General features: G+C 40.5%; 2 protein-coding genes across 2 annotated transcripts in view; both read right to left on the bottom strand.

Annotated features, from left to right (window-relative positions):
- Positions 1–31945: 31945 nt before the first annotated feature.
- Positions 31946–117768, bottom strand: hdac9b (histone deacetylase 9b). The gene is given in 13 exon segments (XM_036596245.1): positions 31946–33614; positions 36445–36567; positions 36569–36660; positions 37797–37980; positions 41044–41166; positions 46793–46908; positions 48517–48648; positions 58808–58929; positions 59830–59953; positions 60948–61098; positions 62151–62380; positions 115922–116017; positions 117221–117768. Coding segments are annotated over 13 exon segments (1785 nt in total). The 5' UTR covers positions 117237–117768; the 3' UTR covers positions 31946–33338.
- An 18537-nt stretch (positions 117769–136305) lies between these two features.
- ahr1a (aryl hydrocarbon receptor 1a) overlaps positions 136306–144179 on the bottom strand; it is a 32637-nt gene continuing 24763 nt past the window's right edge. Inside the window, exons 7-11 of the mRNA XM_036596234.1 lie at positions 144152–144179; positions 143908–144017; positions 141298–141439; positions 138976–140210; positions 136306–136846 (exon numbers count right to left, since the gene is read on the bottom strand). The exon at positions 144152–144179 is cut by the window's right edge and continues 175 nt beyond it. Coding sequence (XP_036452127.1) covers positions 136812–136846; positions 138976–140210; positions 141298–141439; positions 143908–144017; positions 144152–144179 — 1550 coding nt within the window. The 3' untranslated portion in view covers positions 136306–136811. The remainder of the gene's footprint in view (positions 136847–138975; positions 140211–141297; positions 141440–143907; positions 144018–144151) is intronic.

Raw genomic sequence — 144179 nt, 5'->3', positions numbered from 1 at the left:
CTCCCTCTCTCTCTCTCTTCCTTCTCTCTCTCTCTCTCTCTTCCCTCTCTCCCTCTCTCTCTCTCTCTCCCTCTCTCTCTCTCTCTCTTCCTTCTCTCTCTCTCTCTTTCTTCTCTCCCTCCCTCTCCCTCTCCCTCTCTCTCTCTCTCTCTCTCTTTCTTCTCTCCCTCCCTCTCCCTCTCCCTCTCTCTCTCTCTCTCTCTCTCTCTCTCTCTCTCTCTATCTCACTGCTTGGCCTCTCTGCTGCAGTTTTCTGCTCCTTTGTGTGGAGGAGCTGAGGAGCGGAGGAGGACGAGCTCTCACCATCATCCACCTGAGCAAACACAGCATGAGTAATGAGAGAGAGAGAGAAAGAAAGAAAGAAAGAAAGAAAGAAAGAAAGAAAGAAAGAAAGAAAGAAAGAGATAGAATAGAAAGAGAGAAGAAGAAAAAATGAGAGAAACAAGAAAAGAGACAAAGTACAAGACAGATAAACAAAAATAGAGAGTCTGAGAAAAAAGAAAGATAGAGAAAGAATAAAGAAAGAAAGAAAGAGAAAAACAGTGAGAGAGAGAAAAGGGAGAAGGTGTGAGAGAAGGAGTAAGTGGGAGAAAAAAGTCAGAATGAGCAGAGAAGGTGTGAGAGAGAGAGAGAAAAACACAAGAGAGAGAGAATTAGGAGACAAAGTGTGAGAGAAAGTGAGAGAAAATGGAAAGAAAGAATGAGAGAGAAGGAACAGAAAAAGACAAGAGCGAGCGAGAGAGAGAGAGAGTGAGAGAGAGTTGGTGGTAAAGTCAGTGTATAATAACATTAGTCTTCCGCTCGGCTCCAGCTGAGCTCTGCCCCGGCTTCTCCTCTCTTGTTATTATTATTTTTTCCTCTTTTGTATTTTCTCGCCCGGAGCTCCTCCAATAGAAACACATGCCTGCGATGCCTCAGTGCTGTCGCCTGTTTACATTCCCCTCACAAACAGCGTTACAGGCACAGCTCGGACTGTCCGGCACGCACTCCAGCCGGACGGGCAGATTCTGAGGTGTCCAGAGAAGCATGGCTTCCATTTGGCTTCAGAGCTGAAAGAGAAGAAATACAGATCATTATTATTCAGAACATGAAAGAAAAGAGTTTCTGCTGAAATCTGAGTTTGGGTGATCTGTCGAAAGTCTGTAGACTCCAGAGTTTCTCCTGAAATTGAGGTATTAATAGAGTTTGTGCTGCAGTAACAGCCTCGACTCTTCTGGGAAGGCTTTACACTAGATGTTGAACATTGCTGTGAGGATTTGATTGAGCATCAGTGAGGTCAGGTACTGATGTTGGATGGTCAGTTCTGGATCTCCAACTCATCCCAAAGGTATTGGATGGAGCTCCATCACTCCAGAGAACACAGTTCCACTGCTCCACAACCAATGCTGGGGGGCTTTACACCCCTCTAGCCCACGCTTGGAATTGGACATGGTGACCTTAGGCTCATGAGCTGCTGCTCCAAAGTGTCCCATTCTTTCTTTGCATAATGAAAGGGTTCTTCATTGTTGGAGAATGTGTTGTATATGGTTCTATGTAGCACCCAAAAGGGTTCTGCTATTGTTACAAGCTTGGTAACAATAGACAAACCCTTTTTGGTGTTATTTAGAACCCTTTTCAAAAAGGTGCTATATAGAACCATCTCCATCAATGTGAAGAACCCCTTCATTATGCAAAGGGTTCTTTGAGTTTTCTTGGCTCTATATAGAGTCATTCTATATAGAACCCTTGAAGAATCATCTTATTTCTTTTTTTCACTTGTAACCAAGTGCGCTATTCTTATATAGGGCCTAAGTTTTGTGGTTCTAGCTATAGAATATGGTCCTAAAAAATCTTAGAGTAATAATAATATGAACATAACAAAAGAACAGTATCTTTTCAAGCCAAGTTTAAACAATAAAATTCATGAATTCATAAAAGTGGTAATACATTAACATTGGGTTATTGTATTATATTGTGTTTTGTGGCCATTTATATTGTGGCCAGTTATTTAACTGAACAAAACATGTCAAGACAATGTATGACATCTGCCGTGATGTGTTTATAGCATTGTTATGTCAATGTGATGTAGCAGAGTTCAAGTAATATGAGTTATAGTGTTTTTTTCTCCACTTCGCATCGTGCCTAACACCCCTTAACTGTGGGAAAATCAGCCTACAGTGTATTACAGCCTTATTTGTCAATACTGTGAGACACTTTCTGGTGAACTTTAACCACAAAAGTCTTTAAAGTTCTGTAAAAGCCAGCATTTTAGTTGACATGTCTTTGGAAACAAAGCCATTTTGGGAAATTACGGCTGTAGAGTGCATCTATTACAAAGCTCATGCAGTCGGATTACGTTAGCTGCTCCTCCGACATGCCAGTGGGAGTCGACTATCTTCTCCACTGTTCCTGTTTCAACTTCTTCCAAAGGACCTATTTGAAGATGGAAGGGCTTGAGCAACATGCAGTTAGACTCTCAAAGCCAAAAGGCCGGCCTGTTTCAGGGCTGGTGGATATTTCCCTCCAAATTCCACATATTCAAAAGCATTTCAGTCAAGAACGCTATAAAAAGGCTCTTCTGATGACACCCATCAAACAGGATATATGCTCGCATGCTCAGCCTGTCTTAGAGGACGCCAGGGTTTTATTAAGAACAGCCCCTCGTTCCTTCACTTCGTTCTCTGGATTCCTCTTCATCTCGTGCCAGATCTTGCAATGGAGGCTGTCACTTCCATCAAAAGCTCAGAAGGGAAGAACCAGAGCGTCTGTCAAATTGTGACTGACCAGCCGGCATCACGCCATACATGGGGAAATGATGGATGACGTGATGGAAATGATCAAGGACGACATGAAGAGATCCTTTGTTTTTTTATCCTGACCCTCTTTAGATCTTGATAGCCTTAGATTTCCACCCCCATCAGGCAGTTCATTCCACATTCAAATAAAAGTCCATCATGCGGGGCTGAGGACATTTGATTTGACCCATCAGGAACCCAATGGGAAAACTTATTTTTCATTATTTTTAAGATCTCACTGCTTTTTAAGAGTCATTCAGGGTGTTTTGGTGTGAAATGGTTCAGATGTCTTTACAGTGGTGGTGATAGGAACCAGGGGTCGCCATGACTACAACACAGATATAGACATTTTATTTACTATCCAGAACCACCAGTGAACCTACACGAGTCTTCTGAGTTTATATGGAGTGTTGATGATGGGAAAATAAAAATTGACAGTCACAAAAGTTTATAAATCTAGTGGACGCAGGAGAGGGTAGGCTGGGGAGAATGACAACACACAGACGGTGAAGAGACACGCCCAATATGTAAATATATGGTACTAAGAGCCAATAGGAATGATGTGAGTTTTACTCAAGAAGGTGGGATTGACCAAACATTTATCAAGTAAAGCTGAGAGTCTAAACTACATTGCAATAAGTTTATTCAACTCAAAGATCCTGTTTGAGGGGAACTTTGAGTCTGAAATCATCAAAATAAAACTATGAAAAAAGCATGAAAGCCCAAATCATTTAAATGAAAACATTTATGCCGTTTATCACATTAAGCCACACTAAATTTTCAACAGCCAACAACCCATTATTGGCCAGTTTGTATTTGCATGTAAAGTCAAGTTAAATAAAAATAGTGAATATAATACATTTAAAAAAAGTTACCCTAACCCAAAATATGCTGTCTTACAATCTTACTCAGAATGACTGAGTTACTATCTCAACAATTCATTTTTGAGTTAATTAGATTTTTTCTGATTAAACTACTCCAAATTTCTGTAGCATTTAAGTTATATTAACTTAATTCTTTCATTAATATGTGCAGCGAGTTTTACAGTGCAGTACCGCTGGTCACCAGCAAAACCAGTATATGTTGTGTTTTGGATGCTGGTATGCTGGTTAACCAGTTAAACCAGCACCAGAGCAATGTAAACCAGCATTAAATGCATGCTGGTCTTTGCTGTTCTTTCAGCAGAGAAAGCTAAGCTATATATTGTGCTATGAAGCCTGAGTTCTATTAAGTTCTATTATTATGAAGGCTAATGAGGCTGGCTAGCTTTAAATATGAAGGCTAACTAGTTCATAATAACTAAAAGAAGATTTTATGAAGATATTGTGAGTTGCTAGCCTTCATAATCAAGTCTAAGACGTTCTACTTTTATGAAGGCTAATCAGCTGCTAGTCAGCTTTCATTATGAAGTCTGACTAGTTCTGTTATCATCAAGGCTAATAACTTGCTAACTAATAAGTTCTAGCTGCCAACTTGTTACCCTTTTAAGGCTAATACGTTGCTAGCCAGCCCTCCAGAACTCCATCCCGTAACTATTTTATTTAATAGCTTGTTGCACCTCACCGTTTCTTTATTTGTGCACTGTTTGTCCTCCCGCCTAAGACAAAAAAGTTTTGGCACCCCTGCACGAGAACCTTTCAAATATTTACTGCTGCCCCCCTAAAAAAGAATCCCACCCCCCCTCCCTCTGCTGAGTGCAGAGAGGAGCCCAGACAATCTGTTATCAATTTGAGGCCACAGATCCAGGGGAACGCTCGGCTCCTTCCAAGATATAAACGATAACAAACTCGCCTGGAGCCGTTTGAAGATGATGACAGCGTTCTCCGAAACACAAGCCACGCTTCCTTCCAGGTTTCGAGCACTTTCAACAGACACGGCTGGAAAATGATTTCAACGTTTTCGGCCTGTCTTCGGTTCTTCAGGTGAGAGGTGAGACGCGGATGAAAGGCGTCTATTTTTAGCCCCCGTTTCAGTGTATTAGTTCCAGGGCTAAAATAAGAGGGAAAAACCAGGTAGTCTGTAAGTTTGAGACGTCAGTAGATTTGACGGTGTTGAGTGGGTTAGACGTTATAAAAGTCTTAAAGGGGAATTCTGGCCTAAAAACGGGATTTAGTTTGTAGTTTGTTGTGTTAGCCTATTCTGTAGCGTAGCATTGCAGCTCCTCAGCCTTAGTGGTTTGTCGAAATTCAAATTTTTTTATGTTTTCTTCCATTAATGTTTCTGATACCCAGAATATATATTATGCAAAAATACATCCCACAGTCATGAGGAATTTCTACAAAATGCCGCAAATCCTGACTGCTAGCCACTAATCTAGAGGCTAATAAACACATCTGAGGTGTTAGCTAGCACTAGTGAAATAGCACTAATCTTACTTCATCACTAACCTTTTTCTTTTTTAAAGGATTAATTCAGCCAACTGGGAAAAACAAATCGAATAAAATCTAATACTTCAGTCCAAATATCCACCATAAAGCTAAATTTACTTCAACCCTCGAGACACATCATCAGAAGGGGGTTTTGCTAATCTTTAAACCAGGAAGTCCCACTTTAGAGGCTCCTGCAGCAGCACTGTAAACGGTTAGTAGGCATCTTTACAACAGACGTAGAAATAATATAATTTTTCATTTTGGACAGAGAGTCTCTTTAAAGAACCTCCGTGATGGGAATTTTTTCAATTTGTCAAGCCAACTTACTGTTCTTCGTTTTATTGTTCAATCTTTTTTTTTTTTTAGTTTTTACGGGTCAGAGTTTTCTAGTTAGAACCACAAAACTAAAGCTTACATGGGAATGATGTGCTTGTGCTTTTAGGACAGTGCATACAGTTTTCATACATCATTATTTCGAACACGATTATTTCCCCCGGAGGAAACGAAAGGCAGAATGTTGAGAAAATTCAACTCTAACAGCCACAAATGCTTTCACAAAGTATGTACAGACTCACCCATACTAGCACATACACACAAGTATTAACAACCACCTGGGATTCCACAGCAACAGCTTAGCAACCGCCTGCGATTCCTTGGACGAGCATCATTTACAGTATTTGGCAGATGCTATTATCCAAAGCCACTTACAGTTTGGTCATTTTACACAGGTATGCAAAGGTAGTGTCTGGAGTCTAGTATAGTTTAGGGTTCTTACTCAGGAACTGAACCCCAGTCTACAGCTTGGAGGAGTCACTACATGGTATACAGCCACCAAATCTTAGCAACAACTTAGCAACCACCTGGAATAACATAGCAGCATTGTTCTAATACCTTGTTTTGATTTTGTTGAAGCTGGGATACCATAGCAATGGCCTAGGATAGCAACACCTTAGCGACCATCTGGGATTCCACAGCAATGTCCTAGCAACAACTTAGCAACCACCTGCAATTCCACAGCAATGTCTTAGAAACACCTAAGCATCCACTTGAGGTTCCACAGCAATGTCCTAGCAACACCATAGCAATCGCCTGAGATTCCACAGCAATGTTCTAGCAACACCTTAGCAACCACCTGCGATTCCTCAGCAATGTCCTAGCAAAACCTTAGCAACCACCTGGGATTCCACAGCAATGTCCTAGCAACACCTTAGCAACCACCTGGGATTCCACAGCCATGTCCTAGCAACACCTTAGCAACCACCTGGGATGACACAGCCATGTCCTAGCCACAACTTAGCAACCATCTGGGATTCCACAGCAATGTCCTAGGAACAACTTAGCAACCACCTGGGTTACCACAGCATGGCCTAGCAACACCTTAGCAACCACCTGGGATAAGGGAAACCCTTATAGTTCTTTTTGTTTTATTTTCTTAGTTGTGATATCGCTTGTATTGTTCCAAGTGATACAGTCACAAAACTGTATCAAAGCAAACTTTTCCAGCAAATTTTAGTGCACAATTTCTATTTATGTGCATTATTTGTTTGAGTTTTCCATATTGTAAAAACAAAAATTTAGTACAAAAAACTTCTGCACGGGCCACATTTTATGTTTTATTTTCCCCCAACATGTTACATTTCATAAATAAACAGTAATTGTGCATTAAAATATGAAAATTGTGCATTAAAATGTGAAAATTGTGTATTAAAATAAGCAGAAGCGTTTTCTCTGTAGAGGAACTTATTTTCTCATATCAAGAACTCAGAACATGGAACAAAACATGGAATTTGATCACATGCGTCCAACCTCTTCTTTGCAAACGTTCTGTTTTGTGTCGTTTTTTTATCACAGGACTTTTGGTGTTTTCACACTGCAGGAGTGAAAGATGGCAATGAATGAAAAATGTGTGAAATCGGTGAGTATTTGAATGACGTGCCTTCACTGACTAAGTGGCAGAAAGAGGAATTCCAGTGGGAAGAATGTGAGAAGCTCCAGTTCTTGAGCTCCTTGACCAGCACACAGCGGGCAACTGCGTACAGAACCACCTGTCATCTGGCCGCGTCCACAAGCCCCTGGCATTATGTAGAATTATTCACGGCGGATTAGCCGCAGGCCATATGAGGTGGCAGTGCCAGCTGAGATTCAGAACGTTAATAAAGCTAGTGTTAACTGTGGCACATTACTAGCTGTGGCATCCTGTGCAGTCAAATCAGTTGATCCCTGGGAATGGGCAGCGGGGGGATTTCCCTCAGTCCCTCTCATAAGTCAGGACACTCTTAAACTTCAGTTAGACTGTTCAGATCAGCGGTGGGTACCAACCGCAACCTCGTTCTCGAGACTTTTATTATGAATTGAACAGCCTCAAATGGATTTATCTAATGTTGGATTTCGAAGTTTGTGGTGGTGCCACGAGTATCATTGTTGAGCTTACTGCATTTCTGAGCCTGCAGTCCCTACATATTAGCCACCAAATCTTTGCAACAACTTAGCAACCACCCGGAATAACACAGCAACACCTTACCAAATAGATGGGATGCCATAGCAATGGCCTAGCATAGCAACACCTTAGCAACCACCTGAAGTTCCACAGCAATGTCCTAGCCATATCTTAGCAGCCACCTGGAATAACATTGCAACACCTTACCAATTAGCTGGGATGCCACAGCAATGGCCTAGCATAGCAACACCTTAGCATCCACCTGAAGTTCCACAGCAATGTCCTAGCCACATCTTAGCAACCACCTGGAATAACATAGCAACACCTTACCAATTAGCTGGGATGCCATAGCAATGGCCTAGCATAGCAGCACCTTAGCGACCACCTGAGATTCCACAGCAATGTCCTAGCCACATCTTAGCAACCACCTGGAATAACATAGCAACACCCTACCAATTAGCTGGGATGCCATAGCAATGGCCTAGCATAGCAACACCTTAGCAATCACCTGAGATTCCACAGCAATGTCCTAGCCACATCTTAGCAACCACCTGGAATAACATAGCAACACCTTACCAATTAGCTGGGATGCCATAGCAATGGCCTAGCATAGCAACACCTTAGCAATCACCTGGGTTACCACAGCATAGCTATTTCAGATATCATTGTTGAGCTTACTGGGTTTGTGAGCCTACATTGCTAATGTTAGCGCTTAGCACTAACAGATAGCCCGTGGTTCAAGCTATTAAACTTTGGCTAACTTAGCAGCTGTGTTCATGCTAATGCTAAAGCATCAGCCTTGAGGCTCTGAAGGACACATGGCGGTGGTAGTATGAGGGAAGACTGACTGAGGGAGGGGGGAGAACTCCAGACCCCCTCATAGCTGTAGTAGGACTGATTGCGAACACTTCGTCATGGAAACGGAAGGTGAGGATGTAAATTTATAGAGCGTTAGATTGGAAGAAGGCGGAGTTTCAGCCATGCTCCTCCCCCAAAACGTCAGTTATAACTACATTTAGAGTCAAATGCTACGAACTGTTTATGCTGTTTTTATCAGATTTCATCAGTGATTTTGTGAAACAATAATGTGGCTTTTAGTTTCGGGTTTACAGTCTCTCCCCATTCAAACAGAGAGGAGTCTGGTCTCGTATGAGTAGGAATAACTGCCCGGCGGCGTTGCCTAGATGGCTGTCGAGGAGACAGACTTTGCTTTGAGCACCTTGACTGGACTAAAAGCGGCGTCTTACCTCGTCATAGCAAAGCTGATTTTCAGTTGCAAACAGGGCTATAAGAGGTTAAAGCAGTCGCTATGAGCTGTAAGCCAGACTGTGCAACAGTTCTTTCCACAAGCCATCAGATTCCTCAACTCCCACGGACTGAACTGAGGGACATAACATTCTGACCACCTCCTTGTTTCTACGCTCATTGTCCATTTTATCAGCTCCACTTACTATATAGGTGCACTTTGTAGTTCTACAGTTACAGACTGTAGTCCATCTGTTTCTCTGATACTTTGTTAGACGTGGTGGTGGTGTGTTAGTGTGTGTTGCGCTGGTCTGAGTGGATCAGACACAGCAGTGCTGCTGGAGTTTTTAAACACCTCAGTGTCACTGCTGGACTGAGAATAGTCCACCAACCAAAAATATCCAGCCAACAGCGTCCTATGGGCAGTGACCACTGATGAAGGACTAGAGAATGATTGAGCAGCAGATGAGCTATCGTCTCTGTCTTTACATCTACAAGGTGGACTGACAAGGTAGGAGTGTCTAATAGAGTGGACAGTGAGTGGACACAGTGTTTAAAAACTCCAGCAGCACTGCTGTGTCTGATCCACTCAGACCAGCACAACACACACTAACACACCACCAGCACATCAGTGTTACTGCAGTGCTGAGAATGATCCACCACCCAAATAGTACCTGCTCTGTGAGGGTCCATGGGGGTCCTGACCACTGAAGAACAGGGTAAAAGGGGGCTAACAAAGTATCAGAGAAACAGATGAACTACAGTCTGTAACTGTAGAACTACAAAGTGCACCTATATAGTAAGTGGAGCTGATAAAATGGACAATGAGTGTAGAAACAAGGAGGTGGTCAGAATGTTATGGCTGATCGGTGTGTGTTGGTGACGCTGTATTTAAATATAATTATTGTATTTCACACTGAAATACTTCACGTAATATAATTCATATCTCACTACTTGTGTTTTTGTGCATTTTATTTCCTTAACAATATCTTCTGCCAGAATTACTGTATCAACTAAATACTGTATTCAGGTCATTCCACAGAAACGTCCACTTTTCTGTCTCTCCATAGGAGTCACTGGAGTTACTGATCCTCACTGGTGTTACACATAATAAAGGAAACACCAGAGACATTTTTAATGAAATATGCATTTTATAAAACGGCTGCTACAGAGTATCAAACCACATGTTGTCAATCATGGAATCTCCACTAAAATATGAAATTTAATCCATTTGTGTTCTATTTTTTCACAGTTACCTCAGAATAAAGTCGGTCACACCAGTGACGTCAGCTAAAAGCTTCATATGAAATCATGAGCTAAATGAGAAAATCTCTGATAACTGAAAGACACAGTGGACTCACCATGAGCTTTTCTTCATAGATCCTCAGAAAACAGGTAAAAGGAAGTCCAGTGATGTCATCAGTGTGACTTTTATTTCAAAATAAGAGATTTTTTGTTAGACTGTAACACCAGTGACACGACTCCTGGGGACAACAACTTTCATTATATATTTTATAATATTTATTTGGCATTTGTTTTCTTTATGTCATTTAATTTATATATTCCATAGTTCCATAGATTATTGTAGTTAAAATTGCAGAAAAACATGTTTTTTACTTCAAAATATGGCCTCAGCTTTTACACATGACTGTGAGGACGAGCTCTTCTGTGGTGTCTGGAATTCTATATGATTGATTTAGAAACCAATATTGCTAAATTGAGGCTCAAGAAGGTGTAACTGTTAAAATAACTTATTGCTTTATTTTAAAATGTATATAAATTGTAACCCTTAAGTGTAATATATCTCTAAACACTAGGGACGCAAAAATGGACGTTTCTGTAGAATGACCTGTTCCTTTGCTGCTCTGGTTGCTACCTCAGTGACTGCTATGCTCATATATGCTAGGCTATCTGATAAGCTGCTAATATGTCACAGTATGTTCCATCCTCCTTCACACAGCTCCTCATACTCTCAGTACTGTGCTGCCTGTGTCCTGCTTTGTATTTATTGTAAGTCTTTCATGTGTATTTACTGTACTGTATTGTCTGCACTGTGTTTATTGTATTGTTTTGCTCCTGTGTTCCTGTGTTGGTCCTGGAGGAACGTTGTTTTGTTTCACTGTGTACTCATATGGAGCTGAAATGACAATAAAGCCTCTTGAACTTTAACTTGAACTTGAATATTGGTGGAAAGTCTCACTCATGATTTTCCAAAACAATACGAAAATAGAAACGATGCGCTCATCAACACATTTTGTCATTTTTCATTGTTTATTGTTCATTTCTAGAGAAACCTTGTTGTTTAAAGACTGAAAAGCTGTTTTATTATAATTCTGTTCATGTTTTTAAACTTATTACATTTATTTGCATTCTTGCATACAAAATATTTGTGATTTTAAAAAATATTAACTGAATTTCTGTTAATTTGATAAAAAACAAAGAGCCTTCCTCCCAATGACAGCTGGGATAGGCTCCAGCACCCCACCGTGACCCAGAAGGATAAGCGGTTTAGATGATGTATGTATGTATGTATGTAATTTCAAAGAGGATCAATGAATTTGAAGGTCAAACTGGCTGACAGACTCCAATAAAGCATCCAACTGGAGCTAAATAAAGGAACTGCTTGGCTCACCTCTGAAATAATATACTACACTGTTCTAATGACTTGTTTTAGTTTTAATGAAGCGTGTTCCACAAATACGAACTGGAGCAACATTCCTAAATAAGAATAAGCCATGCAGTGAAGCAGTGACGAATACTGTTCATATTTCCTGCAACATTTGGCAGAAGAACTTTCAAAAGGACGTTCAGTGGCCGCTTTAATCTACTTTAAAGCCAAAAAGCTTAGAAACTAAAGTGCCTTCAAGGGGAAACTCCAGTGTGACCACACCATCATTCACTACTGGATTGGTTTGACCTGCAACCCTTTTGACTAGATAGTTTATTGGCCAGGCTTTGGTGTCTGTTTTTCTTGCATTGTCGCTTCAAAGTGAGTGAATAAAAGCTTTATATGGATGATTCTACTGAACTGGTTCAGAGTCAGAGCTGAAACACATTTGGGACTTTTAACTGATTTTGGACTAAAATCCTTTTGCTCTGAGTGACTCTAAACCTTAATTATGTATATTTTAGTAAAACTAATGATTGAACATTCCAAAACAATCATAACTCTACCAAACTTTACCAAATGTTTCAGTACTGACTGTTTCAGTAGTGACTGTTTCAGTACTGACCGTTTCAGTAGTGACTGTTTCAGTAGTGACTGTTTCAGTAGTGTCTGTTTCAGTACTGACCATTTTAGTAGTGACTGTTTCAGTAGTGACTGTTTCAGTGACAATTTTAGCTCATTCTGAGCTCAGAAACTCAGCAGTTCATGACCAGCAAACACAGCTTTGAACAGCTGTTCACACAGAAAATCATCATATTTTACATTAAAACACTAAAAAGTGCTGAACTGCAGAAAATATGACGATTCTTAATGTTCCACACTGATTTTCAGACTTTGGGACTCATGAGGGACAGGGATGCAGCCTCACCTCCTGCTCTAAAATGCAGGGGCGTGGCTAAAATAAGGCTCCACCTACAGATCAAAACTCTGTGTTTTGGTAGTGCTATTAAAAAGTGGGACAGCATTTTTAACAGTTGTTTTATTTAAAAATTGGACTCATTATGAATCTAATTCCTTCAACTTCACTTTAAAAGAAGAGAAAATAAAAAAAACAAACAAATGTAAATATTATTTTCACAAGTGTAAATTTAGGGGTCGGGGAAGAAACGAGGTTTTCTTCTGACAACAGCGATATATATATATATATATATTGTCGCTGTCTAATGAAAAACAAGTATCTCCAAAATAGTCACTTTACAGGAGAGGGCAAAAACTTTTTTTACTTTCAATGTAAGTTAATAGAAAAAGTTTTTATTGTAAGCAATTTTGGAGCATTTCTATTGGTCCAATCATCATGAAATTTTTTTCAAATGTTAATTTGATAAAAAACAAACATTAATTTCAAAGAGGATCAATGAATTTGAAGGTCAAACTGGCTGACAGACTCCAATAAAGCGTCCAACTGGAGCTAAATAAAGGAACTGCTTGGCTCACCTCTGAAATAATATACTACACTGTTCTAATGACTTGTTTTAGTTCTAATGAAGCGTGTTCCACAAATACGAACTGGAGCAACATTCCTAAATAAGAATAAGCCATGCAGTGAAGCAGTGACGAATACTGTTCATATTTCCTGCAACATTTGGCAGAAGAACTTTCAAAAGGACGTTCAGTGGCCGCTTTAATCTACTTTAAAGCCATAAATCTTATTACTTTCTCTATTAATGGGCGTAAAAAGATCAGAATAACACAGTTTAAAGTAAAAACTTTCCAACACAGTTTAAAGTAATTCAGTAAAATGATCTATATAATGTAGAAAAAAGAAAAACAGTTGTGATTGTTCACCACAGAGGTTCGAATAAGACAGAATTTACATTTTTTACTTTTCTTCAGTTATGATTCAGGATACTTTGTCCTCTTCAGTCATCGAGATTACCAATTACGAAAGAACGTGAGCTCCTGAGTGTTTCTTGTCCCTCACAGTGAGAGAGATGAGCAGCGTTTCTCTGCTTGTTCAGCTGAAAAAGCCCTGGCTGCCTGTTTGTCTGTGATATTTGGTTAAGTCCGGCCCTCGTGGGCTTCTACATTCCTGAGGTCATCTTATAAAACAGACCTTTTTCTCTTACAAAAACAAACGGTTGAGATGGATTTCAAAAGACATCCAGCTAATTAGATTTCCTTAATGGAGGTTTGATCTTTAAGATTTCATTAACATTATGGCCAGGACTATAAATTTGCAATGAGCTCTTGCAAAGAAAAATACATTTGCAAAGACAGGCATAGTTACAATGACTTAAGTGTCTCTTCAGCGTATGTTTTAACTTGGTAACAATATTTTTACCATTGCTAAAATCAAGCACACAGCCATGCAGTCTCCATAGACAAGCACTGGCAGTAGAGGGTCATACTGAAGAGCTCAGTGACTTTAAATGTGGCACTGTCATAGGATGCCACCTCTGCCACAAGTCAGTTCATTAAATTTCTGCCCTGCTAGATCTGCCCCTGTCAACTGTAAGTGCTATTATTGTGAAACGGAAGCATCTAGGAGCAACAACAGCTCAGCTACGAAGCAGCAGACCACGCAAATACTCTGCATTACTCACTAAAGAGCTCCAAACTGCCTCTGGAAGCAACATCAGCAGAAGAACTGAGCATCAGAAGCTTCATGAAATGGGTTTCATGGCTGAGCAGCTGCACACAAGCCTAAGATCACTATGCGCAATGCCAAGTGTCGGCTGGAGGGGTGTAAAGCGCCACCACTGGACTCTGGAGCAGTGGAAACGTGTTCTCTGGAGTGATGAATCAGCTTCACTATCTGTCAGTTTGATGATGAATCTGGGTTTGGTGGAGGTCAGGAGAACGTTACCTACCGGAATGCAGAGCCAACAGTACAGTTTGGTGGAGGAGTGATGATGGGCTGGGCTGATTTTCAGGGTTTGGGCTCCTCAGTTCCAGTGAAGGGTGACGTTGATGCTGCAGCACAAAGACATTTTACACAGTTATCTGATTCCAGCTTTGTGCCAGCAGTTTGGGGAAGACCATAGATATACATACCTACATACCTTGTGTTCTCTATCTGAGGTGATACATCTGTGTGTCCGCCATGTTGGAGAGGTCAAGATCTGCTTGTGAACAAATTCACTTGTATTGAGAGACGATGAGTCTCAGGATTAAATTGGCCACAACCTCTTTAATACTCAACCGATTTTCACCTAATCTGTTTTGTTGTAATCCTCAGACACAGATTAATCCAGGCTGCTCGGATCTGCTCTCGGTAGCTTTTATTACTTTAATAACTGATCGTGATAATTAGCCGTCTGGACCAGCAGGATAGTATTCAGTCTGCACCTGACAGTAAAACCGAGTTTAGCACGAAACACAATCAGACACATCAGCAAATCCATCAATGTGTGAATCACTTCTAATCTTAATACACATAAAAATAAAATAAACCCCCAAAACACAGTAAGAAGGACGGAGCTGAAGTTGGCTTCCTATTTGCCAGCTTCTTGTTTGAGTTTTCCTGTTCCACCTTAAATGGTGCAGCTGTCTTTCTTGTGCCTGAAGCTGCACCATTTAAGGTGGAACGGGAAAATCTGAATAAGAAGCTGGCAAATAAGAGGCTAACTTCTCAAGGACTGCTATAACTTACCTAGCTGCAAAGCATTAACCATCATTGTAAATAAATATACATACATAAATACATAAAATAAGATTCCCTGAATAGACTTTTAAATAAAGACCCTTTCCTGTTCCAGCATGACTGAGCCCCTGTGCACAAAGCAGCTCCATAAAGACATGGAGTGACCAGTTTGGTGTGGAGGAACTCCAGTGGCCTGCACAGAGCCCTGAGCTCAACCCCACTGAACACCTTTGGGATGAACTGGAACATCAATCGTGAGGTAGACCTTCTCAACCAATCAGTGTCTGACCTCACTAATGCTCTTTTGACTGAATGGACACAAATTCCCACAGACTCTCCAACATCTTGTGGAAAGCTTCCCAGAAGAGTGGAGGCTGTTATAGCCACAAAGGGGGGCAACTCAGTATTAATGCCCACGGTTTTGAAACGGTTTTTGTGCTTTAGTCCTTTAAGTGAAGGGTCCCATTGCCCCAAAGTCCGAGCATGGCAAATCTGCTACATTTAGTATAAGTTTCAGGTTAGGTTTAAAGGCTGTTTTTACTGTTCCTCTGCTCCACACAGTGACATGAACTTGCAAAAGCAGCTTAATATCCAGCGGCCCAGCTAGTTATCCCCAGCGCCTGTGAGTGACGTTATTTTAGCGGTGCACAGATGCGTGGCAAGCAGTGACAGTAATGGAGTTCTGGAGTTCTTGTGTTTCCCACTAGTATCAGGACTGCTGTGCACGGCTCCACCACCACGTGCCTTTCTCATGATTGCCCAGATGTTCTCTTCAGAGGCTGCACAAAAGACTAGCATGAAGGCTAGGGTAAAAGATGCAAAAGCGCTGAGGAAACCCCTTAGGATCGTTCACTCTGTTCTCACCATGCACCATTATGGTGGAAAGCCAGATACTGCAGCCCAAGCGCAGCAAAAGTGCACTGTTAGCTCATTCATCACCATCCAAGCAAAGGCTTTACTTTGTGCCTTGATTTGATTCTGTCGTACTGATGCACTTTGAAGTTTGTCCTCCTTGTCTGGTTTGTGCTTTTCCATAGTTTATCGAATTCTTTAGGAGAAATGGCGATGACATCACCCCCACTGTTCTGCTTTTAAGAATCAAGAACGCCAACGTGGACATACAACATAAAGTCGCTAGTAGGAGTATAATTCTATCATTACATAATGATAAAGCTGCACTATGTAAGATTTCTTTGTTAAAGCAACATTGTGTAAAAAGTTTACCTTAAAATAACAGCTTCAAAATCATTTTGATGGCGCACTGATTCATAAAAGTGAGAATGGTGTCTTTGTTGCCGCTCTGGGCCACAATGCTTGCTATAGCACTATGTAACTTTGGTGGAGCGGCACGAGAACCTCTCGCCTGAACTGCGTAACCACGCCACACCAACAACTCAGCTAGCTATAAGAAGAAGCTCGCTCGGCATTCCCAGCATGGACATCACGGCATGCGAAGAGACTGAAAAAGACAAGGAGAAAGCAAAGAAGAGAAAAACCGAGCGAGAGACGGGACAAAAGTAAATCTCAGACCTGTTTTTACTCGTAGGACAGTCTCACAGCTAACAGGACAACAACGAAAGTCCGTCAGCAGAAGGTTCATCCCTGCCTGTGTTATTTATGAAAGATTGCCAAGTAGGCTGTAACCTTATCTGTGTCGTCATCGTCTCATGGAGTTCAGTTGTTTTTCAGGATGCCAAAAGCCATCTGACCTCAGTCCTGTTTAGACTAGCATGCAAAAAGTAAACTCATCTCTCGCCAAAAAGTTGGTCAGTCTGTCAATCTCACGCCAAATAAGCCTCGAAGGTTTGAACCTCCTGTAATGAAATCCTACATTGTTACTCTACATTGTAGGTCAACATGGTTCTTTCTCTGAAGATTTTATATTTGCCGGTGTTGTTCCGAATTCCGACTCCCCGACAGAATCCAACTCCCCTTCGCATGCACGCACATTGTGCATGCACATGGATGTTACAGATCACACTCAGGATTCTGTATGCTTCAGCTCATCGACAAATTGTTCATGAGGGGGCACTCAAAGCACGATTTGTATTTACAACAATGGTGTAAAAATTCTCGCATGATGTTGCTTTAAAATTGAAAGACAGTTCGGCTCAGTGTCTTGGCCTCAACATTATACTGATGGCAATAGTAGACAATTCACTCCCTTCCTCAAAAGACACGCCTTTCACCCAGTTTTGATGGAGTTCTCTGAAATCTTTTCAAACATCCTTGCAATCATGTGATTAATCTGTTCAGGAAAGCACAACCGACATTACAAAATGTTTCTTCTTGTCTGTTTCCACCAGAGAGGTCCCCATATTGTACAACAAAAAGTTATCTGTTATCTCAAGCACAATCATGGTAGCTTGGGTAGATGGTGAGGTCAGTGTGGACTGATTTTTCCTCCTTCGCCGGTGGTACCATCCATGGCCCTGACATTCCACAATCACATGGGCTGCCTGTGGCCCCAGTGCTGGAGCAGAAATCACAGGCATACGAGTCCTCAGGGTGCTGTTTCAGCCTGGCAGCGCGTTCAGGCAACACTTACAAACACAACATGTCCAGCAGTTCCGAGTTTACGAGCACTGGAGAACACACAGTCAGGCCGAGGCACAGTTAAAAGCGCCTGGCCTCTAAAATCAAAGGCCTGGAATCCCGAGGACGCCTGTTGATGTTGCTTTCTTTTTCAGTTTGCACTCAAATGATTTGTCTCAGGATTTTGTTGCCTCTCCTTACAGCTTGACATATTTGTCTGGACCCAACAGGACTCTGATATTCCTGTAGGGATTCTGAGTTCAGACATAATTTCTCAGACATTTGGCTGGATTCAGATTTACGATTTGGGTGTCTTGCAGCCCATCTGCCACCTCGCTTTGATTTTCTCCTTACTTTTTTCTTCCTGTCTACTTTAACATCTTAAATCTTGTTGGCAATGGTCACTTGTTGTTGGCTTTGGGTTCCAAACAATGCTCAGTCCAGATTAATAACTTTTGGGATGGCGTTTGAGGGCATTACTTAATTAATACATTAGGAGAAGTCAAATTTTATCAAATTTTATTCTCTCTCTGGTTAGTGATAGTCCAGTTGGATGGAATTTTGCCAAGATTCAGACAGGTTCAGACAGAATATTTTTGTAGGGATACAGTCTGATTTAGACAGAATTTTCTGGGGCTGCATTCGCATTCAGACCGAATTTTGTTGGGCTACAGTCGAGTTCAGACAGAATTTTGTGGGCTACAGTTGAGTTCAGACAGAATTTTGTGGGCTACAGTTGAGTTCAGACAGAATTTTGTGGGCTACAGTCGAGTTCAGGCAGAATTTTGTGGGCTACAGTCGGTTCAGACCGAATTTTGTGGGCTACAGTCGGATCAGACACAATTTTGTGGGCTACAGTCGAGTTCAGACACAATTTTGTGGGCTACAGTCGGTTCAGACAGAATTTTGTGGGCTACAGTCAAGTTCAGACAGAATTTTGTGGGTTACAGTCAAGTTCAGACAGAATTTTGTGGGCGACAGTCGGATTCAGACAAAATTTTGTGGGCTACAGTTGAGTTCAGACAGAATTTTGTGGGCTACAGTCGAGTTCAGACAGAATTTTGTGGGCTACAGTCGAGTTCAGACAGAATTTTGTGGGCTACAGTCGAGTTCAGACAGAATTTTGTGGGCTACAGTCGAGTTCAGACAGAATTTTGTGGGGCTACAGTCGAGTTCAGACAAAATTTTGTGGGCTACAGTCGAGTTCAGACAGAATTTTGTGGGGCTACAGTCGAGTTCAGACAAAATTTTGTGGGGCTACAGTCGGTTCAGACAGAATTTTGTGGGCTACAGTCGAGTTCAGACAGAATTTTGTGGGGATACAGTCGAGTTCAGACAAAATTTTGTGGGGCTACAGTCGAGTTCAGACAGAATTTTGTGGGCTACAGTCGAGTTCAGACAGAATTTTGTGGGCTACAGTCGAGTTCAGACAGAATTTTGTGGGCTACAGTCGAGTTCAGACAGAATTTTGTGGGCTACAGTCGAGTTCAGACAGAATTTTGTGGGCTACAGTCGAGTTCAGACAGAATTTTGTGGGGCTACAGTCGAGTTCAGACAGAATTTTGTGGGCTACAGTCGAGTTCAGACAGAATTTTGTGGGGCTACAGTCGAGTTCAGACAGAATTTTGTGGGGCTACAGTCGAGTTCAGGCAGAATTTTGTGGGCTACAGTCGGTTCAGACAGAATTTTGTGGGCTACAGTCGAGTTCAGACACAATTTTGTGGGCTACAGTCGATTCAGACAGAATTTTGTGGGCTACAGTCAAGTTCAGACAGAATTTTGTGGGTTACAGTCAAGTTCAGACAGAATTTTGTGGGCTACAGTCGGATTCAGACAAAATTTTGTGGGGCTACAGTCGAGTTCAGACAGAATTTTGTGGGCTACAGTCGGATTCAGACAGAATTTTGTGGGGATACAGTCGAGTTCAGACAAAATTTTGTGGGGCTACAGTTGAGTTCAGACAGAATTTTGTGGGGATACAGTCGAGTTCAGACAGAATTTTGTGGGCTGCAGTCGAGTTCAGACAGAATTTTGTGGGCTACAGTCGAGTTCAGACAGAATGTTGTGGGGCTACAGTTGGTTCAGACAGAATTTTGTGGGCTACAGTCGAGTTCAGACAGAATTTTGTGGGCTACAGTCGGTTCAGACAGAATTTGTTTGGCTATAGTCAAATTCAGAAGTTTGTGGGGTTACAGTCGGGTTCTGACAGAATTTTGGACAGAAATTTTTCAGACTGCAGTTTGGCTTGGTGACATTTCTTTTGGTCTACAGTCAGCTTTGGACAGAATTTAGTCAGGTTACAGTCGGGTTAGTACAAACTTTTGTCAGGGTAAATGTAACTTAGAATTCTGTGGAGCTACGATTTAGTTTGGGACAGAATTTTGTTAGGATCCAGTCTTCGTTAGACAGAGTTCTTTTGGGCTTGAGTTTGGTTCTGGAAAATATTTTACTGGTATGTTATCAACTTTCGTAAGAATTTTGCCGGGCTGCAGTCGGGTCCGGACAGAATATTTTCAGGTTACATTTGGGTTTGGACAGAATTCTTTCACACTACAGTTTGGTTTGGGACAGAATCTTGTTGGGATGTAGTGGACTTTGGTCTGACAAGAGCTGAGATTAATGGTCTCTCCTGCCTTTCCCCTCTCTCACCACACTCTCACTTTTCTTCTTTCTCTCCCGCTCACTCTGTCACTCTGTCTCTTAAAATTCTTCCTTTCACCCACTCCCTCTTTCCCGGTGTTAGAGGTTAGGTCTTCCCGTGGGAGCCTTCGTCCCCTGGCCGCTGCTCTTCCTCAGTATCACCTCTCAGGCTGAGACGAAGCAGGGCTTCTTCTGGCCTTTGAAAGCAGCGGGGCGGCGCTCCCCCTAACTCGCCTTCCTCATTAAACTTGAAAAGAGAGATCAGTCCCGCTAGGGCCGAGATAACAGGTCGGATGACGCTGGCCAGTGAGACCCATGCGCACACTCACAGCAGGGTCTGCGTGCGACTGGTTTGTTTTTCTCTTCTCTGCTGGTTATGAGGAAACTGGAGTTCCTGGTGTTTCACTGTCCCAGGCTGGTTGCTCATAAGACACTGACGTCTACTGAAAGGGTCTTGACTGCTCTGCACGAAACGTCGCAAAACCACCAAGCAGCCTTACATAATGGCTAATGATAACCCAGTGAAAGCCTACACGTCCCCGTCAAGCAGTTACCACTCTTTCATTCTGCTCCTAAGATATATTATAGCGCTCGTGATAAATCCGATGACAGCGTTTGCTCCATTGATGTAATGCCCATGAGCCGTCAGCTAAGGAAAGCATGGTTTATAGCCAGTCAGTCACCCTCAGCCAGCTTGGAACAGGCTGAACGACTGGACGGCACGGTTTGTACATTTTGGTGTGACGGTGTGCAGAAATAACGGAGCCCACGAGATCCGGGCTGAAGGACGGCTCCAAAGTAAATCAGACCATTCCAGAGAAGCGTTTTCACGGCTCGCCTTTTACTCTGCTTTCTGGGTTTGGGGTGGTCTTTTTTATAACACTTGCAGGACAAAAAAAGCTGCTTTCTTTGCTTGCTGTCTGCAGGATCTGGACAGCCATGTCCCTCACTTTTGGCATAGGCAGAGGAAGTGAAAAGAAAGGAAAAAAAAAACTATAGTTTTTAGTTTTTGAGTTTTTGAGTTTTGTTATACAGTGTTAACTTTAAAGCATTGATTTGGCAAAAAAATGCAATTTTCACAGTTTTCCCATTAAAACATGTTTTATTGCATACAGTATAAAAACAAAACAAAAAGTTCAGCAGCACTGGTGCCAGACAAGACTCGTTAATTAACAGTAAAAGTCCATTTTCTTAATAAAGGTAAAATCTGTAAATTTAAAGTCATCTAATTTCTTAGAAAAGCTGCCTTTTAATGTAATTCAACTAGTTATTCTGACAAACAGTATTTTACCGTAATAATAACAGAAACAACCATTAAAGTAAGTGCAAATGTCTGTGAAATAAAGGTGATCATTTGTTTTTTTTTTGTAAATTAACAACAGCTGTGTTTAAATACAGTATATGTATGATTTATTTATATGCATTTAACATTCTTTTTGAAAACGAGTGTTGACCACTACATTTTACACTACTTTCACAGGGAAAATGTTTTTTTTTTACATGTATGTTAAATTGGAAGATTTGTGTGTCTTTCAGGTTTAGAAAAAAATGTTACATAGTGCTGCTTTAAGTTCCCTGTAGAAGACGTGTCACAAAACATGTCAGACGTATGACTGTATGTAAGTCAGACGTGATGATTGTGCCTGTAAAGCTCTGCTGTGAAGGATTACAGCAGTGTTATAATGTCCTTCAGGCTCTACACCGTCCAGTGAGCTGCTTGAGACGAGTCCAAACACAGGCGTCCCATATCCTGTGTCTTATCCACACTCATTACTCACCCCTGTCCCAGTCTGTAACTCACCAACAGAACCAGAAATTGACTGTTTTCATGGCTGAAGTGAGGTAACGACACGATTGTGTGTGAAATCCTGAAGGAAATGAGAGTGAGTGCTGGAGGAGGGCCTGCATTTGTGTCTGGAAGGAGCACTGACCATTTTCAGACTGGTAGCAGCGCACACCCTCAGGCAGGTCATTTAAAACCTGAGACAAGATGAATGATGGGAGTGACCGAAAAGGGGGCTATTGCAGTTGAATACATCCTGGAAGGCGGTTATGGATTAGCTTTGCTCGCGTTAATGGCTGCTTGTCGGTTTCTGCTCAGGATCTTCACATGTACTTACTTCACTTTATCTGCTTAATAGAAAATGCAAACTGCATTTGAGTTTCGAGCCATCGTTGATATTGGGACAAAATCTTGTGTCTCCATTTTTCATTTTTTAACAGTTTGAAAAGGTCAGTTGCCCTTTATCATGTGTCAAAATTTCTTTGTTTTTCTCACCCTTTAAAGTTACCTTTTTGGAGATAAGAGGTTTTGTTCAAACAGCAGCGATACACGTCTCTTCTACAAAACTGCAAACGTTTTTTTCAAGCTCCCATCGTTTGTGAACACTAATCAGACTAATCAAAGGCTGTGTTCCTGACTTGTCGAGCAATCAGAGGCTGTGTTCCTGACATGTTGACCAATCAGAGGCTGTGTTCCTGACTTGTCGACCAATCAGAGGCTGTGTTCCTGACTTGTCGACCACTTCGAGGCTGTGTTCCTGACTTGTTGACCAATCAGAGGCTGTGTTCCTGACTTGTTGACCAATCAGAGGCTGTGTTTCTGACTTGTCAAGCAATCAGAGGCTGTGTTTCTGACTTGTCAACCAATCAGAGGCTGTGTTCCTGACATGTCGACCAATCAGAGGCTGTGTTCCTGACTTGTCGACCAATCAGAGGCTGTGTTCCTGACATGTCGACCAATCAGAGGCTGTGTTCCTGACTTGTTGACCAATCAGAGGCTGTGTTCCTGACTTGTTGACCAATCAGAGGCTGTGTTTCTGACTTGTCGAGCAATCAGAGGCTGTGTTTCTGACTTGTCAACCAATCAGAGGCTGTGTTCCTGACATGTCGACCAATCAGAGTCTGTGTTTCTGACTTGTCAACCAATCAGAGGCTGTGTTCCTGACTCATCGACCAATCAGAGGCTGTGTTTCTGACATGTCAACCAGTCAGAGGCTGTGTTTCTGACTTGTAGACCGATTAGAGGCTGTGTTCCTGACTCGTTGACCAATCAGAGGCTATTTTCCTGACTGGTCGACCAATCAGAGGCTGTGTTACTGACTCGTTATCCAATCGAACCACATTTGACACATTCTCCACCAATCTGAAGAACCATTTCATAATGCACAGAACCATTTCGGGATGCAAATAGTTCTATATAGAACTAATGGGTCTAAACAGAAACATTCCTTAAAGAACCCTTGAAGAACCATCTTCTTTTTTAGTGTGTAGGAATGAATTCTGTCAACTCACTAATCATAAACACTTATGATAATAAAAGGTTACTTTCAGGGTACAGTTTTCAAAAAGATGGATCTTCAAAGTTTCTTTAATAAACAAAATGGTTCTATATAGAACCATGAACACTCAAAGAACCCTCTGCATGATTAAAGGGTTCTTTGCATCATTAAATGATTCTTCTTGAAACTGCTGGAAATTTTGAAAAAAACTATGAAAAATAATAAACACACTTAAAAAAAGATCATATGTAGAGCTGGGGGGGTGGGTTATAGAAAAACATAGAAAAATGAGGGATATGGGCCCTTTAAAACTATGAAAAATAATATATATACACTTAAAAAAGATCATATGTAGAGCTCAAATCTAAAAAATGAGGGATATGGGCCCTTTAAAACTATAAAAAACAATATATATACACTTAAAAAAGATCATAAGTAGAGCTCGGGGGAAAAATATAGCAAAATTATTGAAATTGGCCCTTTAAAATTATGAAAAATAATATATATACACTTCAAAAAAATCATAAGTAGAGCTCGGGGGTGAAAAAATCTAAAAAACGAGGGATATGGGCCCTTTAAAACTGAAGAATGGTTCCACACAGGCAAAACAAAAGGCCTCAAAGCAGCAATAAAAGGACGTGTTGTGAAAGGTTTGAAATAATAATCACCGATCTAGGTGGACAGACTGTTCAGTGTGCATGCAGGTTCACCCTAAACAGAACCGGTAGGCTGATCTGAACGGGTCAGTGCGTGTCAGTTGGGACTGACCAGGTCCAGTCTAAGCCTACCCTGCATAATTGGTTAAACGTTGCGCGGTCTCTTTAGTCCAGGTTGTATATCACTGCCTTGAAGTCCACTTTATCTTAACTTCTCCTTCAGAGCCTGAGTGCCTCTCAAGTTCACTTCAAAGCGCTGCTCAGAAAGCCTGCAAAGCCCGGCTTTAAAGACTCCGTATCAGCCCTCGGAGCGAGTGTGGGAAACCACGCAGCTCTCAGCTCCTCCGTGAGCCGCCTCGGCGCTCCTCACCTGATCCGGCTCCGCAGAGCTGCAGTGACGTCTCTGTGAAGCTGCTGTCGGACAGTGGAGAGGAAAAACAGCTCACTGGATCAGAACCTACGGCTCACGGAAGTCAGGTTTGAAAACAGGTTGGAACAGAGAAAATCTGCAAAACAGCAGAGCTACATTTTAAAAACTGAGAAAGAAGAGAAAAATAAAAAGTCTTTTTTTATTCTTATGATTGTGTCATTGTCCTGCTTTATAGTCTTATAGGTGATGATGATGATGATGATGACGACGATGATTATTATTATTTTATTAATTTATTTGTTTTTAATTTATTTATGTTATTATATTATAAAGCACGTTGTGACTTTTGGTCTGGAAATGTGCTACATAAATAAATTCATATTTCATAATTAATTTCCCAATCTCTCTTCAGCCCATAGAAGGAATCTGACTGTTTATGTTACTGCACCTTTAAGACTACATGCAAATGACCTCTGTTCTGATTGGCTGCCCTGTTTTATGCCTCTGTCTAGCCTGAAGCACTCCTCATATCTTCAGTGTGAGTGGGCGGGGCTAAACTACACCTCATTCTAATGTGCTGGTTTTCAGTAGACAGTAATGAAGTAAATGTAATTCATTACTGTACTTAAGTAGTTTTTTTGTGTATCTGTACTTTTTTGAAGTGTTTTCCATTTTGAGCAACTTACTTTCACTCCACTACATTTCAGAGTCAGATATCTCACTTTTTACTCCACTACATTCTGAGAAATCTGTCGTTCCTTTTGGTTTATGTATGAATAAAAACGTAACATGTCAAAACGAAAGAAGCGCGAAGCAAAAACACCAATCAGGGCACAGCGGTCACTTAGTTTTGAGCTTGTTTTGACCTGTTGGTCATACCGACCCAGTGCAGCACACGGTTCAACATCAGTGCAGCAGCGTAAAACTTTAGGAGAGTCTATTCAACATAAATGATGAACTAACCTAACTTTGTGTAAACAGACCCCAATATAGAAATATGTACTCATATGCAGTTTTGACTGACGTGTCTTTATTCTGAATTTATACAAACACATTTCATTTTATAGTAAATTAGTTTTGTCTAGTTTATGTTTATGAACAGAGACCTACAGATGAAGTTTAGTAAAGGAAACTCATTTGTGAATCTGAGTTTAAAGTTTTTATTAATCTTAAACTTGTAACTAAGTTCAAATAAATCTTAAACTGAAACTTTGCTTGTTTGTAAAGTGATTTCAGAGCCACTCAGTTCTACCTGATGGAAACTGTTTGCCTTCAGTGTTTTGTGCTTATGATAATTTTAATAGACATCAGCGTCACTAATTAATGACTCTATTAAAAGACTGGTTTACCAAGAGAGACACTGGAGTATTTTCACCTAAAATGAGTTCATATAAGAGTCTTGTTACAAAGATGATAATAGAACATTGAAGTCATAATTAATCTTTTAGTACTTTCACTTTCGATACTTAAGTACATTTGAAGGCAAATCCTTTTGTACTTTTACTCAAGTGGAGGTCTAAAGGGAGGAACTTCTACTTTTACTGCAGTAATATTTTACCTTGGGTATCTCTACTTTAACTCAAGTACATGGTTTGTGTACTTCATCCACCACTGCTGGTTGTATATGGAGTGTTCTACTGAATTCGTTCAAACTGAGCTCTCACAGTATAAACAAAACAAAACAAAAATATCAAATATTCAGACATTAGATATTTACAAGCATTATGCTCTGATCTGTTTAAACCCAAGACATTAATAGAGATAGTAATAAGCTAAATATATACAAAATCATTATTTATTGACTACTTCCTATTGGGAGGAGCCTGTCCTGAACCCTGACCTCTAAATTTACACTTCTAAAAATAATATTAGTTTTTTCTGTTTTTTAAGATCTTTATGATTTCTTTTGAAGTGGTGTTGAACGATTTAGATTTAGCATGAGCTTAATTTTTAAGTTAAAAAAAATAAAAATATGCTACGGAAACACAGTTTAGTCGGTGGGCGGAGCTTTGTTTTAGCCACACCCCTGTATTTTAGAGCAGGAAGTGAGGCTGCATCCCTGTCCCTCATGGCCACATGGTGAGCAGTTAGATCCCATTGTTTTGAAGTAAATGAGTCCCAAAGTCTGAAAATCAGTGAGGAACATTAAGAATCATCATATTTTCTGCAGTTCAGCACTTTTTAGTGTTTTAATGTAAAATATGATGATTTTCTGTGTGAACAGCTGTTCAAAGCTGTGTTTGCTGGTCTGAACTGCTGAGTTTCTGAGCTCAGAATGAGCTGAAACAGTCACTACTGAAACAGTCACTACTGAAACAGACACTACTGAAACAGTCACTACTGAAACAGACACTACTGAGACAGACACTACTGAAACAGTCACTACTGAAACAGACACTACTGAGACAGACACTACTGAAACAGACACTACTGAGACAGACACTACTGAAACAGACACTACTGAAACAATCACTACTGAAACAGACACTACTGAGACAGACACTACTGAAACAGTCACTACTGAAACAGACACTACTGAGACAGTCACTACTGAAACAGACACTACTGAAACAGTCACTACTGAAACAGACACTACTGAGACAGTCACTACTGAAACAGACACTACTGAAACAGACACTACTGAAACAGTCACTACTGAAACAGACACTACTGAAACAGACACTACTGAGACAGACACTACTGAAACAGTCACTACTGAAACAGACACTACTGAAACAGACACTACTGAGACATTTGGTAAAGTTTGAGTAGAGTTATGATTGTTTTGGAACGTTTAGTCATTAGTTTTAATAAAATAAACTGGAATTAAGTTACAGAGTCAAAAGGATTTTAGTCCAAGATCAGTTAAAAGTGCCAAATGTGTTTGAACCAGTTCAGCAGAACGACCCATATAAGACAGCAGTTTTATTTCACAGTAAGATGAAGTTGTAAATATAATCTCCTCTCAGTCACCAGCAAAAGCTGCGCTTCTTATTCTGCAGTCTACAGTCGAACAGTGCGCTTGCTTGATTGAGATGCTGTTATGCAACACATGACATAACAAACGTTTCATCGTTACGAGCGATTCAGCCTCAGCCGTTCCAGTCGTCATGAGCTGGATTCCCTAGTTCCCCCGTGGGCAGTCTGATTGGTCGTGTGTGGCACTCATGAAGGCACAAGGCTGTAAATCCTGTCACGTCACATTTTCTGCGGTGATTTAAATCACTAGAACAAAATGACAGATTCGTATTGGAAATGTGCTCCATGTGCCAGAAGTGTCTGAGAGAGCTGCTCCTCTTGAGCAGGTTTTAAAGATTTATTCACTAAATGGTGACAAAGTGGGAACAGCTCAAGTGTGCGAAGCATTTGGTCCACGCACCTCCTTCCAAAGCGCAAGAACAGAGCCGTAACAATGACTCAGATGAGTTTTCCAGGCCTTTTCAGGCACAGTTGCTGAACGTCACGTCTTTTAGCCTACATTGCTAATGTTTACAGGCCTGCCAGCCTTGTACCTGGCCTAATGGCATGCTGCTAGTATGTAGTGCTCAGTGGTGGACGAAGTACACAAACCATGTACTTGAGTTAAAGTAGAGACACCCAAGGTAAAATATTACTCCAGTAAAAGTAGAAGTTCCTCCCTTTAGACCTCCACTTGAGTAAAAGTACAAAAGTATTTGCCTTCAAATGTACTTAAGTATCTAAAGTGAAAGTACTAAAAGATTAATTATGGCTCTAATGTCCTATTATCATTACTGTAACAAGACTCGCTTCATGAACTCATTTTAGGTGAAAATACTCCAGTGTCTCTCTTGGTAAACCAGTCTTTTAATAGAATGTCATTAATTAGTGACGCTAATGTCTATTAAAATTATCATAAGAACAAAACACTGAAGGCAAACAGTTTCCATCAGGTAGAACTGAGTGGCTCTGAAATCACTTTTTACAAACAAGCAAAGTTTCAGTTTAAGATTTATTTACAAGTTTAAGTTTAATAAAAACTTTAAACTCAGATTCACAAATGAGTTTCCTTTACTAAACTGCATCTGTAGGTCTCTATTCATAAACATAAACTAGCCAAAACTAATTTACTATAAAATGAAATGTGTTTGTATAAATTCAGAAAAAAGACACGTCAGTCACAACTGCATATGTGTGCATATTTCTATATTGTGGTCTGTTTACACAAAGTTAGGTTAGTTCATCATTTATGTTGAATAGACTCTCCCAGAATTTTACGCTGCTGCACTGACATTGAACCGTGAGCTGCACTGGGTCGGTATGACCAACAGGTCAAAACAAGCTCAAAACAAAGTGACCGCTGTGCCCTGATTGGTGTTTCTGCTTTGCGCTTCTTTCGTTTGGACATGTTACGTTTTTACACACACATAAACCAAAAGGAACGACAGATTTCTCATAATGTAGTGGAGTAAAAGTAAGTTGCTCAAAATAGAAATACTTCAGTAAAGTACAGATACACAAAAAACTACTTAAGTACAGTAACGAATTACATTTACTTCATTGCTGTCCACCACTGGAAGCGCTATCAACTACTACAGTGCTAAACACAAGCTAACTACTATAGCTAACTAGTCTAACCTAGCAACTGTTTTCTAGCTCATGCTGAAGCTCAACAGGACACTGTACTGGAAAGCGCATATTAGTTTGTCATGAAAAATCTAATTCACTGTACAAATGTGCTTAACATACTGGAGACAGCTGGCTTTTATTCAGTGCTACCAGCTACCACCAGCTAAAGCTACTGGGCTAATATAGCCACTGTTTTATAGCAAATGCTAAATGCTAAGGCTTTGAAGGATCTCACACAGAGAAGGATGTGTTAGTTTGTCTGATTAAGTTAATAGCTGGTTTTTGTTTAAAATATGAATTAATAAATTAATTTTTAACTTGCAGATTACCGGCCTAAAGAAAAGAAACTGGTGTGTGGGGTTTGGCTAGTCTAAGGCCCAGTCCCATTTCTTCTTTTCACCCTTACCCCTTGTTTTCGAGTGTCACCCTAACCCCTAACTGAGTTACAGGGTAGTGGTTGAAATCTTCCCTCTGAAATGGGACCCTCAAATAAAAAGAGCATCACTTCATTAACAGCTACCAGCTCTGCTCTGTAGGCGACCCTGCCAGTCTGCAGTGACAGCAGAGGAGGGTAAAGTTCAGCTCCTCACTGCTGGGCTTTAGTTACATTTAGGGCATCATATGCCTTCAAAGAGGGGGGCAATTATTTATTATCACCCACCCCTAATTCTTCAGTGATATGAAGCTGAAGTCAGATATTCACCAGATTCTTGTTCAAATTTTCCCGTTCCACCTCAAATGGTGCAGCAGTTACATTCTGGCGCTTCAGGCGTCAGAACTGCTGGACTATTTAAGGTGGAACGGGAAAGTTAGCTAGCTAGCTACCGAGATATTAGCATGGTATTAGCGAATTTTTGTGCTTGTTATGAAGAAAAGGACCATAATACTTTAAAATGACATTAAACTATATACTCATATCTCTCTGTTTGGGGTCTCTGAAAATCCTCTGTTTGGAGGGTCATGTAGCTTGAACGCTTCATGCTACCCGTCTATCTCAACAAGAATCAGGACACCCTACCCCTAGACGAGAACACGCAAAACAGAGGGCTAAGGGCTGAGTGGTAGGGGCGAGGGGGGGAATGGGATTGGGCCTAAGTCTCTAAACAGTGCACTGCAAAAAACTGTATCTTGTCAAGTGAAATGATCTTAAATCTAATCAATATTTCTAATATTTCTCATGGTGAGATGTTGTTACAAGATTATTTTTTACCCTGCAAAAAATGGTATTTTATCAAGTGAAATGATTCAGTTTCTGTTCAGTAATATTAAGTTCAGTTCTATTCAGTTCAGTCCAGTTCTATTCAGTTCAGTTCAGATCAGTTCAGTTTAATTCACTTCAGATCAGATCAGTTCAGCTCAGTTTTACTCAATTCAGATCAGTTCAGTTCCGTTCAGTAATATTAAGTTCAGTTCTATTCAGTTCAGTTCAGATCAGTTAAGTCTAATTCAGTTCCGTTCAGTAATATTTAGTTCAGTTATATTAAGTTCAGTCCAGTTCAATTCAGTTCAGATCAGTTCAGTCCAGTTATATTTAGTTTAGTTTAATTCAGTTCAATTCAGTCCCGTCCAATCTCGTCTGGTTCTGTTCTGTTCTGTGTAAGTCTGTTTAGTTCAGTTCTGTTCAGATCTGTTTGGTTCAGTTTGGTTCAGTCCAGTTTTTGTTGTTTTAATACAATTCAATCCAACTTTATTTCTACAACCACCAGGTTCGTAGAACCTGACTATGAAGTACTTAAATGTTTATATAACGGCATCAGCAGATACGTACATGAAAAATATCGGATATCAGCTCAGTATTCCTGTATCGGTGCATCTCTAATTGAGTTCGCCCACTGTGGACATGAAAAAACACTGCAGAGCTGAGTTCAGTTCATTAAGGAGCGCACATGTAGCTTCCCTAACTCCATTGAGATGAATGACGCTAATGCTAATGCTAACGCTAACGCTAATGGTCAGTTAAAAGAAACAGACAAGAATGGACTTCAAGAAGGAATGAAGTTTATTTTAAAAAGTGACAAGGCAAGAGGGAAACACGTACAAACAGCTACGAAGAGAACGGCCAAAGAGTGAAGAGCGAAGAGGAGTGGACACGCCGGACAGTCCCGTACGGTCACTTTTACAGACGTTACGATGAGTCACACGCCATTATTTCACAGGATCGCACACACATTACGCACACGTAACGCTTTTACACCAGCAGCACAGAAACAGACAAACGATGGAAAGTCGCAGGAGAGATGTTTGCTCGCCGAGAGCCGGGCTGAGGGTAGCCGGCCACTTTCAGGAGGAACAGCCAACGAGGGGCTTCAAAGTAGCTCCGGAGGGGCCGACAGAGGGCGAGGGGAACGGTCACCTTTTTTCTTTTTCTAGCGAACATTAAACCTGCGTGTGGAGGTAAACACGTCACCAGGGAGCAAAGAGGAAATGATCGGTTTTTAAAGGGGGCTCCCTCCGCTGTTTTTCCCCCACTCGCGCTGTAATTTGCCCTGACAGTAAATCAGCTCGTGGCCGGCCTCTCGTCCCCTTGTCCTCTCCCAGCATTCCTCCGCTCATGAATCACCACCATTCCTGGCTTCCACCAGGCATTTCCTGCTCAGCCCTCGCTCCCTGCGTTTGATTTCGGCCCGTGGGAGAGCACAGCAGAGGTTCTAAGGCCGTTCCGTTACCCCTCACCACAGTGACAGTCTGCATTAACCGGGAATTCCAATTATTTTTCAGAATTTCTGCATAATTTCATGGTTAAGATGTAAAAAAAAAGTGCCCCCTTCCAAAAAAAGTGGTGGTGATAGGAACCAGACGTCCACCTCTAAAAGCTCCCTCACAGAAAGTTACTACAGGAAATGGTTATGAATTCACTGCCTGATGTCTGAGACACTGTTTCATTAAGCTGTTCAGATGTTTTTGATGGTGGAGGGGTACATGCAGGCCGTTGTGAGGCAAAATAGTCCCCAAAGGAAAACTTTGTCACCACTAATGTAAACAAATCCCAGGTAAGATTCTACACAGTGAACCATTTTACATTAAACCACTCTGAGTTTGAACTATGTAGCAATTTTGAAATATCGGTGGGGTTCCCCTTTCATGCTTCTGTTTCTGTGCAAACTTAAAGGAGCAGTCCACCCTTTTTCAACCTCATCTCCATCTTTCACGCTTGTCTCGTACAATCAGTTACCACAGAAAATAATTTCAAAACGTTTCCCAGAACTTAGAAAAGAACAAAAAATACTTTGCTCATTATATGTCTATAATAGAAGTCAATGGGCAGGTGCTGAACATATAGATACATGGCTATAGAACGCAAAGGCAAGTCTACAGCTGTATAAGTAGAAGTGAGGATGTGACAGACAAACAGATGTGTTTGTGGAGTTTAATTCAACTTTACATCACTGGAGAAACACAGACGTTTCGGTTACTTTCACTTTATTCTATGGCTTTCCGGTATCCATGGCGATCAGGAGCCTGTAAAGAATTATTGCAGGTTCTTTGATCTGGAGAACTAGCCTAGATTTAACAGCTTAATTGACATCTGTGAAAACTGCATGAAAGTGTTTTGCACAAATTTTTACATATGGAATTCAGCAACTTCCCACTGACTTCCATTATAAGTGAGTTTAGAGTCAACTGGTTTTCTGCGTTCAGGGAAACGTGTTGCAGTTATTATCCGTAATAATCGATCATACGCTGAAGACGCAGCAGATAGAGATCAGGTTGAAGAACGCTGAAGTACTCCTTTAACCCCCCGTCCTTTGAGATGAACATGTAATAAACATTAACAATTCCCTCTGTAGATGAAGAGTAGGCTGCTGCAGTCTAACACTGAAGGAATAATAATAATTCAATAATAATAATAATAATAATAATAATATTAACAACAATCAAAATCATCCAAAATTAAAGCTATGCAAAGTGGCATGAAAAATCAGTGATTATCCTACGTGAGCTCTAGCGTGGCTCGGTTCCAGCGGAAAGTAAAAAGGTCAGTAATTACAATCGAAAAGACAAATAAAGACTTTTACCATTCTGGATTTTCTAGATTCTCTTCCTGAAATTATATACAGAACATTACAACATACAATACAGGAGATCACTGCACAAGTTCACGAATGGAAACAGTCCCGAGGGGCTCGGAGGTGGAGTCTAGGGCACGAGTCGGGGAGCGTGGGCGTGCCTGCGTGCTGTGCCCCTGTCTCGGATCAGATGGTGGCCCGTATTACCAGCCTGCCGTTCACCTGGTGAAGGTAAGAGCTCTCTTTGGCCTGTGTTTCGTCGTCACTGTCGACTGGCTCCTCCTTGATTTTGATAACTTCGCTGCTGCTGCTGCTGCTGCTGCTGCTGTGGCTGGGGCTGCACTTCCGGATGACGCCAGCAGAGGGCGAGCTGTCCTCCTGCTCGTAAGTGTCGTCCTCCTCCTCTGACTCATGCAGGCGGCCGCTGGGCTGCCGCAGCTGTTCGATGGACTTGGAGAGCAGCTGCAGGAGAGAGAAAACAGTTTGATTCAAGTCAAGTTAGTTCAGCTCAGCTCAGTTCAGTTCAGTTCAGTTCAGTTCAGTTTGTTCCAGTTATATTTAGTTTAGTTCGGTTCTATTCAGCTCAGATCAGCTCATTTCAGTTCAGTTCTATTCAGTTCAGTCCAGTTCTGTTCAGTTCAGTACTATTCAGTTCAGATCTATTCAGCTCAGACCAGCTCATTTCAGTTCAGTTCAGATATATTCAGTTCAGTTATATTCAGTTTAGTTCAGTTATATTCAGGTCAGTTCTATTCAATTCAGATCTGCTCAGTTCGGTTTAGTAATATTTAGTTCAGTTCTATTCAGGTCAGGTCAGTTCAGTCCAGTTCTGTTCAGTTCAGTTCTATTAATTTCAGATCTGTTCAGTTCAGTTCCATCTTTAGTTCAGTTCTATTCAGTTCTATTCAGTTCAGTTCTATTTAGTTCAGTACTATTTAATTCAGATCAGTCCAGTTCTATTCCATTCTGATCAGTTCTGTTCAGTAATATTTAGTTCAGTTCTATTCAGTTCAGTCCAGTTCTATTCAGTTCAGTTAAGTTTAGATCAATTCAGTTCATTTCAGTCCGGTCCGATCACATCTGGGTCTGTTCTGCTTTGTCCAAATCAATCTAGTTCAGTTCAGTTCAGTGCTGTTCAGCACAGTTCAGTTTAGTTCAGTTTGGTTCAGTCCAGTTTTTGTTGTTTTAATACAATTCAATCCAACTTTATTTCTGCAACCACCAGGTTAGTAAAACCTGACTATGAAGTACTTAAATGACAACATAAAGCTATTAAAACATTCATCCATGAGACTAAAGAAGGATGAAAAAATGTGCAATAACAGAAATGTGGTCAAAGCAAACAGTCAGACCCTAAATATGATGGCTAGGTGCGTTAAAAACACTGTAACTGAAATGCTCTGAATGCAGACGGCATTTACATGCAAACTGGTTCAAGTCAGCCTGAAAAGATCACAGATTAGCTGATGTTTCCAGATAAGTTTTAAAAGTTCGCAGTGCACTAAATTACGCACCTTCTGCACCTGCACCATTTACCGCAGACTAAGCAGGCCGAAGCACACGGCAGGAAAACAGGCCAATTAGGCTTAGAGAATCTGGGCCTCACACAAATATCCGCTCAGGCAAAAATAGCTCTGGGTTAAGGGAATTAGTAAACCGCTTTTTATACGCACTAAAGCCCATAAGCTCGCATACAATTCCGTCAGCACCTTCTGCAGCACATGTAAACATTTACAAACGCCCTGGTTCTGTCGCGGAGCGTCTTGCCGCTTCAAACGGGGTCATGATCTCGACCGTGAATCAGCAAAGGCTAATCTCTGATTACAGAGCATTTATAACCTCTAACCTCAGTTTATTTACAGCCTGATTCAGAGAAAATCTCCCATGCGTCACACAGACTGTGCATTCTGGAGGAAGCAAAGTACATAAATCTGAATGTACCTTCGATTTGCATTAGATGTGACGTCCTCAGTGCCACGACAATGGACTCACGCGTTAGCACAGGAGCAAAACAGGTTCTCTTTTGATCTCTGTTTCTGAGAACTGCACTCGAAGCCTTGAGCTTCCCACAGCGCTTTCAGCAGTAATACAGCAGATCAATCTACGGGCTCAGACGCACAATGGGGCCTTTCAGTGCGCCAGCCTCCCTCGTCGCTAGCCCCGCACGCTCCGCGGAATAATTACACTCAAACGGATGGCCAGGGTCACCAAAGCCACGGCACAGAAACACAAACATTTCCACACGGGAACAAGAGAACGCATTCTCTTCACCTCTGGGTTCGTTTGAACCAGTGCAGTTCTGGGGAGTCAACACCAGTGACGCGCTTAGCACTGCTAACAACTGATAACCTGGCATTTGAGCTAAGAGAAGCTTAGCTACACACTTAAAAAAGAGGGTTCTCCAAGGGTTCTTTAGTGAAGGCGATGATTCTATTTTATGCTTAGATCTTTAAATGGTGGAACTGTTCCTCGGATTGATGGAGAATGTGTTCTATGTTGTTCTATATAGAACCATTTTGTCAAGCCATTAGGATTTCAGCCATTGTAACAGTAGAAGAACCCCTTTTGGTGCTTTTTGGTATAGTACCTACACTCTTAAAAAAGGGTTCTGTGAGTTCTATTTAGAATAATTTCATGCTTAAATTGTTCTCTGAATGGTGCAACTGTTCGTCAGATTGATGGAGAATGTGTTCTTTATGGTTCTATATAGAACCTTTTTGAAAAGGGTTCTATATAGCACCATATTTTTCAAGTTATTATGATCTCAAACCATTGTAACAGTAGAAGAACCCTTTTTGGTGCATTTTGGTGTAGTCTCTTCTAGGGTGGTTCTTCAAGGGTTCTTTAGAACCATACGTTCTATAACCATTTCATGCTTAAAAAGCTCTTTGCATGGTGGAATGGTGGAGATGGAGAATATGTTCTAGATGGTTCTATATAAGACCTTTCTGAAAAGGGTTCTATAAAGCACCAAAAATGTCAAGCCATTATGTTGCCAAGCCATTGTAACAGTAGAGGAACCTTTTTGGTGCTTTTTGGTGAAGGCTCAACTTACACTCTTAAAAAGGTGGTTCCTTAAGGGTTCTTTAGTAAAGGCAATGGTTCTATTTAGAGCCATGAGTGTTGTATAGAACCATTTAGTGCTTAAATGGTTCTTTCAAGGGTTCTTTAGTAAATGCAATGGTTCTATATAGAACCATGAGTTCCACATAGAACCATGCTTAAATCATGGTAGTGGTGGAACCGTGTTCTGTTATTAAATACGTGCGGGTCGGCTGTGGGAGAGCTGTACCTTGTTAATGTGGACCTGTTGCTGATACTGTTTCTGCTTCTCCAGGAAGTGCTGGTGCTGCTGGATGACGAGTTGGGCCAGCATGCTCTGGGGCAGCGGGGCGGACTGTGTGCGGTTAAGGGGGACGGTGCCGCTGCAGTTTGGGCCGCACGCTGGACGAGCAGCGCTCCTTCATGGCCAGCGGAGACGGAGGGTGCACTGACACCGTGCCGGGACCTGCAGAGAGAAAAACACTATTTTACACATTCGTTCATTCATTTATGGTAACTGCAGATGTTACATAGCCAAAGGAGCGAGTGAACAGTGTGCAGCTAATGTTAGCGTCAATGCCAGCTAACGTTAGCTAACCAAGCGGCTCTGTTTCACTGTTTATCTGACAATGCGTTGCTTGAAAACTGCAACATTATTGAAGTCAGTGCTGACAGAATGGGTCATTAAATTACTCTTCTCTTTCTAACGGTGCGAGCCTTCTCACAACCCGTCACTCCAGTGCAACCATGGATATATGTGCAGCATAACCATGGAAATGGGTGTAGCTTAACAATGGAAATAAGTGTAGTGTTACCGTGGAAATGGGTGTACTGTAACGTTGGACATGGTGCAATGCAACCATGAAAATGAGTGTAGTGTAACCATGGAGGAAATGAGTGTTGTGTAACCATGGAAATAGGTGTAGCGTAACCATGGAAATGTGTGTAGTGTAACCATGGAGGAAATGAGTGTTGTGTAACCATGGAAATAGGTGTAACATAACCATGGAAATGGGTGTAGCATAACCATGGAAATAGGTGTAACATAACCATGGAAATGGGTGTAACATAACCATGGAAATGGGTGTAGCATAACCATGGAAATAGGTGTAACATAACCATGGAAATAGATGTAGCATAACTATGGAAATTGGTGTAGTGTAACCATGGAAATGGGTGTAGCGTAGCCATGGAAATGGGTGTAGCGTATCCATGTAAATAAGTGTAGCGTAACCATGAAAATGGGTGTAGCATAACCATGGAAATGGATGTAGCGTAACCATGGAAATGGATGTAGTGTAAGCATGGAAATGGGTGTAGCGTAACCATGGAAATGGGCGTACTGTAACTATAGAAATGGGTGTAGCGTATCCATGTAAATAAGTGTAGCGTAACCATGAAAATGGGTGTAGCATAACCATGGAAATGGATGTACTGTAACTATAGAAATGGGTGTAGCGTAGCCATGGATGTACGTGTAGTTTAACCATGGAAATTAGTGTAGTGTAAATATGCAAATGAGTGTACCGTAACCATGGAAATAGGTGTAGCGTAACCATGGAAATAGGTGAAGCATGACGTTAGAAATGCTGAGGCTCTCACCGGTGGACAGGATCTTCTGCTGGCGGAGCTGCTCTTTCTGCAGAAGGTGCTGCAGGAGGGCCTGCTGACTGCTGCCCACTTTCGTCTCCATGGTGACGGGAAGGGGCACATGGCCCAGGACGTGAGCGGGCAGACCCAAAACTCCACCGCCCTCAGCGTGCTTCTCCTTCAGCCCCAAACCAGCCTGAGGGAGAAACACATACATTACATTAGATCCCCTGACCTTCTGGGTTCAACCAGGATTAAAGTCTCAACCACAGTAGCACAAAATCCACCCTTTTAAACACTTCAATACACGGATGGGCAGACGGGTCACTTTTTACAGGGAGCAGAAGATGCAACCAGCTTCTAAGACTGAACTTTGGAGGTGTGTCTGCAGATTACGTGTCTGCGTATATTAACCCCTTAGAAACCTTAAATATTGGGGAATGTTTTGGTATTTTTTGGGTCAATTACAATTGCAATTATAAAGTATTTACATGTGACAGTCATACATGCCATATTGTTAATTTCAGTTATTATACTCAGATATGCCATTATTCTACATGTAAATGCTGACAGAAATTTGATATCTTTATGAATTTGGGTCATTTTTGATCAAAAATGTATGTAGCGCCTGCAAAATTTTGCATTTTTTTTATAATAGAGCTCTTGAAAACAAGTTGCACCTCAGATACCTTCTCAGAAATGGTTAGTCTGGAGTGTCTGTGAGCTGAAAGTGTGAGAATTTTGATGGTGATTCCTTCTATTAGTTATTATGAGTAAAAATAAACAATTATCATAAGGTGGACATGTTTTTATCGATTTTCTGTCCTCTTGAATTCAGGCTGAGTGCTAAAACTCTGATACACAGCAAGACAGGCTTTATTTTTAATTACAAATTGAGTTGCATATTTAATATTGGATATTTTTAATACTCAAAATCAACGTAAACCGAAAGCCCTTTGTTTATAATATGAAGGCTAAAAGCAGAGATGTAATATAACAGTAGTGAGTGGGTTTGGGTGATTTTGGAGCTGATCTCTGGCTGATGGACGGTCACAGGTGGATGAAATCACTCTGGATGGTGAGGCAGAGTCTGATGATGATCTGATTGTGAATCATGTCTCTGTTTTAACCCTTTGTTGGAATATGAAGACCAAAAAACAGAGCAATAATATCAGGATTTTGGGTGATTTTCCGAGCCGAATTACTCACTGATGCTGACATCACAGCTCGATGACGTCATGCTTGCTAGTTAGGGGCGGGTCTGTTGAATGTTCTGATATGTGGATCATGTTTGTATCTTAAACCGTTCTGAAACCATGAAGGCTAGAAATGACCTATCGTTTTGCCCGCAAATTGCGGTCTCCTAAATATCAATCTCAGAATGAGAAATATTATCCATATCGACCGGATTTAAGATGATTTCATGTGCCGAGATGATTCTTTTCTGTACGTTACTGAGAACTCCTGCTTTTGATCGACTGTATGGAATCAGTATGACGCGCCTGTGGGTTCCCAGTGATGAAGTGATCAGGCGGTCGTGTAAAGTGAGCTTAAAGCCTGAACACTATGTGGAGCTGCACTTGATTATTCTGGCTTGCTCTCTCTAAACAGCAGTAATGGATGAGGTGACCGGGGAAGACTGGAGCACAACTGACACCAGACACTTAAGAACAATATTTATCTAAGGCCTATAAAATCCCCCAAGGTCAAGGGTCGAAACCCTAAGGCTATACACATCATCCAGACGGTCACTGATGGCTAGTCTTTCAACAGGCACCACAATGCAGTGTTCAGCAGGGGCCCTAAACCACATTTCCTTTCATTTATCAGCCTAAACATTCAAGTACTATTCAGGATCTTCCAAGAGAGACGCGAACAGGCCATCATTTATGAAGAAATGGACTGTTCAGGCTGGGCTCGGGAGGAAAACAGGGGAAAGAAATGTAGTTTCTGAGATACTGATACATAAAAATGACCATTAAAAATAAAAAAAACCTCATATGCAACATAATACAGTAAATAAGAATAAAATTCATAAACCTGCTGAATATTTAGAGCATTTCTGGTTCCATTTGCCAAATATGAAACCAGAGCTGTCACGATAAATCGATTAAACCTGATGACTTTAAATGTGTGTTGATTAGTATGTACCTGCTTGAGGAATCAGCAGTGATTAGTCGTCATTTTGAACGATAATAATCCTTTTTTGATTACTAAACTTATGGTACACTGCAAAAAACAGTATCTTGTCAAGTGAATTTTTTTTTATTCTAGTCGATGTATATAATATTTCTTATTTTTAGATGGTTGTGAATTTATTATAAGATTATTTAGCTTATTTCTAGACTTTTTTTTAAGTAAAATGATCTCACTATACTGGCAAATAGTTTGGCTTGTTTCAAGCACATATCTTAAAACAACATATCTGCCAATATAGTGAGAATTTTCCTTAATAAAACTACTTAAAACAGGTAGAAAATGTTTGGAAATAAGTTAAATAATCTTAAAACAAACTTGCAACAATCTCAACAGGAGAAATATTTGACAACTTTACTTGACAAGATACCATTTTTTGCAGTGTACCACCCATTTATTCACACTGGTTTTTGCCACACAGTGTTGTCTACACGTGTTTCTGCGCAAAAGAGGCCACCCTTCATTTATTTAATTAATTAATTAATTTAATCTGCCACTGAGTTGTTCATTTTTCAGGATACATTTCTGGGGAGATTATATATGATAATCTACTTGCATAACAAAGGAGAACGTCAAAGGAAAATAAGTGAATTTTCAAAACTGGAGTTCAAAAAATGTGCATATCCAGTGAAAATGTGAGCAGAAACTGCTAAACCAGCTTCTGAGACTGAACTTTGGAGGTGTGTCTGCAGATTCTTTGAGAAGCTGAAAGTGAGTCTCCTGAAAAGAACGGAAGCTGGAATAAAGTGAACCCTCACACGGCTGAGATTAGATTCAGCGCTGTGTTTTTTGTGAAATATATGCCAATGGTTTGTTTTGACTGGAAAATGAGGGGTGGTCTCTGACTTTCGCACAGTACTGTATATTTTTAAAAGCTTTTAAAAGGCCATTTTTATCGTTTGGCCCCCTTTCATACTCCAGTTATTTGACTGATAGTCAATATAATCAGTATATTACTCAGTTATTGATATAATCAATAGTGGCAGCCCAACATGAAGAGGAACACAGGAAACACTTGTTGTTTTCTGAGGTAATGGAGCTTCACACAGACGAGGTGACTCACGCTGATTGGAGAAGAAGCAGCAGAGAGGCCGAGGCTGATGTTAGGCAGAGACGGAGACGTGTAAAGGCTCAGCACGGACGCCGGACCTTCAGGGCCAAGCAGCTTGGGCTGTGAAGGCCAGCGCTGACAGAAAGAAAAGGCAGAGATTGAGGGAGCGTGAGTTATTCTGAAACCCCACTATGGACCATTGGAAAGAGCAACAGCAGCAGCACAATAAACTTTAATGTACTAAAACGAATGACAGTTTTGTTCCTGGAGCAGCTCAACTGCAGCGGGAAACTCCTCCTGACTCCCATAAAGCCCAACCCTGAAGACAGCATGATGCATTGATGGCTATAAGGTACAATCTTAAAATAGATGGTTCTTGGCTTGGTTCTTCATCTCGTTTACCAAAAAGAATGATGTTTCGAAGGAATTTTGTCACTGAAAGGTTCTGTAGGGAACCAAAAGTGCTTCTCCTACAGAACTGCTCCACATAAGTTTTTGACATAATCTGAAAACGCCTGTTACCCTTTACATTGTGTGTACATTTCATGATGAATGGACCAACAGAAATGACCCAAAATTACTTGGAAAAATTCTGGTTCCATTAACTTCCATTACAAGTAGAGTAGGTTTTTTCCTTCTGCTGTAAAGTTCTCAATTTGAAGATATGAGGTTTTGTTCTGACAACAGTGATGTGAAGGAACCGAGTCTGATCTTCTAGAAATGTTCCTCACTGGCTGGAGAAGTTCAGCTGCAACAGGAAACGTCGCCCTAAGATGCACTGATAGTTATAAGGTACATTCTTAAAAATAGATGGTTCTTGGCTTGGTTCTTCACGCTCACATCTCGTTTGCCAAAAAGAAATTGTGTCACTGAAATTTTCTGGTAACACTTTACTTGAAGAATGACCTCATAACACCTTACATAAACACTTCATAACATGTCCACGAACACTTAAATCAACATTCATAAAGCATACATGTTTTACACAATGTAATTATGGACTACTATATCATTTTCCCGGGAGATTTTTTTTTTTTTCAAAATAAAAGTCCTCATTTTTTATTTTGAAAACTGTATCATTTTCAGTGAAACGCCTCATTTCTCGTCAGCCAAAATAAAAATGACCTTTTACTTCGTTCGTCATTAAGTGCTTTCACACTGAGGCACATTTTGCTTGCACTTTCAACTTCTTTTCATTTATTTGTTTCTTCTTAAGCATTTGTATTTTGCACTTTATTATCCCTTCCTCTTTTTTCTTTATCAAGTCAAGTCAAGTCAAGTCAAGAGGCTTTTATTGTCATTCCATCTATGTACAAGTACACAGTGGAGCGAAATTACGTTCCCTCAGGAACAACACGGTGCAACAAGGAACAAAAAGTACAAAAGTACAAAAGCACAAAAGTACAAAGTGCGAACGTGCAGACAGTGTGCAAACAAAAATTAAGCTAGAAACAATACAATAAATACGATAAATTAAACAGACATTAGACACAGTAAAGCAGACCGGACAGTGCAGCACCAACACAGCACTTTATGTCTTCTTTGAAAGTGTATTGTGCCGAAGGGTTAGTTCAACAGTCTATACGCTGTTCAGGAAAACGTTATTTGTCCTAAGTGTAACCCTTTGGGATTAAATGCTAGTATTGTTATTGATGTTCTTTCTTGCTTATGGTTTTGGAGAAGACTCAAGCCTAATTGTGCTTTGGTTATCACATTTTATTGACACTCTTTGAGGCTAAATGTTGCACTGTTACCCCAAAGACTGATAAATTCTGTAATGCCTTCACCTTAAAAGTCATGGAAGCTAAAAGAACTGAAATGCATGTTATGTTGCATTGTTTAAATTGCAATACAAGGTGGTCTACTTAAATTCATGTGGCTATCCATCATCTACAGGGAAGGGATAAGTATTATCAGCCTGTAAAGTAAATAAAAATAAATAATAAATAAAAAAATGAGGACTTTCATTTTGAAAAAAAGATGTATCTCAGTAAATAGCAGTTCATAGTAATATCATGTAAAACATGTATACTTTATAAATGTTGAATATATACTTTATAAATGTTGAATATATACTTTATAAATGTTGAATTAAAAATTCATGAGCATGTTATGAAGTGTTTATGTAAGATGTTATAAACGTGTTATGTAGACACCCTTCAAGTAAAGTGTTACGGAACCAAAAGTGTTTCTCCTACGGCACGGAGATGGAGGAACCATGTCTGATCTTCTAAAAATGTTCCTCGTTGGTTGGAGCAGTTCAACTGTAGCAGGAAACTTCATCCAGTTCCTATGAAGCTCTTGGCTTGGTTCTTCATCTCATTTACCAAAAAAAAAAAGAAATTTTGTCACTTTAGGGAACCAAAAGTGGTTCTCCTATGGCATCTCTCCAAACAAGCCATTTTGATTATCTAGACATGTTCTACTTGGCTGGAGCAGTTCAACGGCAGCAGGAAACTTCAACCAATCCCTATGAAGCCCAACCCTGAAGACCACATGATGCACTGAAAGTTCCCTTCTTAAAAATAGAGGGTTCCTCATCTGTCATTTCTCTCCAAGCAACCCATTTTATTTTTAAGAGTAGCTGGAGGAACCAAGTCTGATCTTGTGGTAATGTTCTCCTTTGGCTCTGGATTATACTTCCAGCAAACAGCAGGACGGTCCAGCAGCATGTGGTCATGGAGCAGCCCTGTTTATCCTTCCAGCCCCCCTGCATATTCGCTGACCTGTACGTGGATATCCGGCCCATTATATGACCCAGGGGAGCAGTTCCCTCTGAAAGACGATAGCCAATGTAACGGATCACAAACACGGCTAGCTTTTGCACCTAGCCCGCTAGCTGCAGGTAGTCCCTCTTCCTGCCAGCCCGATACACGAAGCTTTCGCCCTGTGTCAATACGATCGCCGCCTGACGTGTTTGTGTTGTTAGCATGTCGTTGGCTACCAACGGCTGGCGGATCAATTAAGCTCAACCCCGCGCCCCGGATCGCCGTGTAATAGGCATTCCTAGGCGGCCATTGCGCTGGAGGTCCATGGAAGTGTAAACAGTGGTGTTGAAGAATAACACAGCTGCTAAGCTGATGCTGCTCAGAGGCTTGTCGTTTCTGCCACCCGCCCCCAGAATGCACTGCTATGTGAGGGCGGACTGCTGGGAACCTGAAAAGAACCGAACTGGAACCTTCACTCAACAAGCACAACCAACACAAGGTACATTCTTGAAAATAAACTGTTCTTGGCTTGGTTCTTCACACTTACACCTCATGTACTGAAAAAATGATGGTTTGAAGAACCAAAACTGGTTCTCCTGGGGTATGACTCCAAAGAAAGCCCTGTTTGACACCTGTAATTTTAGGAGTATATGGAGGAACCGTGTGTAATCCTCTAGAAATCTTCACCACTTTGTGAGGGCAGTCCGCTGGGAACCCAAAAAGAACCAAGCTGGAACTTCCAGGCCTGATGACCTTCAACAAGCACAACCAACACAAGGTACATTCCTAAAAACAAACTGTTCTTGGCTTGGTTCCTCACACTTACATCTCAAGTACTGAAAAGAATGATCTTTTGAAGACACTTTCACATTGACAGGGTCTTCAAGGAACCAAAACTGATTCTTCTAAGATGTGCCTCCAAAAAAACACTGTTTGCACTGTTATTTTTAAGAGGATATGGAGGAACCATTTCTGATCTTCTAGAAACCTTCATCGCTTTGCGAGGGCAGCCTGCTAGGAACCCAAAAAGAACCAAGCTGGAACTTCCAGCCCTAATGACCTTCAACAAGCACAACCAACACAAAGCACGTTCTTGGTTCTTGGCTTGGTTCTTCACACTTACACCTATTGTACTGAAAAGAATCATGGTTTGAAGAAACTTTCTCACTGACAGGTTCTTCAGGGAACCAAAACTGGTTCTCCTATGGTATGACTCAACAAAAAAACCTGTTTGCCACCTTTATTTTTTAAGAGTATATGGATGAACCACATCTGACCATTTGGAATCCTCATATCTCCAAAGTGAAACTGTACAACTTTTAATGGACGTTAAGGTAAAAGGACTTTATTCCATGTTATTTTGAGTTATTTCTGTTGGTCAGTTCATCAGAACATTTACACACAACATAAAGGGCAGCTGGAATCGTCAAAAAAAGCTATGTTGTTTTGTTCGACATATAAACTGCTTGAAATGTCAGCATCTCCAACTCAAAACACCTCCCAGCGCCCCCACTGGGTGAGCGTACACAACTGCGATGAGGTGATAATGAAATAAAAAGCTTATTCCACACGGTTCAGTGTCCAGTGCAGTGCTGACAGTCCAAAAGCTGATGTAACATCTCTTTCTCCAGGCGCTGAGAGCACAACAGGCTGCAGCAGAGCCAGCGAGGAGGCTCAGTGCTGTAGAGCCGGAGCTCCAGAGGAAGTGAACTGTCTTTATTGTCTGCGTAGGGAGCCATTTTCACTGGACTGTGACCAACAAGCAAGCCAAAGGCTGCAAAGAGCGCTCTCTGTTTTCATAGCTGCACCAGCGCGATATATAACCGAAACGTATACGTGGAGCCTGACGGCCGTCCACATTCCTTCCCCATTACTGCTTTTTATCATGGCTAATGCTAATGTTTTTAAAGCAAAGCAGGTTATTGACTGAAATGCCTTTGTCTTTGGCCAAAAGACAAATTTCTACTGCAGCTACGAGGATAATGTAGCACACAAATGGACAAAATTCAGGCGTCAACATGGCTGCTACTGTACTTTAGCTCATGATTATGGATTAACAGTAGGTGCCAGAAACCACAAAAGCGAGAGATCACTTAATAACTCTATATTTACAATGCTAACTCACATAAATTATATATATGATGTGTACATAAATGTAAATATCAAATAATGGTCCCAGTACAGTTATAACTGTTACTTCACTCTTAAAAAAATGGTTCTTCAAGGGTTTTTAAGCAAAGAAATTGGTTCTATAAAGAACCATGAACACTCAAAGAACCCGAAACGCTCTTCTATTTTTACAATGTCAAGCTTGTAATAATGAAGAACCTTTTTGGGTGCTATATAGAACCCTTTTCAACCATCTACAGCACATTCTACATCTGAAGAACGCTTTCATTATGCAAAGAACCCTTTAATCAAAGAGTTCTTTGAGTGTTCATTGTTCTTCATAGAACCATTTTCTTTACTAAAGAACCCTTAAAGAACCATTTTTTAAGAGTGTAGTTTATGTTGTTTGCTTTTAAATAGAAAAATTTAATTGTGTCAGGAAACATATTTCATATTAATATTATTTCATGTTTTAATGATTTTATTTCATAATTTATAATGTGCATTTATACACACATATATATATATATATATATATATATATATATATATATATATATAAATAATGTATATATATATATATTAATATATATATATATATATTATGATTAATGTTGTCTATCATATATTGTTCAAATATTATTAAATATTATTTTATTATTATGTTACACATATATATTTGTATAGGTTCAAATGGCCAATTTCAAAAAAGCTGGCAAGTATGTCACACATACATCCATTTGAGACAAACATAAGCTGAATATAAGGGAAATTCATATATGCTATATCTGTATACGCCATATATTTGAAATCTATGTATTGTCATATATTGGATTCCCGTATGGGAATTGGTGTACAGAAGCTTCCTTTGCTTAGCTACATTAGCCTCGTAACTCTGCTGCTAAAACTCAAGAAGCAACTACAAGTTCTACAAGTCTTAGTACCTCAGTCCTGGTGGTGGTTGGTAGAGACGATGGTCCGTTTTCAGTCCCCAGGGCACTGGAGGCTCCGTTGGGGGAGCTGGGGCCTGAGCCTGGGGCACTGCTGCTGCTGCTGGACTCTGGACGAAGAAAGTCAGCATTAGAACAATGATAGTAATTATTTCGGTTCTAAAGCTGTTTGTATATTTAAACATTATGGGCTAAACAGGTTAAGTCTACACTCTCAAGAAAGATGGTTCTTCGAGGGTTCTCCAGTAAAGAAAATGGTTCTATATGGACTCATGAACGCTCAAGGAACGCTTTGCATGATTAAAAAGTTTTTTCATCATGAAAGGTTCTTCAGATTGATGGAAAATGTGCATGAATGTGCTATAGATGGTTCTATACAGAACCTTTTTATGAAGGGTTTCATAGAGCACCCAAAGGGTTCTTGTACTGTTACAATCCCAACATTATATCAACAGAAGAACCCTTCTGGATGCTAAATAAAACCACTTTTAAAAAGCTTCTATATAGAACCATCTACAGCACATCCTCCATCAATCTGAAGAACCCTTTCATGATGCAAAGAACCCTTTAATCATGCAAAGGTGTTGCTGTGTTATCCCATGTGGTTGCCAAGGTGTTGCTAGGTTGTTGTGAAGTTTTCCAAGTGGTTGCTAAGGTGTTACTAGGTTGGTGCTGTGTTATCCCAGGTGGTTGCCAAGGTGTTGATCTGTAGTTGTTGTTATCCCATGTGGTTGCTAAGGTGTTAATCTGTGTTATCCCAGGTGGTTGCCAAGGTGTTGCTCTGTACTTGCTGTTATGCCATGTGGTTGCTAAGGTGTTGCTAGGTTGTTTCTGTGTTATCCCATGTTATTGCCAAGGTGTTGCTAGGTTGTTGCTGCTATCCTTGGTGGTTGCGAAAGTGTTGCTAGGTTGTTGCTATGTTATCCTAGGTGGTTGCTAAGGTGTTGCTTTCTTTACTAAAGAACAGTTGAGGTTCTTCAGTAAAGAAAATGGTTCTATATGGATTCATGAATACTCAAGAAACCCTTTTCTAAAGAGTGTAGATTAACAGTGGCTTATTATTCTGGGATGTCCCTTCATTTTTAACCAAAGTAAACTGAAGTAATTGTACAAAATAGTAAAAATAACCAAACGATATGTAGATAAACGTCAACACTGCTTTCTAAAACTAGTCCCGCGGTCGTGGTGCTGAAATTTCTACAAGGTTGAAGTTGGCCTCTTATTTGCCAGATATCTGTTCAAATTTTCCGTTCCACCTTAAATGGAGCAGCAATTCCATTCTGGCAGCTGTACAGGCTGCACTTGCTGCACCGTTTAAGGTGGAACAGGAAATTCGAATGAAAAGCCAACTTTAGTTTTGTTGAATTTCTCAAATCATTTTTATGTGTGTTCCATTTTGTCCTGCGTACATCTTCTCACCATGAATTCTTCCCATAGAAAAAAGGGCTTCCTTATTAATATCAGCACGTTCATTATAAACATACATACATACATCATCTAAACCGCTTATCCTTCTGGGTCGCTGTGGGGTGCTGGAGCCTATCCCAGCTGTCATTGGGCGGAAGGCAGGATACACCCTGGACAGGTCGCCAGTCCATCGCAGCACGTTCATTATATCTAACCTGTATTTCCCATGGCAGCTGCCAACCTTTGCAAAGGCCACCCCTCCTCATGCTGACTGTTAGCTGAACTGCAGGATATGATCATGCATCTCTTACCCAGCAACTCCAGGGCTCTCTTCTTGAAGGGCGTCATGACGCTCCCCTCTTTCCTCCTCAGAAGGGGGCTGCTCCTCCTCTCTGCCACCTTCTGCTTCAACCTGGAGCGCACCTTCAGATTAGGTTCAGAGGCTGTGGAGAACAAACACCAACTTTTAACCTTAGCAGTCGTTTATTATTACCATTGTTATGCTTTACAATTTCATAGTAATTAAATTCAGATTTTATTTGCATTCGATTTATATTCTGACATTCGTTTCATGTCAAAAAATGGGACAGGACGTTTTTTCTTTCTGCAAAACAAGACCAGACAACAGTAACTTTTCTTCCAATTCAATTAAGCAATAGAACGCAAGAGGAGTGTGTTATTGTGAAATATCATCACAGCCGTGATGTTATTGGCGATAACACACTCCTCGAGTGTTCTATTGCTTTAATACAACAGTTAAATAAATAAAGTAATAAATTAATAAACTGGGCCGTGAACGCAGCGTTTAATCTGTTTTAATGTTCGCAGTTCCTTCACCAAATTATAGTTCCTTAACGAGCAGCTTGTTGCTACGTCAGAGTAACGAGCTCCGCCCACTCGCTGCACAGCCGGCAGTTTGTTCTCCAGCTCCTTACACTAAATTCCCAAACTGTCATCATCACTGAGCAGCTTTTCAGTCGACAGCTGAGACAGAAGAACAGCTAAACAACCTGGAATCAGCCAGAAATGAACCCAATACCATTCGCCAAACGTGTAGTCTGATCTTCAGAGTCTGACCAAATCAGACTGAGCCATAAATCTGCCACAATATCAAGTTCAGCTCAGTTTTGTCATTTTTTGCCAGATCAGTATTAATGTTGTTTTGTTCCAGCCAGTCTGTAAAGCATCTTTTCTGGCTGATTCCAGGTTGTTTAGCTGTTCTTCTGTCACAGCTGCCGACTGAAAAGCTGCTCAGTGGTGATGACAGTTTGGGAATTTAGTGTCGTCTCATCTTCAGAGTCTGACCAAATCAGCTGTCAGTCAAGTGTGATCTTAAAAGTGTCCATTTTCTGTTTGTGGCAAAGTAAGAAGTAAAAACATTCAAATGGCTTGAGTGATACAGTGTTTGTGAAAAACCCGTGATGTTATGGTGAAATAACAGCACGGTTAGAACACTTCTCAACCAATCAGCTTGCGTGGCCAAAACTAACTGTTGTATAAATCACAATAAAATATTGACTTACAAACACAAATGTGGTGTGGACTGAAAGTTTACAATCTGCACTTTCCACACATTTCCTCCAATGAGCTACGAGTCAGAAATACTTCATATTTCTCCAACTTCTCTTTTTGCCGGCGACTATAAGGAAATAAAGTTCTGTCCCCTTTGGATTGCAAAACAGCCCGAAACATCCAAATCACGTCATCTAGTCTTAATTTTACACGAAAACACATGACAAAGGTCTGATGCGTCTGTGGCTCTGCTCTGCTGTAATCATGACAAAAGCAAGATCACAGGACACATTTGCTTAATGGAAGCAGAAAAGAATCCGTCAACTTGGAGCACTTTGATGCTAAATACATCACAGCACACCAGCTCCTCCCGGCCTGCTGTGGGAGATTAAATGAGACAGGATTGGAACTGAGCTTCTATCATCTGGAGCAAATTAGATAGAGCAACAAGCAGGGAGAAGGTCCGCTACCTGACCTGACCACAGTCCAGTACAGTAGCAGTTAAACTAATACAAAAACAGGGCTCAAAGTTTGGGTGATATTTTGGTGCTAAACAATCCATAGCTATTATTAAGTTGGCTTGAGAAGCTTTTCTTTTCCTTCTGGTTTTTTAGTCTATGCTTTTTTGTTTGTGCCATTTTCACAGGTCTCAGATTTTGAGACAGAAGTGCAAAACCTTTAATGATTGTAGAGCCTTTATGAGAACGGTGCATTTATGGTTTTGGGGCTGATTTTCGTACAGCGATTTTTCCACCATAGGAAATGAAGGGAAAATGATGACACAAAAGGACATCATCACACTGACCCTCACCTCATACACACATATTAGCACACATACAGACACATATATTAGCAACCACCTGGGATACCAAAGCAACAGCATAGCAACACCTTAGCAACCACCTGGGATCACACAGCAACAACCTAGCAACACTTGGCCAACAACATGGGATAACACAGAAACAACGTAGCAACACCTTGGCAACCATCTAGGATAACTCAACAACAATCTAGCAACACCTTGGCAACCACCTGGGATAACAGCAACCATAGATCAACACCTTGGCAACTACCTGGGATAACACAGCAACAACCTAGCAATACCTTAGCAACCACATGGGATAACAGCAACCATAGATCAACACCTTGGCAACCACCTGGGATAACACAGCAACAAGCTAGCAACACCTTAGCAACCAGTTGGATAACTTAACAATAATCTAGCAAAACCTTATCAACCACATGGAATAACACAGCAACAACCTAGCAACACCTTAGCAACCAGCTGGGATGACACAGCAGTGCTGCTGGAGTTTTTAAACACTGTGTCCACTTACTGTCCACTCTATTAGACACTCCTACCTTGTCAGTCCACCTTGTAGATGTAAAGTCAGAGACGATAGCTCATCTGCTGCTGCACAGTTTGTGTTGGTCATCCTCTAGTCCTTCATCAGTGGTCACAGGACGCTGCCCACAGGACGCTGTTGGCTGGATATTTTTGGTTGGTGGACTATTCTCAGTCCAGCACTGACACTGAGGTGTTTAAACACTCCAGCAACACTGCTGTGTCTGATCCACTCAAACCAGGACAACACACACTAACACACCACCACCACATCAGTGTGCTGAGAATGATCCACCACCCAAATAGTACCTGCTCTGTGAGGGTCCATGGGGGTCCTGACCACTGAAGAACAGGGTAAAAGGGGGCTAACAAAGTATCAGAGAAACAGATGGACTACAGTCTGTAACTGTAGAACTACAAAGTGCACCTATATAGTAAGTGGAGCTGATAAAATGGACAATGAGCGTAGAAACAAGGAGGTGGTCATAATGTTATGCCTGACCGGTGTATATTGTTGAGGCCTTCTGCAAACACAGTTCTAAAACACTGTGTACATACTGAAGGCACTTGATCATCAACAGGAGGTTTACGTAACTTTAAAAACAGCCTGTTTTGAGCGCGTTTCTGTGAGTAATGTGCTGTGAGTAATCTGTTGTTGTGTAGTAAGTAACTGTGTCATAAGGCTGGGGAGCAGTAAGGCTGAGTCAGAGGAGACTCATTCTCACCCACCCACACTGTAGTGCTTCAGAATAGTGAACTCCCACAGTACAGTGAGTGAAAATATACAGCCCCATTATTCACACTGAGGGTGAGTCCTTCTATTTCTTCCCTACACTGAACTACGACAATATACAACGCTAATCCCTAACGTCCTAACGCTGTACGCGTTCACCTGTTGGCGCTCTGATAATGAATACAGTGACACCTGGTCACTTCATGTGTTCAGTATCTGGATTGTAACCTGGTAAGATTTTAGCCACATGCATTTACACTTGGTAGTCAAACGCGTCTCTGCTTAGTCAGACTGAAATCTGATTGCTGTGTGGGATGGAATATGCAAATCAGCTTGTTACACGGCAACTAGTCACCAACTGTTTATCTGTTCAGCCTCTTCATCTGCGGTGGGTTTGGTACAGTCATGTCTGATGTTGATATTAAGCATTTTTTTTCGTCCCCAACCAGGAGAGTCTTTCATGATTATCTTCCTCACAGACACAGGTCACGAGTCCAGTGACGCACAGCATGTGGAGGAGTTTCGGTTGTACTGGGAGAGGTTTTCGTGGAACTGAGAGGAGTTCTGGTTGTGTTGGCTGGGGTTTTGGTTGTATTGGGAGGGGTTTCAGTTGAACTGGGAGGAGTTTTGCTTGTATTTGAAGGAGTTTTGGTTGTATTGGGAGGGGTTTCAGTTGAACTGAGAGGAGTTCTGGTTGTATTGGCTGGGGTTTTGGTTGTATTGGGAGGGGTTTCAGTTGAACTGGCTGGGGTTTTGCTTGTATTTGAAGGAGTTTTGGTTGTATTGGGAGGGGTTTTGGTTGTACTGGGAGGGGTTCTGGTTGCACAGGGAGGAGTTTTGGTAGTATTTGGAGGGGTTTGGGTCGTACTAGCAGGAGTTTTAGTTGTACTAGGAGGGGTTTTGGTTGTACTGGGAGAGCTTTCTGTTGTACTAGGAGGAGTTTTGGTTGTATGGAGAGGGGTTTTGGTTTTACTGGGAGAAGATTTGGTTAAACTGTGAGGAGTTTCAGTTGTACTGGGAGGAGTTTTGGTCATACTGGGAGGGGTTTTGGTTGTACTGGGAGGGGTTTTACTTATAATAGAAGGAGCTCTGGTTGTACTGGTAGGGGTTTTGGTTGTACTGAGAGGGGTTTCTCGTGTTTCAGTTGTGCTGGGAGGGGTTTTGCTTGTACCGGGAGGGGTTTTGGTTGTACTGGAAAGGGTTTTAGTTATACTAGAAGGAGCTCTGGTTGTACTGGTAGGGGTTTTGGTTGTGCTGGGAGGGGTTTTGGTTGTACTAGGAGGGGTTTTGGTTGTACTGGGAGGAGTTTCAGTTGGTCCAAGTAATCCCAAACAAGTTCAGTGATAATAATAATAATTATTATTATCTGGCAACTCGAGTCAACTCTGGCAAAGAGCTGGTTCCAGTAGAACTGGCTGCTAGACAGACATTAGCATTAGCAGCCCTTGCTATACTGCATAATGTAATGTAAATCTTGCTGGAGAAATGGAACGGGTCCAGAGTGCCCCCCCCTCCGCTACCACCACCCCTCTGCTCTTACTGCCTGCTATTTTTACCCCACATCACAAGCCGTCACTGCGGGAACAGCATCCCATCACCGCAGAGATGGAGGCTGGGCTGTCAGGGGTCACAGGAGGGGGCTGGGGGTGGTGATGCAACAGGAAAACACTGCGGTAGGACGGGGGACCGCAACACCTGCCTGACTCTACCCATCGCCTGGAGCCAGCCAAGCCAAACAGGAATATGCATGAGGCCAGAGTTTAATGGGTCATAAATCAATCACGATATTGCAGTTGAAAGCACCGCCTGAGGTTACGCAGCGCTGAGCGCTACATTTATTATGTTATCTCAACTAGACGTCTCGGTTCCTTTCTCAGAGTGCAGTTTGGCAGGTGTGCAGAACGGCTGTGTGATGTGGATGAAACACCAGTATTAAAATCATATTGCTGCATTTCATAATTACAATACTCAAAGAAAATGAATTCCACCAATTTTTCTAAATGTCTGCATGATTCAGTGTGTGAGATGTAAACAGAGAGATTCAGAGTGGTTTGGTGTGAAATGGTTCAGATGTCTTTACAGTGGTGGTGATAGGAACCAGGGGTCGCCATGACTACAACACAGATATAGACATTTTATTTACTATCCAAAACCACCAGTGAACCTACACGAGTCTTCTGAGGTTATATGAATGTTGATGATGTAAATAGTGGAAAATCTGAAATAATAAGTTTTCTTTGGGGACTATTTTGCCTCACTGCGCCCTGCATGTATCCCTCCACCATGAATGGAGTTTAAGGCATCAGGCAGTGAATTCATAACCATTTCATGTAGTAACTTTCTGTGAGGGAGCTTTTAGAGGTGGACGTCTGGTTCCTATCACCACCACTGTGAACAATTCTCCACTGAAGTTTCTCTAGAACGGAGCGTTTCACACCAAACCACTCTGAACGACTCTGTTATGCAGAATTTTTGTGGAGGAATTTCCTTTTACAAACTGACCTGAACCAAAATAATATACATTTCTCTGATTACATGAATAAATTCATCAAAACACACAGAAACTTATTCGGATCTTATAGAACACATTATATGTATTGGACGATATTGCAAAAATGTAACATCACAATATGCATCACAATATTACAACTGTTAGCAAGAGCACAAAAAAATCTGCATAATTAACTGGTTACGATGTAAACAGAGTCATTCAGAGTGGTTTGGTGTGAAACACTCCGTTCTAGAGAAACTTACCGAGTCAGAATTGTCAACAATGGTGGTGATAGGAACCAGACGTCCACCTCTTAAAATCCATTCATGGTGGATACATAATATGCAGGGTGTTGTGAGGCAAAATAGTCCCCAAAGAAAACTGATTATTTCAGATTTTCCACTATTTTCCATCATCAACATTCCATATAAACTCAGAAGACTCGTGTAGGTTCACTGGTGGTTCTGGATAGTAAATAAAATGTCTATATTTGTGTTGTCGTCATGGCGACCCCTGGTTCCTATCACCACCACAGTAACTCTATATGGGTTGTTGCTGCTTACAGGCTGTCTTTAATTGGTCTTTCTTATGATCCATGCAGTTGTTCTGACCGTACCCGCTTCTCGCTCTTCACTCTAAACCCCACCTGCATCATTTTCATCAGGCAAAGTAAACAAAGCCGCGCCTCACCCGAGGGACCCGAACTCTCTGATGCAACAGCTGCACTTTTATGAACCATATTACTCCACCGCTGCTTCACTGTGAGCTTTTCCACTCATTGAAGCACATATTATGTCCTTTTGCATCCACAGAGGAATAACTGTAGCAGCACCGGTGGGAATATTCTTGGCCGGAGGCCTTGAAAATACCCCGCCCCCTCACCGCCGTTTAGGACTCACCGCGTCAATTCCTTCTCATCTCAGACACACCTGCTGCACATGTTTGGTAACTGGGTCAAAACTGCAGAGGCTGTTGCCCCCCATGTTCGTTAACCTGGGCTATTCCTGCCCGCGTAAACATCACATGCCCCCCATCCAGGACTATTCTAGTCCAGGACACGACACAAAGACGATAGGTGACGAGTGCCAGCCATGCTTTTGGGCAGGACGTTTGTTTTCTTGTTTTTCTGCTCTTTCGCTGTGGTTTTTGAGGAAGGTCAACCAAAGTACAGCTCAACATCTCTGTGAAAGGAGACTCCGGACACATATTTGAGTTGGGGGTGCTAAAATAAAGTGATTAGCCTTGTAGCTCCAGTGCTTAAAAATGAAAGAAGCAAACTTCAGATACCATGGTTTTCCAGGATACGGGCCCTTTAAGGAAACAGTGGGCTGTTATAGTTACTGTGCCTTTAAGTCTGATACATGTAAATGAGCTCTGTTCTGATTGGCCATGCCTCATTCCAGTCCAGCCTGAAACACTACCCTATAACTTCAATGTGAATGTGTGGGGTTAAACTGCTGTAACCTGAATATGCAAGTATATCTAGAGGAGTTGTTTTTTGTGACATCACAAAACCAATCAGCTGCTTTAGCAGCTTAGCTTTTATATATGGACTGTATGGACTTTTCAGACTTTAACAGTGTTTACACACTGCATCATTCAAATAAAAACAATGAAGAATTGGTTTTCCAGGATATGGGCCCTTTAAGGAAACAGTGGGCTGTTGTAGTTACTGTGCCTTTAAGACTGATATATGTAAATGGATTCAGTTCTGATTGGCTGATATATGTAAACGAGTTCTGTTCTGATTGGCGGCGCCTCATTTAAAAAGCAGTCAGGGGCTTCAACACTCCTTATAACTTCAGTGTAGGTAAACAGCTGTAGGCTGAATAGTCGGATATGTAAATTAGTTTTTGTGACATCACGAGTTTTTCTGTGATACGGGCCCTTTAAGGAAACAGCGGCCTGTTGCAGTTGCTGTGCCTTTAAGACTGATATATGTAAATGAGCTCTGTTCAGTTTGGCGGTGCCTCATTTATACAGCAGTCCTGTAGGCCGAATAGTCGGATATGTTAATTTATTTTTTGTGACATCACAACAATGGGCTGCTTTAGCAGCTTAGCTTTCTTACTGCTTGGACTGGGTTCATATTGAAACCTTAACAATTTTTACAAACTACTTTGAGTTATTCAGATGAAATGAAAGGAAGATGAGTTTTTCTGTGATACGGGCCCTTTAAAGCAGCCTGTCCGGCGGTATACTGTGGGTTTCAGAGCGAGTCTGGGGGGAAAAAGCTGGCAGTTACTGTTCAAACGCTAAAGCAATAAACACACTTCTTTCATGTGTCTATATACAAGGCTTATTTGAACTGACCGGCCTGCGTAATTATCTCAGATTAGTTTACATTCAGCAGGCGACGTCTGCGCAATTCGGCATTACACCTCCACCGGCTGATCTCTGAAGTGTGTATATATACAACATGCCAGCCCATGTGGTAAAGCAATTTAGCAGGTACGACTGTTTACCATCATAATTCACACAGACACAAAGGGGAAGGAATGCAGTGTCATTTCCGTGACCTCACGGCGCAGCTATGAACCGCTAGCCTCCACCGGCCAAACCGAGCGGGAGCCGTAAGTCCTGCTAGCGCTGACTTCCCACGAGGCTGACGCCAACGCTGCGTCAACAAACCCGAGCTGCGTTCTGTGAAAAAGTCAGGTTCTCAAAATAATTAAAGCCTTTCACAGCTCAGGAGGAACTGTGATGGAGTTACGGCCAGCCTGATGGGCTTTCGGCTGGAAAAAAGTGTGATGCTGTGAACTGAGAGGAATTTAATCACTACAATAATGCAAATTTGTACGTGTCACCCCTCATGAGTCGATTCTGGGAAAAAAGGATCCATCCTGGAGGGCGAGTATTTATACTGTCAGCACAGTTTAAGTGTCAGTTTGTGTTAAAGTTCCATTAAAACACAGAGAACTTCAATTTGGTCGGATTGGAGGTGAAAACCGCAGCCATGTTTTGGTAAAGTACTTAAACAAGGAGGCCCAAGCATCGATGGTTTAACTTCATTAAAGGGCCAATATAAGGTAAAACCAAACTTTTCTTACCTATTTAAACATATATAGTATGTAAACATTGCTAAAGTTGCCCAAAAGTACCATTTGCCCACCAGTCTGTACAGCCCATTTATGGAAAGCTTGTTTTGTACTGATTGTTTTTGTGATGTCACAACTCCTTACCATATGTCAAACTATTCAGCCTACAGCAGTTTAGTCCTGCCCATTCATTCTGAAGTTATACATTTCTAAACTGACCCAGTCCAAACAGTCCATATATGAAAACTAAGCTACAAAAATGGCCCATTTTGAACTTGCAAATGTCACAAAAAATAATATCCATCTATACAGCCTACAGCAGTTTAGCCCCGCCCACTCACGCTGAAACCAAAACAGCCTGTTTTTTTTCTAAGACATAAAGAGAGGCTGGTCATGAAAAATATTTTTGGCACATAAACCACACAGACATTATTATAAGCACACTTCCATATAACTGATGTATATAATAATAATGAGGAGCTTGTAAATACATTAAAGCTTCACTAAAGCTACACTATGTAATATTTGGGGATTGGGAGACCTCTCTGGTGGAAATGTGTAATTGCACGCAAGAACATTTTATGGGTGTGGAAACCGGTGCTATAACTTTTCATCAGCTTTAATAGTATTTTTGTCAGCGTCCTGTAAAACTTGTACAGCACACACTTTGAAAAAAGATGGTTCTTCGAAGGTTCTTTAGTAAAGACATTGGTTCTATATAGAACCATGAGCACTCTAAAAAAAAGTGCATGTTCAAATGGTTCTTTGTATGGTGAAATGGTTCTTCAGACTGACGGAGAGTGTGTTGTAGATGGTTCTATATGGCACCAAAAAGGGTTCCTCTGTTGTTACAAGCTTGACACCAATAGCAGAACCCAGACCAATCGTCCAAAGGGTGCTACAACACATTCTCCTTCAATCTGAAGAACCATTTCACCATACAAAGAACCATTTAAGCATGGAAGTGGTTCTTTGAGCATTCATGGTTCTATATAGAACCACGGGTTCTTTAGTAAAGATAATGGTTTTATATAGAACCATGAACACTCAAAGAATGGTTCTTTGCATGGTGAAATGGTTCTTCAGACTGATGGAGAATGTGTTGTAGATGGTTCTATATGGAAACAAAAAGCGTTCTTTTGTTACAAGCTTGACACCAACAGCGGAACCCAGACCCATATTCCAACGGCTGTTACAACACATTCTCCATCAATCTGAAGAACCATTTAAGCATGCAAGTGGTTCTTTGAGTGTTCATGGTTCTATATAGAACTATGGGTTCTTTGGTAAAGATAATGGTTTTATGTACAGCCATGAACACTCAAAGAACCATGTGCATGTTTGAAGGGTTCTTTGCATGGTGAAATGGTTCTTCAGACAGATGGAGAATGTGTTGTATATGGATCTACACAGAACCTGGAACCATATACAACACATCCTACAATCTTCCCAAGCTTTTTTTTTTCCATAGTTTTGGTCCTACCTGTCTTCCTCAGAGGGAAATCGTCTCTGTAGTCCTGCAGGGGGGGCAGGGGGAACCTGTAGGAGGGCGAAACTCCCCCCAGAGGAGGAGAACTCTGCTCCAGAGAGGTGTGATGGGATGCCCTGAGCACAGAAGAGACACAGACTGAGCTGCTGCCGTAACTCACTGCCGCTGCGCCCTGAGAAATGCCCGCCACACTTTACAAGCCAGCGCTGAACTATTTAGCACTGAGTGTTACTGAAGTTCATCCGCAGTCTAATTTATTTTCTGCTGTTCATGTGACGTTTATGCTGCCAGCTTCTATTCTGGCTCTTGCATAACAGCAATTTCTATCAGTCCATTCATCATAAAATGTTCACACAATGTAAAGTGAAGCTCCTGTTTTATAGTAACAACATAAATAGTACAATATATAATATAACTGGTGCAATGAGAGTCAATCAAATGGAAATTCCACCCACTTTTCAAAATTCCTGCATAATTAAGTGGCTAAGATGTAAACAGAGTGGTTTGGTGTGAAACGCTCTGTTCTAGAGAAACTTAATTGAGAGCCAGAATTGTTCACAGTGGTGGTGATAGGAACCAGACGTCCACCTCTAAAAGCTCCTCACAGAAAGTTCCTACATGAAATGGTTATGAATTCACTGCCTGATGACTGAGACACTGTTTTATGATAGTTTGGAGAACTTAAACTCCATTCATGGTGGAGGGATACATGCAGGGCACTGTGAGGCAAAATAGTCCCCAAAGAAAACTGATTATTTCAGATTCTCCACTATTTGCCATCATCAACATTCCACATAAACTCAGAAGACTCGTGTAGGTTCACTGGTGGTTTTGATAGTAAATAAAATGTCTATATCTGTGTTGTAGTCATGGCGACCCCTGGTTCCTATCACCACCACTGTAAAGACGTCTGAACCATTTCACACCAAACCACCCTGAATCACTCTGTTTATGTCTCAAACGCTTAATTATGCAGTTTTTCTCGGTCATAAACAGTGATTGTAGGTTCTTCTTACGTGAGCCAGAGTTTGGAGCTGTGGGAGAGGGCATGGCAGGATCCGCTGGGGATCGATTCCTTTGTGGATTTATTCAACAGGAACTCCTGGAGCTTCTGTTTAACTTCCGTGCTGGCCACTGCACCTGTCACACCACAGGGTCGGTCAGTCACACTGCATTAATACTGTCTGAACACGTACCGACTTAAAGGGGTTCACATTGGGCCGCCTCACTTCTATTCTTCTGCATTGCTTTTGCTCGCTAGGCGACTCTCCTTCATACAACTGCGTTCTGAGCTGAAAACTGAAAAAGCTGAAAAACAGTAGCTTACGTCATGTTTTTTTCTGTGCTGACCAATTAGATCAAAGATATGGTGGGCCTTCAGTGACAGCTCTAATGGAGGAGGGGTTAGTCATAGCAGCCCTTCACAGACCAAAATCATGACGCAAACGACAAAAAGTAGCTTTTTTCAAACCTTTAGCTTGTTTTTCCTAATAGCACCACATTTGCTAGGTAGCAAAAGTAGTAAAAAGTGGCATAAAAGTTAAACTTCCTGTCTGTACTCCTTGTTTTTTTGTAATATTTTAGAGAAAAATGCAGCGTGAACCCCCTTCTATGGCTATTTTTAGCACTACCACTGAAATTAGAATCACTTCTGGTGCTTATGTAGAGCCACATCACCATTTCTGACCCAGCAGGACAATGCAAGTGCAGGAAAATCACCTTAGGGTGCTAAGAATTATGCTTAAAATACACAACGTCCTCTCCACAAACACTGGTCAGAAAAAAGAGCAACAAGCATTCCAGATTTCAGGGTTTGAGGGCCTCTGAAGTTATGTAAGACGAATAAATGTCTCCCCCTGCTGGACAGTGAAGGTAGCGCACCAGTATGAAGATTCTTAGTGGCTTTAAAATGAGTTCTTCTATTATCTGCTATGCTTTGTAAGTGCAAGGTATCGTATGTGTGCTACTATATTGGCACTGTCCAAAGAAAAACATGTAAAAAGGCAAAGAGGTTCTTAACTTTCAGTGTAGTTTACTGGTGCATTCACCATGAAAAAGGACAGCTGCCGTGGTCAAACGATACAGAAAAATAGAAATGGACAAAATGGAGAGAGTGTACAGTGGCAGTCCTTACTCTCTCTGGCCCGCTCCTTGCTCCTGAGGATGAGGGCCTGTTGCTGGCGGCGATTCCTCTCCAGTTCCCTCTCCTGGTTTTGCTGCTCCAGCTTCCTCTCCTTCTCCAGCTGCTCCTGACGCTGCTTCATCGCCTGAAGCTCCTGCTGCAGCTGAGAAACCCACCACATATTACACACCTAAACACTGCGGGGTCTTAATTAAAGGATTTCCATTCCTGAATGATACCCTTCTGGGTACCTTCTTTTAAATTACAACCCCAAAGTGGGCGTGGCCTAAACCGCAAATGAGCGTGCAGTGCTGGACGTGAGTGTATTTACAGACTTTAACCCATACGGAAAAAAATATGGGCATTTATTTTTGTATGAACATGTCAAATACACTGCGAACCGTTCCAAACACTAACATGCATTTCAGAATATTTCAGAATTTTAAAATGCATTTATTATAAAATGTATGGGGAAATATTACACATAGAAATGTACCACACAAAAATAAATGTGTGTAAATGTGTTTATCAAATACATTAGAAAATGTATGAAGGTAGCCAAAATCCTGTCTGATGCTCTTCACTGTCTGATTCCTTTAGAACTGAATTTCCAGTATCTTCATTTTAAATATGATCTAATGATCCTTTAACAGGACAGAAGTGAGTGTTGTGGGTACTGATACTCTGTGAAAATGCAGTTATGATTTAATATCTTGTTTATTTAAAACACGTTGTGTGTGAGTGTCTTACTGCACACTACATACAACTGAAAAAATATAATAAAAAATACAAATAAACACATTTTTAAACGATTTTTGGCCATTTTCATACATTGCAGAAGTATATTTGACGAATACATTTGGAATATATTTATATTTTTTCCATATGGGAAATGACTGTTATTAATAACATGCACAGATAATGTAATCAGCAGTTACAGAGTCACTTATTCATGGAGCTCAGCATCTGCCCATTGACTTCTACTGTAGCGAGTTTAGAGTCAGTGGGTTTTCTGTTCTTTTCTGAGTTCAGAGAAACGTGTTGAAATTACTGTCTGTGGTGATCGACTGTCCACTACAGATACAGCGGATAGAGATCAGGTTAAAAATGCTGAAGTTCTCCTTTAAGGTCATGTCTAGTAAAAGTAGTGTTATTATAAACCCAATCAGTTCCCTAATCTGTGTTGAACAGAACGTGTTACTGTGATCTCCTGACCTTCAGATGCTCCTGCAGCTGGGCCTGGTGCTGGCGGAGCAGGTTCTCGTGCTGCTTCTGGAACTCGTTTATGAGCAGCTCTTTCTGGATCTGCTGCTGCTTCTGGATGAGGAGCAGCTCCTGCTGCAGCTGCCGCTCCCACACGCTCGGGTCCAGCATCCTCCCGTCCGTCCGCAGGTCCAGCGGAGACACCGGCTCCAGAGCCAGAGGGACGTCAGGCTTCACGTCCACTGAGAGACAGTAACACAGAGGGACACAGAGAGATGTTTGTTAGTATCTTATAATACTAGACTTATTACTGAATAATAATCATCATGATAGCAGTAGAATAAGTAAGGCCTGAAATATGCAAATAAGCCCTGTAACCAATCAGAGTGTTGTTTACTGTGTGCTGTGAGTATCCTGGCCAATCACATGTCCAGATGAAGGGTCAAATCTTTCATTTAGGTCAAATCTTTAACCATGTTGCATTACCAATTCACCAATGTATTTTTAATATATTGTATGGTATACCACAATCACAATATATAGCAATATAATCTCAGTATATTCTCTACATAAAGTTATATAATCACATCTGTGGAAAAATTACTGTAATGTGTAGCAATATAATCTCTATATATAGCAATGGAATTGCAATATGTAGCAGTAAAATATATAACTCGAAAGCATGATAACTGCAATACGCAGCAATATAATCACAATATAATTGCAATATATACCAATATAATCTCAATATGGAGCAACATAATTGCAATATGTAGCAATATAAATGTGGAGCAAAATAATCACAATGTACACAATATACACACTATAACAAAAATATAACAGCAATATAATTGCAATATATAGCAATGTAGTCACAATATGGTGCAATATAATCAATAATACGAAACAATGTAATTGCAGTTTGGAGCAATATAATTGCAATATGTAGAAATATAATTGTGGAGCAATGTGATCGCAGTATAATTGCAATATATAGCAATATAATCACAATATGGAGTAATATAATCAATAATATGGAACAATGTAATCGCAGTATGTAGCAATATAATTGTGGAGCAATATAATTGTAATATATAGTAATAAAATAATATGGAACAATATAATCGCAATACGTAGCAATATATAGCAATATAGTCACAATATGGAGCAATATAATCACAGTATAATTGCAATATAATCACAAAATGTAACAATATGATTATGGATCTATATAATCACAATATAATTGCAATATATAGCAATATAATCACAATATGGAGCAACATGACTAATAATATTGAACAATATAATTGAAATAGTGGTACTTTGACCATATCATGCAGCCTGAAAATACAGTGACACTTTATGGCTGTTTAACAAACAACTGTAATATGTTCTATTTTATTAAGCAATTATAAAACAAGGCACAAAGGAAGAACATGGCTTCATATTGCCTTACGCATTATTTATGCTCTGTGTGATGGATGTTATAAAGCTCACAGAGGAAAAGCATCTTAATAGCATCCTACAATAATACATGATAATGTATACGTCATAACTCGCTTCTAATTCTGAACGGAAAATGAGGCTGTGCAATATGGCAAAAATATAACATATGTAGATATTTGAACTATAAACTATGTATTTAGTTTTTCTGAGGTTTGTGAAGAAGCAGGAGCAAACAAAATGCAGCAGTAAAAGAGTAAAAAAAGGCATCAGGCTAAGCTAAGTGGCCTCAGACGGGAAAGTTCATGTGACATTCGCTTATTTATTATTAACTACAGCTTTGTGGCCTAATGAGAGATTATAATGTACATCAACCATGAAAAAAAACAGCACAGACCAGCATGTATGTCATGCTAGTATAAACCAGTTTAAGCTGGTCTATGCTGGTTTATGTTGGTCTAGTGCTGGTTTAGCTAGTCACCCAGCATGGTCATGCTGGTTGACCAGCATACCAGCATCGAAAATATGCTGGTTTTGCTGGTGCTGGTGTATGCTGGTCCTTCTAGGGCCAAAACTTAATTAGGGTTCTCAAGAAAAGCCAGCCCCATTTTAATACTAGCTGTGTCCCAATTCAGGGGCTGCATCCTTCGGAGGCTGCATTAGAAGGCCGATTGCGTCACAGCGGTATGAATATGACGCCCCATTTTGATGCCTCCTTCATATGCGGCAGAGAAATGTGTCCTTCTTTTCCATGGCAACGAACAATCCAACGGGTGGATCCTTCGCCAGCCAACATATCCCACTGTTCATTGTGTGTCGGCGAGGATTCGAGAATATGGCGGCGTCAGCAGAGGAGCCAATGGCGGCTGAGGAGACACTTTAAATGTAAGTATTGGGTTTAAACTGAGTCGAATAGCGAACGATACAAATGTTAAAAGAAAAAAAACAAACAATCTCATCAGTAGCCGATGGGGAAGCATCTCCAGCTCTAATAAATGAAAAAATAATTTAAAAAATAAAAACCTTCACGGGTCTAAGCAGCCTTCGAAAAACATGTCCTCGTAGGCCACGTCCTTCGCAGGACCCAGGCCCTGAATTGGGACACTTCAGTTCTTCAGAGCCTCGAGTGTTAAAGTGTTAGCAATAGCCAAAAAACAGTCTCTAAGTTAACAGTAGTAGACTTATAGCACTAAATAAAAGTGCTATTTAGTACTAACAGCACTAAATAAAAGCTACTAGCCTAGCTGACTTCAATAATTGCACACTTAATACTAACACTAACTAGTGTTCGAGTATGTAGGGTGTAGTATGGTCACAAGTGTCAAAGTTGAGTATACTCAAAAATCGACTGGTTCTAAGTCTGTGTTGTGGATTTTTGAGTATAGTAATGATGGACACTGTTGTCCCACAATCCAACGGGAAACAGAAAAGGGAGGAGCTTCTCGCGTCTGGAAAATTCTGAAAAAGTGGCGGACGGTGACACGAGAGCAGCTGCGGTGGTAGCAGCACCAGAAATGGTGTATAAATGTGAGTTCATCCCAAATTTGTAAAGCATTCTGTAAAAAAACAAACGTGTTTACTTAATGTTTTAATTTGTCAGCGTTTCTGTAAGAAATTTGTTTGTGAACGCGTTAATTTGTTAACCAGCCTTCATAGTCTAGCTTGCTATGTTGTCATAGCAACGGTTCGTCACTTCCTGTTAGTAAGAACGGTGCAGTATGTTAATATTTTGTGTACTAACCTGTCGAGCTCATACTATTAAGATTAGTATGCAGTATATACTCTATAGTATTAGTGCGTAGTACACAATTGGGACGCAGCCTTAGTCTTATATTTAACACGCCCAGTCTGTTAAGCACAATCGTGCACTGAAAATAGACTATGAAACTCAACACCTAATCAGATTTGCCATGACTAACTAACACATCCCTTTCCGTAAGATGTGGCTAAGTTAGCCTGACCACATGTGGCACCTTTATTTTAAAAGGGGGTACAAGCCCAGAGGAAAGCTCCTAAGGAGTGTGTAAGTCATAACCGTAGTCCTCTGCTTCATGTCAGAAGCTCTGCAGCTCAGAGCTCGTTTGGCTCCGGCGCAAAACGCCCTGTCGGAGCGTGTTTGTCAGCTGGATGTGCTGTTTGTGTGCCGTGGCCTTATTCCCCGAGCTACGCTCCCTCCTGCGAGCCGCCTCCGCAGCTTCACCGCTACGGAAAAACCGCCGCTGTACACTCCAACCTGCGCCTCATTACAAATAATAAGCTGGGTACAAAGCGAGAGGGCATCCCCCAGGCTCCTGGAGCTCTATATATAGCAGCACAGCAGTGGAAATCAATAGCAGGCCTGGATGACACTCAGAACCACACATCATAACACAGTGAGGCCGTAGAGGGCCGAGGGGGCAATTACAGAGAAATGGGCTTTACAAAGACCAGAGCACCAGAGCAAACAAAGCCCCAAAAACAACCTGATTACACAGCATAAGCTGCACTACAGTGAGTGCAAGACTACATTCAAATCTGTCTTCGATCACTGGTCAGGCTTTTTTAGGCCCGGTGTGTCAAACACATTCTGACACTGACATTAAATTGTGAATCAGTTGTGCCTTGACAAGCTAACCTTTCTGTACAGTGTTCTTCAGAACCTCAAGGCTGGAGTGTTAGCATTAGCCAGAAAACAGTCGCTAAGTTAGACTAGTTAACTAGCCTAAACCGATAACTAGCACTTAATAGAAGCTACTAGCTTAGCTGTCGTCAATAAAGGGTTAGTCAGTCTTGTTTTTATGATTCCCAGCACATTCATACACTGAAACTACATTATGAACCCAAAACTTAATCAGATTTGGCATGAAAAGCTAAAGCTAACCCCTTTTTCAGTACCATGTTTTTTAGAGCATCGACACTGAAGCTTCAGCATAAGCCAGAAAGCAGTTGCTAAGATAGAGTGGTTAGCCTCAACTGAGATCGGATATCAGATAGCACTAAAGCTACTGGCCCAGCTGTCTTCAATAACTGGTATTTAAACAATTCAAATCTGTCTTTGTTTTTTTTTTAGGCCCGGTGTGTCAAACACATTCTTACACTGAAATTAAATTGTGAAGCTAATTAATCAGCTGTGCCTTGACAAGCTAACCTTTCTGTACAGTGTTCTTCAGAACCTCAAGGCTGGAGTGTTAGCATTAGCCAGAAAACAGTCGCTAAGTTAGACTAGTTAGCTAGCTCATGAATTCCGATCTGAACGTTCTCATTAAGGTCACACGACCACGAATCGGATACGTATCCGATCTAGGACCACATATGAAAGTGGCTCAGGTCGGATTTGAAAAGAACAGATTTGTGCCCACACAGCCCTGAAAACATCAGATCCGAGTCACATTAGGGCAGAAAATCAGATTTGTGGCACTTCAGCCTGGTAATGTGAACGTAGGCAGTGTGTCACACCACATAATCCAGTCTATTAGAGATTACTGAACAGCTTCATGGAGTGATGGACATGCAGTTAGCACCATGCTAACAGGTATAACCTTAACATGTTAGCTACATTACTGTCAGTGCTGAAACCGATTAACAGCCAAACGAGTCTCGGCTGACGCGTTTCATTTGGGGTAAATTAGATTTTTCACCAAACTAACACCATAAAGACGCAGGCGATACATGTCAACACAAAGAAAAAAGGTTTGACCTTTTATCAAACGCACATACAAAGTGATGTCAAACAAAACTATCTAGAGTCCTCCAGACACTCCACTCGCCGCGCTGACGTCAGCGGCAGCTCGGCCGCTAATGGCCCCGCTATTCCTGCACTTTTGCTTTTGTCAAAAACGTCTGCATGCGGCATTGACGGATATAAATAGTAACATAAAAGCAAGTGGTGCAGTCTAGGGCTATGACAGCCCCCACACCCTCTCCACCACCCCAACCAGGCTGCCATGGCAACGCTGGCGACAGAACTGTGACTTCCTGCAGATATCGAGCTGCATTGTGTGGCGTCTCCTCCCCACCGGAGCCCGTAGATATTATATCATCATTTATATAAGACTCAAAACATACACATGTACATACAAACATCACCACCACCTCCAAAACACAGACATGAGGTCACACACAGGCCCCATATGCATTACATACGCAAGTGTCTATATGTAATATGTGCCATATGTATTATATATACATATATGCAAGTATCCAGTATGTAAATATATAATGTGAAATATATATATATATATATATATATGTGTGTGTGTGTGTGTGTGTTAGTATCTATATGCAATAAAAGTGTGTGCCATATATATTATAAATATGCAAGTATCCAGTATGTAACTATGTAATGTGAGAAATATATATAGTCCACACTATATATATATATATATATATATATATATATATATATATATATATATATATATATGGGCTCTTTAGTTAAGAAACTGGTTCTATATGGAACCATGGACACTCAAAAAACCCTTTGCATGATTAAAGGGCTCTCTCCTTGTGAAAGCGTTCTTCAGATTGATGGAGAATGTGCCTTAGATTGTTCTACATAGAACCTTCTTGAAAACGGTTCTATATAGCACCAAAAAAGGTTCTTCTATTCTTACAAGTTTGACATTGCAAAAATAGTAGAACCTTTTTTGGTGCTATATAGAGCCATTTTCAAAAACGTTCTACACACTTAAAATCAATGGTTCTTTAAGGGTTCTTTAGTAAAGAAAATGGTTCTATATGGAATCACGGACACTCAAAGAACACTTTGCATGATTAAAGGGTTCTTTGTCTTGTGAAAGGGTTCTTCAGACGGATGGGACAGTTCTATATAGAACCTTTTTGAAAAGGGTTCTATATAGCACCAAAAAAGGTTCTTCTGTAATTACAAGCTTGACACTGCAACAACAGTAGAACCTTTTTTGGTGCTATATAGAACCATTTTTGAAAAGTTTCTACCCACTTGATGTGTAGGATGATGGTTCTTTAAGGATTCTTTGCCTTGTGAAGGCGTTCTTCAGACTGATGGGGAATGGGCCTTAGATAGTTCTATATAGAACCTTTTGAAAAGGGTTCTATATAGCTCCAAGCTGTACAAGCTTGATATCACAACAATAGAAGAATGCTTTTTGTTGCTATATAGAACCATTTTCAAAATGGTCCTGTATGGAACCATACACAACACAATCTCCATCAATCTGAAGAACGCTTGCACAAGGCAAAGAACCCTTTAGTCATGCAAAGGGTTCTTTAAGTGTTCCTGGTTCCATATAGAACCATGTTACTAAAGAGAAAATGGTTAATTCTTGAAGAACTTTTATATCTTTTATATACATATTATAAATAAAATTCTTACTCTATGTAGAAAATTCTTATAAGGAACCGAAATTATTTTCCATTTTGAAAAATGTTAATAAAAATAATAATTTAAGCTTCAATAAAAGGTGCACTGTGTTGCTCCTGTAGAGAAACTCACAGGACATTTCTGAACTGAAGACTCATGAAAAAGGAGATTTAAGATTTAAGGAAAACCGAACGCACTTCCACTGCACACCCACAGGTCCACACGCAGGCCAGGCTTGTCGAGTCTGATTGGTTCTGACGGCTTTGAAGAGCACTGTTGCAGGTGCTAAGCCACTAATTCACCTCAGCCTCATTCATGCCTGCTCATCTCAGCTATGAGCGCTGCTCAGTGTCAAGAGCGCAGTCGGAACAACACAGAGTGCCGAGCCTGGAGGAGAAACGGGGAGGAACGCCGGAGAAACAGTAACAGCCTGCCCTCCTCCTTCAACATTAAAGGCTCTTGGATTGGAAACACAGTTCTAGGAGTAGCGCTTCAGTATTCTACATGAATAAAATCTATTACATCAGCACAGTTTTAACTTTCAGTTTACTTACGTTCAGCAAAAATTCTGTTAATATATTTTATTAATGCACATATATAAATATTTATAACCATTATTTCCACTCATATTGTTTGTGTGGGGTTTATGCACCAAAAAACAGCCTCAATTCATTTCAGGTGACCATTTTCCAGCCTGGCTTTACCCCTTAGAATTAAACAGGCTGTTGCTAACACTGTCCCTTTAAGACTGTTATATGTAAATGAGCTCTGTTCTGATTGGCTGGGCCTCCTTACAAATGCAGTCCAGGCTGAAAAACTCTGTATAACATCAATGTTAATGGGCGGAGCTAAAAACAATGAATTCAAGAAAGGCAGTTATTGCAAATACATTCGTGTGCAAAAGTTTGCACGCCCCTGGACAGACTATGTCTACTGTTGATTTTCTATGCGAAAATGAGTTTGCACTTCCTCTACAGAGAACACATTTTGATGCACCGCTACTGTTATTTGCTGAATTGGACATGAAAAATGAAACATAAAACGTGGCCTGTGCTAAAGTTATGGCACATTTTATATGTTACATTTTATGTTTTATTATCTTGTAATAAAATCAGCACAAAAATAGAATTTCTGCACTAAAACGTGCAGAAAAATACCATATTTAGGTTCCGTGTAGTGGGTGTGTTAACTTATTTTCACTTAGAAAACCAACAAATGCATTAAAAAGTGATTTAAACAGGGGTGCCCAAGCTTTTGCATACAAATATATGGGCTGGCGTACTATACAGGGCAATGGTATTGACGGAGGAGTGAAAGGTATGGTTTAAAACTTTATGTTTACATAATAAATCAAGCTCTTTTTTAAAAAAGAAAACTGGTTTTCCACAATATGGGCCCTTTAATCTCACATTTTCAACAACAGCTCTTCAAAGAAAACCACTACAGTGTCATTTAAGGAACCAAAAGTGGTTCTTCTGCACCAAACAAGCAGCCCCTTCTGGCACCTTTATTTGTGACAGTGTGCTCCTTCAGGCCTGGTGAATTCAGCCAATCAGGTGCGGCTCTGAGTCACAGCGTCAGACTCGCTGCCCCGGCCGAGCTAAAAATAGCCTCAGAGTCACCTGCTGCTCTGATATCTCATTTATCTCCCGTCTGCCCGCTGCTGTCATCATAAACACAGCCGTCCAGCCTCGCATCCAGCTCACGCACCTCCTGTTCAACCAGGAACCGGAGCTGAACGATACATCGTTTAATGATCGCTATCGCGAGGTAGTCCTACGCAACACTGACTATGCAAATGAGCCTCTAACCAATCACAGTGTGCTGTGAGCATCCTAAACCAATCATGTTTTTCAGATGAGACGGGTCAATTTATTACAAAATATATAGTCGCACGCAGAAGTTTGGTCAAATTCTATGTTTTGTTGATTTGCTGCACATTTTAATGCACAGTTATTGTTTATTTGCTAAATATGTTTAAATGTTTAACTATGTTTATTGTTGATTTTATGAGCGAATTGAGTTCATACATCCTCAAAAGAGAACACATTTCAATGCACGCTACTGTTTCTTTGCCAAATTTGACATATTGGACAAAAAATGAAACATAAAATGTGGCCTGTGCAAAAGTTATGGCACATTAATGTGTTACATTTTATGTTTCATTATCTTGTAATAAAATCAGCACGAAAATCGAAAGTGTGCACTAAAATTTGCAGAAAAATGCCATATTTTAGTTCCCTGTAGGAGATGTGTTCACTTAGTAAACAAACAAATACATTAAAAAGTGATTTGACCAGGGGTGCCCTAACTTTTGCATACGATTGCATGGGCTTGAGTCCTATATAGGGCACTGCTATTGACTGGGGAGTTTGTTTACGTACTAAATCAAGCTCTTCATATACATAAGAGGACTATAGCCTGACATAAACAATGGATACATTACATTATGACATTATATACTGTTATGATGTCATGCATGCAGTCTTACATGGTCGTATGCAAATGTTTGAGCACCCCTGCTCATTTACCTGTTTTGTTGAAGTGAAATATGTTAACACATCCCCCACTGAGAACTTAAATATGACATATTTTCTATTTATTTGCTCAGTTTAACATACTGGAAGAAAAAAATATATAAGAAAAAAATATAAAATGTGCCATTACTTTTGCACAGGCCACATTTCACATTTTATTTATTTATTTTTTTTCCAATAAATTAAATTCAGCATTAAAATATGCGCCACAGAGGACGTGTTAAGTTACTCTCACCTAGAAAATTTCACCAAAACTTTTGCACACATTTGTAATCGTCCAATAAAAGCATCTGTCCAGCTGTGGGTCAGCTCATGACATCACACGGCAGACGGGGTACTGAGTGAAAGTTTTGGAGTTGCTATAGTCGCATTTCGACCTGCTCAGACGAATGAGGTCATGCTCCTGAAATAGAAACAGGCGCTGACGTCACCGCCAGGTCAACTGCTGGAATGACACAGAATCAGGCATGTAGGTGTGAGCTATTCTCAGAACATGGACTATGTTTAACTTCTGTAGAACACAATAGTGACTGCAGTGCGTCAGCGCGGCTCATCACCGAGACTCAATGTTCTGACTAAACAAGGCCAGGAAAACATTATCAAGAGGGGGAACACTCGCTAACCATGCTAACAACGGTTAATGAACACAAGTTAACCCACTGAGAGCAGCCAGAGGCTCTGCGGGTTCAGCATTCTACATTTAACTCACAGCCAGAGAACCAGAAATGCAGCCTTGGAACCAAATGAATGACAATCAGTGCGCCAAGGTCTGTTTATATCACAATATCTACATTCAGAGTCGGTTGTTCATTCAACCTAATGAGAAACTGTAGAACAGACTCAGTTTATATCACAATACCTACATTTAGAGTCAGTTACTCACTCAACCTAATGAGAAACTGTAGAACAGACTCAGTTTATATCACAATACCTACATTTAGAGTCGGTTATTCATTCAACCTAATGAGAAACTGTAGAACAGACTCAGTTTATATCACAAAACCTACATTTAGAGTCAGTTATTCATTCAGCCTAATGAGAAACTGTAGAACAGACTCAGTTTATATCACAATATCTACATTTAGAGACTCTGCGCAGACAGAGTAGCTTGTGGGCGGAGCCTGGATAAGTCAATTTCCAGATCTAGGAAGAACAGATTATGAGCCTGAAGGCGTGACACGTCCTCTACCACCGCAGCCTTTGCTGTCTGATTTTGGCACCCAGTGAAGGTGGCATGTAGTGTATCTTTGTGTGACAGCTCCATGTTTTAGCTCCAGGCCACTGAGACGAGCTTTTTGTGCGCAATGGAGCCGAGATGAGCTGTTGACATATCACAAATTGCCGCTGAACTGGAAAAAGAATGCAGAATTAGCAGCAGCCGAGCTAAATATAACTGCTTTTCTGAGCACAGCCTTAATATAGATAATGTGTGAAACTCTATCACACACTATCGCGCTCGCAGGGCCGCCTGGTTATTTTAGCTCGGGCAAAAATAAGAACGCCCTGTTGCGTTACTGTAACTCACTGGGCAGCATGTTCATCTTCATTTCTATACGTCTTTCATTTGCATTACATTTAATGTATATTTAAAGGGCTTATGTCACTTTTCCCCCCATTTAAGTCCATTAACAGATAGAGCTAAACTGCTACAGGCTGAAAAGGCAGATATCTGTAAAGGAGTAGTTTTCTGTGACATCACAAAAACAATGAATTCAAAACTAAGATGTTTTTGCATCTCTGGACTGACCATGTATGGACTAATGGTTACACACTGCATTAAGCAGTTTTTCATAATATGAGCTCTTTAATAGGGTGCATGTAAATGAGTTTTTACCTGTGACATCACAAAAACAATGAATTCAAAACCAAGATGTTTTTTCATCCGTCGATCGCCGATAAACGAACTGTGAACATTTTTGAAACATTAACAATGTTTACATACTGCATCAAAGAGTTTTCCATAATATAGGCCCTTTAATAGGGTTGCATGTAAATGAGTTCTCTCTTGTGACATCACAACAACAATGAATTCAAAACTAAGATATTTTTGCATCTGTGGATCGAACATATATGGACTACGCTATAACAACATCTACCTACTGGATCAAACAGCTTTTAATAATTATATAGGCCCTTTAACAGGGATATATGTAAATGAGTTGGGTTTTTGGGTCATCACAAAAACAATGAATTCAAAACAGATGTTTTTGCATCTGTGGACTGACCATATATGGACTATACTCTAACAACATTTACACAGTGCATATTTTCCATAATATAGGCCCTTTAATAGGGACACATGAGCACAGAAGACTAAGAACTGCCTGCTGCCATGTATCACAACATTTACAGCTGTATGCTAATTTGTGAATTGCCCCTTTAATAAAACATCATTAAAAACAAAAAACAAGTCATACTGGGGGCTAAGAGGGGTCAGGGGAGGTAGAAGTGTCAGCTGGTAAACAGTAGATTTATGTAAGTCGGTTAACTATTTGTCTTTGGCGCCGAGACGCCCGGACTGCGCCAGGACGGCCCTCCTTCTCCTCAGAGGCTGCCAGGAAGAATCAGGCGACTGATCTGCTGAACTACATTTCCCAAGAGCCACTGGGCAAAGTTTCAACTGGCTTTTCAGTCACAAATTACCGCTGAGCGCTCAGTGATCAAAGCCTCCGGGTCTCTGGAGCTTCCACATACACATTAGGAGGCCTCCCACACACGGCTAATGAAAGCGTGCTAGCATGCTAATTTGTGCTGGAGCGATTAGCGTTTAATCGCTGTTGTGAGGAAACCTTCAGTCTCCTAAACGGTAACGTTGTAGGAGAATGAAATTGTTTTAAAATCTGTTTTTATGCATGTTAGCAAGGCCACCGCACACGGCTAATGACAGCATGCTAATTTCTGTGGACAGATTAGCATTAAAACTCTCACAAGAAACCTCGTATCTGCGAAATGCTAACTTCTAATTTTTATTATTCTTAATTTAAGTACATTTTAACTCATTTTGGATTTATTCTGTTGGTCCATTCATCAAGAAACGTTCACACAATGTAAAGGGTTAGCGTATTTATCTAAAGCTAGTGTTTTAAATGGAGCTAAAAATAAAATTGAAAAAAAAAAGGCTGGTCATGCAGGTTTTCATATGACATGGGCAGCATTTCTCAGAGTTTCAGTTCCACACAAATGTACAGCTGACTTGTATTCAAAGAAAATACAAGTCCAAAAGAAAGATTTGCTATGATGCTAAATACCAGCATATGCTTATCATGACTGAAACTGAGAGGCACAATGACATTTCAAATCACATTTTGCATAAAAGCAAAGGTAACACTTTACTGTAGGGTGCTGTTCATAAGGCTACATGACACCCAAATAAGGTTGTCATTACAACTGACATCACTGTTTATAAATGCTTATTACAACAGGCGTCATCTGTCATAAAGGCTACTTTAGCTGACTTGGATCAAAATTGGCTAATGTAACCTTTATAGCGAACGACGCTTATTGGAACAAGCATTTATAAACAGTTACGTAGGGTTGTGTCAGTTGTCATGACAAGCTTATGTAGGTGTCCCGTTGCCTTATGAACAGCACCCTACAGCAAAGCGTTACTAAAAAAATCATATGAACTGAAGAGTATTGTGATGGGTGTCTGAAAACACATTTACTCCAAAAAAATACGTATTCCATATTCTTCTCTTATTAAAGCTCTCTTTATAAGTATACAGTCTGGCTAGCTTTAAAGGGCAAACTCCACCATTTTTTCAAAATTTCTACATAATTAAATGGTTGAGATGTAAATCAGAGTGGAGTCATTCAGAGTGGTTTGGTGCGAAACGCTCCATTCTAGAGAAACGTAGAGTCAGAACTGTTCACAGTGGTGGTGATAGGAACCAGACGTCCACCTCTAAAAGCTCCCTCACAGAAAGTTGCTACATGAAATGGTTTGAATTCACTGCCTGATGTCTGAGACACTGTTTTATGATAGTTTTGTGAAGACTTTGTTCTTAAACTCCATTCATGGTGGAGGAATACATAATATGCAGGGCGCTGTGAGGCAAAGGAAATTTATTTTTACAGATTAATCACTATTTTACCATCATCAACATTTCATATAAAACTCAGAAGACACATGTAGGTTCGTCACTGGTTTTGGATAGTAAATAAAATGTCTATATTTGTGTTGTAGTCATGGTGACCCCTGGTTCCCCCTCAATCTCAACCACTGAAATACACAGAAATTTTGAAAAATCGGTGGAATTCCCCTTTAATGTGATAGTCTCAGTGAGGCCGGGAGGATTATATGGCATTTGACTGAAAAGAAAGGTGAGGTTCAGCAACACTTTACCTGATAAGGGTCCTGCATGTCACGCTTTTAACCAAACAAGGTGTTTTGTGTTGTTACACAACAGAGCGAGTGTCGCACCATTTACCTAACAGGCCTCGCCTGACAGCACTGAGGGAGCGGAGCTGCTCTGCGAGGCGCTCATTAAAAGCCGGTAATATTCTGGGCTGCAGGCACGTCTAAAGCAAGAAGCGGCACTAGTCTATACTTTTAAGTGGCAGCTTCATCCTCAAAGCCCCAGGCACACCCTCTGTCTGCTAAATAGAGAACAGATTATACAGCCTCCAGCTGCTCTTCTGGGATCAGAGGTTTGTTAACCCATCAGCGTCCAGTTCTGAAGTTGTACATGCGGCCCATATGTTCTCTAAACACTAATTTTTTCTAAATTGATCAAACCACAAGGCTAAAAGGGGTTGTTTTTAAGTCGCTTATCATCTTTTATACGACTGATTTTGTACAAAACATCCAAAAATGGAAATAAGATGACATCAAATGTAAAAGGGTGCGGCTTAATGTGTCACTATTGCTATATTAGTATTAGCACTTGTGGTGGTGTTCACTTCCCACGGTGACATTAAAGGGCCCATATCTTGCATTTTTGTTGCATTTTATTTTTCCCTGCTGAGCTTCAATCATAACATTTGTGCGCTTTTATGTACCAAAACAGGCATAATTCATTTTTACATGACCTTTTTCCAACCTCTCTTCATCCCTTAGAATTAAACAGGCTGTTTTAGTTACCGTGCCTGATATATGTAAATGAGCTCCGATTGGCTATGCCTCATTAAAATGCAGCCAGGCTCCAGCCAACACTCCTTATAACATCTGCATGAATGGGTTCACTCAGCTTGCTATCAGTGCACAGTTCAAAAGCCAGTATTCATGATGGTATAGGGGGGCATTAGTGCACATGGCATGGGTGATGTGCACATCTGTGAAGGCAACATTAATGCTGAATGATATATACATGTTTTGGCAATGTATGCTGCCATCCAGACGACGTCTTTTTCAGGGAAGGCCTTGATTATTTCAGTAAGACGATGTCAAACCACATTCTGCATGTATTACAACAGCATTGCTCCGTATTAAAAGAGTCCAGGTGCTAAACTGACCTGCCTGCAGTCCAGACCTGTCACCACTGATAACATCTGGTGCATTATGAAGAACAGGAAAACATTTCCCTTTCAAAACTACAGCAGTGTCTCCTCAGTTCCCAAACGCTTACAGAGTGTTGTTAAAGAAGAGCTGATGAAACACAGTGGTAAACAGGCCCCCGTCCCAACTTTTTTGGAACGTGTTGTTGGCATCAAATTCAAAATGGGAATATATTTTTCAAAAAAACAAAAATATTTCTCAGTTTCAACATTTGATATGTTGTCTTTGTACTATTTTAAATTGAATATAGGGGTTAAATGATTTGCACATCATTGCATTTTGTTTTTATTTACATTTTGCACAGCGTCCCAACTCTTTTTGGAATACTGTTGTAGAACAATAACTTGCTGATAGCGATATCATCATGCATCCCTGCTAAAAGCAGTCATTAGACATGAATGGGTTAAAATGCAAAGCATGAAAAAAGGAACCTGATCCTGGATCTGCAGCTGAAGGGGTGGGGAAGGTCCCCAAATGGCAGGTGCAATTACAGTCACAGTCTGCCTGTTTGTTTATTCTATTTTGGGGCATTTTCACAAATTGCTCAGTCTGGGGAAAAGCTGCTTTACGAGCCTCCAGAGCAGAGGTGATAAATGTTTCTCTGAGATTCTTATATAATTCTAAATCTCTGACTGCACACAAAATCCCACCATCTACACATGTACGGTGGCAGGAGCAGGTTAAAGGGCCCATACCCTCATTTTCCTCATCATTCCCCCTTACAATGTAAGTGTGGTTTTATATACCATAGAACTAAACAGGCTGTTTGGTTACTGTGCCTTTAAGACTGATATATGTAAATGAGCTCTGTTCTGATTGGCCGTGCTTCATTCAGAAAGCAGTCCGGGCTGAAACATTGCTTATAACTTCAGTGTGAATGGGCGGAGTTAAACTGCTGTAAGCTGAACAGACATATATATCGTCAGTTTTTGTGACATCATAAAACAATTTTTTTTTCTTATCGCTTATTTTGACACATATTGCGAATATATTTTGAATACGAAGAAATAAATATATGTGCATATATTTTACTTCCGTATGGGAATTTATATATAATCAATATACATTGCACATATATTTTGGATATGAAGAAACAAATATATTTCTCCTCTGTATGGGAAGACATTTATTGACATATATGGTGCATATATATCATAACATAAAGAACAAAATGTGAGTTTATAATTTTTCTTCTATATGGGATGAGTTCACATATATTAGCAAATATTGAATATATATTCTGAATACAAAAACTATATGTATATATATATTGTTCTTACATATGAAAAGACGTCAAATATTGACATATATTATATATATAAGATATATATGTATATTTATTTTGCTTTGGTATGAGCAGACTTCATGTATATGTTCTTTTTTCTTCTATTTGGAATACGAAAAATGAAATATGTGTACATATATTTTTCTTATGTATGGGAAGACGTCACATATATTCACATATTGTGAAAATTTTGAATAAAAAAGTAATAAATATTTTTACATTTATTTTGCTTTGGAATGAGCAGATATTATGTGCATTTAGATATACTGCACCCACATTTTGGATGTGAGGAATAAATGCATGGTCCTCTTTATCCCATTTATTGACATATATTGCATATGTATTTTGGATATGAGGAAATATCTACATATATTTTCTTACATACGATGTCATACATATTTAAAAACTTTAAAAACGAAGGAATATTTTTACATTCATTTTGCTTTGGTATGAGCAGACATTATGTACATTTGGATATATTGCACATATATTGTGGATGTGAGGAAAAAATATATGGTCCTCTGCATGAGAAGACATCCCACTGACATATTACACGTGTATTTTGGATATGAGGAAATATGTACATACATTTTGCTTCTGTGTGGAAAGACATCACATGTATTGACATACATCGCAAATATATCCTGAATAAGAAAAAGTAAATATATATACATATATCAGTACATATGTATCAAATACACATATGTACATACATATATGTAAATATATGTGCACTATCGACATATATTGCAGCTATATTTTGCACATGAGGAAATATATGCATATATTTTTCTTCTGTATGGGTAGAGCTGCCGTGGAAGAGGCTTCCCGTCTATCGCACTGCGAGTGATAATGAGCTTCTCCACCTGTTAAACTGGCCTTGACACCAGAAAGCAAAGACTGGATCTGGTCACGTTCACGGTGTTCTGACTGTGTGCCGCTGTAAATCAGTGCACGACGCCACACGTCACCAAAGAACATCCAGTTCCGGACTTCTAATGTGAACCCCGTGGACGGAGGAACGAAATAGAGTCGTTCCATCATCTCAAACAGCTCAGAGGTTCTTCAAGATGAAAGCGATATGTCATTATCAGTGGTCTTGGTGGGGGGGGGGTCCAGCAATTTATCCAAACAGAAACAAGTCACAGGATCATCTTTCTGTGGGAAATTAAGAGGCCCGGCTTGTTTCTCTGCACTCTACCCCAACATGAAGCTACAGTAGATGGTAAGAACAATAAGCCTCATTAGTGGCTGTAATAAGGGAGCCGTGTTGTTATTTTCCTCCCTTTGATGCGGCTGAGTGGCTGAGCAACTTGTGTACAGCGTTTTTCATTAGAATATTAATCGAGAGTGATTTTACACTCCATTTCAATGTGTGACAGTCACAGAAGCTGAGTGGGAGAGATGGGTTCGCACTAAAGAGTGACTGGTTTCGCCTCTAGGCTTTTTTTTCTTTCTCTTTTTTTTCTCAATCCAACGATTCATTATGCAAAAACAGTGAGCATTTATGTTCAAAACGGCCCTTTTTCTGGCTTTCAGTACAGCACAACAGCAAAATAACCCATATGAAAGAAAAATGTATGGGCATATATATTTGATCATATTAAAAATATATGTGTAATATATGTGAAGTTTAAAAATATGTTAAATATATTCAGCTGTGCCATTTTTTAATATTTACAGTGTTTAAAAACTCCAGCAGCACTGCTGTGTCTGATCTACTCAGACCAGCACAACACACACTAACACACCACCACCACGTCAGTGTTACTGCAGTGCTGAGAATGATCCACCACCCAAATAGTACCTGCTCTGTGAGGGTCCATGGGGGTCCTGACCACTGAAGAACAGGGTAAAAGGGGGCTAACAAAGTATCAGAGAAACAGATGGACTACAGTCTGTAACTGTAGAACTACAAAGTGCACCTATACAGTAAGTGGAGCTGATAAAATGGACAATGAGCGTAGAAACAAGGAGGTGGTCAGAATGTTATGCCTGATCAGTATATGTGTCGATATATTGAGATATATACACATACTTTTTCATATATGCCAAAAAGGGATGACACAAATGTTAAAAATATATCATATTGGAAATATGTTTTAAGGCCACAAAACGATGTCACTCTACATTCCTAGTAGTCTTGATTGGCCAAATGTGCCCATATGGAAAGGAAATATATTTCCTTCGTCATATATTTCATAAAATATTACAATGTTCGAATACATAAACATGTATTGATATGCATATATTGGAATATATTTAAATATTCAAAAACGTCACAGTGAAATATCTTTTGTACATACAACATATACAATATATTTACACAATAGATTATATTGTAGCACATATATTGTACATATATTTGAATATAATGTTGGTGGGGTGGGAACGAAAATGTATTAAGGTGGGAACAAACTGAGTGTTAAATCTAACTAATTTCTAAACCGACCAAATTTTGGGGGCAGGGTTTAGAGGGGGTGGAGCTTTGTTAGCAGCAGGTTTCACCCTGTGAGCCTACGTTCCAAGCAAAATGCCTAGAAAAGAAACAGGCTACATATTGTTTTCTCAAAATTACTGTAATAATTCAGTGTTTGAGATCATTCAGAGAACATTTTATTTACTATCCAGAACCACCAGTGAACCTACACGAGTCTTCTGAGTTTATATGGAATGTTGATGATGGAAAATAGTGGAAAATCTGAAATAATCAGTTTTCTCTGGGGACTATCTTGCCTCACAGCACCCTGGATATTATGTATCCTTCCACCATGAATGGAGTTTAAGTTCTCTAAACTATCATAAAACAGTGTCTCAGTCATCAGGCAGTGAATTCATAACCATTTCATGTAGTAACTTTCTGTGAGGGAGCTTTTAGAGGTGGACATCTGGTTCCTATCACCACCACTGTGGACAGTTCTGACTCTGTAAGTTTCTCTAGAACAGAGCGTTTCACACCAAACCACTCTGAGCCACTCTGAACGACTCGGTTCACATCTGAACCATTTAATTATGCAGAACTTTTGAGAAATCAGTGGAGTTGCCCTTTAAAGAAAGAAGCTAGCGAAGGCCTGAACACTCTGAACAACAACAGACCACACATCACATGAGAGCGAATGACAAAAGCTCCTATTAATATGTGTTCCAGTGTGCGGTTATATTAGGAGCGCGTTTAGATGGAATGATAAACGCCGCGCTGCCGCTCCTAATCTTAGCATGCTAATGCCATAAGCTGAAAATAACACGGCTAAGAATAGCTGACCCACAGAGTTAGCAACCAGGCTGCCTGCCGCACGCAAGCGGCTGCTGTTTAACCCCGTTCTGCCGCAGCTCTGTCTTAAGCTAGGCTAATGCTCCATCGTTAGCTGAAGGGCCTGTTCGTGTCCAGGGGCCCGTCTGCAGGCCTGCTGACCCGGACTGCTTGACTTAGTTCCACAACAGGTTGCTCCAGTCCGCTGAGGCTTATTGGAGAAGACGGCTCGTTTCTCCTCCTGAGACTGAGGGCTATATTTGTACGATGGGAAGTTGCATGATTTATACGTGGCTTGCATAACCGTTTACAGTGTTGTGCAACATTAGAAAAATAAAAAAAAGGGTTCAAGAGGCTGTTTAGAGACACTTTAGAGAGAGAGAGAGAGAGAGAGAAAGAGAGAGAGGGAGAGAGAGGGGGGGAGAGAAAGAGAGAGAGAGAAATGTCTGAGAGCCCAAATAAATAACAGTGTTACACATAAAAAAGAATGTAGCAAAAAAAATCCTTATTGAAAATAAATAAATAAAGTCCTTATTGAATAAACTAATTAATTGCTACATTAATTACATAAATAAATAAATATTGTAGAGCAAACATCAGTAGTGATGTTGCAATGTTGCCAAAAAAAAGCCACAAAAAAGATATCTTTACTATTAAATGAATAAACAAACAAAACAAACAAACACACAAATAAATAGATTGATAAATAATCTAGGTAAATGCTGGGGGGGATATGTATATATCATTAAACTAGATATTCTAGAATAAAAGTCTGAAGACTCTGAATAATTGCTAGTAAATAAACAAGCAAATAAACATATAAATAACTAAAAAAAATACAAAACAGGGATGTCCAAGAGCCTAACAAACCATCTAAATAAATAAATAAACGAATATATTAATGAATAAATAAATGTATGAATGTCCTGGAGGCTTTTCAGAAACACCTTTAGTGATGTTGTAATATTGACAAAAAAAAGAAGCTCTCAGGGTCTAAATAAACAAACAAATAAATAAACAAACAAATAAATAAATAAACAAATAAATAAAGTCTGTGTGCCATGAGGCGAGCAGTGATAAGTCCGAGCTCCGAGGCACCGAAGTGACTCAGCCTGCTCTGAAGTTCTGCATACGTCTCCGCGCCCCTCAGAGGGAAGTGGGGTTTTATTGTGGATTTCCCAGAAGGCCGTGCTCTGACAGCCGGAGGATATGGGCCAACATTAGCACAGCAAACGAGCGCACGAGTCCGGCACTGTGATGTCAGTGGGATGCTGCAGCGAACGGGTTCCGCTCAAAAGCAGAACCTGTGACGGATATCAAACGCCGGAAGCTTTTCACAGCAAATTTCTGACAGTCGGCTTCCTGTCTCCGCAGCGAGGGTCCTCAGTAGCACATCCTGTCAAAGGTGGTCTCCCTTCTGCCCTTAAAGGGCTCATATCACTGAAAAACCCCATGCTCCTCGCTGTGTTGTGATGTAAACGCTACTACACTTGTGTACCAGTCCACACGGTCTACATGTGGAAACCAGGCCCATTTTGAACGTACTGTTTTTGTGATGTCACAAAAACGACATACACATATATCCACCTATTCCACAGCAGTTTAGCATCGCTCTCTCATGCTAAAGTGTTCCGACCTGCTTTCTGAACGAGATACAAAGGGCAGCCAATCAGAACAGAGCTCGTTTACACAGAGCGGTCTTAACAAAAACTTTCTGATTCATGCAAAAAGGAATTATGACTTTTTTGGTACATAAAATCACACAATTGTGGACAAGCAGATTGAAAAATAAAGTGCTAGAAAAATAAGGTACTGGCCCTTTAATGCAACCTGTTTTTAGATTAGAATGAATGCAGTGCTGTTTACTTTTTACACAGTTTATTCATCTTTATTATGGATCTGCTATTCAGAACAGTCTGAAGCAACCACTGCACTGCTGAAATGGTCATGGACAGAATTTTAAAAAGGTAAAAACAAACAGATATGCAAGAGGAATGCTGGTATATGGATGTATAGTGGGTATAATGCTTGTTATCTATATAAAAAACGCTGGCTAAAAAAATATCGCTAAAACAGAACCGCAATATCGCGGTATACCGAAGTACACAACATATCGTCCAGCACTGGAGCGCACAGCTGACTTACAGACACGAAAACTCTACCAAACTCAGGTCAAACTCAACAAGCAGCGCAGTAAAGTGGCCTTTACAGTGTTAGCACACGATTAGCACAGAGAAAACAACTATCAGTCAGCCTGGTTCGAATTTTCCCGTTCCACCTTAAATGGTGCAGCAGTTACGTTACAGCTGCACCATTTAAGGTGGAACGGGAGAATTCGAAAACGAGCTGCTTTCAACACAAGTTTAAGGAGCGTCTCCGGCAGCAGGAGGACCGGAGCGCGTGAAAGGAGAGCCGGAGGGAGAGATGGAGGGAGAGAAAAGCCGAGAGTTACCCGAGTTGTTGACGTTGTGCATGTCGCCGCTGCGTCTGCTGATGCCGTCTGTGGAGAAACCCTCGTAGATGGTCTGCAGCATTTAGTCCAGCCAGCGGCTCAGAGGCTGCCTGCCTGCAGTACTTACTCTCTCTCTCTCTCTCTATCTCTCTCTCTTCCTGTTACACGCTCTCAACCCCTCCCTACCTCTCTCTCTCACTCTCCTCCCTCTCGTTCTCTCTCCTCCCTCTATCTCTCCTCTCTCTCGCGCGCGCTCCTTCCTCTTTCTCTATCTCTCTCTCTTTTTCCTCTGTCTATATCTCCTCCCTCTATCTCCTCTCTCTCTATTTCTCTCTCTGTCTCCTCCGTCTGTCTCTCTCTCTCTCCCCTTCCTCTATCTCTCTATCTCTCTCTCACTCTCTCCTCCCTCTGTCTCTCTCCTTCCTCTATCTCTCTCTTCTCCCTCTGCCTCTGTCTTTTTCTCTCCACCGTCTATCTCTATGCCTCTCTCTCGCCAGGGTTGGGTATTGTTTGATTTGCTGATTCTTCCGATATCAGCAATTCCGATTTTAAATTCTGAATATTCCAATATTTTAGCAAAGCAAAATAAAAAAAAAGGAAAATGCTGATTTGTTTGTTTTGTCTCTCTCTTTATCTCTTCTCTCTCTCTCTCTGTTTCTTTTTTCTCTTTCTTTTGCACTGTTCTCTTTTTGTCTTTCCTGTTTCTCTTTCCTGTTTCTATGTCTTTCTCACTGTTTCACTCCCTCTCTCTCTCTCTCTCCTCTCTCTCTCTCTCTCTGTGTACACACTGTGGCCCACAGGTGACAGAAATAGAACAATGGTCGAGCGGCTATAAATAGGTCAGGCTGTGCTGTGATTGGAGCAGCAGTGACGCGTTTAAAAATACCCACCAGCCCACCGAACACAGCTGGGCCCCCACACTCAGCCAGGGGGCTCCTCTCTCTCTCTCTCTCTCTCTCTCTCTCTCTCTCTCTCTATCAATCTATTTATTTATTTATCTCTCTCACTCTTTATATATATATCTCCTCTCTCTCTCTGTTTCTCTCTCACACTCTTTCTCTCTCTCTCTGTCTGTCTGTCTATCTATCTCCCTCTATCTCTCTTTCTCTCTTATTCTCTCTTTGTGTTCTCTCTATCTCTTTGTTTGTTTTCTTTCTCTACCTCTGTCTCTCCACCTTATCATTCTGTCTTCCTCTCTCTTCTTCTGTTTCTTTCTCTCTATCTCTTTCTCCTGTCTCTCTCTCTTCTTCTCCCCTCTCTCTCCCCCTGTCTGTTTCTTAGCCTTTCTGTTTTTTTCATTCCTCTCTTTCTCTATTTCCTCTTCCTCATTCTGTCTCTCTGTATGTTTTCTTTCTCTCTCTTCCCTCACTCTCTTTCTGTTCTCTTTCATATTCTCTCTGTCCCCTCACTCTCTTTCTGTCCTCTTTCTTTCTCATTGTCTCTGTCCCCTCACTCTCTTTCTGTCCTCTCTCTCTTTCTCTTTTCACTGTCGCTCTGTTCTGTGTACCCTTTTTCTCTTTTCTCTCTCTCTTTTTTGCCTTTTCCTTCACTCTCTCCACTCTCTCTTCCTCTCGTTCTCTGTCTTTTTTATCTCTTTCCCTCCTCTCTCTCCCTCTCTCTCCTCTGTTCTCTTCCCCTCCGGCCTCTGTATAAAAAGACACACTAGCCGCTTTCTGCAGATATAAATATCATCCGTCTGCATTTTGCTTGACATTTTGCTCGTCTGAGCAGCCGAGACTTTCTCAGACGTTCCGACCGAGCGCAGAGCCGGATGAATATGTATCACTCCAGAGAGAATCGGGAAAATATTTGGCGCATAAATCTTCTTTCAAATATGTTTGTGCATATAGTGCAAACATTTTAAATATAGCAGCTTTACAAACAGCTTTATAAACAGTTTAAACCATTTCTCTTCCTGCCTATATACAACACTGAGATCATCTATTTACAATCAAAAAAGTCATTAAGAAAGTTATTAATAGTTCAGGAAATTTTTCTGATGAAATTAGATCAGATAATCCTCTGGAATAAGGAAGGAGAAAGACAAAGGACAATAAGTGAAGTTTCCAAAACGGATTCAGAAATGATTAAAAGCTACAGAGAAAACAGAACTCCTAACTGCCCCCATCATAAACAGCACCTAAAGGGGAACTCCACTGATTTTTCAAAATTCCTGCAATTATATGGTTAAGATGTAAACAGAGTCGTTCAGAGTGGTTTGGTGTGAAACGCTCTGTTCTAGAGAAACTTACTTAGTCAGAATTGTTCACAGTGGTGGTGATAGGAACCAGACGTCCACCTCTAAAAGCTCCCTCACTGCCTAATATCTGAGACACTGTTTTATGATAGTTTTGAGAAGATTTTGGCCATAAACTCCATTCATGGTGGAGGGATACATAATATGCAGGGTGTTGTGAGGTAAAATAGTCCCTAAAGAAAACTTATTATTTCAGATTTTCCACTGTTTTCCATCATCAACATTCCATATAAACTCAGAAGACTCGTGTAGGTTCACTGGTGGTTCTGGATAGTAAATAAAATGTCTATATTTGTGTTGTAGTCATGGCGACCCCTGGTTCCTATCACCACCACTGTAAAATTTCACACTCTGAATCACTCTGTTTACATCTCACACACTGAATTAGGCAGAAATTTAGGAAAGTTGATGGAATTCCCCTTTGAGAGAGAGGAGAAAATCAAGCTGCTTCGGATCTGAAAACATCCACAGGTGTTTCTGTCCATCCTTCCACTGTGAGAAGACGACTCAGCGCTGTGGGTCTGAAAGGATGTGTAGCCGTCAAGAAGAACCTCACTGAGAAAAGGAGACGGACACATCAAACAAAGAAGCTGAACAATGGACTGACCACCCCAGAGTCCAGACCTCAACACCACTGAATGTGTTTGATTACTTCAGAAAATGATCAACCAGCTTCTAAGACTGAAGACGGGTTCCTCGGCCGGCCGAGTGTGTTTAAGATAAATTAACAGCTCAGAGCGTGTCTGTGAGTGTAGGTCAAACTTTATTTTAAACTCAGACTCAAATCCCTCACTCATGCACTGCTGCTCTACTTCCAGGATCAGAGTAAACAGCCCTCGTCATCATCCTCCTCTTAAGCCTCATTCATTGACAAAGGAGTCCAGACAGCCCTTCTAATGAGTGACTTTAAGGTGCACCTATTGCGGTCAGTTGTATAATCTCCCTAGAAAAGCTTTGACCAACATTGCAGGACGCTCTGAAGTAGCCACACTTTAGCCTAACGTCACTGTGCCCAATGCCACGCATGGGCTAGAGGGGTATAAAGCCCCCCAGCACCACAGAGTGGGGTCACAGGGTGCAGAATCATCTATCTTTTGTTGCATTGCTCACTACAGAGCTCCAAACTGTCTATGGAAGAAACATTAACACATGATCTGTGTTAAATCTTAGCAAGTGAGAAGTGAACCATCAACCGGAAGGTTGTGGGTTCAAGTCCCACAGCTGACAAGGTATACCTGGTTGTGCCCTTGAGCAAGACACTTAACCCCCACTGCCCCAGGTGGCGCTGCTCTGCTGCCAATGCTATGCTGCTCCCAGATTGGGCATAGTTAGGCAGCAAAATGACAAATTTCCCTTGTAGGACCAATAAAGTACATAACATAACATTTTTAAGATTATTTCACTTATTTATAGACATTTTTTTGCTTTAAGTGCTTTAATTTTCTCTTATGAAAGTGTCTTATTTCATTGGCAGATTGTTTTACTTGTTTTAAGCATTATTTCTCAAAACAAGTAAAATGTTCTGCCACTGGAAAAGGACACTTTCATGAGATAAAGTTGCTTAAAACAAGAAAAATGTATTGAATAATCCTATAATTTTCTTACGACAATCTCATAAAGAGAAATATTACTTATATTAAGTACATTTGATATGTTTTCACTTGCTAAAATTTCTTTTCTCACAGTCGGAAATGGGTTTCATGGCTGAGCAGCTGCATACAAGCCCAAGATCAATGTGCAATGCCAAGTGTCGGCTGGAGTGGTGTTACGTAGCCAATCTGATGGAAGAATCTGGGTTTGGCAGACGCTACCAAATACATCCACTGCGAAAAAATGATGTCTTGTCAAGTGAAATGATCTCAAATTTGGTTGATATTTCTAATATTTCTCATTTTGAGATGGTTGTGCACCTGTTATAAGATAATCCAGCCTATTTATAGCCATCAAACTTATTTTAAGATATTTTATCCAGCAGAATTATCTCACTATACTGACAAATAACATGTTTGTTTCAAGTATATTAATTAAAATAAGCCAAGTGATCTGCCAGTGTAGTGAGATAACTTTGCTTAATAAAACTACCAAAAACAGGTAAATAATGTCCATAAACATATTTAAATAGTCTTAAAATAAGCGTAAAACATTCTCAGCAGGAGAACAATTAGGTACATTAACTAGATCTAACATAATTTTATGTGACAAGATACCATTTTTTGCAGTGTAGTGCCAACAGTAAAGTTTGGTGGAGGGGGATAATGGGACATTTTAGACAGTTATCTGCTTCCAGCTTTGTGTCAGCAGTTTGGGGAAGAGCCTTTCCTGTTCCAGCATGACTGAGCCCCTGTGCACAAAGCAGCTCCATAAAGACATGGAGTGACCAGTTTGGTGTGGAGGAACTCCAGTGGCCCTCACAGAGCCCTGACCTCAACCTCACTGAACACCTTTGGGATGAACTGCATTAGTGTCTGACCTCACAAATGCTCTTTTGACTGAATGGACACAAATTCCCACAGACACACTGCAAAATGTTTTGGAAAGCTTCCCAGAAGAGTGGAGGCTGTTACAGCCACTCCATATTGATCCCCATGGTTTTGGAATGGAACGCCCAACAAGCTCATATAGGTGTGTTGGCCAGGTGTCCACATACTTTTGGCCATGTAGTGTATCAATTATATATATATTCTTTGTGTTCAGGCATGTCTCCTTAAATGAACTTTGCCTAAAAGTTGTGTATAAATGTTCAATTATCCTTTTACTGAGTGTATTGATATGCACATGCTATGAACTTCCTATGTAGGTAGCCTACAAGTATTGTTACCATGCCATGCACTGCGCATTGCGTATACATAAGCAGGCCTTTGGCCGAGGGCAGCTGTGGTTAATGATTATTCAGTATGAGAGTCAATACGCCAGCGTGAATGACATTAGTAGTGTCCCTGCAGGCAGATTCAGGATCACGATCCTAACAGCTCTCAGAAGCTAAATGCCTGAAGCCATCTGTCCAGTCAGTCCACAGCAGTAGCCCACATAGAACCTCGCTCTGACTTCTCTGCTACTTAGTTTAGAGAACGGAAAGCAAATTTCACTTTTTCTGGTCTGATTGGTAATTAAACCCTTTTCTGCATGAGTTATGAAATATGGGTGATTGACATGACGTACGTTATTTGTGTCCAAGTCCATTATTTTCCCAAAAAAATAATTTAATAAATGCATCACATGTATCTAATTATTCAACAATGCCTCTTTTATGTGAAACAATTTTCAATGCATCCATATAAAATTAATTTTAGTTTCTTTGCACCTCCAAAAGTGTAAAAATGCCAGGGCTGCAACCGTCCAAGCATATATGTTAATTAAGTAAACTATCAATAAAAGGTGATTTATTTATATAAAATTAGTTTGGAATGATTTTATGTTTAAAAACTGAAGCAACTTTAAAAGCACTCAACTCGCTGAGAAACTGTCTGCAAGTTCTTATGTCCTCCAAACAAAGGACTTTTATTTTGACATGCTTTTATGAAAGAGGCGCCAGTGTATTGCATCATAAAGAAGTCCCCAAGTGACCTTCATGGTGCAATGCTGAGGTCACAGATTTAGTAAAAGTGTGATTTTTGAGTCATGGTTAGAACGGTTCTGTTTACCATGTCAGGTGTTCTGACTTCAGGAGAACCATGAAAATGTGGAATTATTATATTAATAATGTTTATTTATTCGAAAAGATGTGAGTATAAACTCAAGTTCTAAGTTCTAAGTAGATGCCTGTTTAATTTGAAATTAGTCTGAAAAGTCAGGTGGCTCAACCAGTCAGTTAAATGGATAAACATACGTTCCCCTGTACTACACTCTTTAAAAAGATGGTTCTTTAAGGGTTCTTTAGCAAAGACAATGGTTCTTTATAGAATGATGAACACTCAAATAAGCATTTCCATGCTTAAAGGGTTCTTTACTTTGTGAATCTTCAGATTGATGGAGAATGTGCTGTATATGGTTCTATACAGAACCTTTTTGAAAAGGGTTCTATATAGCACCAAAAAGCTTCTCCTAATGTTACAAGCTTGACATCATAACAGTGCACTTTTAAAAAAGAAGGTTCTTCAAGGGTTCTTTAGTAAAGAATGTTCAAAGATTTTTTTGCATGATTAAAGGGTTCTTTGCATAATGAAATCCTTCTTCAGAATGATGGAGAATGTTCTGTAGATAGTTCTATAAAGAACCTTTTTGGAAAAGGTTCCATATAGCACCCAAAAGCGTTCTGTTATTGTAATGATGTCAAGCTTGTAAGAGTAGAACATTTTTTGGTGTTATATAGATTAAAGGGTTCTTTGCATCATGAAATGGTTCCTCAAGTTGATGTAGAATGTGCTGTAGCTGGTTCTTCTTTCTTTTTGAAAAAGGTTCTATATAGCACCCAAAAGGGTTCTGTTATTGTAATGATGTCAGGTTTGTAACAACAGAAGAACATTTTCAGTGCTATATAGAACCCTTTCCCAAAAAGTTCTATATAGAATCATCTATAGCACATTCTTCATCAATCTGAAGAACCATTTCACAATGCATGGTTCTACAGGTTGATGACGAACGTGCTGTGGATGGTTCTATATAGAACCTTTTCGGAAAAGGTTCTACATAGCACCCAAAAGGGTTCTGTTATTGTGATGATGTCAAGCTTGTAACAATAGAAGAACCTTTTTTTGGTGCTACCATATACAACACATTCTCCATCAGTCTGAAGAACCGTTTCATCATGCAGAGAACCATTTAAACATGCAAATAGTTCTATGAGTCTTCATGGTTCTAAAAAAGAACACTGTCTTTACTAAAGAACCCTTAAAGAACCATTTTATGAGTATACATTAAAGTGTGGAACGGTCACTGTCAGTAAGGTATGGTGCTCTAAGTAGCTTTAAACAGGCCACAGCATTTGGCACCAATTCGCACCCAATAAATAAATAGCCATCAGCTCTGTTTGCTAAAAATAGAGCCTTGGTTATCCGAGCATTAGCTCAGATTAACCTACACTTCTGTATTTCTGTGCTTATTCCGGTGTTGGGCAGCGCGGGTGCGGGGCGGGAGAGCGTGCGTGCGCGCGTGTGCGTTAATAGCGAGCTCCTCGATGGGCAGTAAAGTGGTGTTTGTGAGCGAGGCCTGTTTTAGCCCGTCTGCGTCAGAGCCGGCCTTTGTTCACTTTAGTCCTATTAAAGCGTTTAAGTGTGAGCGTCAGTGTGCGGCGGCAGAGAGGATGCTGTCACCTCCCTCACATCAACCGCTCATCACAGACAGCCCCCCAGAGCACTGTCCTCTCCACATTTAAATAAAAGACCGTTTTAGCATCCTAAACAGAGGCAGAGAGCGTCATGGAAAGGTCACCCACGATGAGGGATCTGAGATCTTAGGGGCTCTAGTGTAAAATAAAATAGACTAAAATGAATGCAGCCCTTAATGAATGAAAAAACACAGCGTAGTTTGCTGGTTCATGTCTCAACCATGTTGGTGCTCAAGTGTAGGCTATGGTTTCAATTGCACTATATGGCCAAAAGTATGTGGACACCTCACCATCACCCTTGTTGGACATCCCATTCTAAAACCATGGGCTTCAATATGGACTTGCCCCCCTTTCCACTGTAACACTTCCTATGAATTCTGTATTCACAATGCTTTGTTAATGCATTCATAAGGTGTTATACGGCATGCATAATACATTTTGTAAAACGGATAGTTCCGGTCCTAAAATCTGATTGGCTGAGCTGCGTTTGAAGCCGTTGTAAAATCCACAATATACGCACACTTATGACTGCCTCACAACAACCGAATTGTGTATTACTGTGCCACGGTAGGTGCTGTTAAAGGATTAATCTTTGACTCTCATGCTGCTCACATGGAGCACCGAGTGTACTGACGAAGAAAGAACCTGTTTTTTTGTTTAAACTGAGGGGCTGACAACTTAAGTTCTTAACTAGAACTAGGCTGGCCCGCTAGCTAACAGGCTTAAAGAGAGAAAACAGCCTAAACAACTTGAATTCAAGTACTTACAGTATGATTTGCTGTAAAATCGCAATATATATATATATATGTCTAAAAATGTCACTTGAATGTCTTACACGCTTCAAACATCCATGTTTCAGTCAAAAGTCGTGTCAAATCCAGGGTGAATCCCAAACGGCTCCATTCTCCCTAAATAGTGTTCTAGAGAAGTGTAGAAATTCTAGCCTCTACAGCCAAACAGTGCATCATTGATCCAGTGTGGATGTGTCTGAGTCCCAAATGACTGTTTCTTAGCTGTATTTTGCTCTGTTGGGCTGCAGGATCCAGTATTTAAACTCCTACGTAGTGCACTATGTAGGGAGCAGGGAGCCATTTAAGATTCAGCCTTCAGTCCGTGGTTGACTGGCAATGATACCATATTCTAAATGAATTCTATTTCCTGGCGGAATACTTGTTTATGTTAACTATTATTATTAATAACTTACATGATTATCTGAAAAATTGTGTATTTTATCATATTTTATGTTGGGGTGCTCAACTCCAGTCCTGGAGGGCCGGTGTCCAGCACAGGACCGGAGTTGTGCACCCTTGGCCTTTTTCCAATCTACACTGGTGTATTCAATATGGACAGAAAGAAATACATTATTTTTGTGCTCTTTAGTTTTAAAAGATTGTGTTTTTTCTTTATTGTAAAGTAGATAAAAACTAGACCACATTTAAGACGACTTCATGCAGGTAAATCCAACGGATTCACACACATAATCTTGCCACTGTATATTGTTTGCCATATAATTTGTTGAGCCGTTTTCTCGTTTTACCATGTAAAAACAGTGGAAGCCTTCAAGCTTGAATTTTAATCACATTTTCGTCCATTCAGGGGTCAGTACTTCCAGTCTGGTGCAGCACACAAACACAATTTTCCCCTCTGAGTGCATCAGAGACGTTGTTGTTCTAAGGAAACCAAATACCAAATACATTCCTCCTAAAAGCTCAACACTTTTCCTTCTGTTTTGATGAAAGGTCTGCGTCCCTGGTATCAGCCCATATAAAGGCAATATTGCATTAGTCGTCCTCAGGGTGAGCAAATATTGTTCTATGGTTAATTAGATCAGACTGGAGAGTGTTTTCGGCCCCTCCGCAGTGGATGACCAATCTGTGTGGGAGGGATCGTCTCAGAATTTTGTTTTTCTTCACGTTTAAGAGGCTCACCATCTTTCCATCTTTCCATCTCTCGCTAATTTTATCCACAGCTCATCTCACATCAGGTTTGTTGGGTTGAGAACGTTGTCGGATTGAGGGACTTCAGCTTCTAAACAAATGTTGTTCTGTCAGACCCTGATTTATTAACATTTTTGAGAAAATATTCAGTCAATATTATAAATGAAAACAAATGATGGAGCCCAAAACTTATGGTGTACTTCAAAGCCTTGAGGCTGAAGCTTTAGCATTAGCTAAGCCAAATATATAGCAGCCTTAATATTGATGTTTTAAACGATAACGTTAACCAAATTCTACAACCCAAACATTTACTGGATTGGTAGAACTGATGAACACATTCCTTTCCATACAGTGTCCTTCAAAACCTTGAGGCTGAAACTCCAGCATTGGCTACAGTTGCTAACTTAGCCTATTTATCTATAATAGCCTTAACCGATAAGTGATAGCAGGGATGAAGCTACAGGGGGACCGGGGAGGGCCTGACCTTCTCAGATTACTATTTAATGCTGCACGCTTGTAAAATAGGATGAACCAGAGCGCATCTTTGAATCCTTGTGCCTTTTATTAGCATTAAACAAATAAAAGTGATAATAAGAGTAGTAATGTCACCATGGCAACGCTTACACAACTGCCATCAAAGTTTACACGACTGCCGACTGTCAGTAACGGCCAACGGCTGCAGAATATATTTTATTAGGTTGCATTTTTGAATCAATGAAATTTGATTTGCTTTGTGGGAGCGCTGTCATGATATTATGTCCTCCTCACAATATTTCTGATGTCCAAGCAACTTATCCCAAGGTTGGACTAGCAGCCATTGCTTCAAGCCTTCGGTTGTTTACATTTACACTCACATTTATGGCATTTAGCAGATGTTCTTATCCAGAGCAACTTACAAAAGTGCTTTGTTGTCCTGTCAGAGAGTCTATTCTAGCTAGTACAAATAGTCCAAACTACCCTTGAGCTCAGATACTGCTAGAAACAAAAGCCAGTGCTGATATCTAGAAAAAGATATAGAATTAAACACACAGTACGTGCAATACAACACATTTCAATAAGTACACAGATTAGTGCTCACTAAAGTGCTGCAAAGCATGCATGACTTTGCTCCAGCTGCGGCCTAAAGATGTACCTGAAAGGGCTATGAAAGTGAACTTGGTCCCCAAAGGAGTGCAGTGTGTTGTTTTCTACCTATTTCCAAAGCTAAAAAAGACATTTTAAAAAATAGCCATCTGAAAAATTGGTACTCACAAATCTGCGAAAACTAAAATGTGCTGTAAAATTATCTACTTCACTGTATCAAGTCATCAAAGGTAAGACGTGAATCACCTTAAGGTGGAAGTGCTGGAATAGGTAGATTGATGACAGCACGGCTGTTAGCAATAAGCTATAGCCTGAAGACACTGCTGAACTTAGCATGCTTGAAAATATTTTTCACAGGCTTACCCCAAAAATGTATCTCTGCCTACACCACTGCATGCATAGCATTAGCCTGCATGACTGTTTCTGGAGACTGTGGGAACCTAGCTGAGCTGTGATAGTTCAGCCTAGCATAGGCTACTACTTACCAGGTTAGCATGCTAGGTAAGTGGTAAAGTTGAAAAACAAAGTTCAAAACTGCAGAAAATATAATCAGAACATCACAGTCTTCAACCCGACATTTATTTCTAGTGCTATGAAATATATTTTTGTTAATTATATACTCAACATGGTGTTCTAGTTATATATATATATATATATATATATATATATATATATATATATATATATATATATATAATACAGTGATACAGTCTTGCATTTAAAACTTTATATTTCTGGTTATGGAAGCTACATTGAAGTTGGCTATTGGTCATTGTCAACTGTGATGTCTCTGGGACAAAATGCAATGCTAAACATATAGTCATAGAGTTATAAAGTTATTATTATTATATATTCTAAGTAGCATTAACCGATAGCTGATGCTGCTAGATAAAATCAACATGCTTTAGGCCAAACACCGTGGAGGAAGTTTCTTGTGAAAAAGCTCTTGTGGTCTCAGATAAAAATGTAGGGTAATAAACATTAGCGATGTGGGCTAATAAAATCGCTAAGCTAAATGATTATGTTTGAAAACGTCAGGGACATGACGTTCATGGACAGGGTGTCAAGGCGTAGCCTTGGTCAGGAGGGCATTATGTGTGGAGGCCGAAGGATGGCGTCTCTGCTATTTGCAGATGATGTTGTTCTTTTGGCTGGATCGCATGGATGCCTCCAGCGCGCACTGGAGCGGTTTGCAGCTGAGTGTGAAGCGGTTGGTATGCGGATCAGCACCTCCAAGTCTGAGTCCATGGTCTTAGCCTGGAAAAGGATGGCATGCCCACTCCAGGTAGGGGGGAAAGGACCACCTCCCAGGTGGAGGAGTTTAAGTATCTCGGGGGCTTGTTCACGAGTGATGGGAAGAGGAATGGTGAGATCGACCGCAGGCTGGGACAGGCGGCAGAAGTAATGCGGTCACTGTACCGGACTGTAGTGGTGAAGAGGGAGCTGAGCCATAAGGCGAAGCTCTCTGTTTACCGGTCGGTCTACATCCCGACCCTCACCTGTGGTCATGAGCTGTGGGTAATGACCAAAAGAATGAGATCGCGAATACAAGCGGCGGAAATGAGCTTTCTTCGCAGGGTGGTGGGCTACACTCTATTTGATAGGGTGAGGAGCTCGGCCATTCAGAAGGTGACATTTGTTCAAAGTATCTATTACATAAATATCTATTATTTATTAAAAATAATATCTCTTAATGATAACAGATGCCAGACCAGCGCAAAAAGATGAGGTGGAGCGGTGATGTGGTTTGTTTGTATATGCTAAGACTTTCATCATTTCTCTGTTTGCGGAGGTGATGGCGGAAATGCAGCTGACAGAGCAGGTGTATGTCTCAGGGGGCCCAGTGCACTCTGGGTAACCTGGAAACAGGTCTATCCTTGCCGTCCCTTGAGCCTGAGCTCACCCAGACACACCATGATGTCATTTCCATATTAATTGTTATTAATTGAGGGAAACAGAGTTATTGTTAAAGTTAAAACAGGATCTGGATTAATGTGAACGTTTCACTTTTAATGGAGCTTATTAATCTGATATGTGATTCACGTTGCTGCGTCATTAACATATATTTGCTTCAGCAGAACAAACTACACACACACTCTGGCAACTCCTCAGCCTACAGTTAACACACTTGCATCAGCCCCCCACCCACCCCACCCCTTTAAAATGGCCAAATTATCATCATCGCCTTTTCCCAAACCGCTTCGCCTTATTAGTGCTGTATGATGTGTTTAAAGTTGAGTGATTTTCAACCCTCTAACCTTTCATTTAAATATTCGACCACTACTTTAACTCCAACTCACTGTCCATTTTATCTACCATATAGGTGCACTTTGATCTGCTAGGCCTCGTTCATCAAAGGTCAGGACCCTCACAGGACCACCGCAGAGGAGGTATGATTTAGGTGGTGGACCTTATCCCCGATATAAAAATCTGTGGGGTCCACAAACTCGCCCACTGTTTCTTTCTCTCTTAGATGATCCAGCTCAGAAATCCAGTTCAAACACTTCCTGAATCTGTAGAGTCGCCCTTTCCATTCCATCTTATCACGAGATCATACGAGACTCACATCCGGAGTTATGAGCCTATGAAGAGGGGCTGAGATACACGTCATCTGCCTCTCACCGTGTGGAACTGGTGGATTCGTGTGTCCATCTACATTCTGTGTGAAACTGACCAATGGACACTCAGGAAATCACTAAGGACTGACCATCACGCCAGAAACCCTTCATTCTTCATTCAGTCCACACCGGAGACTCATGTGAAACGGCGTGCAGAGAGTTTACAGCTGCTGAAGCTGCTGCAGCGGGTTTGGAAAGTAGTGATGAGAATAATGGAGCATTTAGATATGAAACATATGAGGATCATGTTATATGAAGAGTCTTTAAAGGAGAGTTTAGGAAGATATGAACAAATGGAGACGATGCCAGAATGACCTAGCATTTCAAAAATCAAATCTCAAGGAAGATGGCCAGACGAAATTATTTTAAATAGATACTATAATACGTTACAGCGTATTATTTACCACTTAAACTTTTTGCCACTCCCAAAATACTTCTACGTTTCAAAACACCTTTTGGTTTTGTTGTTGGTTTACATCATATTTAGTATGAACTTGTAATATGTCAGGAAAACTAAGTTAGAAAGTGGTTAGACTGAGTTAGAAAAAAGTTGGTACTAGATTATGTTCTGATCTGTTTAGACGTTATAGATGTAGTAATAAGCTGAAACACACCTTATAACTTAGAACTTCAGCATGAATGGGTGGGGCTAAACTGCTGTAGACTAAATAGATGAATCCAGCATGTATGTGTGTATGTGTGTATATATATATATATGTATAGAAATATATAAAACTCATACTCTTTCTCATAAAACCAAAACTATAGAAAGTACCAAATAAATGATTTTGTATATATTTAGCTCTCTACTGTCTTGGGTTTAAACAGATCAGAACATAATTTCTGTAAACATCTAAGATCTGAATACTTCATAATTTTTTAAAAATAGCTTTTTTAGTGTGGGTACACTTTGAATGCTCCATATATGGTGATTCCCACTGTTTTCCTTGTGGTAGCCAGTAGGGCGGCGCCAGACAAAACACCCTGTTCAGGAAAACCCCTCTCCCCATCGTGTGAGGCGGTCACTTCAGGCCTGCTGTAGTCTCCACTGACCACTCAGCCAGGCTCGTAAAAGCACAAAGACAGCGGCACTGCACACCGCACGTCCAAACTCAATTAGTGCCTCCATCTGGCCGCATTATGGGCGCAGCCTTCCGCTCTAATGATTTAGCCGCTGCAGCTTTATTGGGTTACTCCGTCTGGCCTCTGCCGGTATTTCCTGCAAGATGTTCAGGGTGAGTTAGAGAGCACTTTACAGGTCGGATCAAATAATGCACAGAAAGCTCTTTCTCAGACGCCGCGGTAATGCACGCGCAGTAAATTTCCAAAGTCGCTTTGGAAATGTCTGCTAATTGTGCTGCTGTGAAAGGGAAACCCCTCGGCACACCTGTGGAGGAGTGATGCAACGCATGCTCGTGTTAGCGTGCTGTGCTGTGGAGCCATGCTGAGCGGTCTGCAGTGTTTGGCTTCTTTGGCAGCTGCAGTTATGTTTCCAAATCCATGTCAGTGATGAGCATGCAGGTTTTTATGATAGGAACCAGACGTCCACCTCTAAAAGCTCCCTCACAGAAAGTTCCTACATGAAATGGTTATGAATTCACTGCCTGATGACTGAGACACTATTTTATGATAGTTTCTGAGAGGATTTTGGCCTTACACTCCATTCATGGTGGAGGGATACATAATATGCAGGGCGCTGTGAGGCAAAATAGTCCCCAAAGAAAACTTATTATTTCAGATTTTCCACTATTTCCCATCATCAACATTCCATATAAACTCAGAAGACTCGTGTAGGTTCACTGGTGGTTCTGGATAGTAAATAAAATGTCTATATTTGTGTTGTAGTCATGGCGACCCCTGGTTCCTATCACCACCACTGTAAAGACGTCTGAACCATTTCACACCAAACCACTCTGAATCACTCTGTTTACATCTCAAAGACTTTAAAGCAATAGTTTCTTGACAAAGCAAATCCTGAGTGGACAAATACTTCAACTTAATTCAGTGGATTTATTCTTACATGCTCTTAAGTGATACCCCTTCCAAATGTAGTCAATCAGCCAAGACATGCTTGGTGCTTCTTTAGTTTTAGCACAGAAGCTAAAAGGCTAATGTAGCCCAAATATAATGTAAACTTATGCTCCACAAACTGCATGACGCTGAAAACCTTTCACCCGTACAAAAACAGAACTGTAGTGCATGCTAAACATAAAAATAACCTCTGTTTGAAGCCCCAGAGGAACCACTTTTTAGTTCCCTAAAGAACCGTGATTGAAAAGAGATTTGTGAGCGTGTGAAACACTTCAAAAGCTCTGAGGAACCTTTGCCTGAGTTCACCCTTCGAAACACTTCAAAAAGGTTCTTCACACTCACACATCTCATTTACAAAATTGGTTCTCTAAAGTACCACCCACCCAGGTTCTTTTATGGCTCTGTGCAAAGAACCCTTTTTGACACCTTAATTTTTCAGAGCATGGAACCGCTGGATTATGTGAATTTTGAACATTTGGTGCTTCTCTAGTTTTAGCACTGGAGCTACGAGGCTAATGCAGCTAACAGCTAACTAGCACTGTGTGGCCAGCCTGGGTTCTTTAGTCTCACAAGGCCAGACTGGCTAACCTTTTAGTGAGACGCAAACAAGGCTACACCCCCTCTAAGACCCCTAAACCCCTCTAGTCTGTTCTCTTTTAACATCTGTAGTACAACCAATAACACAAACAAAACAAGCTAGCGTTAGCTAACTGAACTGAAGTCATTTTTGCTGCATGCACTGTCCCTGATAGCAAGAGGATAGTGGTCCACTGGTGGCCCACTGATGGCAAAGCTGGTGGTCCACTGGCGTTTTGCTCAGTGTTTTCTGGGACTATTAGACCAAATTCCACTTATTATCGCTCATTTTCTACTCACAGTCCAAGTTATTAATTTTTCCTTCATTCATTTCTTTAGTTACACTTTGTAAATTAGTTTAATAAATAATTTTTAAATAGCATTTACTATAAAATCATTTTATATCAGGCCTAGTCATTATTTTTTTATCTCTCAGTTGTTTGTAGCATTTGTCTAAGTTTATTTTCTAAAATAAAAGTCTCTGTGTATTTAAATCTGTTTGGGGAGATTAAAAACTAGGCAGAGCTTGTATGCAGGACAGTAATCTGGGTGGTCCGAGGGTGGACCAGTGGTAAACAGTCAGTGGGGTGCCGACCTTATGACCGATATACGCTCCCTATCTGGGGTGTTCTCCACAAACACGACTCTACGTGCCTAATTCAAAAGTTTTGTTGGGAAACTTTTTAGCCATGCTAACTTATGTTACATCCGTGTGCTAACGACAGGCTTGTTGTCCCTCAGACAATGTTGATAAGCACACCAGCGCCCCCTACTGTGATCTCCGCATGCACAATGCCCTGGATTGGCTTGGAAATTTCACACTCAGTTTGTTCCCACCCACATTTAGCCCAAATTTCTGCCCTCAGATATTCTTTTCATGAGATCACATCCTGCAAAACTACCCAGTCCGTACAACCGTCTAGGTCTATTCCGTGTTTTGTCTCTGGTCCTGATTTTGTTCCTTTCCCAGGCTCCTCTTCTGGACACTGTAAAAATTGCATGTGAAATTGTACTAAATCTGGATATGTTGATGTGTCTAAAATGTCTCGTGTTGAGATTGTTGTAAGCTTATTATTAGATTATTTGACTTATTTCGACACAAGTTTCACTTCAGTTTTATAGAGAAATGATCTCACTATATTTGCAGATATTTTTACTTGTTTCAAGCATGTTTCTTACAAATAAGCAAAATGATCTGTCAATATAGTGAGATAATGAATCTCAGCATGAGGAATGTTACATATATTAGCTGGATTTAAGATGCTTTTACTTGCCAGATATCGTTTTTGCAGTGCGCTGGCTGCCGACATGAGTTTATGTGATTAAAAATGAATTTGTTTATTAATTATGCTTATAATCTATCTATGCTCTCATTCAGATGGTGTAATTAAGAGAATGAGCTTATTTAAATTTAACTTCTGTCTTTCCTAGCTCCACCTCCGACCTGTCCCTGCTCCGCCATGGATCCTCCCCAGTTCCGCCTTCCCAATTAGTGAGAATTCCCAAATTCCCCCGGCTGTGAGTAGATAGTGTTTCTTTGTCTCTTTGGATTCTTCTTCTGCATTGTAAGGTTTCCCAGTCAGCATTAGTTTCACTCTATTATTATTTTTCCTTTTTTTGTTTTGCTTGCCACTGAAGTGTTTTGTTTAAACCTAAAAAAGGTGATAACGTCCACCTGAGTCCAGCCCTCATCCCGGTGTTACTGTTATTCACTGTGTGTTTGGTTAATGACTGAAATTACAGTCGAGTGACTCTCGGTTTTGGATCCAATCCAGTGCTCTTTCTCTTTCTGGCTTTGTTTGACCGTCCCTGTGCTCCTGTCCCTGTTCCCACAGCACTGTATTGATAAGGCTCTATAAATAGCGGCGAGGTGGAGAGAGGGACAGTTCACAGAAATCTCTCTGATCAATCTGCCTGTTACCACTGGAGAACACTGACAGGCCTGAGCGCTGAGATGATTTTGCATTTGAGACCTTTTTGAGCCCGGGCATGTGATGCTAATACCTATATACGTTTGATGTAGTCTAGTGCACCATAACGTTGCACAAGCAGCTGGTTCAGGTAGCCTCGTAGTTCAAGTAGCCCATTCATGCAACTTTGTTGCTGAGGTGTAGCATCGCTCAATTGGTCAACACAAGCAGCCTTGTAGCTGAACTGTAGTGTCGCTCAAATAGACGGTTCATGCAGCCTCATAGCTGTGATGTATCGTCGCTCAAGCAGGCAGCCCAGGCAGCCTCATAGCTGTTGTGTAGTGTCTCTAAAGTGTCCAGCCCACGCAACCTCTTAGACATGATGTAGCATAGCTCAAGTGGCTGGTTCTTCCAGCCTTGTAGCTGAGGTGTGTCATCACTCAAGCAGGTGGCCCATGTAGCCTCACAGCTTATGTAGTGTCTCTCAAGCAGCTTCCTAGCTGCAGTGTGGCATCTCTCAAGCGGCCAGCCCACCCAACTTTGTGGCCATGAAGTAGCATTGCTCAAGTAGCCAGCCCAGGCAGCCTTGGAGCTGCAGTGTAGCATCACTCAAGTGGTCAGTTGAGGCAGTCTCGTAGCTGTGGTGTAGTGTTGCTCAAGCGGCTTGCCCAGGCAGTCTCGTAGCTATGGTGTAGCTGATTCATGCAGCCTTGTAGATGTGATGTAGCATTGCTCAAATGGTCAGCTGAGGCAGCGTCATATCTGTGGTGTAGTGTCTTTGAAGCAGCCAGCCCAGGCAGCCTTGTAGCTGTAGTGTAGCATTGCTCAAGTGGCTGGTTCATGCAGCCACGTTGCAGTGTGACGTCACTCACGTGGCCGGCCCATGCAACCTTGTAGCTGTGATGTAGTATTGCTCAAGCGGCCGGCCTGGACAGCCTATTAGCTGTGGTGTAGCGTTGCTCAAAAAGCAGGCCCAGGCAGTCTCGAAACTGTGGTGGCCGGTTCAGGCAGCTTTGAAGATGGGATGTTGCATTGCTCAAGTAGCCGATTCATGCAGTCTTTTAGCTACAGTGTAGCATCAAGAGTCTGGCCCATAGCTGTAGTGTAGTGACACCAAGCCCACACAGACTCGGAGCTGTGGTGTAGTGTCTCTCAAGCAGCCAGCCGAGGCCACTTCGTAACTGTGGTGTAATGTTGCATGAGCAGCCACCCCAGGCAGCCTCATAGCTGAGTTGTAGCAGCGCCCAAGTGGCCTGTTGAGGCAGCCTTGTAGCTGTAGTGTGGTGTCCCTAAAGCAGCCGGCCCAGGCAGCCTTGTAGCTGTGGTGTAGCATTGCTCAAGAAACGACTGACCCAAGAAGGCTTTGAGACACAGGGGAAATTCACTTACCGCCACTATCTCAGTGATACAGTGACAAAGTCCAAACTAAACCAATAACAGTAACAAAACCAACAAAACAAAGTCATGATATGTATTTTGCTTCACTCTTACGGGCGATAAAAGTGAAATGGCGATAAAAGTAAAGACTGGCGTATGAATATGAATTTAAGGTCACCTTAATCAGCTCCTGTGGCCTGAGCTCAACCTCCAGCCTGCAGCCCTGATTAAATAAGATCTCATTTCAATAGTGCTGCACTGAGCTCCCTCCCTAACTTAATCCGCAGTCTTATCACAGGATAATCTCAACATCTCTCCGCTGCCAACCACACACACACACATCTGACGGTGATTTCTACCAGGTTTCAGGTTAATTTCGCTGAAATACTGTACCGTTTGAAAAGTATGACATAATATCCTTTTATTCCTGACCTCATCATAATTTGATAAGTTACTATTTTGGAATGTGACCTTGTCGGGAACGTTATCTGTTTGCGTTAATAAATCTTAATCTAACCAAAATATTTGATTTAATAATCATTCATCTGATCGGTCTCAAATCTCCTAATGTAACATAATATTTGATTAAATTCTCTGTAATAAAATGACTCGGCTGTGGCGTAAACACATCTTATTGCTTTCCCAGATGCCGGGCACAGGAGTGGACTGACTTCAGTCTGCTCCAGGTGCTCTCTTAGCACAACAGGAGAGGGAAAAGACCTTCGCTTTTAATGCACGTCGACGCAGTGAGATTTCTCTCTAAGCAATGTTGGAGCATCTCTGTCCATTCATCATGAAACCTAAAGGGGGATTTTGCTAAATGACTGAATCATTCAGTGGTTTAGATGTGAACAAAATCATCCAGAGTGGTTCGGTGTGAAATGCGCCTTTCCAGAGTGCAAACTGTTCACCATTATAGTGCTCGGAACCAGACGTCCGGCGCGTTTAATGGCTCTGAAAGCTACGTCCCGTTATTTTCCTTCAATCCATCCATCCATCCATTATCTAAACCGCTTATCCTTCTGGGTTTCCTTCAATATTTACATAAAATGATTAATCCAAAAAAATAAGGTGAACCTGTCGCTTTGATTAAGCTTTGTTTGTCTGTGATCTCTCAGCCATCTGTAGCCTCTTTTAGGGTTCTTCAGTTTGTGACAATAGCAGAACCCTTTCAGATGCTTTATAGAACCATACACAACATGTTTTCCGTCAATCTGAAGAACGCTTTCACAAAGCAAGAACCCTTTAATCATGCAAATGGTTCTTTGAGTGTTCATGGTTCTGTATAGACCCATTTTATTAACTAAAGAACCTTTGAAGAACCATATTTTAAGAGTGTATAGAACCCTTTTCAAAAAGGTTCTATATAAACATCTGCAGCACATTCTCCATCAATCTGAAGAACCATTTCATGATGCAAAAAAACCCTTAATTGTGCAAAGGGCTCATTAAGTGTTCATGGTTCTATATAGAACCGTTTTATTTACCCAAGAACCCTTGAAGAACCATCTTTTTAAGGGTGTATAGAACCCTTTTCAAAAATGTTCTATGTAGAAATATGTGCAGCACATTCTCCATCAATCTAGGTCTAAGACTAGCTTTGTCATTTCTCTAACTGCGGCTTTAGTTACAATTAGAATAAAGGTCCAGACAGAACCCTTTGACCTCCTGGACCAATCAGAGCTCCACTTATGACCTCATCAAACCATTCAGTGACCCCTCGTGCTCTGAGGTGTTGTGGTCCTGGAAGTGACTTGGAAATGTTTCATCACAGGCTGAAGATGATTAGCCAGGAATAACGTCATTAATGGGAGAAGGCAACCCAAACCATACCAGCAAAATGCCCCCCACAGCATAACAACGCCACCAGACCCCCTCACAGTAGGGGTCAAGGGCATTGAGTCCTGTCCTGTTCTCTTGGTGTACGCTGCACATGCACTCTCCCACTTGTGGAGAACATGGTGAAAGATGACTCATCTGACCGGATCACTGGTTTCCACACCTCGGAAGGCCTGTGATGATGGTTTTCACTCTACTGAACTCTTTGTAAGGGGTTAACGCATTGCAGCCCCACTGTCCACCTTATTTTCACATGAAGCCGAGCACTGTATTCCGAGACTATGTTTGGAATAACCAGTTGGGGAACGGAAGTGTCGTTCATTACTGTTTTTAAGTCAAAGAACATATGCTAACATTAACAGATTAAAAGCAATGAGACAGACATTAATTATTAGTTCAGATTAACCAGTGTAGTACTGCCAGAGCCGGCTTATGAGGAGTCTGGCCTCTTCCTATTTCCCCTATTATATCAAAAACAGGACTGCAAAACCCCAGAGGGCGCCCACGAGCGAGTCCTCAATGAATGGGGCGAACAGACTTAAACTGCTAAAAACGAAAAGTTAAAATAGTTTCTAATCACACAGAACTTTCCTTTAATTTTAGAAAGGAGAAGGAGGTATTTCACTAAAAAGCAAAGAAAATTCACGTGTATGTTTCCTTAATTCTACAGCAAAAGGTTTTTGGACTGCTGCTGAGTGCTGATTGGTTGGCGAGCAGAGCAGCTCATTGGCTGTTCATGCTCACAGGCGTCATTAACCTACATGAGGTGCCGTTTTAAACTCCTATAACTCAAGTTTGAAAGCTCTTAAAAATAAAACAGACGTGTTTTAGGCTGTTCTGTGTTCAGAAAATGAATGTATTCTTTTATATGAAAAAAAAATGTAAGCATTTATAAATTATGATTTTGCTCACATGCTTCATCTTAACCCAGTTATTTTGGACTCGCTCAGGAGCGCCCTCTAGCATCAGAGAAACCCGGAAGACCCGGAAGATTACAGAGTGGGAATTCTCCTCTCTACAATTTCTCTGGTACTGCACTCAGTACGACGCGTTCCACTATTGTCACAGAGTGGGTGTGGCTAAGTACCAGAAGACCTGTCACTCTAAATCGGCTGACCAATAGATACTGCAGGTGAACACCCTCTTCTAAGACCTGCCATATTATAACATATTATAACATATTATAACATATTATTTGACATTTTGAAAGTATATTTGCTTCCGGATTTTCTCGTCAGCTCTTGGCAGTGCTCTTCTCAGCATCTTCCTCTCTTCTCTCATGGAGTTTTCTGGCCATTAGCTTTGGTCACTCTCTCGGAAGAGCTGCAGATTCAAGGTCAGAACGTTTGGTCAGTGAGAGCTCTGAGCCTGGGCCTCCTGTGGTGAAGTCTCAGTAGTTTCCAGTGAACTCTTTTATTGGCCATCTCTCGTTTCTTTTGTCCTTTATGCCGTCTGGCCTGCACAGTAACAGGCGAGCGCTAACAGGGCTAACAGCTAACAGCTGTGAAGAGCTCGCAGCAGATCTGCTGTGAAAAGGAAAGTTCCTGTGATGTTCCTCGGCCTGTTATGTGACTGGGGTGATTTGGTCCACTTGAGCTGTTAGTGATAGCTAATAAAAGGAGCTGTGGTGACCCAAAATATGCCTTTGTTTGCATTAAAGGGAAACAATTTTTCGAAATTCTGCTCAGAGTGGTTTGGTGTGAAACGCTCCGTTCTACAGAAACTTACCGAGTCAGAACTGTTCACAGTGGTGGTGATAGGAACCAGACGTCCACCTCTAAAAGCTCCCTCACAGAAAGTTCCTACATGAAATGGTTATGAATTCACTGCCTGATGACTGAGACTCTGTTTTATGATAGTTTTCAGAAGTTTTTGGCCTTAAACTCCATTCATGGTGGAGGGATACGTAATATGCAGGGTGTTGTGAGGCAAAATAGTCCCCAAAGAAAACTTATTATTTCAGATTTTCCACTATTTTCCATCATCAACATTCCATATAAACTCAGAAGACTCGTATAGGTTCACTGGTGGTTCTGGATAGTAAATAAAATGTCTACATTTGTGTTGTAGTCATGGCGACCCCTGGTTCCTATCACCACCACTGTAAAGACATCTGAACCATTTCACACCAAACCAAACTCTGAATATCTTTCATTACACCTCACACACTGAATTATGCAGACATTTAGAAAAATCAATGAAAGCGAGTTTCACAAAGCAAATCCTGACTAGACAAAAATTCTTCGACTATATCGAGTGGATTTATTCCTACATTCTCTTAAGTGATAGGTTAGGAAAAAAATCCCCCCAACACGTTTCCTTTACTCCAAATGGGATCAGTCAGCCAAGACCTGCTTGGTGCTTCTTTAGTTTTAGCACTGAAGCTAAAAGGCTAATGTAGCTAACAGGTAATGTAAACTTATGCTCCACCAATTAGCATCAACAAACTGCATGACGCTGAAAACCTTTTACCCATACAAAAACAGAACTGTCGTGCACGCTAAACATAAAAATAACCTCTGTTTGAAGCCCCAGAGGAACCAACTTTGACTCTGTAACTGTATCTTTGTGAATGAGAATCAGTGAGAAGAACCTTTTTAAAGTTTAAAGAACCGCATAATGCAAAAGTTGGTATTCACCCTAAGAAGCAGCCATACACTCTTCAAAAAGACGGTTCTTTGTTATGACAAAAAAGGGTCGACAATGGTTCTATATAGAACTGTGATCAGTCAAAGAACCATTTGCATGGTTAAGTGGTTCTCTGCATGGTGAAATTGTTCTTCAGATTGGTTGGAGAATGTGTTGTCTATGGTTCTCCCATTCAAAAGGGTTCTTCTGTTATATACAAGCCTCAATAGCAGAACCTTTTTTGGTGCTATATAGAAACATATACAACACATTTTCCATCTGTGTGAAGAACCACTTCATGATGCAAAGTACCCTTTAAGCATGCCCTTTGGAGTGTTCTTGGTTCTGTGTACTAAAGAGCCATCTTGTTTAAGAGTGTAGAAGAACCACTTTTTCGTTCCCTAAAGAACCGTGATTGAAAAGAGATTTGTGAGTGTGTGGAACAATTTAAAAGCAGCGAAGAGCCTTCGCACAATGCAAAGGTTCTACACCGTGTTAAGAGTTCTCCCTTCAAAAAACTTCACGAAGGTTCTTCACACTCACACATCTCATTTATAAAAATGGTTCTCTGAAGAACCGTCCAGTGTAAGGTTTTCAGGAAGGGGTTCTTCCATGGCACTGCACAAAGAACCCTTTTTGGTACCTTACTTTGTCAGAGCTTAGAACAATTGCATTATGTGTACTTTGAACTTTGTTTGGTACTTCTCTAGTTTTAGCACTGGAGCAACGAGGCTAATGCAGCTAACAGCTGATGTAAGTTCATAGCTCACCAGTTAGCATCGTGCAGACCCAAATTATCAATCGCTATTGTGCTTTTATGGCCTCAGTACTGATTGGCTGGTCCTTTGTTCAGAAAACTACTGAGTGGGAGGAGCTAAACTGCTGTCAGCTCAATAGGTGGATGTATGCAAATATGTTGTTTTTGTGACATCACAGAAATAATGAATTCAAAACGGTCTGTTTTTTTGCAGCTATGTTTCCATGTATGGACTACATGCTAAATCAGTCCCTATTATTTACATATTTCATAATGTGCCAGATGTTATCAGTGGTGACAGGTCTGGACTGCAGGCACCTGGACTCTTTTAATACACAGCAATGCTGCTGTAATACATGCAGAATGTGGTTTGACATTGTCTTACTGAAATAATCAAGGCCTTCCCATGAAAAAGACGTCATCTGGATGGCAGCATATGTTGCCAAAACATGTATATATCATTCAGCATTAATGGTGCCTTCACAGATGTGCACGTCACCCATGCCATGTGCACTAATGTCCCCCTATACCATCATGAATACTGGCTTTTGAACTGTGCACTGATAACAAGCTGAGTGGTCTTTAGCCCGGAGGACACAGTGTCCATAATTTCCAAAAAGAATTTCAAGTGTTGATTTGTCGGTCCACAGGACACTTTTCCACTTCCTCTCAGTCCATTTTAAATGAGCTCAGGCCCAGAGAAGGTGGCAGCGCTTCTGGATCCTGTTTATATCTGGGTTTTTTTTTCGTTTTAGAGTTTTAACTTGCATTTGTGGATGCAGTGATGAACTGTTTTCACAGACAGTGTTTTTCAGAAGTGTTTCTGATCCCATGCAGTGATTTCCACTACAGAATCATGTCTGTTTTTAATTCAGCAAAGATCACAGCCAGCAAATACTGGTTTTTGGCCTTGTCCCTCACATACAGAGATTTCTCCAGATTCTCTGAGTCTTTTAATGATATTATGTAGCGTAGATGATGAAAAGTTCTTTGCTATTTTATGTTGAGGAACATTATTCTTGAATTGTTGCACTATTTAATCATGCAGTCTTTCACAGGGTGGTGAACCCCTCCTCATCTTTACTTCTGAAAGACTCCGCCTCTCTGAGATGCTCTTTTATACCCAATCATGTTACTGACCTGTTGCCAATTAACCTCCAGGTGCTTTTTTTAGCATTACACAACCTTACCAGTCTTTTGTTGCCCCCGTCCCAACTTTGGAACGTGTTGTTGGCATCAAATTCAAAATGGGCAAATATTTTTCAAAAAACAATGAAATTTCTCAGTTTCAACATTTGATATGTTGTCTTTGTACTATTTAGAATGAAATATAGGGTTTAAATGATTTGCATATCATTGAATTTTGTTTTTATTTACAACTTTTTGGGGGTTGTAAAAAATCAAACGCAGTTTTTAATCTTATGGGCTCTTTAAGGCGTAGGAGGTGCGCAGGCATGTTTGACAGATGTATCGGTGTCTACAGTGTTAATTTTGCCCCTTTAAAGTTGCGCCCACTGTAAAAACTGATGTGGAGCTGCTGTAGACTGACTGCTATTACAGTGGAACATCATTAAAGCCTCCTCGTCGTCTCCGCAGGAGCACGTCTGATCTCTCCGTCTGTTTGTTCTGCACATTTCACGCCTCTCTGTCCTCTCTACCATCCCATAATTCACTGGGGCAGCTCAGAGGAGGAGCAGCGCAGGTGCAGATGAAAGGCCAGAACAAAGGTTCGCGCGAATCACCGAGCGTGGCGACCTTCGGCCCCTGAGGATGATGTGCATGAGTGGTGTCACACCTTCTGCGTCTGGTTCTGCCATCAGGTGCCTAATCGCTGAACCTGCTGTCTGAGGAATGATGGCTCTCACAGCAAAACAACCCAATCACCTGTGAACTTTGACCTCTCTGGGTGATCTCAGTGCCAGTATGTCCAACAGGTGCAGAAAAAGTCATTCCGGACTGGCCCACACTGGGAAATATGGGGTTTTTCAAAATTCCTATATAATTAAATGGTTTAATAAAATGGTTTCTTTCTTTGTTCTGGAGAAACTTGAGAGTCGGAACTGTTCACAGTGGTGGTGATAGGAACCAGACGTCCACCTCTAAAAGCTCCCTCACAGAAAGTTACTACATGAAATGGTTATGAATTCACTGCCTGATGACTGAGACACTGTTTTATGATAGTTTTGAGAACTTAAACTCCATTCATGGTGGAGGGATACATGCAGGGCGCTGTGAGGCAAAATAGTCCCCAAAGAAAACTTATTATTCCAGATTTTCCACTATTTTCCATCATCAACATTCCATATGAACTCAGAAGACTCGTGTAGGTTCACTGGTGGTTCTGGATAGTAAATAAAATGTCTATATTTGTGTTGTAGTCATGGCGACCCCTGGTTCCTTTGGGTTATTCTGATTTTTGTGATCTTCCAGCTCCATGGCTAAAGGTCTTTGCATGCACACCTAAAAATAATGGTTCTACAAGGGTTCTTTGGTTAAAAAAAATGGTATAGAACCATGAACACTCAAAACACTCCATCAGACTGATGGAGAACGTGCTGTAGATGGTTCTGTAGAGCCTTTTTAAAAAGGGTTCTATAGAAGAATGCGGACTGACTTGTTTAAGACTCAAAGATGAGGACTATTGACTTGGGACTCGACTGGAGACTCGCCTGTACTGACTTGGGACTTGAATTGAGACGGAACTTGAGTGTTAAGATTTGAGAATTACTTGTTACTTGCAACTTAGTGACTTGTTCCCACCTCTGCCCAGTTTATCTGAGTATTATTGCTGACCTTCTGCATCCCATTATGACCACAATCTCCTAAAGGCTACTTCCAGCATGATAATGCATCTTTTCCCAAAGCACATGATCTCAAACTGCTTCCATGAGTTCAGTGAACTTCAATGGCCTTCAAAGCCACCAGATCTGAATCCAGTAGAGCTGCTGTGAGAGAACGTGGTAGAACAGGAGCTTCACAGTGTGAATAACATGGTCAACATGGATCAGAATCTCTAAGGAACGCTTTGTTGAATCCGCAACACAAATAATTCAGGCTGTTCTGAGAGGAACCCAGCATTAGAATCACATCCTAATAAAGAACACGGTGATGTTTTAGCCACAGATCACTAAGAACAGCACCCGGTCAGAAAGGCCACCGACGCAGCAGAGCTGCTTTGCCTGGTCTCGTCTCCTCAGGGTTTGGAGATGGACGCTGTGTTTGCACTCCATTATGGAAATTGAGATGGCTTTGAAGCATCTGACGCGGTTGCTTAGAGACAACACTTCTGCGTCACATCTGGCACGGCCATCAATAACCAACACAATAGCGTTCTCTCTGACTCGGCCGCCCATTCTCCTACCCGCTGATCTCTGAATGGATTAAAGCTAATATTAGCGCGCGGAGGGCCTGAGATCTGTGGAGATGATATGAAAACACAGTCATTGTTCTGGACCAAATAGCAGCTGCCTGTGAAAACAAAGAGTGCTTGTCTTCTTCATTTCATCTGTTTTCTATCCATGTTTTGGGGTGTCTTTTCATAAGAAGCGACCAGGACTTAATAAATTAGCCTTACCAAGGTGTGAGTACAGGGGGTCCTGGGGGGCCTGGGACCCTCTAATCAACCTCCTGGACCCCCCAATTGTTTCAAAATCAAGATTCAGGGTGGGTCCCTGAAAATGACCTTATTATGATGCTCTGCTGTCTGTTAGGTTTAAATAGATGCTCAAATACAGATTCAGGGTTCTATATAGTACCAAAAAAGGGTTCTTTGGCTTGTAATAATAGTGGAATCCTTTTTGGTGCTATATAGAACCCATTTCAAAAGGTTCTATATAGAGCCATCTATAACACATTTTCTATCGATCTGAGAAACGCTTTCATGATGCATAGAACCCTTAAATCATGCAAAGGGTTTTTTGAGTGTTAATGGTTCAATATAGCACCATTTTCTTGAGTAAAGAACCCTTGAAGAACCATATTTTTTATGAATGTACTTAAATGGTTCTTTGCATGCTTAAATGGTTCTTCAGATTGATTGAATGTTGAGCCTGTAACAATGGAAGAACTCTTTTTGGTTCTGTATAGCACCAAAAATGGTTCTGGGTTTGGCTGTTGTTACAGTGGCAAGCTTGTAACAATGGAAGAACCCTTTTCGATGCTAAATAGAACCATTTTCAGCAAGGTTCTACTTCCAGCATGATAATGCGTCTTTTCCCAAAGCACAAGATCTCAAACCGCTTCCATGAGTTCAGTGAACTTCAATGGCCTTCAAAGCCACCAGATCTGTTCTCTATATAGAACCATTTATAACACGCTTTCTCAATCAGTCTGATGAACGATTTCACCATTTTGAACCATGAGTTATACATAGAACCGTTTCCTTTAAGCATGAAATGGTTCTATGTGTAACTCATGGTTCTAAATAGAATTTTTTTTAGATTGTTAAACCAAACATTTTGCTGCTGTTGAAGCATCAGCGCCCCCAGCTGAAGGGGTCACTTCACACACTGGGCCTAAATAAGCATTACTAAGTGTAAAAATGCTAATTAAGATGTGTGTAAGTCCCCAAACGTTCCAGGTTAAATGCCACGTTCTTCTCACTGACACGTCAGAGAGTGAGCAGCGTTACTCATCACATCGGCCTCTCGCTCATTTCAGAGAAACCAGCGCAGGTTAAAGCCGAGCGTGACTGCAACACTCTTCTTTTTTAGAGCCGAAAAACAGGAAGTCTCCAAAGGCCAGCTCATAAAAATATCATTTGGGAGAGGTTGCTCAGAAATTTCAACGTTTCCTCTTTTAGACACATCACACTTCCCTGCCCAAGTTTCCCTTTAAAACAGAACGCAAAACAGCACAATCAAAAAAAGATATATGATTTATGCGATGCAAAATAGTATTGTGATACTTTCTGGGAAAAAATGTCATCACAGAGGCCTAAAAATGCATTTTTTTCTAACAACACTTTATGCTGAGGGTCATAAACGAATTAACGCATGTAGTTACCATTATTGCTGCATTAGTTAACTGTTTATTAAGCATTAGTTAATAGTTAGTAACTGTGTAAGTACACTGTAATGACAGTTCACAGCTTATTTACTCTTAATTCTGAATTAACTGCTGTTTATTACATGGATAAATGTGTTTACTCATATGAAGAAGTAACAAGAGAACTTATTCACTTACGATTTAATAATTAATAATAATTTAGTCTCGTTAATGCTATTCTGTGCTGTAGATTGTCCAAAAAGGGTTCTATGTAGCATCAAAAAGGGTTCCACTATTGTTACAAGCCAAAGAACCCTTTGAGGTATTATATAAACTCCTTTCTGCTAAGAGCGTGGTTCTTTGCATGCTTAAATCATTCTTCAGATTGATGTAGAATGGGCTGCATTTGCTTCTATGTAGGAGTTTTTAGAAAATGGTTCTTGGTTCTGCTATTGTTATGATGTCAAACTTGTAACAATGGAAGAACCCTTTTTGGTGCTACATTGAACCATTTTCAAAAAGGTGCTGTATAGAACCATGTAGAACATATTCTCCATCAATCTGAAGAACCATTTAGAACCATGAGTTATACATAGAACACAGAATACATTTCATTTAAGCATGAAATGGTTCTATATATAACTCATGGTTCTAAATAGAATCATAACTTTGAAGATCCATATTTTTAACTATGTACTCAGTCGGTAATTACAATGTACTTAATCAGTTACTAAGGAAAAAACATGTTTAAAGAACTGCTAACTGATATAACAACAATGATTAATCAGTTATTTACTAGAAACATAATTAATAATTAATTTGTGACCCTGAATGTGAAGAATAATTAATATTTTTATGGATATTATGTCCACTGCCAGACCAATGTGACTCCAAAATGCACTGTTGTATCACTCCACAAGGTGGCGCTGGGAAGTTTTTCTTTCCGATGAGAACAAAAGGCAGATTAACTAAGAGAGGCACTAATTAACTACAGTCTGCAGACTTTTTGCATCAGTAGAGGGGCGTCCAGTTCAACAGGTGTTACACTGAGATCTTTCATGCAAATGTAAACAAGCACAAAATTATGAAGGAGGAGACTGACCGGAAAACGAAAGTGAAAGCTTGTAATGCTAAACATGCCATCTGTTTGACACAGAAATACAAACAGCCAGATTAAGCCACAGGTGGAACCCCCCCCACCCACCCATTGTGGAGATATTTGCATGCGCAGTGGCCCAAACAAGTCCCAGCCACATTCTGATTACTACACCGAGCTGTGTGATGTTCACAAAACACATACCTCAATTACATTATATGGCCTAAAGTATGTGGACACCTGGCCATCAGACCTACATGAGCTTGCTGGATGTCCCATTCTAAAACCATGTGCATTAATATGGAGTTGCCCCCCTTTGCGGCTCTAACAGCCTCCACTCTTCTGGGAAGCTTCCCACAAGATTTTGGAGAGTGTCTGTGGGAATTTGTGTCCATTCAGTCAAAAGAGCATTTGTGAGGTCAGACACTGATGTTGGACGAGAGGGTCTGACTCACAATCGACGTTCTAGTTCATCCCTAAAGGTGTTCAGTGGGGTTGAGGTCAGGGCTCTGTGTGGCCACTGGAGTTCCTCCACACCAAACTGGTCACTCCATGTCTTTATGGAGCTGCTTTGTGCTCAGGGGCTCAGTCATGCTGGAACAGGAAAGGCTCTTCCCCAAACTGCTGACACAAAGCTGGAAGCAGATAACTGTGTAAAATGTCTTTGTGCTGCAGCACCAACATCACCCTTCACTGGAACTGAGGGGCCAAACTGAAAAACAGCCCAGCTCATCATCCCTCCTCCACCAAACTCTACTGCTGTCACTCTGCATTGTTCTCCTGGCATTCACCAAACCCAGAATCATCCAGTCCAGCGTGCTTTACTCCACTCCAGCCGACACTTGGCATTGCACATAGTGATCTTAGGCTTGTGTGCAGCTGCTCAGCCATGAAACCCATTTCGTGAAGCTCCTGACGCTCAGTTCTTTGCTGATGTTGCTCCCAGAGGTGGTCTGGAGCTCTGTAGTGAGTGATTTTTACATGCTTCAGCACTCGGTGGCTCACTGTGAGTTTACATGGTGTACCATTTTGTAGCTGAGCTGTTGTTGCTCCTAGATGCTTCCAATTCTCAATCATAGCACTTACAGTTGTCCAGGGCAGCTCTAGCAGGGCAGAAATGTAATGAACTGACTAGTGGCAAAGGTGGGGTCCTATGACAGTGCCATGTTTAAAGTCACTGAGCTCTTCAGTACAACCCATTCAACTGCCAATATCTATTCTACTCTATGGAGATTGATTTCATACACCTGTTAGCAATGGGCGTGGCTTAGAAAAGGTGTCCACACACTTTTGGCCATGCAGTATATACTGCTGCAAATTGCAATTGCCGTATAACTTACAACATATTAAAAACACATGAATATCATGCAGTGGTTCCTTGACTGTCCTGCGTTATTTTCACCACAATAATTGAGTTTTTGCTGGATTACATGAACTGTTTGATTCATCTGAACACCCACAGAAACTCATCAGGAGCTCTGATTGGTCACAGTAAACAACACAATCATTGGGGCTCAGTTTCTTAGTATTGCAAAGGCTGATATTAAGATAGCAATATATAAATGACATATTGTTCCGGCCTAATTTTAGGGTCTAAAATGAAATCTGCGAGTCTGCTGCGGCTCCAGAGTGACTGACCTGGTCTGATCAGGAGAGCGGGGGGGTAAATCATCGGCCCCTGGGACTGTGTCCTGCGCAGGGGTTTGTGGGTCCTGTAGTTTCCTCTTCCTTTACCTACACACAGGAGACACGAGAGACCAGGATGGTGTGAAAACTCCATTATAACATAAAATCAACTACCTCACTGTTATTTAGGGTGGTCCCAGTTTTAAAGGTGTGTTCTTAAAACGTATTAAATATTGTGATAAATATGTCATTGATGAACATTTTTGATACTTGTTCTGTTAAATCACTATTAGAGCTTTTTAGCTTCTCCTGAAAGTAAAGTTACAGTGATACCAGGTCAGTGACGACACACGGAACAATGCATAAAAAAGTATATTACATAAACAAAGACATCGTCTTCTAATTTAATTTCTTTTTGCTGTAATTTTGTTCATGTAAAATATACTTGGGGTTATACATGTTAGCTTGTGGCTAGAGCACTGGGTCAGGACACTATAAAGCTCATTAACTTTTATTTCAAATATTTTACTTTTATAGTGTTGAATAGTTTTAAAATGATCTAATAAACTGAGGAACCATTCATATTTTGATGCTAGGCAGATTTTCAGGCACTTCATATTTTTTGCTGTATTGCTATATCAAAAAATGTATTGAAATGAGAGACTACTGTATCAAATATATATATATATATATATATATATATATATATATATATATATATATATATACACACACACATTTTCTTCCGACAACAGAGATATACTCTTAAAAAAGGTGGTACTTTAAGGGTTCTTTAGCAAAGACAATGATAAAAGCGTTCTTCAGATTGATGGACAATGTCTCATATATGATTCTATATAGATGATGTCAAGACAATGTTCCAGTGTCAAGCTTGTAGAACAACCATTTTGATGCTGTATAGAACCATTTTCATAAAGAACCATATACAGCACATTCTCCATCAATCTGAAGAACACTTTCACCATGCAGAGAAACACATTAAGCACGACTTGTTTCTTTATAGAACTCATGGTTCTAAATAGAACCATTTCCTTTGCCAAAGAGCCCTTAAAGAAACATGTTCTTGAGTATATGTACATATATCTCCCCATACAGAAGATTTGTTGCTGTGTCTTTAAAAAGTAACCTGTGAGCCCTAAAAGGAGAATTTGTTGATTGTTTGTTCCCCTAATAGTAAGTTAGTAGAACTACATTCTTACATTCAGTTAACTTATTATTTAAAGTGCAATAAAATCTCAGATTAAAAGAGTGAATCATAATATTATAAAAACATAACATCACATGACTCACCGTCCTTCATCTTCATCACAGCACTTTCCTAAATCAGTGCGCTCTGCTCCACTTCTCTCTACAGCACTGCCAGCTCACAGATCACACTGTCAGACCACAAGTCCACTCTGTCACAATTCGAAAGCATGATAGGTCACAACTAATTCCTGTAACACGGCCAGAGGAAGTGACCGTTTGTGTGTTTGGAGTCGCTGTAGGGTTTCTGTAGACGTGAGCATGCGAAAGCAGCTGAATTCCCTTTTCCTCGACATGCTGGTGTGACAGATGAGAATCACAGCGGCCGTGTGGAGGCTGAGTCACTGCTCGCTCACTAACTCACTACATGCTGACTAACTCACTACACACTCACTAACTCACTACACACTCACTGACTCATTACATGCTGACTAACTCATTACACGCTCACTAACTCACTACTCACTACATACTAACTCACTACACACTCACTAACTCACTACATGCTCACTAAATCACTACATGCTCACCAACTCACTACATACTCACTAACTCACTACATGCTGACTAACTCATTACACGCTCACTAACTCACTACTCACTACATACTAACTCACTACATGCTCACTAATTCACTACATGCTCACTAACTCATTACATACTCACTAACTCACTACATGCTCACTAATTCACTACATGCTCACTAACTCATTACACACTCACTAACTCATTACATGCTCACTAACTCAATACATACTCACTAAATCACTACATGCTCACTAACTTACTACACACTCACTAACTCACTACATGCTGATTAACTCACTACACACTCACTAACTCACTACATACTAACTCATTACATGCTCACTAACTCACTACATGCTCACTAACTTACTACACACTCACTAACTCACTACATGCTGACTAACTCACTACACACTCACTAACTCACTACATACTCACTAAATCATTACATGCTCACTAACTCACTACATGCTCACTAACACTACATGCTCACTAACTCACTACACACTCACTAACTCATTACATGCTCACTAACTCACTACACACTCACTAACTCACTACATGCTCACTAACTCACTACTCACTCACTAACTTACTACACGCTCACTAAGTCACAGCTCGCTCACTAACTCACTACATGCTCACTAACTCACTACTCACTCACTAACTTACTACACGCTCACTAAGTCACAGCTCGCTCACTAACTCACTACATGCTCACTAACTCACTACTACATGTTCACTAATTCAGCCTTGTTAGAAAGTGTTTATGCGAATCTCTGTTAGCTTAGCGCTAACAATCTCCTAGAATCCTAGAGGGATGCTAGCAGAAGTTATCAGTATCGCTGAGGTGGTTTTTTTCCCTCATGTTTTGGTAGTTCTGACATTTTTATTTTTGACCTCTTTTATGACTTGTTTGCTGTTTTTCTCAACGTTAGTCAGAAGCGGTTCTCATTTCTGCGTACTCTTCCCCTGTTGTGCAACAGAACCTCCAGTCTGAAGCGTAACAGGAGTGTGATCCCGCTGCGCCGCTTTATTTCCACACAGCATGACCAACCAGCTCCAGTAGCCCGTGGTGTGGTCATGGGTGTTGCTTAGGTTAGTTTTTCCCCTGACTTTCCCCTGAACTGCACAATTTAGTGCTTCCCTGCTTATAATACACCTGAATCAGCTCACCACCAAACCAACAAACCAGACGGTCTTAAACTGTGAGTGTGTTTAATGCAGTAAGATACATTTTACATGCATTTCATCAATGTACAGTCTTAGCCAGCCAAGAACATTGTTTATTACTGTTTATCTGGGCTGTAAGTGTGTTTTGCTAGTAAAAACACTACATAGCATTAGAATAAATACAGCAAAAAGTGGTGGGAATGTGTTGTTTTCCATCACCTGATTTCATTTAATGAAGGACTGATTAGATAAACGAGATATTGATGGTAACTGTAGATACTAAACTTCCTTAATGAGAGCTTTGGAAATGGTTTAACTAATGACACATCAAATATCAAGGGATTGTTTATTTGTTTACTTGTTTTTTTCTAATATTAGTAAATAAATGCTTACTAACCAGATAAATGGCTTTACACATCAATTTCCCAGATGCCTAAAACCTTTGCACTGTAAATTTGAATTCATATCTTAATACATAATCATATTTTCCCAAAAAATATGAGAGACAAAGAACAGAGAAAATGTTCCTTCAAGTCGAGTATATGATCTAATAGTTAATAGTTAATGGCATAGCATCAAATGCCTTTCCATACTACATACTAACCTCATATGTACAAAAAGGCAACTTCACAGGACAAAGAAAAAGGGAACCTGGTTAAGGGAACCAGATGTTTTTCCAAGTCATTTTGGAGCCTTTCTATTGGTCCATTCATCATGAAATTTGGATAAAGTGCACAGAGCAGCTGGTATTTTCAACTGATCACAAAAAATGTGAAAAATGTTCGGGAGTGCCCTCTTGGCTCTGTGCCAGTGACATCCCATTAATGAGTGTTTTTTATTTATTTGTGTCGGCCGTTCATCTCGCACCGTTAGCACTGATGTCCACGTCATCGCTGGCTCTCATGGAGCTTCTGCATTCTTGTTGTTCTTCTCTTCCAAAGTTCCTCAGCCTCCCTCGTGTCCTGGTGGGTCAACAAAAAAGCACAAACAGAACAAATCAGTCGTCCATCACCTCGCCGTCTGCAGCTCAGCTCAGATGCTGTGGTTTATCGTGGCGAGGACGTGTGTGTGTGTGTGTGTGTGTGTGTGTGTGTGTGCTGGGTTGTGCAGGTGTAGCGGCGCTGCAGCCCTGTTTATTCTGGCTCTGTATTCTGTCTGGAGCAGACGCTCTGATGGAGGATAAACATCACCTCCCCTCCTGCGGCCTCAAGGGCCCAGCGCTGCCCCGGCGCCCCAGACTGCTGTTTATACCATTATTCTCTGCTTACGCTGCGGCTGATGGGAGATTTCGATTGATGATCACTGCTTATCTTCTTCTGAACTGTTTGTTTTTCCCATTGGAATCACTTTAATCAAAGGACTTATTTGACTTGAATAAACTGAGTTAAACTGCTTAGATGAAGCATAATTCATAGTAGATACTGAATAATTCAGAGTGGTTTCTGAATAATTCATAGTAGATACTGAATAATTCATAGTGGTTTCTGAATAATTTGTAGTGGTTTCTGAATAATTCATAGTAGATACTGAATAATTCATAGTGGTTTCTGAATAATTTGTAGTGGTTTCTGAATAATTCATAGTAGATACTGAATAATTCAGAGTGGTTTCTGAATAATTCATAGTAGATACTGAATAATTCATAGTGGTTTCTGAATAATTTGTAGTGGTTTCTGAATAATTCATAGTAGATACTGAATAATTTGTAGTAGATACTGAATAATTCATAGTAGATACTGAATATTTTGTAGTAGATACTGAATAATTCATAGTAGATACTGAATAATTCATAGTGGTTACTGAATAATTCATAGTAGATATTGAATAATTCATAGTAGATACTGAATAATTTGTAGTGGTTTCTGAATAATTCATAGTAGATACTGAATAATTTGTAGTAGATACTGAATAATTCATAGTAGATACTGAATATTTTGTAGTAGATACTGAATAATTCATAGTAGATACTGAATAATTCATAGTGGTTACTGAATAATTCATAGTAGATATTGAATAATTCATAGTAGTTACTAAATAATTCATAGTAGATACTGAATAATTCATAGTGGTTACTGAATAATTCATAGTAGATACTGAATAATTCATAGTAGATACTGAATAATTCATAGTGCTTACTGAATAATTCATAGTAGATACTGAATAATTCATAGTAGTTACTAAATAATGCATAGTAGTTACTAAATAATTCATAGTAGATACTGAATAATTTGTAGTAGATACTGAATAATTTATACAATATACTGAATAATTCATAGTAGATACTGAATAATTCATAGTAGATACTGAATAATTCATAGTGGTTACTGAATAATTCATAGTAGATGCTGAATAATTTATACAATATACTGAATAATTCATAGTAGATACTGAATAATTCATAGTGGTTTCTGAATAATTCATAGTAGATACTGAATAATTCATAGTAGATACTGAATAATTCATAGTGGTTTCTGAATAATTCATAGTAGATACTGAATAATTCATAGTAGATACTGAATAGTTCATAGTAGATGGTAGTGAATAATTAATGAGTTACTAAATAATTTATTCTCATTACTGAATAAGATGAATAACTGAATAATAAACATACAGTTTACAGTGTTTTTAAATCACTAAATCAGTACATTAATAAACAAATTCACAGTGAACATAGTGCAGATGTACTCAGCTGTGAGTGAAGTGTGGAGGCTGAAGAAATGAGACGGGTGTGTTTACTGTTTTACATCACCTCAGTGAGTCATCTGAGCCTTAAAGCGACTGTAGATTTAAAGAGTTATGAATGCTGTAAAAACATCCAGTTATTTTTTATGAATGTCCTCATGTGCACAAGGCAGTGTTGAACAGACAGCACTAATCGCTTAAAGAGTGGACCGAGGTCTGTTCTTGGTGAGAAACTCCTTGTCTTGTCTGACACACCTGCTGCTGAAGTGACCTCTCAGAGAGAGAAGAGGAACGCTGCCCCCTGCTGGTGAGCAAAAACTTTTCCCACAAGTCTGAGTTGCAAGACGTGTTTGGTGTCTGTTTTTTCAGGTCTGCGCTGGAGCTACGAGGCTAATGTAGCTGATGTAACTCAGTTAGCGTGGTGCTAATGGAACGCCTGAACGATCACACTCAGCTCAGACTGTGTGGGGCTGATCAGTATCCCTAACAGACTTCATTACCGTAAAGACTCAAGTACATCAGCATCGCTAAAATCGACAGCATATCTATGTTCCCAACGTTCTATGTTCCCAGGGTCTTATGTTCCCAAGGTTCTATGTTCCCAAGGCCCTATTTTCCCAAGAATATAGGTTCCCAGGGTTATAGAATAGGAGCTTTTCCCCAGATCCTCTGTTCCCATGGATGTATGTTCCAGGGTTCTATTTGTTTCAGGGTTCTATGTTTCCAAATCTATATGTTCCCAGGGCTTTAGGTTCCTAATATTCTGTTCTCAGGGTTCTATGTCCCAATGTTAAATGTTCCCAAGGTTTTATCTTCCTAGGATTGTTCTATGTTCCCATGGTCCTAAATTCTCAAGGATCTATGTTTCCAGGGTTCTATGTTCCCAGAGCTCTATATTCCCAATGTTCTGTGTCCCCATGGTTCTATTTTCCCAGGGTCATATGTTCCCAAAGCTCCATGTACCCAAGGTTCTCCATCCCCAATATTCTATGTTCTCAGGGTTCTATGTTCCCAAGGCCATATGTTTCCAGGGTTCTGTATTCCTAGGGACATATGGTCCCAAAACTCTATGTTCCCAAGGCTCTATTTTTCCAGGGTTCTATGTTCCCTGGGTCCTATGTTCCCAAAGATCTTTGTTCCCAGGGTTCCATGTTCACACAGTTGTATATTAATGGGCCCATGGGAACAAAGAACCCTGAGAACATAGAACCAAGGTGCTGTTCCCAAGGCTTTATGATCCCAGGGTCCTATGTTCCTAAGGTTCTATGGTTCCAGGGTTCTGTGTTCCCAAAGCTCTATGACCCCAGCAGTAAGAGCCCAAGGTCTGAATTTCATCTGTATATTTGTCCGCCTCTATGGAGGACCATGTGTTGGTCAGTGTTGTGGTCAGAGGTGAACAGCGTTGAGCTGATTTTAGTGAAAACTCTCTGTTTTACTGAATGTGTTACTGATATAATACAGTCAGTATCTCAGTAAGTCAGAGAGGCTGTTTACACTGAAGTGGACACTGTTCGGACTTTTATGAGAGCAGGTGAAAGCAGTGATGTCCAGTAACTGCCCTTCCCCACTCTGCTGTGTCCAGGCAGGAGCACAGGGGCTCGTTTATCTCTCCGGAGGGAGGGGGAGGGGGCGGCGATTAGCACCAATTTTGTGCAGATTTGTCATCGTCATAAATCCGCAGCTGTTGGGGGCTTCACATTTTTACGTGTCACTTCAAAAGCATTCCTCTCCGCGCCGGCCTGCTCCGCCGCTCCGCCTCGGACGATGACAAATGTCTTCGCGAGAGCTTTTTCCACCACGAGATCACGTTCTTCTCGGCTCTTACTGAATGAGTGTTATGAATTGGTGGCCTGATGTTCTGCAGCGTGTGCTCTGAAGTTCACTAAGGCACCTTAACACAAAACGTGTCCTCGCTGTTTGTGTTCTGGAGCCAAATTCACAAAAGCGTTCCAGGGAAAAAGTGTAGGAACGATCTGAGGAGTTCAGAAGACCAGTGGTCAACCCTGGTCCTGGAGATCTACCTTCCTGAACCACAACTGGCCACCTGTTCTAGCTAATTAACTTCAGAAGTCCTTAATTGGCTGGAACAGATAGGTAAGAGAGGTGGGCAGCATGTTAGCTGCAGGTTGAAACTACAACCCCAATTCCAAAAAAGTTGGGACGCTGTGTCAAAATGTAAATAAATGTAAATAAAAACAATGCAATGATTTGCAAATCTCATAGACCCGTATTCTATTCACAGTAGAACACAGAACACATATCAGATGTTGAAAGCGAGACATTTTACCATTTCATGAAAAACATTAACTCATTCATAACTTGATGGCAGCAATGCATCTCAAAAGATTTGGGACAGGGCCTACAAAAGGCTGGAACAGTACGTGGTCCTAATAAAAACAGCTGGAGGAGCAATTTACAACTAACTCACATGACTGAGTATAAAAAGAGCATTTTAGAGATGCAGAGTCTTTTAGAAGTAAGGATGGGCAAAGGTTCATCAATCTGTGTCTAAAAATTGTGGAACAATCTCAGAAAAATGTTCCTCAACGTAAATTTGCGCCGACTTTGGACATTCCACCATCTACAGCACATAATATCACCAAAAGATCCAAAGAATCTGGTTAAATCCCTGAACACAAGGGACAAGGGCGACGGTCAGTATTGGATGCTCGTGATCTTCGGGTCCTCGGGCAGCACTGCATTAAAACCAGGCATGATTCTGTCCTGGAAATCACTGCATGGGCTCAGCACTTTCTCTGCATTGGAAGCGTCCTCTGAGGCCGAGAAAAGCAGCCTGACTCAGGTGCCTCCTCGGCTCTGAGACGCGGCTACTGGCTGGGATATCAGTGCTGGAACAAAGTGCCAATGAAGCAAAGTTGGCACCGTCCAGTACGTGTTCTCCTGGGGTACATGCACTACTGAACCCACCCCATTAAAACGAACAGAGGCCCTCAGACCGTGTAAGAACTCCATGGACAGAGCAGAGCGGCTTTTCTTCTCATTGTTCTCCATCGCCCTCTGCTGGCGGTCTCCTGTTCCAGCCTGTGGGAAACTCCCAGTCAGGCACATTCCAGCTGGAGTTATGGGGATATGGGGGCGCAGGGGGAATCCAGGGGGATTACTAACCTATTAACCCTTAAAAAACCATCAGTCAGCCTGAGCTTCTGTGGTCCTTTACACGAAATACGAGATCATGTCAGTGAGCCCAAACTGAATATGTCATTTTTTCATTCAGTCTGACTGCAAAACCCTCAATGCTGAACTCTCTGATCTCTTAATTGGAAATCAGGCAGTGTATCCAGGACGTCTGGTTCCTGTCACCACCACTGGGAACAATTCTGACTCCGTACGTTTCTCTGGAATGGAAGATTTCACACCAAACCACTCTGAATGACTCTGTTTACATCTTATCTATTAAATTCTGAGGAAATTTTGAAAAATTGGTGGAGTTCCCCTTCAATGTAAAACATAGGCCGAGGCCCGAGGCATATTTTGGGTTCGTCACAGCTCCTTTTATTAGCTATTAGGAACAGCTCAAGGGGACCAAATCACCATGGTCACTTAACCGGCCGAGGAACATCGCAGGAACTTTCCTCTTCACAGCTGTTAGCTGTTAGCTGTTAGCCCTGTTAGCGCTCGTCTGTTACTGCGCAGGCAGGACAAAAGAAACGAGAGATGGCCAATAAAAGAGTTCGCTGGAAACTACTGAGACTTCACCACAGGAGGGAGTGACCGAAGCTGATGGTCAGAAAACTCCACCTCCACCATCTGTTTGTTTACATCTTCACTAGTCAAATTCTGGAAATTTGCAGTGTGAAAAATGAGCCCAGCTCAACTTAAAGCTATAAGGTAATTAATTATGTCGTTTTTCCTTGAGTTACTTCAACTTCACCCAACTCAGACTTCTTACTTTAGTCAAAAGCTTTTAGTTCTGCAGCTCAGCTATGTAAACAATATAGGTAAACAATATAACAATGTAAACAATTTAACAATGTAGGTAAGCAATTTAACAATATAGGTAAACAATATAACAATGTAAACAATTTAACAATATAGGTAAACAATTTAACAATGTAAACAATTTAACAATATAGGTCAGCAATTTAACAATGTAGGTAAACAATTTAACAATGTAGGTAAACAATTTAACAATATAGGTAAGCAATTTAACAATGTAAACAATTTAACAATATAGGTAAACAATTTAACAATGTAGGTAAACAATTTAACAATATAGGTAAACAATTTAATAATGTAAACAATTGAACAATATAGGTAAACAATTAACAATATAGGTAAACAATTTAACAATATAGGTAAACAATTTAACAATGTAGGTAAACAATTTAACAATGTAGGTAAACAATTTAGCAATGTAGGTAAACAATTTAACAATGTAGGTAAACAATTTAGCAATATAGGTAAGCAATTTAACAATGTAGGTAAACAATTTAACAATATAGGTAAACAATTTAACAATGTAGGTAAACAATTTAACAATGTAGGTAAACAATTTAACAATATAGGTAAGCAATTTAACAATATAGGTAAACAATTTAACAATGTAGGTAAACAATTTAACAATATAGGTAAACAATTTAGCAATGTAGGTAAACAATTTAACAATGTAGGTAAACAATTTAACAATATAGGTAAGCAATTTAACAATGTAGGTAAACAATTTAACAATATAGGTAAACAATTTAACAATGTAGGTAAACAATTTAGCAATATAGGTAAGCAATTTAACAATGTAGGTAAACAATTTAGCAATATAGGTAAGCAATTTAACAATGTAGGTAAACAATTTAACAATATAGGTAAACAATTTAAGAATGTAGGTAAACAATTTAACAATATAGGTAAACAATTTAACAATGTAGGTAAACAATTTAGCAATATAGGTAAGCAATTTAACAATGTAGGTAAACAATTTAACAATATAGGTAAGCAATTTAACAATGTAGGTAAACAATTTAACAATGTAGGTAAACAATTAACAATATAGGTAAACAATTAACAATATAGGTAAACAATTAACAATATAGGTAAACAGTTTAACAATGTAGGTAAACAATTGAACAATATAGGTAAACAGTTTAACAATGTAGGTAAACAATTGAACAATATAGGTAAACAGTTTAACAATGTAGGTAAACAATTTAACAATGTAGGTAAACAATTTAACAATGTAGGTAAACAATTGAACAATATAGGTAAACAATTTAACAATGTAGGTAAACAGTTTAGCAATATAGGTAAACAATTGAACAATGTAGGTAAACAATTGAACAATATAGGTAAACAATTTAAGAATGTAGGTAAACAATTTAACAATAAAGGTAAACAATATTTTTGCTCCACTAGCTGGGACTCTTCCCACCAGGCATTTTCTCAGGCTCACAGTTACGGATAGCGGAATGCATTCACCCTTCAGCACATCTTAACAATAGTAGAACCCTTTTTGTTGCTATATAGAACCATCTGCAGAATACTCTCCATCAATCTGAAGAACGCTCTCATGAGGCAAAGAACCCTTTAATCATGCAGGTGGTTCTTTGAGTATCAATGGTTCTATATAGAGATACCTATTTATACCTTGGAGAACCATCTTTTTTAAGAGTGTAGGACAGATGGAGCCGTTTGTAACTCAAAACCACTCGAAATGTTATGGATTAAGAAGACCCTCGTCCATGTGGTCTCATCATTTCCCCTCTGGGGAATCTACAGCGCCACCTAAAGGCCTGTTCTGTTACTGTATGGCTTTGAAATGTTCAGCCTTTTTTTGTTGGGGGATTTTTCCCCAATTTTCTCCCCAATTTCGTCGTATCCAATTCCACCCACTAGTTAGGACTCCCCAGTCACACGACACCACCAGCGCTAGGAGGGCGAAGGCAAACACAGGCTTCCTCTGCCACCTGGTGTTCGCTCGGTCCCTCACCCCTCCAGGGGCTCATCTAACACCCTTCACTTGATAACAGCCCTTAGGGTGGCACAGAGGTCCAGAGAGGCCATGAGCTGTGGCTATAATTTAGCCTTGAGATCACAACAGTTGTTACCTTGAGATCACAAGATAATTAAGTTGTGATCTCAAGATAACAACTTTTGTTATCTCGAGATCAAAAAATTATTAAGTCATGATCTCAAGATAACAATTTTGTTATCTTGAGATTACAAGATAGTTCAGTCGTGATCTCGAGATGCAGAAAATTATAACTACCTCATGGCCTCTCTGGACTTCCATAACAACTTCTGTTGTTATCTCAAGATCACAAGATAATGAAGTCATGATCTCAAAATAACTTTTGTTATCTCAAAATCAAAGAAGTTCCACTAAAGATAACAACTTTTGTTATCTCGAGATCAAAATATAATAGTCATGATCTCAGGGTAACAATTTTGTTATCTTGAGATCACGACTTATCACTTTTGTTATCTTGTGATCATAAGATTGTTAAGCCATGATCTCGAGACAACCCATCTGGAAAATTATAACTACCTCATGGCCTCTCTGGACTGGCGAAAGGGGGCGCTGGGGATTTAGTTAATTCTTAGTGAACGCTGTACATGCAATTTCCCATTCAGCCCTTAAGGTGGCGCTGGGGATCCCCTGAGGGGAAATGACGAAGCCAAGTGAACGAGGGCTTCTTAAACCCGGTACTGAAACAGGTGGGTGTCTTCTCTGAGTAGCTTCTAATCATAGCAGTTTTACTTCTCTTTAAGCAGATGTGTGAGAACTTCTTCCTCAGTTCCAGTTTAGTGCAGAACATTTAGTTCCTAATTCTCTTTTCTGGGTTTAATTTCATTCTCGTGTTCATTCAGCTCCTGAACTGCTTCACTCTCCTCAATTTGAAGATTTAGCATTTTATTTCAGACCAAAAGGATCCGAAAAAGAAAAGAACAGAACCTAACAGACTTCGGGTTCTACACTGATAGATGCTGGATGGACTAAGACGTTCCACTGAAGTTCTTCAGGAGAACTCCAGGAGTTTTGGACTGTTGGTTTTTTCTAATTTAACTTCTACATGAGCTCTAATTTCATAGCTGTAATAAGATCTTTACTGCAGTATGAGTTCAGGATGCTGTTGGTTTCTTCTGGGTCAACCCTGCACCTGCAATTTCCCATTGAGCCAGCAGAGGGCAGTGCTGCACTGCAGCTTCAGTCTATGTTGAATAAATACTGGCCAAACAGACAGCCTTTTGACCACACTGACCAAATATTTCAAGCTCTGTGGGGGCAGAAATCTGACTGTCTTCACACTGACAGGAAGAGAAATGCCGCTTTGTTGTGCATCATGAGAGTCCTAATCAAATTAGGATCGTCATCCATTTCAGATCTTCCCAAAAGCTCAAAGGGAACTGTTCTCCAAGCTCGCCGAGGTCAGGAGTCGCAGAGGACAGACGATGGTTTTCTGAGAGGCTTTGTGTGGAGGAGTCTCTCGGTCAGAATAGTGGAAACAGTACTGGAATGTTCTGAGCTTCGTTATAAATTTATATACATATAAACATCAATAAATAGACCTGTCAAATAATTAAAACAATTCATTGTGATTAATCAGATTGATTTGCTCAAATTGTACCTTATATTGTGCCCTAATATTTTCATGAATCTGAACATAAAATCATGATTTCCACACAGAGTGAACACAATTTCCAATTTTCATCATCGACATAGTGAGAGCAACAGTGTCTGCACGCTCCAAACAATCAGTGGATAGATAGATAGATAGATAGATAGATAGATAGATAGATAGATAGATAGATAGATAGATAGATTGATATAGATATACAGTCAATGAGTGTATATATCATACACATCATGTATAGTCAATGAGTGTATATATCATATATACAGTCGAGAGTATCATATATATCAAATACAGCAATGAGTGTATATATCACATACATCATATAGTCATTGAGTGTATATATCATATATCATTTATACAACCAATGAGCATATATGTCAAATATATAGTCAATGAGTGTATATATCATATACAGCAATGAGTGTATATATCATACATCATATAGTCATTGACTTTATATATCATCATTTACACAATGACAGTATATGTCAAATATCATATATACAGTCAATGATTGTATATATCATATATATCTTATACAGTTAATGAGTGTATATACCATATATATCATACACAGTCAATGAGTGTATATATAATATATATCATATATAGTCAACGAGTGTATATATCATATACATCATGTATAGTCATTGAGTGTATATATCATATATGTCATATACAGTCAATGAGTGTATATATATATCATTTATACAATCAATGAGACTATGTCAAATATATATAGTCAATGAGTGTATGTATTATATATAACCTACTGCAGCTGGGCTTCAGCCTAACCTACTGTGGATGGGCTGAGTACGAGTTAACTGTTATAAATAGCGCCTTTAATAATTTACAGCGTTAATGTTGTTAAGTCATCATTAATAAGGTAACTTTGACAGTCCTTATGTTTACCAATTATCCATTTACCAATGAATAGATTCAGTGATCATACGGATTTTCTAATTTTATTTACAGAAACACAAATTCAGCACTAAATAATAATGAAATAATGAAGTATTTTGATTCAGTGATGATCGTTACAAGTGACTCGTAACTATTACACAGATAATTGAGTCAAAATAAAGCAAATATTCCTAAAAATGACTTTAAAAAAAATCCCCATAGTTCAGTGTGTGAGGTGTAATCAGAGTGATTCAGAGTGGTTTGGTGTGAAATGGTTCAGATGTCTTTACAGTGGTGGTGGTTGGAACCAGGGGTCGCCATGACGACAACACAAATATAGACATTTACTATCCAGAACCACCAGTGAACCTACACGAGTCTTCTGAGTGTATATGGAATGTTGATGATGGAAAATAGTGGAAAATCTGAAATAATAAGTTTTCGTTGGGGACTATTTTGCCTCACAGCGCCCTGCATGTATCCCTCCACCATGAATGGAGTTTAAGTTCTCTAAACTATCATAAAACAGTGTCTCAGTCATCAGGCAGTGAATTCATAACCATTTCATGTAGGAACTTTCTGTGAGGGAGCTTTTAGAGGTGGACGTCTGGTTCCTATCACCACCACTGTGAACAGTTCTGACTCTGAGTTTCTCTGGAACAGAGCAGTTATTGTAAATATGACAGACACTCTACGATGTAGCCATATTTTGTTAGGCCTATTTGCTTTAAAGTCGTATGCAAAAGTTGAAATGATGCATTTAAACCAAGAAAGGAGCCGCTGAATGACAAATATGTGCAAATTTATTCTGCTTTGACAGAAAAGCTGAAGATAAGCGAGAAATCCAGTCATTGCAGGATTAAATCTGGGAAAAAAGCATTCATTTAGATAAGGGAAGGGGGGACAGTGCATATATACATTCATGAACTATTAAAACGTTCATAAAAAGAATAAAGAAAGTGAGCAAAGCCATCAATAAATTAATATAGATATATATATATATATATATATATATATATATATATATATATATATGTATTTACCAATAATCCAAATCAACCAATCACATTTAGTGGTCACACATGTTTAAATTATTTACAGAAATACAAATGAAGCATTAAAACAGAGGATGATGGGTTTCCAAATGAATTCTGAACTGTTCTATAGATACACAAGCTTATATTATAATTATATAATAATATGACTAATAAAATAATTTTTAAAATGGTCATCCAACCAAATGTAAATGTGGCATTTTTTCTAAAAAGACTGCCATAAACTGATTTTGGTTAAAGAACACTTCTCTAACTGTATACGTTATTAGACGTCCATGTGCTGTTATGCTTCCTCTACTCCTGCTGCCTTTAGAGAAGAGCTACATATCAGATCAACAGTTTTATCCAAAGTGCAGCAGATCAGAAAGAGTTAAATTACTGTACATAAAAAGGAGAAAATCAGAAATGTGCACACACAGACTCCCTATAGGAACTGAATCAATTCTGGAGGAATTTTAGATTTTCACATTACCAAGCTACCTACAAAGGTTTGATCGAAATGTCCTGTTTTTGCTGATTTTCTAAATGTAAATAATAAATAGGTCATCCAAATCACATTTCTCTGCTAATCTTAGTGCACAATTTCCGTGTATTTGCTAAGTTTAACGATGGGAGAAAAAAAAAAATGTACAAACGCGAATGTGCCATTACTTTTGCACAGGCCACATTTTATGCTTTATTGTGTTATGCTCAGCAAATACAGTCAGAGGGTATATATAATATATATCATATAGTCAATGAGTGTATATATCATATCATATATACAGTCAGACTGTATGTATTATATACCATATATAGTTAATGACTGTATATCATAAATAGCATATAGAGTCAACAAGTGTATATATAATATATATCATATATACAGTCAATGAATGTCTATATAGCATTAACAGTCATAAAAATGCGCAATTTCTATCTATTTGCTAAACGTAACATTGTGGGAAAAAACAAAAATATTAAATGTGCCATTACTTTTGCACAGGCCACATTTTATGCTTTGTGTTACGTTCAGAAAATATAGTCAGAATGTATAAATAATATATATATCATATATAGTCAATGAGTGTACATATCATATATACAGTTAATGACTATATCATAAATAGCATATATAGTCAACAAGTATATTCTATTCAATTTCTATTTGCTAAATTTAACATAGGGGAGAAAAAAAATGTATAAAAAAACGTAATATTAAAGGTGCCTTAACTTTTGCACAGGCCACTGTTATGCCTTATTGTGTTACGCTCAGCAAATGGACAGTAAATGTGCACTAAAATGTGCCGAAGTGTGTTCACTGCAGAGGATGTGTTCACTAACGTTCACTTAAAAATATCACCAAAAACCTCATCTGACTGTATTTTAATGTACTCAGGAAATATTGATAATCAACTTTCATTTTAAAACGATTTCCAATATTCCTGTTGGAAAGCACTTTCTGAATAACAGCACACAATTACAAAAAAGCTGAAAAAAGTATGAAAAATACTGTAGAAATGTGATCGTCAGCTGCTTACTGTAAAAATATCACAGTGTACACGTGTAAAATATTTGGCCTCAAATCTTTACAAGATATTGAAATGAAGAAATGAGTCTCTAAATGTTGCTAAATGTTATTATCATTCGATCATGTCCCACTTCAGAAATATTAATGTTGTCCATAATTCCATAATAAAATGGTTATTTGGCATTAACGCTGCAAAATGTATGTGCTTTTGGCTTTTCTGTACTGCAAAAGTGTGTGTATATATATATATACACACCGATCAGGCATAACATTATGTCCACCTCCTTGTTTCTACGCTCATTGTCCATTTTATCAGCTCCACTTACTATATAGGTGCACTTTGTAGTTCTACAGTTACAGACTGTAGTCCATCTGTTTCTCTGATACTTTGTTAGACCCCTTTTACCCTGTTCTTCAGTGGTCAGGACCCCCATGGACCCTCACAGAGCAGGTACTATTTGGGTGGTGGGTCATTCTCATGATCCACTTTCCCACTTACAGAGAAAATTAGTCTCCTAACAACCACCTGGAAGAGCTGGTCGACCCCAAAACTGCCCCATCAGATAAACAGCACTTAAAGCTTTCATCTCTGAGAGAGAGGAGAAAATCAAGCTGCTTCAGATCTGAAAACATCCACAGGTGTTTCTGTCCATCCTTCCACTGTGAGAAGACGACTCAGCGCTGTGGGTCTGAAAGGATGTGTAGCTGTCAAGAAGAACCTCACTGAGAAAAGGAGACGGACACATCAAACAAAGAAGCTGAACGATGGACTGACCACCCCAGAGTCCAGACCTCAACACCACTGAATGTGTTTGATTACTTCAGAAAATCATCAACCAGCTTCTAAGACTGAACTTTGGAGGCGTGCCTGCAGATTCTTTGAGGAGCTGAAAGTGAGTCTCCTGAAAAGAATGGAGGCTGGAATAAAGGTGAAGAGAGACTCAGTGAGACTCACACAGCTGGGAGTAGATTTAGCTGTTGAGGCTTCTGTTCAATGTTTTTTATATCTTGTACTTCAGCCGTTTTGACTGGAAATTAAACGAATGATGGACAGTCTGACTTTTGCCCAGTACTGTGTACATGTACTCTTAAAAATGATGGTTCTTTAAGGGTCCTTGGTAAAGAAAATGTTCCTGTATAGAAACATGAACACTCAAAGAGCCCTTTTGTATACAGAAGTGTGTATACATAGTTATTTTGGAGAGGGGACATTATTGTGATATGATACGAGTTAAAATCAGCGGCTCCAAACTTTCCATTCACTCATCTGAAGAATCTGAGTGAACGACAGCAGCTAATCTGATTGACAGGATAATATTTCACATAATCGTTCATTCATATTCGCTCCAGTTTACTGTTCAGTGCCTCTGTTTAGCTGGATCCCTCTTCTGGTTCTGCTCTCATCTATCCATGATCAGACCCTCCATCTAAACTTAAGAGAATTCACATTATTGAGAAAAATCAAGATTCTTGTGCGTTGTACAGTGAAAGGTTGATACTTTGCCAACCCTCTAGATGGCGCTAATTATTCAGTTCCTCTGTGTTTACACTTATTTACTGAAAATAAACCCCATTAAGTCCCCAAATTTTGGAGGTTCTTAGGCTTCGTTCACACGGCAGTTAAAAGTGGCTCAAATCGTATCTTTTTGTCCGTATGTGACACAGATGTGCGTCTGTGTGAACAGATAAACACGCTGAATCTGACATTATTAATTCCGATTAGAGACGCTTTCATATGTGGTACTGAAATCCGAGACGTATCCGATAAGCAGCAGTGTGACTCAGTCTGAACGGTGAGATTGGAATTGCATACAACTTTTACTTCAATCCAACTCGACATTCGTCATAATTTCGCGCTGCTGAGACTCAGAAACATTTGGTCTGATGTTTCTCTACTAAAATTAAGAGATTTATCCAGAACCCTCCGTGTTTGAAGAGATTTCTAAAGAAATGTCTGAACGCGGCCGCAGGAGAACGAGGCTGCAGCGTCAAAGAACAGTTAAAAGTCTGAAAGCGAAGTTTAAAGAATCCGAGGACGCGAACCAAAGAAGTGACCGCGCCCTTTTTACGACTCAAACACATTCTGGGTGATGAGCCCAGCTGTCAGTCAGTGAAGCTTCATGATGGCTCCTGTGATGCTGGTGAAGATGAAGCTGATCCTCCGGGAGCGACTGGCGTTCGTTGGCGGTCGTGATTGTTTACCTCTGGATGAGCCGTGAAGCAGCGTGACGCTCTGATCTTTAGCGCATGCAGCTCAGTTTAGGAGCTGATCTGTTCAGACTGATGTCGCATTCAGATCACATTTAAGAGATAATCTGAACAGACAAACAAAAAAATCAGATTTGGTGAGAAAATCAGATTTGGGCCACTTTTACCTGCTGTGTGAACGTAGACTAAGTTTTGGCAAAATAAGCACATTTTATAAAATTTATGCATAAATCACTGCTGAATGTAACCCAACACCAAACATGAAAACACCCCATTTATGGCTACTTCAGCATATAAGGCTAACGTTACCTACACTCTTAAAAAAGATGGTTCTTCAGCGGTTCTTTGGTAAAGAAAACGGTTCTATACAGAACCACGAAAACTCAAAAAACCCTTTGCATGATCTGCATCATGAAATCGTTCTTCACATTGATGGAGAATGTGCTGTAGATGGTTCTATATAGAACCTTTTTGAAAATGGTTCCATACAGCACCCAAGAGAGTTCTTCTATTGTTACGGTGTTAAGCTTGTAACTAGAAGAACCCTTTTGGGTGCTATATAGAACCCTTTTCGAAAAGGTTGTGTATGGAACCATCTATAGCACATTCATGCACTTTTTTCATCAATCTGAAGAACCCTTTAATCATACAATTGATCTATATAGCACCCAAAAGTGTTCTGCTATTGTCACGATGTCAAGCTTGTATCAGTAGAAGAACGCTTCTGGGTGCTATATAGAACCATATACAACACATTCTCCTTCATTGTGAAGAAGGCTTTCATGATGCAAAGAACCCTTTAATCATGCATGGGGTTCTTTCAGTGTTCATGGTTCTATATAGAGCCATTTTCTTTACTAAAGAACCCTTGAAGAACCATCTTTTTAAGCAATCTCACAGCCAAAAAACAGACGAAATATGTCACCATGCAGACGCCTTCATCATGTGTTTAACTGGCTGTTGTCCAGTTCTCCATCTTTTAAATCACAAAATAATGCACAAAAATGTGCTACAGTTACAGACTGTGCGCTTTGATGTCAGCGGGTTTAAAGTTCAATCACTTTTCATTTTCTGTTGGCGTGCACTGCGCTCCATACATCAAATATCCTCTGAAGGCTCCGCCCACAAACACCTTTCATAGCTTCTGTTGGACAAGCTTTACAGAATGCTGGTAAAAATCCCATTCAGTCTAATGAGAAACTGTAGAACAGACTCAGTTTATATCACAATACCTACATTTAGAGTCAGTTATTCATTCAGCCTAACGAGAAACTGTAGAACAGACTCAGTTTATATCACAATACCTACATTTAGAGTCGGTTATTCATTCAACCTAATGAGAAACTGTAGAACAGACTCAGTTTATATCACAATACCTACATTTAGAGTCAGTTATTCATTCAGCCTAATGAGAAACTGTAGAACAGACTCGGTTTATATCACAATACCTACATTTAGAGTCGGTTATTCATTCAGCCTAATGAGAAACTGTAGAACAGACTCAGTTTATATCACAATACCTACATTTAGAGTCGGTTATTCATTCAGCCTAATGAGAAACTGTAGAACAGACTCAGCTTAAATCACAATACCTAAATTTAGAGTAGTAATTGGTTCTAAATGTAGGTATTGTGATATAAACTGAGTCTGTTCTACAGTTTCTCATTATTTTGAATGGGATTTTTACCAGCGCTCTGTAAAGCTAAAGCAACAATAGCTATGAAAGAACACATTTGTGGGCGGAGCCTGAATACATAATCTGCAGAGGCAGATTTTCTTGATAATGTGAACAGAATCGCCTCCCCCACTTCCCACTCCTCTCTCTCTCTTTCTCTCTCAGGCTGATGCATTTCGGTCTTAGGATTTCTTCCTGCTTTCCCGATCATGCTTCGCACCCAAACATCACAGTGGCCAGCTCAGCTCTCTCCAGCGTGTAGCTGGATGTTCACGTTTCCTCCCAGGGACCGGTCAGTGCACGGCTGTTCTCTTCACAGTTCTCCTGCAGGTTTCCACGGGCACCATTCTGAAATCAGTAAGAGGACACTAAGGTTGGTCATTTCGATTAAGAGATTATAGCACTTTTGTATTTGCTCTGTTGGATTTGAGCTGGGAGGGACCTTGTTAGCAGCTGACATCAAGTATTTCCTCACCAGTCAGGGTTATGGTCAGTTAAAGGGTCTATATCTGACATTTTAATTATTAATATAGCAGCAAACAACTGTTTTCTATGTAAAGATATAATGGAGTGACAGTGAATGAAGCCACGCCCCCTCTGTCTGTGTGTAATCTGAGCTTCTATGTTTTTGTTTTCATAGCCGAGATGGCCGCACATGTATGTTAGTCTCACCCTGTGAAAACGTCGCCCTCCCCACGTTTTGTTTTGCCATCTTAGACAGCACTGTGTGTGCACCACTTAAGGTGGAATGGGAAAATTCAAACAAGAAGCTGAGGCGCCTGAATGTAGTCTTAACTGCTGCACCTTTTAAGGTGGAACGGCATAATTTGATCAAGAAGCCGCGTGTGAAGCCTGAATGTAGTCTTAGATGGGCAACATTAACTTATTTTTGCTGTTTCACAGAATCAGTCGGTCAGTATTGTTCTGTCTTGTTTGTGAATGTTTGTGATAGCGACTGGTTCACTAACTCACAGCCGAGCTGACATTAGCTACATTCCTTGTGGTGTCGTTGGTCGCTCTAACGTTCAATCATGGTATTTGTCTGTACAGCGTTTGCGAAGGGTTTTATGGCCACAAAGATCTGAAAAAGCGTGTTGGCCTCAGCAATGAGCGTCCATGAATTTGGGGGGCGGAGCTTCTGAAATAGCACAGAAGGGAGGGGTGTATTTGTTTTGCTGTTAAATTATCAACAATGTTTTCCAGAATCGTATAGTGCGCCGTAATTTGAATATATAATTATAATTTAATATCTCACACAGATTCAAAGCACAACTTCTGCTGCGGTAATAGTTAAAGGAAGGGTTTGATCATATAAGGGTTATCAGAAGTAGCCCACATAAAGGACTACTAAAGGGTTAGCCTTAGCTAAACAGGGACACCAGAGCGATTCTTCTTCTCATACTGCCACAGAGCAGCTGGTACTGGGAGGGGTGAGTATATAGGACGCACATATGAGACATAGCTAAAGTTGACTTCTCATTCAAAATTTCAATTCCACCTTAAATGATGCAGCCATTACATTCAGGAGCTCATACAGCTGCCAGAATGGAACTGCTGCTCCGTTTAAGGTGGAACAGAACGTCTGAACAAAAAGCTGGAGGCCAACTTCAGCCAACATTTAGCACCGTATTTACGAGGCCCGCAAGCAACTCTGTCAGGTTTATTTATATATTGTCTAGTTTTGTTTTAACTACTTGGCACAATAAAGATATTTCAGATTTACTTTGGTGGATGAAAATGTTTCTTATTAAAACGTGAAGGACATCCCAGAATAATAAGCCACTGTTAACCTAAAAACTTTGCTTTTGCTTATCTAAAATGGTTTTATTTAAAAAAAATACACATACAAAGTTTTATATATATATATATATATATATAAACAATGATAAATTTTAATTACAGCATGGTATACATTTCTATGCGAGTTATAAATGAATCCATTCATTTATTACAGTTGAACTTTCGTGCTGTTAGTGAGTGTTATTACAGCACTTTCAATAAAAATAATGCCATTACTCGGTTGATGTTATTGTTTTGTACACACAGTAAAAATCTGAGTTAAAACAAACAAAAAAAATCCAAAAATTGGAAAAAATAAAAAGGAATTTAGAAAAAAATTAGGAGAGATTATATATGAGCTTATACCTAATACTTGGAAATATAACTATGTCGTTGCTGGTGGGACAATTTCATTGTTTTTCATTTTTTGACATAATTTAAAAATTGCCCTTTAAAATTTCATGATGAACAGATGAACAGAAATGGTCAAAATTACTTTATTATTACTATTATTAATTATTTATCCATTTTCTTCCATTAAAAATTCCTTGACCTGTAAAGTTACCTTTTTGGATATACAAGGTTTTGTTCCAACAGCAGCGATACATTAGTTACCGCTGTGTTGGCTGTGTTAGTATCTAACCTGGCCTATAAATGGAAGCTGTAAGTGTATATATACTGTGCATATGGAGGATTACCTTCTCTCTGGACCTCTCCAGACTGTCCATGCTTCTGCTGGCCCACTTCATCCAGGCTGTTTAGCAGGTCCTCCAAATCCTGAGTGCTGAATTCGTCCACTCTTGAGTCCCCTGTAGAAATGTATGAGCAGGGAAACTCCTGGCTGCAGTGAGTGGTCAGTTGGTTTCTACAGGGCTCCAAGCCCAGAGGGGATGTTTCTAAATAAAATTGTCCGGGCGGTAATTGCTGGACACTGGGTCCACTGTTTGGAGCAGAAACCAAGCCACTGCTGTTCCCCTGGATGTGCTTCAGTCTATGACACATCTGCTCAGGGCTCTGTATACAGCTGTGGTTCACTGGATAAGTTAAGCGCTGCTGTGGATTCAGGGAAAGGTCAGGCTGCAGGGCTGGAGGCTGGAGCTTCTGCCCCTGGAAAAGGTCTGCACATGGCTGATAAAGATACCCCTGAGGATTCTGCTGGTGCTCTTGCATAGGTGGCTGTAAATAAGACTGCATATATATCTTTGGTTCTGAAGGTCTGAAGAAAGGCTGCTGCTGAAACTGTGACAAGTAACTGGCTGGACTGAGGGCAAAAGGCTCTTGGGAATGACCCTGCGAAGGGAACAAAGACGGATCTTCTGTCTGTGGAACACTACCGAGGAGATGATTCTCCTCCAGATTGGCCTGAACGTCCGCGTTCTTCCTCAGGGACTCCTGCACATAGGACAGAACTTCATCCGTGAGGTCTTCGAGCGCGCAATCGCCATCGAACTCGCCGCTAAGGAAAAGCTGGTCCTGCTGCAGGAGCTGCAGGTCGTCTGGGCTGATCCCCAAACTGCCCATAAAGCTGAGCAGCTCCCTGCCACCCTCCTCACCTCCACAGCCGAAGGCAGGGTCTTGTTTAAAGAGAGAGTTCTCCGAAAGCGAAAGAACACTCTCCTGCAAGTTGCTGGAGAAGATCCCACCAAACTCCTCCTCGTCAGGCTCCTGAGAACATCCCTGTGCCTCATTCAGACCTGCAGCGCACACATAGATAGACTTATCTTGCTTCAGCATGGAGCCCAGGAGAGAGTTGGGATCCAGTTCGCTAGCGGGACTGGGCTGGGTACTGTCTACCGGGACGCTGGAGTCAGAGCCCGAGAAACCGCTGAGGGACTTGGGGAGGCTGCAGTCGTACAGCATAGCCTCTCCTGTGGTGAAACTGAAGGGGAGCATAAGGCTACGCTTCTTCAGGTTCTCTTCTCCTTCTTCCTCTCTGCAGGAGCATAATAGTTCAGTTTATTACGTTTAGTTTATCATGAATCTCAAAAGCAAAAAAAAATGCCAGCTAAATTTGCTACTAGCTAATTTCTATCAGCTGTACCTGGTCAGGTACACATAAACTTGGAATGAAATACATCAAAGATAAACATCAAAATATAATATAAAGACAGAATAGGAACAAGAGGAATGACAACAATAAGAACAAGAGCATGATAGTTTAGTTTATTACGTTAGCACAAAAAACGCTTATTTCCATCTGCTACAGCTGGTCAGGTACCCATAAACTTAGAACGAAATATAGGATAAATACAACAAAATACATTATAAAGACAAAATAAAGATTAATAAATTATTGTAGATATGATTAAATTAGATAATTATTTGTAACATTTCTGCATAATAAAATTACTACAATTAACACCAAAATTCCTGGCAAAAAACATTTTCTTACATTTTTTGTTTTATTTATGCTCTTAATAAATGTACTACAGATAAAACTATTAAGTTATAAAGAAATACTCTTTTATTGCTGCTGTTGCCCCACAGCAAAGAGGGCCTGGGTTCGATTCCCCGGCCGGGCGACCAGGGTCCTTTCTGTGTGGAGTTTGCCTGTTCCCCCCGTGTCTGTGTGGGTTTCCTCTGGGTTCTCCGGTTTCCTCCCACAGTCCAAACACATGCGGTCAGGCCAATCGGACATGCTGAATTGCCCCTAGGTGTGTGTGAATGTATATCTCTGTGTGTCTGCCCTGCGATGGATTGGTGGCCTGTCCAGGGTGTATCCTGCCTTCCACCCAATGACTGCTGGGATAGGCTCCCGCAACCCAGAAGGATGAGCAGCTTAGAAGATGTGTGTGTGTGTGTACTAGATTTGGACACTTCATTGTAGACCTGTTTAAACCTTTGGGGTTTTTTGGACAAAATTTCAGCCTTTTTTCTCTTTCAGCCCTAAACCAAGCACTCCAGACTGTCAGAGATGTTTTGGTGAGAATTTCATTACCGCATAAAATTATTCACGCCTGAGTAGAGCTTCAGGGCTGAAATAGTTTTACACGTACATATGGAGACAAACGTAAACCTACGTGAGCACTCTCTGTGAGGCGATGATGAATTCGGGGCGTCCATTTTTGAAGATGATTCTGGCGTTAGACTGGACCCAAACCCAGCCGCCGAGTTTGGTAAGCAGCCTAAATACGGTCAGCCCACTCTCACCGGTCTTCATCACTGCAGAGGAGGAAAAAGAGTCAAAGTTTGTAACAATTAACTTGTAATTAACAGATAACTTGATGTTTATTCTTATGTTTAATATTCTTTAAATATTTTAATGCCTTCTTACAAACAGTCGAACGCAAATGTTTGGGCACCCCTGGTCAAATTTAAGTGTTAATAAGTTAACAAACCTCTACAGAGAACACACTTCTGCATATTTTATTGCACTGTTACTGTTTATTTGCTCAATTTAATATTTTTTTTTGGGGGGGGGGACAAACAAAACATTTGTGACTTATGCAGAAGTTTAACATTTTATTTGATTTATTTTAGTTGTTTAGTTGTTTCATGTTAAACCTGAATAAATAAACAGAACTTTGAAACGAATAGAATTTGCACTACAATTCGCACAAAAATGCCATATTTAAGTTTAAGTGAAAGGGATTAACTGTGAATATTTGCCTTATTTACTCAAATTTGACCCTAAGGAAAGATTGTTTCCATGTAAAAAGCAGTGAGTTTTGTAAAAACTACATAAGTGGACAAAATAAGCTTCACCAGTCCAGCTGTGGAACTTCTTATTATTAATGCGTTAACTAATGCCGACTTTTCAAGCCATTTCACTGTTGCAGACAAATTTCCAATGTCGCAATAAAATCATGAGAGTCTTGCTAGAGTTGCATCGCACTCGCGTCGTCTTGATCGTGACAGAGATTTTGAATAAATATTCCCTTAATCAGTAATCAAACAGATTAGATATTGTAATCAGTAACTGAATAGGTAGTATTGGCTAACAGAGAATATGAATTCTCTCAGAAAGGGTCGGCCTTAGTCTGTCTGCATAGGAGATTCTAGACACCGGAAAGCCCCTGGGTTCACAGACAGGCCAGCGTTTACCTACTGACCCAGTGAAGAGAGGGGCAGGTTGACCTTAAAAGGTAGAGCAGACTGGTAAAAACCGGTTGAAACCAGTTTTGAGGAGTGAGCTCATCATGCGATGGCCAAATTGATGGAAGAAGAGATGCACCTATTAGAGAATGAGCTAATATCACAATTTGAGAAGTAAGGCGGGGGGATATCAAACTACCCCAGATTACCCCAGCATTAAAGATTTCTTTTCAGTCATAATGTTGTTATTATGTTGGAGGCCTGGGGTTGAAGGGGACAGCCTTTGGTCCCGACAATCATTTACTGTGAGGTGGTCAGGACGGCCGTCTTAACTGCAACGACAAAATCAACTGTGTTTAATATTATTGTAAGTTTTAAGTCTTGGCTCATGCAAATAGCGACGTGCCAGGGGCGCACAGGAGAGAGCGAGCAGGCGAGCGCAGAGAGAGAGACAGAGCAAGGGAGAAAATGCCTGCATGAGAGCCTGAAATCTGCTCCACTTTAATACAATCATCATATAAACTTTCAATGTAAACTGGCTGTTTTAATACTTCAGGTCCACTGAGTGTAACAGTGATGTAAGGGAATCTGCAGAGGACTTTAAGAACGGCATTACTGAAGAAGCATCAATGTTTTTTTTTCCTTTTTTTTGGTGTCTGTTACAGTGGTTTCTTATTTTATTTGTTTTTATGGTTTAGTTCATAACTCCCAATCAACAGTGCTGAATCACTGCACGTTGTGTTGATGTGTTTTTTTTTTTTTTTACCCGATTTTCTCCCCAATTTAGTCGTCTCCAATTCCACCCGCTAGTTAGGACTCCCCCAATCACACGATGCTATCAACGCTAGGAGGGTGAAGGCTAACACAGGCTTCCTCCGAGACCTGTGAAGCACCACCGCTTCTTTTCAAGCTGTCGCTCACGCAACGTCACTGGACAGCCGAACGCGCAGATCTGTTACGTCAGCTAACAGACGCCTGCGCTGACTAGCATCGCGCTGAGTGATGGGGGGAGAAGGAGGGGCCATCCCACCCACCCAGAGAGAGCAAGGCCAATTGTGCTCTCTCGGACTCCCGGCTACGGACGGCTGTAGCATCACCAGGGATCGAACTCGCGATCTCCTGATGAGGGACAACGCTTAGACGGTTGCGCCACTCTGGAGCCTGTAAATAGTCATGTTAAATAAAAAGTAACTGCACATTTTACACGTTAATTAAAAAGATTCTAGATGATGATCTGCCAGAGTATACAGCTCTACAGTGAACTAGGCTGAGCCCCAGATCTTTATATGCTCAGCCAATGTATCTTCCCATCTGTCCCACTATAGAGTGGAAGGAAAAGTGTTTATAATTGTAAATTTCCGCCAGGTACAATTATCTCAAAAATCTAGTTGCAGTTGGGCAAATAGTGACCCTGCAAGATTCCTAGTCTTTGCAAAATCACACACTGTGACTAAAAACTGTAACACTGTCTTTAGATGTGAGAGGGTGTCAGACTCTAACCCTAACCCTAACCCTAGTCTTTCAAAGGGTTATGGTTAGCGTGAAACAGGCTGAATTTCCTGCGACTGAGCTGTATGAGGAGTGAAAAAGCTTACTGCGAATGTGGTTCTCGGCGCAGTACAGCATGTCGGCTGCGTGAATGAACTGGTAACCTGAGCCGCGGTAGCACAGCTCCTGCTCGGTGTAGCCCAGCACAATCTTCCCTCTGCATGAAGAGAAACAGAGAGAAACATACTGAGCCGCCAGTTTGTTTGGTACACCAGCCAGTGCACCACCCCAGAGCATCACCACAGGAAAGCCAGTCATTAAGACTGGTCGAACTGTCGTATTCTCACTCACATGGCATCACATGCGATCGGTGTGAAGT

This window comes from Colossoma macropomum, unplaced genomic scaffold (assembly GCF_904425465.1).
Source record: "Colossoma macropomum unplaced genomic scaffold, Colossoma_macropomum, whole genome shotgun sequence".
In the NCBI taxonomy this organism is placed as follows: Eukaryota; Metazoa; Chordata; class Actinopteri; order Characiformes; family Serrasalmidae; genus Colossoma; species Colossoma macropomum.
This window is presented reverse-complemented; position numbering and strand designations above follow the sequence as displayed.